Source organism: Pygocentrus nattereri, chromosome 27 (genome assembly GCF_015220715.1).
Source record: "Pygocentrus nattereri isolate fPygNat1 chromosome 27, fPygNat1.pri, whole genome shotgun sequence".
Classification (NCBI taxonomy): Eukaryota; Metazoa; Chordata; class Actinopteri; order Characiformes; family Serrasalmidae; genus Pygocentrus; species Pygocentrus nattereri.
The window spans coordinates 22,602,827-22,747,005 of record NC_051237.1 but is presented as its reverse complement, the minus strand read 5'-3'; the positions used below and the strand labels follow the sequence as shown (position 1 = coordinate 22,747,005).

The 144,179-nt window shown below is 42.2% G+C and overlaps 5 protein-coding genes, 1 long non-coding RNA gene and 3 pseudogenes across 13 annotated transcripts; all 9 read right to left on the bottom strand.

Annotated features, from left to right (window-relative positions):
* Window positions 1-6,930: 6,930 nt before the first annotated feature.
* Window positions 6,931-8,045, bottom strand: LOC108441819. Its single transcript, XR_001858980.2, has 3 exons — window positions 7,829-8,045; window positions 7,432-7,583; window positions 6,931-7,165 (listed from the first exon to the last, which is right to left on the bottom strand). It is a non-coding gene; the product is annotated as an uncharacterized LOC108441819 (long non-coding RNA).
* Window positions 8,046-25,809: 17,764 nt separating this feature from the next.
* Window positions 25,810-28,817, bottom strand: zgc:64022. Its single transcript, XM_017721542.2, has 4 exons — window positions 28,435-28,817; window positions 28,144-28,197; window positions 27,957-28,033; window positions 25,810-27,008 (listed from the first exon to the last, which is right to left on the bottom strand). Exons 1-4 carry the CDS (start codon window positions 28,547-28,549, stop codon window positions 26,598-26,600), a joined length of 657 nt encoding a protein of 218 aa, XP_017577031.1. The 5' UTR covers window positions 28,550-28,817; the 3' UTR covers window positions 25,810-26,597.
* Window positions 28,818-30,998: 2,181 nt separating this feature from the next.
* Window positions 30,999-53,676, bottom strand: LOC108441805 (transcription intermediary factor 1-beta-like). Of its 7 annotated transcripts, XM_017721525.2 has the most exons (19): window positions 53,593-53,676; window positions 50,201-50,384; window positions 49,934-50,028; window positions 47,326-47,458; window positions 46,481-46,595; window positions 46,333-46,341; window positions 46,037-46,168; window positions 45,082-45,196; window positions 43,836-43,982; window positions 42,794-42,908; window positions 41,208-42,715; window positions 40,482-40,533; window positions 39,449-39,479; window positions 39,181-39,316; window positions 37,889-38,061; window positions 36,930-37,044; window positions 36,698-36,766; window positions 33,644-33,787; window positions 30,999-31,539 (listed from the first exon to the last, which is right to left on the bottom strand). In XM_017721525.2, the coding sequence occupies exons 2-19, from the start codon at window positions 50,364-50,366 to the stop codon at window positions 31,396-31,398; spliced, it is 3,399 nt and encodes a 1,132-aa protein (XP_017577014.2). In that variant the 5' UTR covers window positions 50,367-50,384; window positions 53,593-53,676; the 3' UTR covers window positions 30,999-31,395. The 7 variants fall into 7 exon arrangements, 6 of the variants coding, with proteins under 6 accessions (XP_017577014.2, XP_017577017.2, XP_017577015.2 ...); XM_017721528.2 differs by lacking the exon at window positions 39,449-39,479 and having other exon boundaries at window positions 39,181-39,224; XM_017721526.2 differs by lacking the exon at window positions 46,333-46,341.
* Window positions 53,677-59,933: 6,257 nt separating this feature from the next.
* thap7 (THAP domain containing 7) lies at window positions 59,934-65,775 on the bottom strand. Of its 2 annotated transcripts, none has more exons than XM_017721532.2 (5): window positions 65,669-65,775; window positions 63,596-63,675; window positions 63,182-63,337; window positions 61,818-61,934; window positions 59,934-61,650 (listed from the first exon to the last, which is right to left on the bottom strand). In XM_017721532.2, the coding sequence occupies exons 1-5, from the start codon at window positions 65,765-65,767 to the stop codon at window positions 60,036-60,038; spliced, it is 2,067 nt and encodes a 688-aa protein (XP_017577021.2). In that variant the 5' UTR covers window positions 65,768-65,775; the 3' UTR covers window positions 59,934-60,035. The 2 variants fall into 2 exon arrangements, with proteins under 2 accessions (XP_017577021.2, XP_017577022.2); XM_017721533.2 differs by having other exon boundaries at window positions 64,970-65,671.
* A 5,505-nt stretch (window positions 65,776-71,280) lies between these two features.
* On the bottom strand, window positions 71,281-73,568 carry LOC119262562 (perforin-1-like). Its single transcript, XM_037535376.1, has 3 exons — window positions 73,448-73,568; window positions 72,760-73,290; window positions 71,281-72,661 (listed from the first exon to the last, which is right to left on the bottom strand). Exons 2-3 carry the CDS (start codon window positions 73,287-73,289, stop codon window positions 71,470-71,472), a joined length of 1,722 nt encoding a protein of 573 aa, XP_037391273.1. The 5' UTR covers window position 73,290; window positions 73,448-73,568; the 3' UTR covers window positions 71,281-71,469.
* A 4,128-nt stretch (window positions 73,569-77,696) lies between these two features.
* LOC108441811 (perforin-1-like) lies at window positions 77,697-79,778 on the bottom strand. The gene is made up of 3 exons (XM_017721536.2): window positions 79,758-79,778; window positions 79,040-79,573; window positions 77,697-78,925 (listed from the first exon to the last, which is right to left on the bottom strand). The coding sequence occupies exons 1-3, from the start codon at window positions 79,766-79,768 to the stop codon at window positions 77,737-77,739; spliced, it is 1,734 nt and encodes a 577-aa protein (XP_017577025.1). The 5' UTR covers window positions 79,769-79,778; the 3' UTR covers window positions 77,697-77,736.
* A 4,298-nt stretch (window positions 79,779-84,076) lies between these two features.
* Window positions 84,077-84,875, bottom strand: LOC119262591 (annotated as a pseudogene).
* LOC108441817 lies at window positions 84,079-126,316 on the bottom strand (annotated as a pseudogene).
* Window positions 126,317-137,202: 10,886 nt separating this feature from the next.
* On the bottom strand, window positions 137,203-139,339 carry LOC108413458 (annotated as a pseudogene).
* Between the last annotated feature and the right edge of the window lie 4,840 nt (window positions 139,340-144,179).

The following is a 144,179-nucleotide window of genomic DNA, read 5'->3' as shown; positions in this document are numbered from 1 at the left end:
CTTTCATTTTTAGCTTGATTACAACACACATATGGACATTTTATCTACTAACCAAAACTTCCAGTGAGTCTTCTGAGTTTTGTATGTAACGCTGTTGATGGTAAAATAGTGGCGAAATAAAGTTTTCTTCTGGGACTATTTTACCCCACAACACCCTGCATGGTCCTCTACCATGATAGGCTTAAACATATGTTTTATGCCAAAACCTTTTTATAATGATTGTAAAACAGCATCTCATGCACCAAGAATTGCATTCACAACCATCCATCCATTTTCCAAGACGCTTCTCCGTCAGGGTCGCTGGAGCCTATCCCAGCAGTCATCAGGCGGAAGGCAGGATACACCCTGGATAGGTCGCCAGTCCATCGCAGGGCAGACAGACATACATACATACATAACTCAGGGGCTATTTAGCACGTCCAATCAGCCTGACTGCATGTCTTTGGACTGTGGGAGGAAACTGGAGAAACCCACGCAGACACAGGGAGAACATGCAAACTCCACACAGAGAGGACCCCGGTCACCCAGCCGGGGAATCGAACCCAGGCCTTCCTCGCTGTGAGGCAACAGCACTACCCACCACGCCACTGTGCCACCCGCTGTGTGTTCACAACCATTTAATATAATAAATAACTTTCTGTGAAGGAGCTTATCGCGGCCTTAAACTCTTCAGACGTCTGGGACCATATCACAGAATCTTCCCATCTTTTTGTCTTCGCTTAGGATCTGACAGGTCCCAGGTGAGATATTTCACATTTTACAGGAGTTTAAGTATCTTGGGCTCTTGTTCATGACTGATGGGAAGAGGGACCATGAGATTGGCCACAGACTGGGACAGGCGGCAGCAGTATTGTGGTCACTGTACCGGACTGTAGAGGTGAAGAGGGAGCTCAGCCAGAAGGCGAAGCTCTGTGTTTACCGGTCAGTCTACATCCCGACCCTCACCTATGGTCATGAGCTGTGGGTACTGACCGAAAGAACGAGATCACGAATACAAGCGGCGAAATGAGCCTCTTTGCAGGGTGGCGTTATTAACACACAAAGGTAATAAGAGGGACGGCGGAGGTCGTCTGAGTTCTTTAAAATGCTGTTAAAAAACTGTGGAGCACTGCTGGTGACGTCCTGCATAAATAAAAATAATGCGTGGCCACGACTTAGTAAGGCTTGGGAATGATATGATTGTGTCAGGGCCACAACTTAGTAAAACATGGGAATGAGATCCTAATGCGTGGCCATGGCTTAGTAAGCCGTGATCTCGTTCCCACGCCTTACTAAATCATGGCCATGCATTAGGATCTCGTTCCCACACGTTAATAAGGCGTAGCCATGCATTATTTTTTATTTCTACAGGATGTCACTAGTGGGGCTAAAAACAACTCAAAGCACCGTTTCTACGGTACAGAGCCCCTAAGAGGCCGTGGTTAAATAAAAAAGTTAATGACAAGGCGTTCCCGCTCAAATGTTTTGTGTTCCCTCGCAAATGATTTGTATTACGAAGCAACGGTTTGCATCCACTTGCATAACGCCGTTGTCAGAAGAAAACCTTGTATCTCCAAAATAGCAACTTTTCAGGAGAAGGAAAAAACCTGCTTTAATTTGAATGAAAGTCAGTGGAACCAGACGTCATTCCAAGTCATTTTGGGCCATTTCTTTTCATCCATTCATCATGAAATTTACACACAATGGAAAAGACAACAGGCATTTTTAAATTATGTCAAAAACTGAAAAACGATAAAAATGGAGATACAAGGTTTTCTTCCGACAGCAATGAATGCTTTGCTTAAGCTCAGACCTGAAGCAGCTCGTTGAATTTTACGCTGACCTTGGACTGAAATACGAAGACATAGTGTCGCTTGTCAAAGTCAAACATGATTAGTGACTGAAACTGAAACTGAGACCTAGGGTCCTCGAACAGTAGAAGCTACACTTGCAGAGATTAATCGCTGAATAAACTCAGCGCAGACTTGCCAAGCTGGGAAAACAGCTTGTAACGTCAGCTATGCTAAAAACTAAGCTCTAACACAGGCCATGGTGCTGGGCACCTCTGGTCCCACGTGTGCGTGCTGCCTGAGGAGCATATATTTTGTGAGGGAACATTAACTTCATTAACATTAATTTCATTTCCTGTGACTTTGACTCACCCTGTATATGTCGCTGTTGTCAGAAGAAAACCTTGCAAGGAAGGAAAAAAATGCTTTACTTTTAATGTAAGTCAATGGAACCGGACCGCCCCCCCCCCCCCCCCCCCCCCCCCCCCCCCCCCCCAAGTAATTTTGGGCCGTTTCTCTTGGTCCATTCATTGTGAATTTACACACCATTTAAAGGGCAGCAGGCATTTTCAAATCATGTCAAAAGCACACTTTGATGTTGAGCTTCCTGGGACAGCTGACTGTGTATTGTGACTATGATGTACTATAAAATTCACAGGCAATCTGTTGATACTATCTATAATATATTATGTCGTTGCTGTCGGGACCAAACCTCATATCTCTGTTTTTGTCGTTTTTTTTTTTTTTTTTTGCCGTAATTTGAAAAACTCAACCGTCCTTATGATGTGTCAAAATTTCTTAATGAATGGACCAACGGCAACGGTCCAAAAGTACTTTCACAAAGAATTTACTTCTATTAAAAGTTAAAAACATTCTTCCCTGTCCTGTAAATTGACCTTATTGGATATACAAGGTTTTGTTCTGACAGGGGAGATATGCTATTTAGATTCTTATAATATATTCTATATATTTAGAATATATTCTGATATTGTCCGAAAAATAGGACGTAATATTTCACACGTCTAATGTAAAAGGGCAGGACATAGAAATAATGTGTTTTAAATGCATATCCAAGAATCTACCAGCTTGCATTCGATTTCTACCGTAATAAATTCACTAAAGACCGTAAAGTTCATGCCTTGCTTTGTTGATGTGGAATGGCAGCGTTCATTTTGATCAGGATGGATAATTGATGCTGTAGATTGTAGCTTTGATACTGAAACTACTCTAGCCCCCTCCACCAGCCCCCTTTTCTTTCCCTCCTCTCGACCCTGCTGTACATGGCTAAGCTTCACTAACCCTGAGCAAACAGATACGCCGTCATGGCTGAAATAACCCCCCCAAAAAGAGACCAACAGCTGAGAGGGGCTGCCCTGGATCTGTAACAGTACAGCCCAGCCACAGTTCTCAGGCCATTTGAGCCTGTAGCTCTTGGCTGCTGGGATACAAAACAGGCACGTATTGTCTCACAGCGGTCCAAGAACAGCTACTATTGGACACCCGAGATATAAACAAAGATAAGCAGGCAGTGTAGATCTCAGATCAGCAGGTTGGTGCTCTAATGAATGTCTGTGGTTTCATTGTACAACAGCTGGTCCAGGGTGGTCCAGTTAAGTGCTAACGGATCATTTAACCCACAAGCAGGGGAAAAAAATCCCAGAGTGTTCCCTGTTAATCTGGATTGATGGGTTGAATGCATGAAGGTTGCGGCTTAATTCATTGCAGATGTTTTTCTGAGCACCTGTGCGGTGAAAAGTGTTCCACACTACACAAGAAAAGGCATCCCACCACATTGATTCGCTCCAATAACATGTCACGTAAAGCCTTCAGTCAGTGCCAGCCTCCAACCTGCACGTCCACAAGCATTTCTGACCCACTGAGTAAACAACGCTGCTGTAAGGCCTGTAGCGTTCCCAGATCTTAACCTTCGCTGAGGTGATGGTACGGATACCTGTTTGGAAAACTTTCCTCACTTGCTTGTAATGATAGTTTTCATTCGGCCCCATTCCTAACCTTCACCATTTAGGAGCGACGACCAAACTGATCTCAGACCCTGTAATCTCTACCAACCCCTTCCAGTTCATTTTCCCATGACCCACCCAGCCTGCGAGGGCACTCCGTCTTTGGCTTGGGGGTTTTTATTACAGACTTGGTTCTCTTTTGTCTGCTGTAATACCAGCGTTTCTCAGAAACTGTGTTTGAGGATGAGGATTTGCTCCCTTAATGTTTTTACTGGGTTTCTTTGAAGAGCAGCTGAGCTGAGTGTGGTGTACAGTACATGATGATCACGTGCAAAGAATAAAACAGAGATTTATTTTTAGAAATTCTCTCAATGTGCTTTTGAACATATGCCTTTGATATAAGATGGAGAGGCTCTGGACTAAAAATAGGGCTACCAACCGGGCCTCTGGGCACGTGCCCTGGTCACTTTGGGGCCCTCGGCTAGTGTAGACTGGCGAGTGCACGAGTACACAACCCACACAACTTATCAAGACTTCTGTGAGCTCGTTTGAGACACCTGGACTTTATAGCGAGCTTGGACGAGCAGATGGATAAGTTTGGCCAGGTCTTTGGCCAAAAGTTGTGATGAAGTATCTTAGGATACGGCATCGTGTAATATAGAGTTTACTTACAGCATATATCTGTTTGCATGCATTATATATGAGGTTAAGGCATAATCTAAAGCCTTTCATTTAAATACAGTATAAATCAGTGTTTATATAGTGTTTATCGCTGTTGTTGGGACAGAACCCCGTATCTCCATTTTTGGAAAAAGTCTGGCTCCATTGATGAGTACAAGTCTGTTTGTGTACAGTATATCACTGTTGTTGGAAGAAAACCTCTTATCTCCAAAATGGTAACTTTACAGGAGAAGGAAAAAACCTACTTTACTTTTAATGTACTTTTAATGTCAATGGAACCAGACTTTTTTATAAGTCATTTTAGGTCAGTTATTTTTGTGCATTCATCATAAAATTTACCTACAATGTAAAGGGCAACATGTATTTACAAATTATGTCAAAAACTGAAAACCGTCAAAAATGGAGGTATGAGGTTTTGTTCAGACAACAGCGATATATATATATATATATATATATATATATATATATATATATACACACACTATATATACACACACACACACACACACACACACACACACACATATATATATATATATATATATATATATATATATATATATGCATATATGCAATATATATTAGCATACATTAAATAAATGCTTATATGCAGTTATATTAGGAGCCTGTGGTCTACAGTTTTGGAGACTTTCTCCTTCAAGTCAAATCAAGCGGCTGAAAAGCTGTTGGTAGAAATTTCCCTCTACACTTCTCAGAATTAGAATTCCCTTCAAGGTGGCAGCAGCGAGTTCCCCATTTACCCAACAGGATATTCTCCCAGCGTAACTGTTCTCATTATGCTCTCTTGGCTGTGTGTCAGATGTGTGTCTGATCTAGGACCTCATGTTAAAGTGGATTGAATATGATTTCGAATGATTGGTGTTCACACAGCTCTGAAAACATCACATCTCTGTCAGACTTAGGCAAAAACATCTTGCGCTCAGTTCATCGTGAGATTGACTCTACCTGTAAACAAGCCTCCTGCACACTTGCTCTTGGGGTTTTTGCCGTTTTGAGTCCCGTGAAAGAGTAGGAAGGGGTTTTCCATGTGGAAAGCCACAAAAGTCACGTTTCACCCTGCAGTGCTCCGAGATTCCTAATGCAATCTAACGCCTGAAACAGTTAAACACTTAAGAGGATTTGAGAAAAAAAATGCTGCCTTGTCCTTTTTCTGTAGCTCTTTCACCTCTTCAGAGCTTTACTGCTATGGCAGGAATGCCCTTAATCCAGCTGCTGGTGTTGTGATTCGTTTTGCTCCTTATTCCCAAAATGGATAAAGTTAACATTCATTTACACAGCAAGTCACACCTTCACATTAATGGAGAGAGAAAAGGGTCTGAATACATAGACAGACAGACAGACAGACAGACAGACAGACAGACAGGCGGATGGATAGATAGATAGGTGGATGGATGGATGTCAGTGGTGGACAAAGTACACAAATCTTGTACTTGAGTTCCTCCCTTTAGTCCTCCACTTGAGTAAAAGTACTAAAGTATTTACCTTCAAATGTACTTAAGTATCGAAAGTAAAAGTACTAAAAGAGTAATTATGACTATTGTCCTATTATCATTTTTGTAACAAGACTCTCGTTTAATCAACTTATTTTAGGTGAAAATACTCAAGTGTCACTCTTGGTAAAGCAATCTTTTAACAATGTCATTAATTAGTGACGCTGAAGTACAAAACACTGAAGGTAAACAGTTTCCATCAGGCAGAACCAAGTGGCTCTGAAATCACTTTTTACACACAAGCAAAGTTTCGATTTAAGATTTATTTGTAACTTGCTTTCAAATTTCAGTTCACAAATGAGTTTTACATTACTATACTGCCAAGAACAATGTGCCTTATCACTAATGCTTTGATGTGTGATGGTCAGTGTTTGCATTGACCCCAGCCTGTTTAACCTGCTAAAGTGACCTAAGCACAGTGTGGATAGATCAAAAGTAGTTGCATAACCTGTCATCACAACTATTAAAACAACAAGCCTCAAATTTAAGAGAACAACAGCGAAGGCAGTAAATAATATTACTCATTAGCGTTTCAGGAGCATGCTAGTACGGTATAGCATTAAGATTAAGAAACCCTTATTAGTCCCACAACGGAGAAATTTCACCTCTGCATTTGACCCATCCACGAAGTGAAACATCACATACACACTAGTGAATACACACACACTAGGGGGCAGTGAGCACACTTGCCTGGAGTGGTGGGCAGCCCAATCCGCAGCGCCAGGGGAGCAGTTGGGGGTTAGGTGTCTTGCTCAAGGACACCTCAGTCATGTGCTGTCGGCTCTGGGGATCGAACCACCAACCTTCCAGTCACGAGGCTGATTCCCTAACCTCCAGCCCACGACTGCCCCCAGTTGATGCTCTAATTACATGATCTAACTAAAGCTATAATATCTTTTATTCAGCTTGAGGAGGAGCTGGTTCTCAAAGTTGTTTGAGTCAATTCTTGCCCTCCTGGGACCGAAAATAAGTCCTGCTGTGTTGAAAAGACGTTCACAAGCAGCAGAAGCACATAAAGCAGTATTGACCTTCAAAGACAATCTGCAGATGGCCTGAAGGACTTCAGAATTTCTTTGTCATCAGCTTCGCAGGCAAGGTAGCCATCTAACTGCTGGATACCTTCCTGACCATGAGTAGGCTTCATGCTTGCAAAAAAAGTCCTCATCATCAGACGCACTGGAACCATCAACCGGTGACTGATTCGAAGCCTCTTCCTCCAGATGGTCCTTGATGTAGTCCAGGCCTGAAATAGACAAGGATCCAAGGATACCGAGAATCAAGACGAACTTCACTGTGATCACACCGTTTCTCCAAATTGAAATATTAAAAGAACAGTATTGCCCCATGTATTTCCAAGGTGCACTGGAAAAAACCAACCTAAACAAATTTAGATGAATGTCGTGACAAAATGACCCGAGTTAAATATTTTTGAAAATGCTTCAGTTCAGTCTGTCAGAGTCTTTACCTAATGGCACTTTTCAAAAACAAAACCCGGATCACTGGTCTTACCTGGTTTGACAATGTTTTCATCTGATGTCCAGGATGTTTTGAATTTCAGGACAAGGACTGCAGCAGCAATAAACTCAGGCTCTACCAGCATGTCTCTGATTGGCGACTGGTCTCATGGTTCTGGCATGGTCTTCCAGAAAGGCCATCTCAACCTGTCACACAGTAAAACAGAAAATATCCTCTTCCTGAACACTTCCTGAAATCATGCTTTTAAGTAGTGGGGGGGGGCTACAAAGTGGAATTGTTGGCCCTTAGGAGTCATAAATACGTTCCCATTATGCTGTATGTCCCCCTGTATCTACGCCTATCAGATCCTTACTGAGCACTGAGTAGTTCAGCAACTATTTCAACATTTAGATTCTCACATTATTGATTTGAAATAATAAAAATCACTTACATGGGCAACTTGAGTGAAGAGCATACAGTTCTGATGGCCCCCTCTCTCTGCTCTTTAATGATACGAAGGATTCTCTCAACGGCGAGAAACAAGGAATTCCACCTGGTTTCCTTTAAGAAATTTGACCCATTGTCTGTTGTAATTCGAACATTCTTGTTCTGTACGCCAAATTCCGAATGTATGCCATTCAATGCCCTCGCCTAAACATCAAACGTGTGTGAGCCTTTGAGCTGCTTACATACTAATGCTACTGAGCACCTCTCTAGACTGTTAGGATCAACCCAGTGGGCAGTGACTCCAATAAAACCTCTTCTCCTGGCATTCCAACAGTCCGTTGTTGCTGCTATGAAATCTGTCTCTGACACAGCCCTTTTAACATTTCTAACATTTCAAGTGCAGCCTCGTCCATCTTACGTCGCAGCGTGGTCCTTGACATGAGAGAAGAACTAGGCTGAAGTTCATGCGGGAAAGCTTTAAATGCTGGTTGCTCTGCTCGACCACACGACAGGGTTGGAGACTCTGGGTTATGAAATTCAGTAAAGCATGATCAGCATTCCTCTGGGTAACTAGCTTGGTTTCTCCACCTTCAACTGTCTGGAGGTTGAAGGAGCCACCTCACTCTCTGCCTTTCGTTTCCGTGTTACGTTCCTCTGCGTGAGACCACCACGCTTTCTCTGCAAATAGGAAACATCCAAAACAGTAACCAGATATCAGTCTCCTTCTCTTTGATAAGAAAAATAACACACGTCATGTGTTTTGAGAGCACCACAGAATACTTCAAGTGTAGGCTAAAGCAGTGAGGCTGAAAATATCCATTAGGATAATTCCACTCCACGTACGAACCCTAACCTAACTGACTTAGCCTCATGCTCTGCATGTAAAACCAGTCAAAATAAAATGTTTTCCAACTTAAAGTATTAACATTGAATGTTTATCATTCACAATATCAGAGCATTTCGCTCAAAGCTCCAAACACTATGAACTACGGTGAAACAACCTAGATGGCTAATGGAAATGAATAAAATAGCTCCAGTCTGTGTCGCTAGCCCAGTTTTGGGTTGTCGTGTATTACCATGAGAGGTGGACGAAGTACACAAACCATGTACTCGAGTTAAAGTCGAGACTCCCAAGGTAAAATATTCCTCCAGTAAAAGTAGAAGCTCCTCCCTTTAGACCTCCACTTGAGTAAAAGTACTAAAGTATTTACCTTCAAATGTACTTAAGTATAAAGTAAAAGTACTAAAAGAGTAATTCTGGCTCTGATGTCCTGTTATCATTTTTATAACCAGACTGGCTTCATGAACTCATTTCAGGTGAAAGTCCTCCAGCGTCTCTCTTGGTAAACCAGTCTTTTAATAGAACGTCATTAATTAGTGACGCTGACGTCTATTAAAATGATCAGAAGCACAAAAGACTGAAGGTAAACAGTTTCCATCAGGGAGAACCGAGTGGCTCTGAAATCACTTTTTACACACAAGCAAAGTTTCAGTTTCAGATTACTTTATAAATTAGTTACAAGTTTAACAAATACTGGCTTTAAACTCAGGATCAATAAGTTTTCCTTACTGTATTGATCTGTAGGCGTCTGTTCATAAACATAAACTAACCGTAATTGATTTACTATAAAATGAAATTGTTTGTATAAATTCAGAAAAAAGCCGCGTCAGTCTCGACTGCATATGTGGACATATTTCTATATTGTGCTCTATTTACACAAAGTTAGGTTAGTTCATCATTTATGTTGAACAGACTCTCCCAAAGTTTTACGCTGCTGCGCTGACGTTGAACCGCGTGCTGCACTGGGTCGGTATGACCAACGGGTCAAAACCAGCTCTAAACAAAGTGACCGCTGGGCCCTGATTGGTGCTCTGGCTTTGCGCTTCTTTCGTTTTGACATGTTACGTTTTTATACACACAGAAACCAAAAGGAACGACAGATTTCTCAGAATGTAGGAGGAAAAAGTCGGATATTAGACTCTGAAATGTAGCGGAGTGAAAGGAAAAAGTCGCCCACAATGAAAAAACTTCAGTACAGATACACGAAAAATACTTAAGTACAGAAACTAATTACATTAACTGAGTTACTGTCGACCACTGATGGATGTACAGATAGACCGATGGATGGATGGATGGATGGATGGACGGATGGATGGATGGATAGATAGATAGATAGTGGTTAGGGAACTGGCCCTGTGACCGGAAGGTTGCCGACAGCACATGACTGAGGTGTCCTTGAGCAAGGCACCTAACACCCAACTGCTCCCCGGGTGCCGTGGATAGGGCTGCCCACCGCTCCGGCCAAGTGTGCTCACTGCCCCCTAGTGTGTGTGTACTCACTAGTGTGTATGTGGTGTTTCACTTCACAAATGGGTTAAATGTGGAGGTGGAATTTCCCTGTTTGTGGGATTAAAAAGTGTCACTTAATCTTAATATAGATAGATTGATAAATGTATAGGTGGATAGATGGACGGACAGATGAATGTATAGATAGAAGAGAAGAGTCAAAAAGAGTCATGTGATTAATGGTAATATATGGTATGATTAGCTTTAATGTGCAGTGGCTCTGAGTTGTAAGAGCTGTTGTTTCCCAGAACCATCAGGCTGAAGTCTAAAATACACCACCCTCATTTGGCCGTTGCTGACTGCTGTAAGATAAATAGGCTTTTCGCAAGGAGCTTGGTAATCACCACTTTAACACAGCTAATCGAGCAAATGGATTATTAGTCCGGATCTTGAGAGGAAACAGACTAAATGTACAGTATAATGGACGTCATAGGTCAGGTCATCCATGGTAATAGGAATAATTACTCTGAAAGTTTTCTGCTTTCCAACATTTCACAATCCCAAAAGCTTCGACTCTCATCTGTTCTGTTGGATTATTTCTGTTATTATTTTACTAGAAACACCTACCACATACTTCCACTCACTGGCCACTTTATTAGAAACACCTACCACGTACTTCCACTCACTGGCCACTTTATCAGAAACACCTACCATGTACTTCCACTCACTGTCCACTTTATTAGAAACACCTACCACGTACTTCCACTCACTGGCCACTTTATTAGAAACACCTACCATGTACCTCCACTCACTGTCCACTTTATTAGAAACACCTACCATGTACCTCCACTCACTGGCCACTTTATTAGAAACACCTACCATGTACTTCCACTCACTGTCCACTTTATTAGAAACACCTACCATGTACTTCCACTCACTGGCCACTTTATTAGAAACACCTACCATGTACTTCCACTCACTGTCCACTTTATTAGAAACACCTACCATGTACTTCCACTCACTGGCCACTTTATTAGAAACACCTACCATGTACTTCCACTCACTGTCCACTTTATTAGAAACACCTACCACGTACTTCCACTCACTGGCCACTTTATTAGAAACACCTACCATGTACTTCCACTCACTGGCCACTTTACTAGAAACACCTACCTTGTACTTCTTCTCACTCACCACTTTATTAGACATGTTTACCTTGTGATTCCACAAGAAAGTGAAAATTGATGAAGGACTAAAGGATGGAGAACACAAACTGTGCATCAACAGATGAGATGCAGTCTCCATCTGTACACCAGTAAGGTGGAGCTACAGGGGAGGGGTTTCCATTAAAGTGGCCAGTAAGAGCACAAATAGTGCACACAAGGTGTAAAATTGTGCATAAAAGTTGTAGTTGCATAGCAACAGATCAGCTACAGTCAATTGCTGTAGATCTAATCTAAACCTGAACGTTATGTGTTTCTGATTAAGTCCTTGTAATTTCTGAAAATAAGGTAACAAACTGGAAACGGTCTAATAACGATGTGTGTGTGAAGTGTTGCAGCACTGATGTCCTCACTAACTGGACAGTGTCTGACAGCACGATTTGAACCTCTGTCCGGCCCACCGCAGCGCTGAGACTGGCCTTTTGTTTGTGTCTCCCACATAATGAGTTTTTATGGAGTGAGCAGTGAGAGGTCACTGCCTGTCAAATTAAAGCCGGCCGGCCGGAGGGCGCTTCACGCGTGAGTTTAATTTGTGCGAGAGCGTGCGTGTGGTGATAAGCAGTGCAGGTGTGCTTGTGCTTGTGTCCAGGTGCAGCAGTGAGACGGGCCGGCCTGGGGGGGTGAATGGCCAAGCGTCAGAGGAATTCAGTACAGCAGGACCGGAGTGACCGAAGGAATGATAGGAATGTGTGGACTGAAACTCGTCCACACACACACACACACACACACACACACACACACACACACACACACACACACACACACACACTTTCCTCTCATACACACTCACACACAGACTCACCCTCTCTCATTCTACCTGGTTCTCTCCCTCTCTCTGTCATTCTCTGTCACTCTATCTCTCTCTGTCTATTCTCTCCTTCTCTCTTGCTCACTCTCTCTCTCTCTATCTCTTTGTCTCTCACTCTCTTTTCATTCTGTCTTATCCTCTCTGTGTTTCCCCGATTCTCCCTCATTTCTTTCTCTCTTCCCCTATTTTTCTTTTTTTCTGTTTCTTCTCTCTTTCCGCTTCTCTTTTGTTATCTCTCTCTGTCATTCTCTGTCTATCTCCCTCTCTCTATCTCTCTCTCTGTCTATTCTCTCCCTCTCTCTTGCTGTCTTGCACTCTCTCTCTCTCTGTCTATTCTCTCTCTTCCCCCCCCTCTCTGTCTCTTCTCTCCCTCTCTCTGTCTTGCTTTCTGTTTATCTCTCTGCCTTGCTCTCTTTGTCTTGCTCTCTCTCTTGCTGTCTTGCTCTCTTTCTGTCTACTCTCTCTCTTTCTCTGTCTATCTCTCACTCTCTCTGTTCCTTCCCTCTCTCTCTTGCTGTCTTGCTCTCTCTCTCTCTCTCTGTCCATTTTCTCTCTCTCTCTCTCTCTCTCTCTCTATGTCTCTCTCTCTCTCTTTCTCTCTCTCTCTCTGTCCATTTTCTCTCTCTCTCTCTCTCTCTCTCTCTCTCTCTCTCTCTCTCTCTCTCTCTCTCAGTTAAATGACGTGTGGTTGTAGTTGAGTGAATCACTCTCGGAGGGTCATTAACGTTAGTGATGTGTTAATGTTTACTCCGCTGGCTCTGCGGGGGTCTCTGCGGAGGTTTTTAGGAGGTCTGTGGTAGACTTTACTGCGCTGTTTGAAGTTAGTTACATGTACAGCTCACTCCTTCTCTGCTGTCCAGGGTTGGTCATTAATCCCAAGAGTCAAAGTTGCAGCCAAACCCTGACCCCCTGCACGAGGATGAAGTCTCGAATGTCTGCAGATGCTAAAGTTTGTTTTGCCTGCTCACAAAGGACAGGCAGCAAGATTCCAGGGTTCGTCACACGTGCACAGAAGTCACGCATTCTGATCTGATTCACAAAACGATTTAACAAATAACACAATGATAAATATTAAAATCAAAATAATAGACAACAAGATCATAAACCCCTCTCCTGTAGCTCCAGCTTGCTGGTGTACAGTTAGAGCCTGCAGCTCATCTGTTGATGTACAGATTGTGCTCTTCATCCTCTGGGCTATCATCAGTGTAGAAACCCCAGCTGAATGATGGTCGACCCGAGAACTGATGATTCATGAAGCTTCGCCGCCTTAGGTTTCATGAATTCACCGTAAGAGCTGGATTAAAACAACCAATGAAAAAGGAAAGGGGGGTTGTGCCCTTTAGTTTGCACAATCAGTGGACTGGTGGAGGAAACCACACAGACACAGCATGCAAACTCCACACAGAGAGGACCCCGGTCACCCAGCTGGGGAACCGAACCCAGACCCTCCTCACTGTGAGGCGACAGCGCTACCCACCGCGCCACCGTGCCACCCTTAAAGCACAATATCTCTAACAATTTACAGACTAAACAAAGAAAAAGATTTAACCCTGTTTTCCCTCCAGCAAACATGAGCCACATTACATAAAAGTCAGCATATTCTTACGTGTACACTCAAACAAAAGCCGAGGAATAATTATACGATTAAAAAATGCTTAATTATTAAGGTTATTTACAATCAGCGGTCAGTTTCTGATCACAGAGCTGCTCTTGTCTGGATATTTTTGGAGAGTGGCCAGTTCTCAGACGGAGACACTGATGTGTGTTAAAACTTCAGCAACACCACTGCGTCTGATATCAGTACCACAAACACTACCATGTCAGTCACTGCTAAGTATGGACAACAGTGGTCCTGTGGTCAGAAACTGACCAGTGGTGAATGGGGCAGAGGGGCTGATCAACTGTGCAGAAAGAGGTGGACTACAGTCTGTAACTGTACACCTACATAGTGGAGCTATAAGGTAACTGTTTCTAATAAAGTGGCCAGTGAGTGGAAGCACAACATAGGTGTTTCTGATAAAGTGGCCAGTGAGTGGCAGCACAAAGTAGGTGTTTCTAATAAAGTGGCCAGTGAGTGAAAGTACATGGTAGGTGTTTCTCATAAAGTGGACTGAGAGTGTAAATTATGTTTATATTAGTGATTATTTTTAGACTCATTTTAGAGTTTCATGATGACGAAACTCACGTGGGCATGCATTCCACAGACTACAGTACAAACACACTAATAACACACAGCAGGAAACAGAAAATTCCTGTGAATTTCCATGGCTGGGTTTTGTCTTTTTTTTTCTCTCCCAGGGATTTTATGAGTTTATCTGTAAGTGATGTAGTACAGTGGTAGAAAGTTCCATGCATCATGCCTGAATACCTCGAGCCTGGACCCCACAGACTCCACCAGAAGCTGGGTTTCACCTGGTGATGTTCTGCCAGGCCTTTACTGCGGAGGTTCCTGCTTGTTCTTGGGGTGTTTTGCCTTCAGTTTTGCTTTCAGTGAGTGAAATTGCTTAATTGCACTGAGTTCAGGTGATTGACTTGACCATTAAAGAACAACTCCCTTTCAGAATCAGAATCAGAATCAGAATCCTTTATTGATCCCAGAGGGAAATTGCAGTTGTTACAGTTGCAACCATTTAGGTAAAAGAACAAACCGTTTAATAATTTAAAACAAAACAGAGAAATTTGTAACATGTACACGAGATTTAAGTTCTTATGAATACAGTAAGTGGCAGTGATAATAAATATGAAACATCTAGTATAAAGCAGTTCAAATGAGTGCACCTCTGCGTTATTGCACACATTATTATTATTATCATCCATATGAACAGGACAGTTTGGTATGAACCATAATATCACAGATTGTTATAGATATATGTTATAGATGTTGTTATTGTTATAGTGTTATAGAATTTGATGGCCACAGGTAAGAATGACCTCCTGTGGCTCTCTGTGGTCATTTTGGTAGAATGAGTCTTGCACTGAATGAGCTCCTGTGTCTCATCACCGTGTCGTAGAGTGGGTGTGAGCCACTGTCCACAATGGCCTGCAGCCTAGACAGCGTCCTCCTCTCCGACACTGCCGTCAGCGAGTCCAGTTCCAATCCCACATGTCTTAAAAATCCTTGGGTTATTTCACGTTATTCTCTATCAGGATGCTGTCCTCCTGCACTGTGAAGCACCGTCCAATGAGTTTTGAAGCATTTGGCTGAATCTAAGGAGATAATATAGCCTTACACACTTTATAGTTCATCCTGCTGCTTTTGTCAGTAGTCACATCATCAATAAGTACAGGCAAACCAGTTAACGCTGGCAGTTAACACTACCTCCACCATGCTTGACAGAAGAGCTGGTATGCTTTGGATCATGAGCAGTTCCTTCCCTTCTCCATACTCTTCACTTCCCACCATTCTGAAACAAGTGGTCTTTGCCCCATCTGTCCATAAGATGTATTTCCAGAACTTTTAGAAGTTTTTTTTTTGGCCAACTCTAATCTGGTCTTCCTGTCTTTGAGGCTTACAAGCAATTGAACAGGTGTACCTAATAAAGTGGCTGGTGAGTGTCTGTGAAGGGTGTGAAATGATGATTTATTAGAAAAATATGTTTTTATTACAATTTATGTGTAATTACTAATAACCGAAGCCACCATGGAGGGTCAGACTATACAGGGTTTTGGAACAAATCTCTTTATCTGTACTTCAGATGTACTATATGGATATTATATTTATCAAAGAAAGATGTATGAGTGTTTCTGAAGGTCTTCCTGTTTGTGTGGTTAGTTTGGTTTGAGCAGTGCGGGCGGCATTCCTCACAGTTTAATATTGTGTTTAATTATTAAACTCACACTGCTTGGGGTCTCATACGCTCACACACTGATCCAACATCAACACCCTGACCTTTGAATTTTTATTTATTTATTTTTTTTCCCTCCTAGTGCTGAATATGACACACAGACCCCCTGCAGGCAAAGCCACCGTCACCAACATCTCAGGAATTTCAACGTCAGAATGATCCATACTCCGTGTTATTCCATATTATACTGTATTACACCACGTTAGATATTTATACTATTAGCATAACTATTGACTGTGATTTATAGTTCTCCTCTAGGACTGCAGTGGAACTTCTAAGTCCATGCAGCTTCTATCACCATAGGAACTGATGGTTATTTGGCTCCGTTCTTCTCCTTTTTGAATCCTTTAGGTCTAAAATAAGAAGTTAAAGCTCCAAACTGACAGGAGTGAGTTGCAGCGAAGCAGAACAAGAGCTGAGCCAACGCTACAGAATGACATCAAACCATCAAAAAGAGAATTAGGGACTAAAACAAGAGTTTCCCTTCCTCACTGATATACTTGAGAAGAAGTAAAAGAGTTTACAAATGATAATGATACAACAATATTAGAATAAATAGAATAAATTAAACATCAATACAATATAGAACTTTATGTATGTCATTGTGTTTGTCCAAACATTTTCGAACCTCTTCTCCAGAGAGCCCAGGTATATTCACGTTTATCATCCAGTACCTGGTTTATTTAATTAGTACTTCATTTACCCCTTAAAATCCCAGACTTTGTACATTCTTCTTCTTCTTTCGGCTGCTCCCTTTAGGGGTCGCCACAGCGGATCATCTGCCTCCATCTTGCCCTACTTTTACAAAATCCATCTCCATGTCCACCTTCACTACATCCATAAACCTTCTCTGAGGTCTACCTCTTCTCCTTCTGCCCGGCAGCTCCATCTCCAGCATTCTTTGACCAATATATCCACTATTCCTCCTCAACACATGTCCAAACCATCTCACCCTGGCCTCTCTGGCTTTATCTCCAAACTGCTCCACCTTCACTGTCCCTCTGATCTGCTCATTTCTAATCTTGTCCATCCTTGTCACTCCCAACGAAAATCTCAGCATCTTCATCTCCGCCACCTCCAGCTCAGCTTCCTGTCTTTTAGACAGAGCCACAGTCTCCAAACCAGACATCATAGCAGGACGCATTACTGTCTTGTAACCCAGACTTAGTACATATAACGGCTAATTATTCAGCAACTACAGGGACTTCGATGCAAACTGGTTGGACCATTTTTAGGTTCTAGAGGTGTGTAATAAAGCTTTGGGCCCGCTGGTGGGCCCTGGCCCTTTAAGAGGTTGAATTAAATCAGGAGTGCTGCATCTATGTGGTGACTGGACACATCCAGGAGAAAGCTGGAACCAGACTTTGCTCTTCAAACCAACTCATACGAAAAAAAAGAAGTGATTGATTTTTGCGTGTATGCTTATTTCTACTTATTTAAATAAATGTAAATAAAAACACAATGCAATGATTTGCAAATCCCATAGACCCATATTTTGTTCACAATAGAACATAGAGCACACGTCAGATGTTGAAAGTGAGACATTTTCTCATTTCATGACGAAATATCAACTCGTTAATTTGATGGCAGCAACGCATCTCAAAAAAGTCGGGACAATAAGATTATTGTTCTTATTGAAATTTGTTGAGCTTGTCTTTATTAAATGTCTTTAAAAAGATAAGTAAACAAAAGTAGTAAAAATAATGAGATTACATTAATATAGAAGTCCTTTGGATTGACGTGCACTCAGTGTTATGTCCTTAAATACATTTTTAAAGCAACTGTTCATGTATCCCTCCACCATGAAACGTTTAGTCTTCATCTTAAAGCAAACATAAAACAGTGTCTCAGACATCAGGCAGTGTATTCATAACCATTTCATGTAATGTTAATGTTCCCTCAAAGGGACAGCAGTGGTTTTAAGGTCTGATTGAGTACCTTAATAAAGTTTGTCTTCGTGGAAAAGTACAGATTTGTACCTTTTCATAACTGAATGTCTGAAACATAACAGAAGATAACAGTAAAACAGAAGCCTGGAGGCGAGGCAGGGTGTGTGGAGTCAGTACATCTTAGAAAATATCATTTCAGTGGATTATCGTTGAGTTATGTTCCCTGACTACAGGTACTCAGACATACCCTTGATGGTTCCACCCCAGTGACAAGAGAGGAACTGTCCCAGTGACAGTTTAGTACCTTTTTTCGAAGAGTTTAGAGGTGGACATGTGGTTCCTATCACCAATTCTGACTCAGCATTTCACACCAAACCCATTCGCCTTCTCTCCATGATAGCTGGTAGGTGACGGGGAAAGTGAAAGATGATATTATTGGCTAATATTATTTTGCCCCGCCCACTGGTGCACATTCATGTCATCGGCAATCAGAAGACACTTGAGAGGCGGGGCCAGAGTCATTACATTTTGATAGAAGATAACAGGAAAAGTGTTTATGATATGATGAATTGTGTGTGTATGACCAGACACACAAACTAACAAGGCAAAGAAGATTTCACGCTCACTTTAAGTCTTACTGTGTGTTTGCTTGAGGCTACGTACTGGTGTTACTGATTAAAGTCTCACTTGATGATTAAATAGAGAAAGTGTGCCTTCAGTTTTGCTTTCTGCAAATGTTCCGCCCTCTTTGTCAAAATAATCGGTGGATTATTTTCATGAATTTGTCTAAAACAGAAGATGTCAGAAGTTACCAAACCACGAATCCACAAAACCAGATGTTTAAATCTGCTTTTCTACACATAAATAAAATTCGGATGTGTGACTAAGACTTTGAGAGGCCACAGCAGTGGCTGTCCAAGATTTCAGACATGGGTACCACAGTGAGAAAAGCGCACACTAAAGGGTGACCACTAAAATATCCATAGGATAAAGTTGCATTTGCAGAATTTCTGATTTGGATTTTGGCAATAGGCTACAGACTGACACTGTAGAGGCTCCACAATTGTTCTATACTTCGAATAAATATAATATACTGTGTGTTTCGAGGGCGGCATGGTGGCGCGGTGGGTAGCGCTGTCACAGCAAGTAGGGCCTGGGTTTGATTCCCCGACCAGGGTCCTTTCTGTATGGAATTTCCATGTTGTCTGTGCGGGTTTCCTCCCAGAGACATGCAGTCAGGCCAACTGGACATGCATAGCCTCTTAAACTCTTCATAACCAGTCATATTCTTCAGAACTTCATTCAGGAGCTGGGCGTCGTGTGAGGCTGTAGCTCTTCTCTCCAGTCTGATAGACGGTGACGTCATTTTAAACCCTTATAATAAAAGAAGCTGAACTTTGTTTTTCTACTGAAAGTCAAGCCGTTTTTCCCCAAATCTGGGCTCTAAACTATAAACAGACGGCGTCTCTTCAGTGATCTGCTCTGGAAACACTACTTTTATAAAATAACACAAAGAGCGTCGGAGATTTTTGGCTTTCAGCAGTAAATCGTAAGCATATAGGAATATGTGTAGATCATAAAACACATGTTCTGTTAATTTGAAGGGACCTTTTACAATAAATAAATAAATAAATAAATAAAACAATAATTTGCATTACTTTCACGCAGTTACTGAAGAATTTGCCTTATGATTTGGCCATGTCAGGTCAAATGGATACACCCTGGAGAATAAGAGTGCATGTGTCTGTCTGTCTGCCCAGTGATGCACTGATGGCCTGTCCAGGCTGTTTCCTGCCTGCCGCCCAATAACCGCTGGGATAGGTTCCAGCTCCCCCCGTGACCCAGAAGGATAAGTGGCTTAGAAGATGTGTGTGTATGAAATCTTAAATACATAGAAATATGATTGGGGCACGTGGCCAACATGAGATGACGCTTTAGGCCCCAAAATGTTCAGAAACAACCCTGGGCATGCATGAAGAGTCCATGTGACAGCGAATGATTACTTTTATTGCGCTCATCATTACGGTTGCTCAGGCCCGGCTGCTTCCTCCCTCGTCTTTCCATCTGCTCAGCTAAAGAGGAAGGAGCAGCGTCAGACCGCTGAGAGTCGAATGGCCGATTACACAGTGAGACAGAGAAATAACGTTTTCTGTTCTCTCTCTCGGAACCACCTCTTCAGCCCTAATTAAATCAGCTCCTTTAATCCAATCTTCATGTTCCCCTCTACACATGCACTGTCATCTGAGCTTGCAATAATGGCTAACATCATTTGTAATATGTGTTGGTTTTCACGTACACGTCCCCTGTGTTCTATCTGCTGCAAGCTTTCTGGATGCTGGATGTTCTCATGCACTGACACCAGGGCTGATGCCAGTGACCCCTGTCTGCCCATCATCAGCTTTTCAAAACAAATCAGACTGTTTTTCTTGGTTGGTTTGCAATAACTGACCATATTAAAGCCTAGGCAGGTTTATTCAGAGGAAAGCAGTATCACATGTAAGTGTTAGTGTCTGTATTAAGTGCTAATTTGGGAAAAAAGCCAAAGTCTACCTTACAGGTATAACAATAGCTTAATGCGCAATACATGATTCTAGAGAACAATTCTTGATATTAAAACTCAACCGTGAACAAATACAGCCCTCCATTCAGTGCTCCTTCACAAGCGCCACCTCCAAATTTATGGCTGTGCATTGTTGAGGTGAACGCTTTTTTAGATCTTTGTGGCCATAAAACTCTTCGTAAATGTTGCACAGACAAATACCGCGATAAATCATTAGAGCGAACAACAACTTAGCCAGTGATGTAGCTAATGTTAGCTGGGTTGTGGGTCGGCAAACTATCGCTACAGTTGCTGCTGTGAAGTTAACCAGCTGCTATCACAAACAACAGCAAACGGGTCAAAACAATGCCAAACTATTGGTTCTGTGAAACAGCAAAGATAAGTTAATGTTATCCGTCTGTCCAGCAGGAGCGACCTCATCATCCCTTTTCATGCATTCCAAGTCTCAGTGAAGTCTAAGTCAGCTTCTCGTGCTAAATTTCCCGTTCAACCTTAAAAGGTGCAGCAGCAAGACTACATTCTGGCGCCTCAGCTTCTTGTTAGAATCTTCCTGTTCCACCTTAAAAGGTTTGCTATATGATGTCAACCAGAGGAGGACGGGTTCCCCTTGTTAGTCTTGGTTCCTCTCAAGTTTCTTCTTCTTGCTCTTAGGGAGTTTTTTGGCACTGTCACCACTGATGCTCACGGGCCTCAGACCTGGATTTTTCTATAAAGCTGCTTTGTGACAAGCGCTATATAAATAAACTTTGACTTGACTTCTTCTGTGGCATTGCTCAAAATGCCTCCCAGGGGTTCCAAATTCAAGGACAATCTCCACATTTTTAAAAACCCTATTTTTTTGTTCTTATTTTTAAAAACTGATTAGAGAATATGTCGATACTGACGAAGAGAAAAAGCCAATGTTTTTTCTTCCCTGCAATTACTAACCATATACTATGCTAATATGTTGGTGCCCTTGGTCAAATTGAATGTTTTTTTGATGTAAGTGTGAATAAATTAGCACATCCAGTGCCCGAAACACACTTCTGTACATTTTAAAGCACAGTAACTGTTTATTTACTGAATTTTACATATAAGAGAAAGACATAAAACATAAAATATGGCCTGTGAAGGCACATTTCATGTTTTATATTTTTCTTCCCAACATGTTAAACCCAGCAATTAAACAGAAACGGTGCATTACAATGTACAGAAGTGTGTTCTTTGGTGAGGGTGTGTTAACTTATTTATTAACTTTGTATATCAAAATTAGTCACAAAGCACATCCTCATGCAGGTGCGCAGTATTCCCATAAAGCTCTCTGCTCATGACTCATCTCATTCTCAGGGTCCCAGGGTCCTCCTTAACTTTCCATATTAAGAAAGGTGAGCGAGAGAGGGACATAGAGACAGAGAGAGGGAGTGTTCATCAGGGGCCTTGCTGTTGATGAAATTACAAAAAAAAAGAGAGAGAACACATAACAGTTCTGCTCCGTGAGCCGTGGAGACAAATAATGAGCCTGGCATTTCTGTTCTTAACGAGGGCCTCCCTCTCACCATGGAAACAGCTTCTCCACTCCGGTCATTTAAGGGGAGAACTGGGCAAGCGTTGTTTCTGCGGTATGTCCCAGGAACAATGATTTAGTGTGATTACTGAACCGCTGGGTCAGGCCAGCTCCCGCTTAATTAACACACGCATGCGAAAAGTCCAGTGCGGTTAATGAAACAAGACGACAGTTCATTGTAGATCCCAGCAGTGACGTCTGTCATTTTGGCCTCAGCAGAGAGTGTCTTAAGTCATTAAGTCCATGTGGAGTGGACGAAGTGCAGGTAGGAGGAATGTGGACAGTATGTGTTTGTGTGTATGTGTCACTGTAGCTGCCTTTGGATGGAGGATCCTGTGATGTCACAATGGATGACGAAGGATGCTTAGCTACACATGGCAACAAGGGTTTCTGCAGACATTGCCGTGGCGACCGCTTCCACACTAAACGCCTACTCAGTGGGGGGGTATTGCCCAAAGGATACTGCTCTCTCTCTCTCTCTCTCTGTCTGTCTATATCTCTCTATCTCTCTCACTCTGTGTGGGAGGTTATTTCTGAGGCCCGGTTCTCTCTTGATGACAATAAGGGTGCTTATTCAATGAGCTTTACGTACTGTATACACAAAAAGACATGCCGAGCCAGGATCTTCTAGAACATTCCACATGTTGCTGCGCTGCAGGTGAAGCTGGACTTTCAACAATGCCTTTCAACAATGTCCATTAAGACCCATAAAGGTGAGCTTACTTGACCACGTGTTCCACTGAGAATGGCGCTGTGATTGCCGTCTCGGAAGTGAGACTGTTTTGCTGTGAGAGGCTGAAAAAAACAGCTTGGCCTGTTCAAGCTGGTTACGCTGGTAGACCAGATTAGCTGGTGGACCAGCATAGTGTGTGTTCTCATTTGAGTTTGATGAGTTAGCTGGTCTACCTGCAGGACCAGCGAAACAATCGATCTCAAAACACAGCATGCTAGTCAACCAGCTAAACCAGAAGGCTGACCAGCACAGGAAGTGTTTTTGTCTTGCTAGGATGTCCAGCTTGTCAACCACCTCCACCGCCAGAGAGCAGCTTAGACTCTGAAACCAGCTAAGAGCAAAAGTTGGTCTTAGATCAGCTTGGATACCCAGCATATAGTACACAGTATGGACAAAAGTGTTGGGAAACACGTTTCATTTAGTCCCATTGCCACAGGTGTATGAAATCAAACTGTAAACTTTGGTGGAGGAGGGATAATGCTATGGGGTTGCTCTTTATGGGTTGATATAGGCCCCTTAGTTCCAGCGAAGGGAAATCTTAATGCTTCAGCAGACCAAGACATTTTGGACAATTGTACACTTCCAACGTTGTTGGACCAGTTTGAGGAAAGTCCTTTTCTGTTCCAGGATGACTGAACCCCAGTGCACAAAGCAAGGTCCAGAAAGGCACGACTGGGTGAGTTTGGTGTGGAAGAACTTGACTGCCCTGGCCTCAACCCCATCAAACACCTTTGGGATGAACTAGAACACAGATTGTGAGCCAGGCCCTCTCATCCAACATCAGCGACTGACCTCACAAATGCTCTTCTGGATGAATGGGCAAAAATTCCCACAGACACTCTCCAACATCTTGTAGAAAGCTTCCCAGAAGAGTGGAAGCTGTATGAGCTGTAAAGGAGGACCAACTCCATATTAATGCCTATGGATTTAGAGTGGGATGTCATAAAAGCTCCTGTAGGTTTACTGTGTAGGTGTCCCAATACTTGTGTCCATATAATGTATGTTTTCGTTTAAGTTTGATGATTTAGCTGGCCTACCAGCACGACCAGGTATTCTTTTGCCTAGTCCAGATAGATGTCAACTGTCAACTGACCATTAAAGACCAGCTTGGAGTATAAAACCATCTGAAACCAGTAGCAAAAAAAAAAACCCAGTAGCTGGCATTAACTAGATTTTTCACAAGGGTAATGGAGAGGCTGAGGAAGCACATCATTCTTTTGGCTGTTTACATTTCAATACTCTAAATTCTGTGGCTGCCAGCCAATCTGGTAAAGCAAACAGCAAAATGTTGTCCTAAATCTTTTACTTCCATTCCTCTCCATGGATTCAGTCTGAGAGTGTCTTTAAGTAAGAATAACACCAGTTAGTAAATAAGTACATGAAGTTATGGGTGCCTTAATGAAGGATATGGAGTATAAGGATATTCTTAATATTATTAATTAATTGCTTTGTTCTTGGCGGCATGGTGGCGTGAAATCATGGAACGGTTGAAAACTTGACAAAAACAGGACACAAGAGCATATTGCTCCCACGTTCAGTGAGGAGGAGGCAAAGAGGAACCCAAAGATTTCAGATTCAAAACTGCACAGGTGAGTTCAATCAAATTTTAAAACCCACTGTCAGATTCCCCCTTTATGACCAGAGTCCCATAAACAAAGCCTTTCCTAAGAGTGCGCCGCAAAATGCAGCACCTGAACTTTGCAAAACATCAGTGGAGCTGGAATCGTGTGATGCATTCTGATCATGATATCTGGTGAAAAAAGAGACTGTATACAGTGAAAAGCACCTGTAAAGATGGTGGTGGATCATTGATGTTTTGGGGCAGTATTGCTGCTAGTGGTGCAGGGGCTCTTATTAAACTCAGTGGTATGATAAATTCACTAAATACCAGCAGATTTAAGCCCAATATCTGAAATGTGGCTGTGGGTGGACCTTTCAGCAATAAATGACCCCAAAAACACATCAAAAACCCCACAGAAATAGTTGTGGGAACACAAAAATAACCCTTCTGTGCTGTGGGTCTGGTCTGTGGGAGCCATTATCAATGTTTACCAAAATAATAAATGATGTGATTTATTATTATTTCAACCTCAGAGTCTTGGCCTTTGCTCGTTTTCAGTGAAGATCATATAAAATAACTCATTTTCAGTGTCTTCACTCTGTTCACCCCCCACACATTTATATTACACATGTGGTGCTGGGATGAACATGCAGGGAGTAAAAGTGTGGAGGTGCTGCATCTTTCACTCTGTTCTCCTCCTACATGGCCCCCTGTTAGTGTGTGTGTGTGTGTGTGTGTGGGTATACAACATGGACAGGCTGCTGACTGGCTACAGCTGCTACAGGAGAACCCTACGCTGGACACTTGTGACATTTTAAACATCTGGTATTTTTACTTAAATTGCTATGACTGTACTGATTTTAAAAAACAATAACGCAGTGGGTCCACCAGACCACTGAGTAACAAACACATAAGGGTACCACAAAACAATGGGAATCCAATGGAATGGGAACACAATGGAAAACCAGTTGTATGTATTGAAGTAGGGACTAAAGACTAAAGAATATGAAGGAACAGGAAATGCCTGTGTATGGAGGCGCAGTCCAAGGTTTGTCAAGTGTTCTCCAACCTTGTTAAACATTAGAGATCAGCTGAGGTGTAAAAACATGCAACTTATCCATTTGTTTAAGCCCAGAACGTCACTCACTGCATGTCTAGTTAGTTTTAGTTGATTTTTGTGCCAGTAACTATGGAAATGACTATAAAACTTTGAGATGCATTCATATGGCATATCATTTTTAGTATGGCATGCGAGTGAAAACATGCCCACACACTTGCGGTGGTGTAGTTTTGCTGCATTAAGAAACAGCAGGACCTGCCTGGACTTTGAAACGAGACCACGCCATCAATTATATCCTAAAACCAGATGCTGCAGTGCAACATGCCAAATTAAAAGGTAAACAAAGTGGAAGAAACTGAGGGAAAAAAGACAGCAAAGTGGTATCCATCCTTGCTGTGGCACAATACAGTGAATGAAGTGTACAAACTCCACGATGTAGGAATGCACGCAGTTTCATGGAGAGAAAGACTCTCAGGTCAAAACTCATTTCACGTTTTATTATAAAAATCATACATAACCCTCTCTATACTATTAACAATATGTACAGCAGGGCATCTGACAAACATTTATACCAGACCTTCCCATTAAACATAGTTCAGAGATCTGAAGGTCCATTAAAGCATTCAAAGCAGGACGTTATTGGTTCAAGGTCCTTGTAAATGAATGCCAGACTTGAGCTTCCAACAATGAAGCTGAAACGACTGTATAAGGCAATACATTTGATTCTGCTTCTTTATAAGCATAGCTGGCAGGCATTTTGCTTTGCATAGACAAAAACAGCAAGACCACCCCACCCCCCCACCACCCACCACATGCTCTATTCATGCCAGTATTAATGACTCAGGGAAAAGGTGTAGCTTAGCTTCAAAGACATTGGCATTCAAAGACATCCTCCATACAGATTCAAAACCATTGACCTAATGTGCCGTCTCTGAATTTGACCTTTCTTAGAACATTCAAATATGATTGTCCACTTTGTGCTGATCGGTGATGCCCCCACATACAAATTCCTGGTCCAATATGGATTTCTTAAGGTGCACTCTTTAAAAATAAAGGTTCCTGTGTGGTTCTTGGACTTGGATATACAGTTCTATTATCTGGAGTGTCCTTAAACTTTAAAGGGTTCTCTATGCTCGCACTGAAAGGTTCTAGAGGGAACCCAAAGTGGTTCTCCAAATAGAAAATCGCTCCAAAGAACCTCTCTGGCACCTTTATTTTTAAGAGTGTGGTATTTGCGCACTCTTCTCTTAAGAGAAGCCTCAGTCTATTCAGTCCGTTTCCTCCCAAACACGGCAGACATGCTCCTCACGATGCCTCTGAACCCGGCAGCTCCTTTCTTAGGCGTCCTCGTCTCCCGAATGAGGTCGAGCAGTTCGTGAAACACCACCAACACACCGTGGTACGTCTCTGCAGCAGAGATTTCGAAGAAGCCGCAGTCTGCAGAGAGGGCGAGTAAGCGTCCTTCTTCGCTGGACACGGCCCGCCGGTGCTGGAGGTCCCTCTTGTTTCCCACGATGATGACCGGAGCCGAGAGCTTCGACTTGGCCTGCCGGATGCATTGGACCTGCCGCCGAACCACGTTGAAACTCGCACGGTCACAGATGCTGTAAACCAGGATGAAACCATCCGTCCACTCCAGGTGTCGGTCACTGATGTGTCCAGCATCTTCGCCGTTCTGCAATACAGGAGATCGAGACGAGACGGTCAATAACGAGCTCCGCTTTTAAGGGAATAGTTTGAAAAATGACAATTCTAAATGTAGTGAATCAGCCAAGACATGTTTAGGGTCTGAAGTTCCTTTAGTGCCAGTGCTAAAGAGCCAAACTTTGGGCACCAAACACGTCTTGGCTGACCAGATACATTTGGAGAAAACTGTAAATCTGATTGCTCACAAATGTATTTCTTTAATCTTTTAACAGTCACAGGGTCGAAACTTTGACTTCGCACATTTTTGGCATTGCTGTCCATGTAGTTACAGAGTTGTAAGCCTTCGCATGTGAACAAGCAATAGAATGTAATGTGTTAACACAACTAAGGTGCTTGTCTTTAAATTTCATTGTAATTCATAGTATAGGTTTTGAAAAAGGCACCACAAAGCGTTCTTTGAGCGATGCTATAGGAGAACCACTTTTGGTGCCCCAAGAATCAAAGTCTGAAGAGATCTTATAGTGTGAAGAACCTTTTAAAAAGGTCAAGAGAACACTTTCCATAATGTAAAGGCTACCAATTTACAGGTTCTTCCTAGAACCCTAAACATTATGCTACACCATGAGGAGGTTCTTCAAACTTTAAAACGGCTTTGCACACTCATGCGTCTCACTTTTTAAATGGCTCTCTAAAGAACCATCCATTGAAGGGTTTTTAGGGAAAAGCGTTATCATGCAAAGAACCCTTTTGGCACGTTTATTGTTGAGAGTGAGCCACTGAATAATTCATAGTAGATACTGAACAATCGCAGAAGATCAAAGTTCAGAAAAAGTAATCATTCTTACATGATGTGCTCTTAAAATGAATGAGTGAACAATAAGCCTGGACTGGTCTTCATAAGCGGAGGAGTTGTGTCAACAGGAGGTCTAAATCATTAACATGTGCACAAACGGATGCCGACTGGCCTCTTATCTACCTGCGGGCAAAGCGAGTCCCAGATGTTGAAGCAAATTTCACGGCCGTCAATCTTATCAGAGTGGCTGTAGATGGATTCTGTCGAAGTAAAAACAAAGCGCTTAGCAAAGAGACACAATTCTTTTTCACAGTTTCTAAAAGAATTAGAAGTAGTGTGAGGAAAGCGAGCAGCAGTGTGCTCCACTCACCTATATCACCATATTCTCCGATGAATCTTCTGGTCAGGAATCGCACTGTGAGTGCTAAAGAGAAGAAAAAGCAGTTCAGTGAGCTACAACTTCTCTGTATTACAGCCTAAAAAAATTAGGTCTAAATGGTTATGCTCCAGTTCCTACCCACCTCTCACCTGAGCCAGGTAAGCAAGCTTATTTAGCCTCGTTTACCTGGCTTAGGAAGGTGAGAAAGCATGGAGGGCTCCTAAAGACCAACTAGAATAAAACATCTACTAAACATCCCAATTAAAAAAAAAAAAATCTTACCAGATTTCCCCACGTTTTCAGCTCCGAGTAGCAAAATATTGGCCTCCACTTTCTGCTCTCTTCCCTCCATTGCCTTGGTGCCGTGGCGAAGTCGTGGAGTCACTTGAACGACCATTTGTGGAGAGTCGGCTTCTGTCTGAGATGAAATCTCCCACTGAATGCAGGCTCACGGCAACCGAGGCTTTTATAGAGGGAGGGGGTGGGGCTTTACTCATGCTGACCAATGAGGAGGAGGAACACCTACTGTCCTCTTCACTCTTGATCTCACTGCTCCTGAAGAACCTGGGGGACATTTCACAGTACTTCTTGGTTGAACAGGGCAGCTTGAGGTCACGGTGAGGACAGCCCATTAGAAATGCCCCTTAGCCACAGGCCGAGCAGGAACATCTTTATGAAATACAGTGTAGCTCATATTTTCATGTTTTTCCTCATTTTAATCAGACAATAAATAAAGGTTTATTTAATACATGCATGTGGTGCCACATCTAAAAAGCTCATTTAATAAACATTTAGCTCAATTTCCACCCATTTAGACAGCGTTAGTGTTCAGTGTTGCGTCACAGCTAAAATAACGATTTAAAAATAATTGTTTGGTAAATGTATTTAAGAAATATAAAGTTAAACATAAAAGTTTAAGTGTAAAATGTAAATATATCAACATTTTGGCCCCAAAGGGTCAGTTAGAAGCAGAAAAATGAGATACTTCATCACAAACTTAAAAGATGGTTCTTCATGCGTTCTTCAGAAAAGGCAATGGTTCTATGTAGAACAATGCTATATAGAACCTGTTTCAAAACGGACCAATACAGAACTATCAACTACACATTCTCCATCAATCTGAAGAACCATTTTTGTTTACCATGCAAAGAACCATTTAAACATGAAAATACTTCTATACAGAACTCATGGTTCTATGTAGAACCATTGGCTTTACTGAAGAACCATACTCGTTAAGTGTGTATGAGCCAAAATGTATCAATAATATTACTTAAGAAAGACTTTAAGCTTTAAAAATCTGTCCTACATTTAAAAGCCCGCTCTAGATCATTAACACACGTCAAAATTATATCAAACTACCTGTTAAAAACTCTCAGCAGTGTTAGGATTAGGGAGTGAGTATCTAGGCCCAGTCCCATTCCTTCATTTTACCCCTACCCCTTGTTTTCGAGGGTCACCCGAACCCCTTCAAACTGAGTTACAAGGGGTAGTGGTTGAAATCTTGCCTTATGAAATGGGCCCCTCAAATAAAAAGAGCATCACTTCATTAACGGCTACTGGCGCTGCTCTGTAGGCGACCCTGCCCGTCTGCAGTGACGGCAGAGGAGGGTGAAGTTCAGCTCCTCACTGATGGGCTTTAGTTACATTTTGGGCATCATATGGCTTCAAAGAGGGGGTGGGGGAGGGTGATTTATTATCGCCCACCACTAATTCTTCAGTGATATGAAGCTGAAGTCAGAAATTCGCCAGCTTCGTGTTCAAATTTTCCCGTTCCACCTCAAATGGAGCAGCAGTTACATTCTTTGTTTCCCCTTATAACACTCAGTTTGGAGTGAACCTCTTAAAAACCTCCGTCCGGAGGGTCATGTAGCCCCAACACTTCACCCTACACCTCTATCTCGACAAAAATTGGCCCTACCAATAGATGTGAACACATAAAACAGGGGGGCTAAGGTCTCAGTAGTAGGGGTGAGGGGTGAAATGGGATTGGTCCCTAGTTAAATGCAAGTCTAATGTAATGTAAGTTAAATGGAAGCTACCCCTAGACGTGAACACCCGAAACAGGGGGGCTAAGGTCTCAGTAGTGGGGCAAGGGGTGAAATGGGATTGGGCCTTAGTTAAATGCAAGTTACAGACGAGAAAAGCATCTACAAAACAATTTACCCACCCAAATAATGCACTACCCCAAAGTCTTCATTGTAATGCAACTAATCAGTTTACCTCTGAATTTGTGTTCCTATAGTGGAGCCCCTGCCATCAATAATTAACACGGATATTATAAATCACGAATCACATCAGTGACAAACTATTTAAACTACTGGATGATGAATCAAACATCCACGCAGGACTGAATGAAGTGCCATGCAGGCTGAGACACAGCAGGGCAGAAACACCAACCACACTGAACACAGATGCACTCAGTGACCTAGAAGGCACGTTTACAGACTCCTTTCATAAGAAGACTGTGAGCATTCAAAGAAGCACTCATTTTCGTAATCATCCTCTCACGCATACCTACAGCTGTGAATGGATTGGAAATGAACGCTGATGAGATGCAGCCTTTAGCAACTCGTTAACACCTCAGCTCATTAGCCATGCAGCTCTGAAGGCATGGCTGAACTAGCTGGCCACATCAGCCCTCCTCAATGCTGCATTGTGTGGAGATGCTGGGAAGACTGCGCCCTCCAGTGGCTGTTTTTACACTCCTGGACGGAAGCTCCAGTGATTTTGCAAAATATCTGCTTATTTCAGAGGCTGAGATGTAAGCAGAGTCATTCTGAGTGGTTTGGAGTGAAATGGTTGATTGATTTCTTTACAGTGTTGGTGATAGGAACCAGGGGTTGCCATATCAATACAGCCGTTTTATTTACTGTCTAAAACCATCAGTGAACCTAGGTGTCTTGAGGTTTTTATGCAATGCTGGTGGTGATAAAACAGTAGCAAACATAGGAAGCTAAAGTACAGTAGTCTGAAATCCAGTAACACTGCGACTTTCAGTAGAACATCACTGATCGAGCGTTCAAAACAACAGAATTACCAACACCAGTGGTTTGTGAACAAAGCTTATGTCTTAAAGTGGAAAACCACAACGCAACAGCAACCTTCTCACTCTTTACACGACTTCCAAACAAATCAGAGAAAAATAATCTGTGGTCACAATAACGCGTCACATGACATTTCGCTAAAGGTCAACGTTCTTGATCTTTTCTCTCCACAAGAATCCACTCGGTTTTATCTTTGCCTTCACGCGTCCGTCTTACTATCCGCTCCTTCCTCAGGGTTTCCAGTAAAAGGGTCTTTCAGGAGTGAGGGATGCAGGCTTTGTCCAAAAACCTTTATCAGCTCCTTAGAGAAAAACGTCTGGAGTCGTTTCACAGGCTGCACCTCCTAGAGACCATGGAGGAGGAAGGGAGAGGAGAAAAAACAGATAATGCTTAAAAGCAGCACATAAACAACCAGCTCTGTGACAGCAAGTCATAAACAGTTGTATGCAAAAGTACTGATTGCAATTTATCGTGCTGCACTTATATATTGTATTTTATTGTATTGCATTGTGTATTATACTTTATTGTATTGCAATGTATTGCACTGCACTTATATATGGTATTTTATTGTATTGCACTGTATTATAGTTTATTGCACTGTACTTATATATTGTATTGTACTGTATTGCACTGTGTATTGTAGTTTATTGCACTGTATTGCACTGCTCTGTGTTCCACTCCGTTCCTTTTTCTCTCTGTATCTACAGTGACTCTGTTTCTATCAGTATCTGAGCTCAGGACCCTCTTTTTCTCTAACCTACTGGTAACTAGCAAAGACACTTTCTCTAGACAAACAAAGCTCTCCTCGTACGTCATCCTGAATAAGAGCGTCTGCTAAATGCTGTAAATGTTAGCACATCCTCTACAGGTCTCAATCTCATATATATGGCCTTTCTGAGGCCGTAAACACCTGACCGGGGTGTCCAAACCATTGCATACGACTAAAAAGAGGCCACTTAACGTCAATAAAAGAAGCACCAGCACCATTTGCACCAGTGACCCTTTGAATCTAATCTGGCTAAAGTAAAGTTAGCAGCCTGGCACTAGTGAAGATACTTTAACTAGTAAAGTTTTGCCTATGACGGTATGAACATTACCAATGAGCAATTTAATTAATCAGATTCCTGCAAAATATCTACACTGAAAAAAACCTACCCAGATAAATATCTGCCCAGTTTTAACTAAACCTTCCAGTTTTATTATAACATATAGCAGCACCAGTTCTAACGTCAGGAGCTTTAATCCAGGGCTGGGTGATACACTGTACTCAATAATTCGATCATAATTTGATTTCTGCAGTTATCCGATTACTCAAATCGTCATGTAAACTCCATTCTCCGATCTAGAAATCCTATTAAGTGGTGGGATAAAGAGGCTGGGTTTTAGCTCCGTTATCAGATTTCTCAGTCTGTGAATCCTTAGTCTGATTTTTTCCAGATTTCTCAGTCTGTGAACGCGCGAGATCAGACGGTGGATGTTGCGAGACTACTGGCTGGCTGCAAAGTAGAAATCCGACGACTGCCTGACTCACGTAGTTTCCCCATTATCTGATTACTCAAGTGCATGTAAACGCGTTGATCAGATTCCTGATCTGAATCAGATTTTCTGCAGTTATCGGATTATTATGTGAATGTAAACACACTCCATGTCTACGTCAGTGCATGCATAAAACAGTGCGGTGCCTATTGCAAAGTGGCTTATTTTATAGCTTGTTTTAAATGTTCATCTATTCACTTCATTAACGCCAACAAACATCACGTGATACTGTAGTATATTTGGGAAAATATAATACTGAATTTTATCAGTATTTTATCAGATTATTTATCAGTACTTTAAAACACATTCAAAACACATATGCTCTAAATATCATCACCAGCTGAGCCAATCCAACACCTGCTTGTTCTGGGAAAAGACATCATTTTCTGAATAAACGACTCGCTGTTTGGAAAGCGCCGCACTGAATCTGGGGAGGAAAATGAAGTAAAACGCTAAGAGAGCAGGTGTTCCGAGTGTCCAGCTTCATTAGCGACTGTGAGAGAAAGCTCAGCAGAAGCAGCTGCAAAATGCCTGTAAATGTTTGTTGTTATTTTGATACAGTAGTCATTGTTGATGAAACTACCAGCAGAGCTTTTCATAGCTCACCACTGAGTCTGCTGTCTGTGTAGTGAGATGCTTTTACATTTTTACAGGCATTTCAATTTGAATAGATGAGTCTATTATGGTGCAGGGACACCGGCCCATTAAAAACTCTGAGGAGGGGGCAGTTTCCACTGAATGATGAGTGTTAGTGCACAATTACACGTCATTGTGTCCGGTCTAACGGCATGTCGCCATCACGTGCTTAGCAAATGCAACTACAAGAGCCGATCAGTTAAGGTCACTACAACTGACAGGTTAACGTAGTGACTGTTAGTAAAGGACTAGACAAGTGTCACGTCATGAGGTACCTTTGAGGAATTCAGCAGTGTGTGGAGGAGAAGCCACACGTCAGAAACAAACTCTCCAGGCGTACGGTAAGGAGGGGTCAGCTTCTGCAGCAGACGGCCTCGGACCAGAGTCATATCAATGTAGCGGGAAGTCGGAGAGGAGAGCTGAGGATCAATAAAACAGCGGTGACTTGATTTTAATCACTTACTTGTTCACTTTAAAACATTTGGATTTACCTGACGAAGTTATACTTTTTGTTCATCATCATCATCATCATCATCATCATCATCATCATCATCATCATCAACCACCACCACCAACAATTCTGATGTTCTACTCAATATTTCAAGCAGTTTGGGAGCAACTAGAACAATTTAGGGAATAACCAAATACCTACTACTATACCCTAATACCCAGGATTATCATTCTGTTATTCCCTGTTAATCCAGCAGTTCAAACGAAAATGTTTTGAAGCAAATCAATATCTTTTTGGCCAGAAACAATACTGCTATTTTCCCCAATTCCAAAAAAAAGTTGGGATGCAATGATTTGCGAATCTCAGACCCTTTTATTCACAATATAATATAGAACACATATCAGATGTTGAAAGTGAGACATTTTACCGCTTCATGAAAAACATGAACACATTTAGAACTTCAAGGCTGCAACACATCTCAAAAACAGGGACAGGGCCGTGTCCACCTTTGTGTAGCATCCCCTCTTCCGTAAACAACAGTCTAAACATCTGGGAAGTGAGGAGAACAATTGCTGGAGTTTTGAGGGAGGAATGTTGTCCCATTCTTGTCTGATGTAGGATTCTAGCTGCTCAACAGTCCTGGGTCTTCTTCGCTGGATTTTTAGTTCCATGATGCGCCAAATGTTTTCTACTGGTCAATCGTATTCATCTGAATTAGTTTTCCATTTTGCCTCAGTCCATCTTAAATGAGCTTTGGCCCAGAGAAGACGGCGGCGTTTCTGGATTGTGTTTACATGTGGCTTCTTCTTTGCATGATTCAGCTTTAACTTGCATTTGTCGATTGCATGGCAAACTGTTCACAGACAGTGGTTTCTGAAGGTGTTCCTGAGCCCATGGAGTGATTTCCAGTACAGAATCATGCCTGCGTGCAATGCAGAACACAGGCATCCAGTATTGACCGTCGGCCTTGTCCCTTGCGTACAGGGATTTCACCAGATTCTCTGAATCTTCTGATGACCTTATGTACTGTAGAGGGTGGGATATCCAAAGTCTTCACAATCGCATATTGAGGAACGTTTTTCTGAAATTGTTCCACAGGTTTTAGACGCGGTTTTCACAGACTGGTGAACCTCTGCCCATCTTTGCTTCTGAGAGACTCGCCTCTCTAAAATGCTCTTTTTGTGCCCAGTGACGTGAGTTAGTTACAAACTGCTCCTCCAGCTGCTTTTATTAGTACCGCTTACTTTTCCAGCCTTTTGGTGTGCCTGTCCCAACGTCTCTGAGATGTGTTGCCACCATCAAGCTCTAAATGAGTTCATGTTTTTCATGAAATGGTAAAATGTCTCACTTTCAACATCTGATGTGTGTTCTATGTTCTACTGTGAATAAAATATGGGTCTATCAGAATTGCAAATCACTGCATTCTGTTTCTATTTACATTTTACACTTTACACAGCGTCCCAACTTTTTGGGAATCGAGGTTGCAGTGCGTTGAGTACTGCTAGCTCCTAAACACAGCACTGTTCATTCTCCCATTGACTGTGACTGCGGTCCACAAGGTGTCACAAGGTCGCTTGCGCAGAGGCTTTAGCAGCACAGAGCACTTAAGGTATATTAATAACAGCAGGTTTGGCAGTAGTTCCATTTCATTTAGTTGTTTCGTTTGAAGTTTAGTGACTGATTTAGAGTTAGGCTTAGATTAGGGCTAATCTTAAATCCTATTATCCACTATACATTAATCTATTGCCAATATATCAGCAGCTATTAAGGTGAGGAATTAAAGAACAGTTCCACATGCTTGGGGCGAGAAGTATTCAAATAGCTGGGCGTAGAAATGGGATCTAGTGCAGGACACTGTGTTCCTTAAAAGGAAACAAGTAATGTTTTTTTTCTTAACCGTCATTTTAATTCAGATTAGTTTAAAAATATACTACAGTACACTACTCACCATTTACTAACTTTTTTTGTTGTTCCCAAACTAATTCATAAGACATTTCTAAATGTCTATTTAGAAGAATTTGCAGGTCATGAGGCCAGAACATTAGAATGATTTTAAGCATTTATTTGCACCCAGCTGGTTTTGAACTATTATTGAACTATTATTATTACCATTATTAACTTTTGAATGGTAGTGGTAATCAAGTTCAAAGGTAATTACACTGATTTTTCAACATTATCAATATTGAGATGCAAACTAAGGGCGGCACGGTGGCACGGTGGGTAGCACTGACGTGACCCTGAGGGAGATGCGACTTAGAAAGTGTGTGTGTGTGTGTGTGTGTGTGTGTGTGTGTGTGTGTGTGTGTGTGTGTGTGTGTGTGTGTGTGTGTGTGTGTGTGTGAGAGAGAGAGAGAGAGAGATGCAAACAAAGTGGTTTGCTGTGAGGTGCCATTGGCCACCTCATACTCCAGGTTACTACCCTTTTACCCCTAGATACACCCTTAAGACTGAGAACAAACTCAGATTTCTCAGATTTTTCTTATACATATAGCCACTTTATTAACTATACAGAACCACCAGGAAACCTACATGTGTCTGATTTTTTATATGTTATGTTGATGATGGAAAAATAGCGATAAATCTTAAAAAAAAAACAAAAAAAAAAAAAACAACCCTGATTGAATTTTATAATTAGTCAAAATATTCTCAAAACAACGTCACAGACACCAGGCAGCAAATTCATAACCATGTAATGTAATGACTTTTAGAAGCATTAAACTCTTCAGACGTCTGCATATCACCATCGCTGCGTTTATTTCTTAACCGTTTAATTATGCTGAAGTTTAATGGATGGAATTTCCGTTTTCCATTAAAAAATATATCTATTAGAGTCCATGTCTGATTTTAAAGCATGTGTAATATATTAAAAAATGCTTACCTTAACTGGCCTGTAGAGCACTGAGCTTTGCTTATTACAGCTGAGTGACAACAGCAGGTACTCACATCTCTGTCAAAGAGCCATTGTGACAAGAATACCAAGGAGAATAAAACACCATTAAAACGGATGGATTACGAGGGCGTTCTAGGACTTTGCATGTAATATAAGACCAACTAAACACTTTGAAGGTCTAGCGAATACTTGGACAAAAATATGGACAGCAAGTTCTTACTTTCTGATCACGCTGACTGAGACACTGTGATGGTGGGCCATCAGAGTCCGGGTAAAGCTCATGATCTTCAGAGTGGGACAAATCCATGCACAGCATGCACTGCCACTGCTCGCCACTGCAAAAACACACGGGTTTCTACATTATATGCCCAAAAGTGTCCAGACAGGCCCTTCTAATGAAGGGATTCAGCTACTTTAAGGTGCATCCATTGCTGATGCACTCGGCACCATAGACAAGCATCGACCAACAGAATGGGACACTCTGGAGTGTGTGTGATCCAAAACTGAGCACCCAGTGTCCTCACTAATGCTCTTGTGGCTGAATGCAATCAAATCATCACAGCCATGTTTCCTAAATCTATTCCCAGTAGAGGCTGTAACTGCAGCAAAGGAGGACAAACTCCATATTAATACACTTGACTTCATAAGAACGCTGGAGGAGCAGATGGCTAAAAGATTTTGGACATACCGTACAGACAAAGGTTAGAAAGTCTCAGAGCAGAATTTACCAGCATGCTGGACATTTCAAAGCAGGAACTGTAGACTGGACAATAGGAAACGGCTCCTGGCTCTTCTCCTACTGGCCATATACTCACTGGCCACTTTACTGGGTTAACCTACCTTGCATCTACACTAAGTGTCTATTCCAATATAATTAAGCGGTCCAGCTCCATATAATGAAGTGGACAGTGAGTGGCTAGTTGAGAAATCTTGCTAACCTCATGGCTGCATGTCGCTGCTGTCGGAGAAGGGAAAAAAAAAATCTATGTAACTTTTAATGTGAGTCAATGGAAGCAGAATTTTTTACCCCAAGTCATTTTTGATTGTTTGTTTTTGTTGTAAATGATGTAAAGAGCAACAAACATTTTCAAACGATGCCAAAAAATTAAAAAACGGAAATGGAGATACGAGGTTTTGTCCCCCAGCAGGGATATAGAGCTCATGCTGTGGGTCACTCACTCAGTTGCTAGGACTGGTGGTAGGTGACACTCCCTGTGAAATGCTCGCTGGCACACGTTGCACTGGAGGAATTTCCCTCTGATCTTGCAGGCCGCGCAGTGCAGCTTACTGACCAGCAGGGGGCGAGAAGTGTTTGAATAACCGGGCGTAGAAATGGGATCTGGTGCGGGACACTGAAAGGAAAGTGGTTTTTCATTTTAGTTGGGATGCAGATAAACGTATAAAATGATTCGAACATCACTGCTGTGGGAAGAAAACATCTCAATTTTTATTGTTTGTTTAGTTCTTGACATAATTTGAACTTGCCTGTTGCCCTTTACATTGAGTGGAAATCTCATAACGAATGGACCAAATTTAACGGCCCAAAATGACTAAAATGTCTGGCTCCACTGACTTACATTAAAAGTAAAGCAGGTTTTTTCTTCTCCTCTAAAGCTGAAATTTTGGAGATACGAGGTTTTCTTCCGACAACAGTGATATACTCACTACGTTACACGTTTCTGATAATCATCACTAAGCTGTAAACAGATAATAAATGTTAGATGTGTCTAGAATGATGAACAAATATAAATATGAAGTAGTGAAATTAGATAATTACAGTAAATTGACTTATACAGAGAATTATTAAAATATTGAATAAAATATTCTATTTATTTCTGGGTGAATAGTTTGTCCATCCATCCATTTTCTAAGCTGCTTCTCCATCAGGGTCGCGGGGGGGGGTGCTGGAGCCTATCCCAGCGGTCATCAGACAGAAGGCAGGATACACCCTGGACAGGTCGCCAGTCCATTGCAGGGCAGACAGACAGACAGTCATTCATGCACTCAGGCAGTTCAGCATGTCCAATTGGCCTGACTGCATGTCTTTGGACTGTGGGAGGAAACCAGAGAACCCGGAGGAAACCCACGCAGACACAGGGAGAACATGCAAACTCCACGCAGAGAGGACCCTGGTCATCCGGCCGGGGAATCGAACCCAGGCCCTCCTCGATGTGGGACAGCGCTACCCACCACACCACCGCGCCGCCCTGAATAGTTTGTAATATTTAAATTAAATCTATTCTTGTATACAAACAGATTAATATGGCAAGTGCCTTTACTATTGTGGCAATGACTGTTTGTATAACTAGTCCCATCTTGCTTTAATTAATTAATTAATTAATTAATTATACACAGTCTGGGTTATTGGCAGGTCTGTGTGCAAATCAAATTTCTTGTACGCGTAACAAAATAAAACTGATTCACAGAAACGCCCTAATTCTTAAAGGCCTTTGAGAGTCCATGCCGAGTACCTGGTCTTCCTCCTTGATCACACTGAGCTGGAAGCTGCTGCTTTCTTCGCTCCACGTAACATGGAAAGCAGGTGCAGAAGAAGATGGAAAATCAGGAATAGGCAAATGCCTGACGGACACATCAGGCAGCCAATCCCTGGTGCAAAATGGCAAGAGAAATGATTACTGGTGATGATTCAACGTGTGCCTTCACATTCCTTCACAGCATACAAATATAAACACATATAAACATGCATAACACCAAAAAACTGGCAACCAACTCTCTCACCTTCCTAATGACTCCAGAACTACAAGATTGCCTGAATGTGAGAAAATTAAAAGATGAAAATATTAGACGTCTGACGTTTTTATTAATTAGTAAATTTCTATTCGAAAAACAGCCAGTTTTTCTTGCAGGGGTGGAAAATACTCAAGGCACAACGTTGTTACTATAAAATTATTTTGGAAGATTTGTGCTTTTCTCAATTATCATTGAAATTGAATACTTGTACGTTTACTACTTATTTGTTTAACCCTTCAAAGCACTCCTTACAAATCTCAATCTTTTTTTTTTTTTTTTAAAGGGCAACATGCATTTTCAAATGGTCAAAAACCGGAAAACCTCAAAAACTGGGGTTTTGCTCCAACAGCAGCTACTTTAAAGTGATCGCAGATAAATCACCACAGACGAGTGGAATTCAGTGGAGTTTGATGTAGGAATTCAATGAGGTTTGGGAAACTAATAGCATCCAAGTGGCATCCATAGCACCCAGGCCTACTTAGTCTTACTGCATAACAGTCATAAGCTATGAGTATGAGTGCATAAAATGCTTGAGCTGCTGGTGAAGATTTTTGGATGGCAAAACCAGAATGGATCAAGTTAAGCCTCAGATACTGGGCTGTAGGGCGTATAGTGGAATCTGGTAGTGGTGTAAAGTATATTGTTGTGGTTTGCTGTAATGTTTGTCTGATTGGGAGAGCCATCATTCCCTCCCCCGACCCCTTATTTTCCCATGGAGCCAGACAATACGGTGTATAGTATAGTATCATATCGTACAATATCGTATCGTACAGCCAAACTGAAGCTCTTACGTTGGGCAAGTTCTGAGAAGAACCAATTCATTGGAAAAGAAAATTATGCTTGAAGGTAAAAGAGGAAAAGGAGGGACCAGCAATAAAATGGATGGACACAATCAGAGGAACAAGCTATTAAGAAGCTTAAAGTCCCAAAAGAAGGATAAAACATTTGGGAGAAACACAATCCAGACGGTCACCTGGAGTCAGAACTAACAATAAATAAAGCCATTTCCACTGCAGCTCACCTTGACCATCTCTGAACTTTGTAGCAGTTTCGCCACCCTCTTTATCTTCCCCCTGATGGGATGGAAAGATATTAAAAATGAATTCCACCTATTTTTCCAAATTTCTCCATAACAATAGTAGCTTTGGTGTGAAATGGTTCACTGTAGAGAAACAAACAGATTCAGATTTCTTTACAGTGGTGGTGATGGGAACCAGGGGTTCACAAATACAGCCATTTTATTTAGTAACCAAAACAGCCAGTGAACCTACGTGTGTCCTCCGAGCTTTTATATGTAATAATGATGGTAAAATAGTGTGAAATCTGAAAGAAAAACAATTATTTTTGCTTTAGAAGGTCTGCAAGTTCCTCATAGCTGTGAAGTTTTGTGAAAAACTTTAAACCAAAAAAATATAGCAAAACTTTCACTAAGCAACGTCTCAATCGTTAGACCAGGTGATCAGAACCACTTCATGTAATAACTTTCTGTAAAGGAGCTTTTAGAGGTGGACGTCTGGTTCCCATCACCACCACTGTGAACAATTCTTTACTCCTAAGTTTATCCAGACTGAGTTCTTTTCTAAATGGGTGGAATTCCACTTTAAGTACAAACTGTCAACGTTCTGTAAAGGACAAATGTGTAGAGCTGACTTTGTGCACAAAAGTCATAAAAGTACTCCTAATTTATTGTTACGTCATTTTATAGCCATTAGAAACACATTAGCTAGAGATCCCACCAGGCTGTTACCTTCAGAGGGGAGGAGTAACTCTTGTTGAGCTCAGCAAATGCCAGGTTTTCCTCTATGGGCTCCAACTTTTCTTCAGCAGTGAGCCTCATCTGGGTAAAGTCCTGCAGAGTTTTGAGCTGCAGGTCATTTATCTCGGCTTGGATGGTCATCGTGTCATTGTCAGTGTTTTCTTCATCTTGCTGAAGCGCATGTGTCCGTGTGCTCCTTTCGCTGGCTCTGGACTCCACTGCCAGGCTAACATTCGATCCTGAGACAGAACGCAGATCCTCAATTGCACTTAACTGTGAAGTTTCTGGCACTGTACTATTTAAAGTCTCTTCACGTTTCTGTATTGTGGTGGTGTCTTTATGTGAAATGACCGCAGTGCTGTCTTTGCAACTGGGCAAGGGCAGCTGAGAAGCACAACGTGGTACTTGAAGAGCAGGTGAACAAACTGTGGGGTTAACGGTTCCTGATAACACCTCATTTGGCAGCGTGGGTGCATGACTGTAAACAGAACAGCTGCTCAACACAAGAAACGGCGCAACGGTGGCAGAAACAGGGCCGTGTTTCTGCAGAGCGACTCCAGATCCATTTGGAGGGTCAGAATGATAAAACGGGCTTCCTTTGGCAGTCTGAAAAGATGTTCGTCTGTCTTCTGCTTGATCCGATCCACTTAAGTCTTTGCCCTTACTGACCAACAGGCCTCTAGGATGTGTGTCAGGCAGAGTAAACGTGGGCTCCTTTTCCTTGGTGTTCTTCTGGCCGTCACTAAAGGGCACAGCCACAGCCATAGAAGCATCTGCTGCTTGCGCAACAGGCAAAAGACAAACATCAGGAATAATTTCTGTGACTTTTTCGGAGGGAGACAGGTTAGTAGACCTCTGCCTTGGAGGCAACTGTGGCCTTTCTAGCAAATCCACATTGAAGAAGCCATTGTTTTGGAGGCCTCCAACAGAAGCACCACTGATTTGTTCGCAAAACGTTTGTTTGGTGCTAGAGGCTGGAGAGATGGGTGCAGATCTCTCTTTTACAGATACTGATGTTACCAGTGCTGAAGCAGGGAGGAATGAAGAAGCGGGCATGGAAAGCTGGGGTGGAGTGGCTCTGCTGGATCGAACACGCTGCTTCATCTGATTCTGAGGCGAGACAGATTTGACAGAACTCTGGGCCAACTGGGCATGGTCCCTAGGATAGTAGGGGTGGTAGGACCATGCTCGCTTCAGGTTGGGAAAATTATAGTACTTGTCATTCTGTGAAGAAGAAAAGGAGAAGCTAACAGGGGTAGGGACAATGGTGGTCGTCTTCAAATGAATGCCATCAGAAACAGAGTGTTTCTTTGAGGGCTGTGGGTTTTGCTGTGGGAGGCTGAGTGAAGGAAGTACAGTGGTGGGAGGGTCAGAGGATTTTTGAAATGTCACAGTTGGTGCACGGAGACTATGGTTTGGAGTGAGATGGTCTGGAGATGGGTTTGGAACGTTCCCAGTGTTGCCGCAGCTAAATGGAACCTCTCTGGCTACGATGCTTCCTGGAAAAAATGCATCACTTTAGCTATAAAACACTGAGGAATGTGTGAAACTGTGACTGTAATGTGTAGAATTCCCACCAAAGGTCTTGAGCACTTTCTTAACTTTGTCCTCATTGGTATGAAAGGATAGTTCCATTACACTGGCTGTGGGAGAAACTACTTGACCCAACAGTTCCTGAAGCTGATTGTGAACCTGAGAGGAAAAAGGGGTTTACAAATTAGAAAAGAGAAAAAATAAAGAAAGAGAGAGAGAAAGAAAGAAAGAGAGAAAGAAAGAAAGAAAGAGAGAAAGAAAGAAAGAAAGAGAGAAAGAAAGAAAGAAAGAGAGAAAGAAAGAAAGAAAGAGAGAAAGAAAGAGAGAAAGAAAGAGAGAAAGAAAGAAAGAAAGAAAGAAAGAGAGAAAGAAAGAGAGAAAGAAAGAAAGAAAGAAAGAAAGAAAGAAAGAAAGAAAGAAAGAAAGAAAGAAAGAAAGAAAGAAAGAAAGAAAGAAAGAAAGAAAGAAAGAAAGAAAGAAAGAAAGAAAGAAAGAAAGAAAGAAAGAAAGAAAGAAAGAAAGAAAGAAAGAAAGAAAGAAAGAAAGAAAGAAAGAAAGAGAGAGAGAGAGAGAGAGAGAGAGAGACTGGCAAGAACCCAAACAGTTGTATGCCTTGAACACTCCCAGTCGAATGTAATAATAAATATTTTGTTGATTTTTTTTTTTTTTTTTTTTTTTACCCCCTAAGTGAAAATACAGTAACACATTCACTACAGAGAACAGAAACATGGCAAAAAGTACTGCAGTGGAACTTCATCCATCTCTCAGAATAGGAAGTGAAGTGTGTTAGACTCCGTTCTTCTTTTTTTCATCCCTTCAGTTTAATATAAAATGTTAAAACTCCAAAGTGAGATGTGTGAGTAACTGTAAAACAGTCAAGCAGCTGAATCAACAACAGAATGAACAGAACAACAACTAAAACCAAACCTCCCAAAACCGTAGACGACATACAGTAGTCATGAGGCTTGACAACAGAAGACAGTAATAACAGTTATAATACAAAATCTTTTCCAAACTTTAAATTCACTTTGGTCCCAAGTCCATATAATTCACTTTAAAGGCTAAATGCATGTTTTTGTTTGCTACCTGTCTTTTGCAGGACAGTAGGACCGTGTGGTGTTGGCAAGCTACGGCTTTATCTGTGAAGGCCACCACATGGTCGAGTTTCTGCTCCAGTCTCTGGAGTAATGACCTTCTCTCCAATAGGTTCTCCTTCTCCTTCCCGCACAGGCCCTGAAACAAAGCCGAGGGGAAAACAACACTTACGAAAACCATTTATTGTTAAAATGTTACACGTTTACGCATCTAAAAAAAATATTTTTTTAAATTAAAAAGTAAAAACCACTCATTAAAACAATTTTTAAGATTGATATTCTCTGCCAATTATATTCCAATTATTTGATTAACAAAAAAATTAGAAATAAATTAAAAAGTATTTGTGGCATTGTGACAAAAAAAAACTGACACCCTTACAGTTGTGAAGTCTCAGAACACAATTAACTCATTTACATCATTTGGCAGACGCTCTCATCCAGAGCGGATTACAATGTGATAATTTTTTCCACAGGTAGATGAAGCTGGTGTTAGGAGTCTTGCCCAAGGACTCTTATTGGTATAGTATAAGGTGCTTGTCCAGGCGGGGGATTGAACCCCAGTCTCCAGCGTAGAAGGCAGAGGTGTTACCCACTACACTAAACCAAGTCTTTAGGCCTTAACTGACTGAAGTCCAATGAAGTGGTCTGCAGAATATACAATAAAGTAGACAGAACAAGAAAATAATACATATAAATGAGCAATTTATATACACACATTTACAAAAAAGCATGTGTAGGTGGGCATCACAACAGCCTGGGAATGATGGAAGAAGAAGGGGGGGGGAGCAAATGTCCAGAACCTCATTATGTCTAACTTGCATTATAATTCAGTGCCATATACTGTAAACTGAAGTAGCAGTTATATAAACATCTTAGTCAACAACTGAATGTCGTATCAAATAAAGCACAATTCTGTCATATTTCAACTATATAACTGCTGCGTCTCACCTCGTCCCTCCCCTGTGTGTGTGCCACTAACTCGAGTCCAGTGCTCCACATAATGCATTAATCTGATTGGCTGAGTAGCATCAAGTGTGGTGCATGCGATTAGTTTCCCGGAGCTGCTGAAGCCGTACTGCAAAGGCTAGAAAAGTTACGCCGATTAAAATAGGACCACCCTGTCGAAGTTAAATCATTCTCCTTAGTTTATCGGTTATAGGTCCAGGTCCATACGACAGCATCTGGGTCTGGACTCGGACCGCGGTCTGCCTATTAGTGATCTATGGTGTATGTTTTACCTTAGTCTCTTTGTTGAGTTTAGCTGCTTTCTTGACTATCACATTGCACAGCCTGACCACCGTCTGCTTCACTTCCAGCCTTACTCGTGCTTGAAGATCCTCCAAATCTGACAGTCTAGGGTAGAAGAGCCAATAAGTGGACTGAACAAAAGTTTCACTTTAATTAAATGCTTGAGCTATAAACAAAGCTATGCAGAGTGGTTTGGTGTGAAATGCTCCGTTCTAGAGAACGAGTCAGAAATTTTCACAGTGGTGGTGATGGGAACCAGACGTCTAAATGCCTTTAAGGAGTTTAATGCCTTTTAAAAGCTCTTCCAAGACAAGGTTATGAACACACCGCTTGATGTCTGAGACTCTGTTTTATGACAGCTTTGAAAAAGTTTTGGCATGAAATGTATCTTTAAAATCCATTCACGGTGGAGCGGTAGAAAAGGTGTAAATGTCTATGTGTATACTGTATATAATGGCATTATCTGTGGTGCAGTGATAGTGACCCCTGGTTGCCATCACCACCAGTGACCTCGGAGTCTCTACAATCATCTCACACCAAACCACTTTGAATGACTTTACAGCTTAAGGTTTGAATTTCTGCTGCTACATTGTTACTCTTAAAATCAATGGTACAATATAATGTAGTGAATTTGCTTAAGTCTTGGTGGTTTTATACAGTGCATGTTTATATTTTCCTTCCCACATCTGACGAAGAAATTAACAATAACCTGCTTTACTGAGAATTAAGGATCTCTGAACGAAGGAACGGTAAGAATCACCCCTGCTAAAACTGTGGGGTACCTCACTGATAGAGGATTAGGGATCTCTGAACGAAGGAACGGTAAGAATCAAGCCTACTAAAACTGTGGGGTACCTCATCAACCCATGTTACCTGCAGCAGATGTTCATTTAGGCTCATAGCTTCAGCGCTAACAGTAATGAAGAAACAAATTTCTTAACAAACCTTTGCTCTAAATCGGATAGATTCTTCTGAATGGTCAGCTTCTTCTGCTGAACTTTCTGGGCCATCCTCTGGATCTGCTTCCTCTGCCTGCCCACTGCTTCATGGGCCTCCTGCAGTCTGAAAATGAGAGGTCTGTGATCTGTGATTAGAATCTTATTGAGCCTGACTGGAAAGGATGCAATTAAATCTTGAATAATTCTAAATTGAATCCCATCTCAAAACACAATGTGTCGCGTGTCGAAAGCCAGGATTTTACAGTCAACTAGAAACGGTGCATCACGCTGAGGAAACTTAACTGGGCTGTTCTGTATCCAAGGAGCAACAGTGACAAAGTGGGTAAACAAAAGGAAACAAAATAGAAAATTTAATTTAACTAATGCACTTTCCAAGTGATACAAACATGACGACAAACAAACAAACAAATAAGAGTAATGGTTGTCATACAAATGCCTGAGATGAAAGTGTCGACACAGATTGCATATCAGCTGATCACAGGTCAGACAGTAGAAGTTGACCAGTTCTTTCTCGTGGATGGGACAAGTGACAAGCCTTGGAGACACTACAGAAATGTGACAAATAAAATGACAAAATAAAAATAAATAAACTTTTAAATTTATACATTTATACATTTCTATGGAAAAAAAATAGTCTGAACACTAGTGGGCGAAAATATACGCTTTGTTCATTTTCATGAAAGAAAAGTCAAATATAAAATGCATCATAACTTTTGCACGGGCCTCAATTTACATTGTATTTATGTGTCAAGTTCAGCAAATGAATAGAAACTGCAACAAAATGAGCAGAAGTGTGCTCTCAGTAGAGGATGTGTAGCTTATTCACTCTTAGAAAACCAACAAAACATGGAATTTGACCAGGTGTGTTCAAACTTTTGCATACAACTGAATACATTATACATTGATCTTAATGCTTAAACAAGTATTAGAGAAAAAGTTTATGATTAATGCATACTGTATATATTTCCTTAATAAATACACCCAGTATCACTGATGAAAGCACCGCTCATATGAAGCACCAGAAACTATGAGTGCTAACAGCGCTCCCACATATCCGGTAAGTGGTGGCCTTTTTGGGGCTTCGTGGGCCACAACAATGCCAAACCGGAGCCACGCGTTTGTAGTACGTACAGAGCATTTTTAACACAAAATATCTAAAATCCATTCGAACCTCAATCTCAGAATGTAAAAAATATACTGAATTTGAAGACAGATGTATTGTTGCACCCCTAGTAAATTTATGAAAGAAACGAGCATGGGCATATTCGAACATACCTGGACTTATCATATGGACATAATGGTCTCGTGCACTTTTGACTCTTTTGTGAGCCGCCACACATCCAGCGCACAAATTCTCCTGGCAATCGGCACACCAGCCTGTCACTGAAGCGTCCTCGCAGCCCTGACACTGCGAAAACAGACAGACAGAAACTGTGGCTTTACATGTTTGTCTCACGATTGAGAGAGAATTAAATTTGTTACATTTCTGGAAGCACGTCGATTCGTTACCCTGGAACTGAACTACTAAACTTTGCATAAATGATGTAGTTGCTAGCTGCATTATTTGAATTATTAACGCCACTTATACGTTTTTAGCACTCTCCCTATATATATACAGTGAGTCCAAGAAGTATTTGATCCCTTGCTGATTTTCTTCGTTGGCCCACTAATAAAGACATGATCATTCTATACTTTTAATGGTAGATGTATTCTTACATGGAGAGACAGAATATTAAAAAGAAAATCCAGAAAATAAATCTAAGGAATATATATTAATTGATTTGTATTTCATGGAGTGAAATAAGTATTTGATCCCTTAGTATTCATTAGCAGTTCTGGCTTTTACAGACCAGTTAGACACTCCCAATCAACTTGTTACCTGACCTGAAGCCACCTGTTCTCACTAATCACTTGTGTGAAAAACACCTGTCCACAGAATCAGACAGATCACACAGATTTCAAGTCTCCAACATGGGTAAAACCAAAGAGCTGTCACAGGACCTCAGAGTCAGAATTGTTGACCTTCACAAAGCTGGAATGGGCTGCAAAAAGATTAGTAAGGTGTTGGATGTGAAAGTAACAACTATTGGTGCAATTATCAGAAAGTTTAAAGAGTAGAACATGACAATCAACAGACCTCGGCCCGGTGCTCCAAAGAAGATTTCGCCTTGTGGGGTGGCAATGATGCTGAGAACGGTCAGAAATCGTCCTGCAACCACTCGGCAGGAGTTAGCAAATGACCTGAAGGCAGCTGGGACCACAGTTTGCAAGGAAACAATTGGCAACACTTTGCGCAACAATGGATTCACATCCTGCAGTGCCCGAAAGGTACCCCTGCTGAAGGGAGCACATGTAGAGGCGCGCCTCAAGTATGCCAATGATCATTTGAAAGATGAACCAAGTTATTGGGAGAAGGTTTTGTGGTCAGACGAGACCAAAATTGAACTTTTTGGCCTCAACTCCACCCGCCATGTGTGGAGGAAGAAAAATGCTGCCTATGACCCCAAGAACACTGTGCCCACCGTCAAGCATGGAGGTGGAAGAATAATGTTTTGGGGGTGTTTCTCTGCCAAGGGTACAGGGCTACTTCACCGCATCACTGGGAAGATGGATGGAGCCATGTACCGCACAATCCTGAGGGACAACCTCCTCCCCTCTGCCAGGGATCTGAAAATGGGCCGTGGTTGGGTCTTCCAACATGATAACGACCCTAAACATACAGCAAAGGCAACAAAGGATTGGCTCAAGAAAAATCACATTAAGGTCATGGAGTGGCCCAGCCAGACGCCAGACCTCAATCCGATTGAAAATCTATGGAGGGAGCTGAAGGTCAGAGTTGCCAAGCGACAGCCCACCAACCTTCGTGATTTAGAGAGGATCTGCAAAGAAGAGTGGGCCAAAATTCCCCCTGGTGTGTGTGCTAAACTTGTGGTTAACTACAACAAACGTCTCACTGCTGTGCTTGCAAACAAAGGCTTTGCCACTAAGTATTGAGTGTGTTTGGCAAGAGGGATCAAATACTTATTTTCCTCATTGAAATACAAATTAATTAAAATATATTCTTTAAAATTATATTCTGGATTTTTGTCTTGATATTCTGTCTCTCCATGTTAGAATATATCTACCATTAAAAGTGCAGAAGGATAGTGTCTTTATTAGTGGGCAAACAAAGAAAATCAGCAAGGGATCAAATACTTCTTGGACTCACTGTATATATATATATATATAAAAAAAAAATATATAAAAGTTAGTGTGGAAATCATGTGTTTTCATGTTCAGGTCCTGTGCTCCAAGTAATGTTTACTGAATTACTGACAACGACAGACTATGATTGGAGTTTATTTTGTCCCCTCACACAGCTATAATACAGTGCGCTGACTAGTAAATGTAAACAAACAAACAAAAACTGTCTTCGGGGGCAAATTTGAGCATTTAAGCCAAATGTGATTAGTTGTTATTAACTACAATAAAATAATCACAATGAACTTTTTAGCATTTGACATCCCTAGAATGAATATGAACAATTTTATATATATATGTATATGTGTATATATTAAATGTGTGTGTGTATGTTTAAGTTAATAGCACTTTAACCTGTAACACTGGCATACATATCTACATATGTTGTCAACTACTTTTAAATAGCCAGACTTGTTAGAGCTGTGCATGTTTTCCTAATTTTATTTCAGCTCTGCCTGGTTTTATTTGTTTTAAAATTGATCTTAAATTATTTGCTTTGTATGTTACTGTAAATTTTGTATTTAACTGTAAACGTTATGGGGCCCCACTGTAAATGATACCATGGTCTCAGGAGGTTTACTCCTCCTCCTCCTCCTCTGAATGCATGAATATTTTATTGATTGATTAGGATTGATTAACTCACCTTAATGCTTTCTTTGGGGTTTGTCGAGAGCTCATCAAACAGAAAGTTGCTGACGATCTCTGGGAGTTCGTACTTCTCCTTACAGGTAGGACATTCTGAGCCACGAACACCAAAGAGAAAATATTAAAGTGTGGTCAAGTAAAGTAAAACACCCAGGTCTGTTTCCGTTGTTTACTACTCGTACGGTAGGTGTGATGAAGTACTTCTAGCGATATTAAATGCCAACACATTCATGTTGGTGCGACAACATTTACATCATTAACTGACCTTTAACTTCACTCGACGCGGAGACGCAGTCTTTGCACAGCGCATGCAGGCACGGCAAGAGCTGAGGACCGGAGGCAGAACACAACGCCAAGCTGCACGACGCACAGCTGCCAAAGCTCTTCTCTGTCCACAGAGGCTTCATCTGAGGAGGTGACGATCTCTCCATGGCTCATTCATCAGTGCGCTGGAGCAGAAAAACAATACGGAAAATTAACAACAACAACAAAAAATCTGCAAAAAAAAAAAAAAAAAAAAAAAACCTCAATAAAGGAGGAGCAGAATCTTAGACCCATTTAGGCTAAAAGTCAGGATTATTTCTATATTTAGTCATCACAATTTTGAAAGCAAAATATGTTGGACATTATATACTCATGTCTGTGCACAGAAAAGTTTGTTGTGTGGATTTATTCAGGCATAAAATAATCGGTCCTACTCAGCTTAGTCTGGGTATTCACTTCATTTAACTGTTCTTTAGAATTTGTCCTAAAAAGTGAACCCAGTAGAACTGATGCCAAATAAGTCATTAAAATGAAAATATCACTTGCCTTCATGAAATAAAGGAGTTTTATGTCATATGTAAACATTATTAAAGTGACTTAACTTCCCCATTCAAACAGTCCACGTACGGAAACGGGAACGTTTACAGTGCATTTACATTGCAGAACATTAAACATACAACATCCATCTGTTTTCTAACCCGCTTCTCCATCACGGTCGGGGGGGGGGGGGGGGGGGGGGTTGTTGTGCTGGAGCCTAGTCCCAGCAGTCTTCGGGCGAAAGGCAGGATACACCCTGGACGGGTCGCCAGTCCATACAACTTAACCTCATTTTTTATAAGAATTTTCCTTGATACAGGATTTTTAAAAATTGTCCTATTAAATAATATGACTGGGTTGGCATGTTGGGCACACTAAAAGACACAAGATTCAGTTCTCAGCATTTTATGATGTTTAAACTGCCATGACAAACCCGGAGGAGTGTATTTATTATTGCATATGTGAAGCTCTGGTCCCTGAAAAACAATCTGTTACTTACAGGCAGTTGTGATACTCAGACATCTATGCTTTAAGCCCCATGTGTCAAACACAAGGCCCTACCTGGCCCGCAAAACTGCGGTCATTTTCTATTAATGTTGGTTTCACAGTGCGCTGCACTACAGTCCCCAGCATGCACTGCCACATAACGTGCTCTGAGTCTCCTACCCAAACAGCAGTCTAGGGGACAGCGGTCACACCTCAGTTCTACGCCAGTCATACCACCAAACACTGCAGTTCAGCTGCTATAAACACTGAACATCAGCTCAGCAGCTCAGACGCAGAGCCCAAGTCTCAATGATCTTACAGCAAAGAAAGGACGCCAGGCGTGTAGATCATGCAAATAGGCATGTCTAAAAGACAGAGCACCTATAGGGACATCTACATTTTGAATATTTAAAGTATCCAGGTAATATTTCATGGCCTACTGCAAGAGCTTGTATATTACGGCTTTAGTTTTCGCATGTCGCTGTTGACAGATTAAAAAAAGGTAACTTTACAGGAGAAGCAGAAAACCTACTCTACTTGTAATGGAAGTCAATGGAACCAGAATATTTTATAGGTCAATCTGGGTTGTTTCTCTTGGTCCATGCATCATGAAAATTATACACAACGTAACACACAGCAGGCACGTTCCAATTATGATAAAAACGGACAAAAATGGAGATACGAGGTTTCATTCCGACAACAGCCATATATTGAATTGATAATTCAATGATAATTAAAAATGAAATAAGACTTCAGGTGTTCTCTGGCCCATGTTTTTTTTTTTTTTTGTTTTTTTTTTATATGTATTTGACTTTGCCACCCCTGCTTTAAGCAGTTACATTCCTCTGAATTTATCTATGGGGAAACTTTGGTTGTTGGCTGTTGAGTTGCTATTAAACTGTGACTGCAATGCAGTTTTAATAAAGCTCATCATCACTACCAGCACACTGTAAACATTTAAAACCATACACGCTATAACTGGATGCCCGTCACACGTGACATACACACTTAAAAAGAGATGGTTCTTCAAGGGTTCTTTAGTAAAAGCAGTTATTTGGGATTCAGCAATTCAATTCAGTGAAGTACTTTATTCAGACCAGGAGTTCTACATGAGTTTGGGTTCTTTACGCTGTAAACCGGTTCCTCACACTGACAAAGAACCCGGCAGAAAAAGGACTGGAGTGCTTCTCTTGGTCCTTGATGGTTTTTTTAAAAATGTGTTTTGGCTTTTTTTAATCTAAAGGTGTTCTACAGAAAACTAGTGGTCTCTATGGGAAACCATTAAGCCAAGTCTCATTAGAAAGCAAAACCATTAGGTTTTAATCCTAATGGTTTATAATGGTCCTTTTTCAGCAGGGAATGCATCGTTAATGGTTCTACATAGAACCTTTTTGAAAGTGGTTCTGCTAATTGAACGTAGTTCTACCGAAAACAAAAGGGACTCTTCTACTGTTGAGATGTCAAGCTGGCAACAATGGAAGAACCAGTTCAGGTGCTACACAGAACCACTTTCAAAACGGCTCTATATAGAACCACGTACAACACGTTCTCCATGAAGCTGAAGAACCATTTAACCTCTGAAACTCCTCGGGACCACCGGTGGGTCCAAACAGCACTTGGTCGTGTTCTTCATGACTATCATATTCCATAAGCTCCATTCAGAAGCTGGGCGTCGTGTGAGGCTGTAGCTCTTCTCTCCAGTCTAATAGACGGTGACGTCATTTTAAACCCTTATAATAAAAGAAGCTGAACTTTGTTTTTCTACTGAAAGTCGACCCGTTTTTCCCCAAATCTGGGCTCTAAACTATAAACAGACGGCGTCTCTTCAGTGATCTGCTCTGGAAACATCACTTTTAGAAAATAACACAAAGATTTTTGGCTCTCAGCAGTAAATTGTATGAATATAGGAATATGTGTAGATCATAAAACCACATGTTCTGTTAATTTGAGGGCAGATTTTACAATCAATCAACCAATCAATCAATAAATAAAATAGAAATTGACATTTCATGCAGTGACAATAATTTTCCTTATGATTTGGTCACGAAAGTTCAAAAATGGAAAGGAAAAAACCAAAACATTCCCTGGGGAATCAAGAAATGGTCATCGCAATGGTTCTAAGAAGTCCTGGTGCCATGCAGAACCACAGCCGTGACTACAGAACCCTTGGAGAACCATCCTTTTAAGTGTGCAGGCTACTATAAGCAAAATCACTCGTGGAAAAGTGACCAATGTTATAGCGCATTTTTAAAAATAAGCCATAAGTCAGTGATACGCGAACTTAGACGATGTCAAACGACTACGCGTCGCTAGAAGAACGGCCTCGAACCAAAGTTCGCCTAATAAAGGTGAGATAAGCGCTTATTTTACCTGAACAGCACCGAGAACCTCTCCGCGCCCCACGTGTTGCTCAAGCGCGTCTTCTTCAAACCCGCTGCAGAGCCACAATGTTCACTAGGCAGATCCAACGCGCCCCCTGATTGGCTGAAAAAAGACCCCATAGATTACGGCCCACAGCCAATCAGGGGCCAGACTGCTGCAGCTCAGGGAGACTTCTTTATATTAAACCACCTATACAAGAATTAAATCGTTGTGATCAGGGCGGGATATCAAGGAGGACGCAAAAACAAACACACAAACAAACTGAGTAATGTATATTTTTATGATTACGTTTATGAATACATACGTTAGTTAAATAATTAACAGGCGAGTTTATTTATATAACACTTTTCATACACTGTGGTCATTCAAAGTGCTTCACAAACGAGAAAATACAAAGAAATTCACATTAACGTGTAAAAAGAGCTGGAATGATACAACATTATCAAAACAGTAGATTTAAAAAGATAAAATGAACCATTAAATTAAAATTCAGATTTAAATAAATAAATACATAAATAAAACTAGGACATTTTTTTTTTGGGGGGGGGGGGTCTTCCCAGTTAATTGCGTATTACTAGTACACGTCATCTATTGTTCATTCTTTCTCAATACACTGTAATAGCAGGGCACGTCCTGCGGGAGGCGCTGCTGCTGCTGGTGTTATTTAGCGCTGCCTCAGAGCTTTTGTAATGTACTGTGAAAAGATGAACACCAATCAAATCAGACCTCGTAAGTTGTAAGCCAATCATTTCAGAGCTTTTAAGTTGTAAGCCAATCATATCTCCACTCTGTCAAAGGCTAGTCAAATGGGAAAAATACCAATTAAAACAAAAATAAAAAATAATTTGTCGAGCTGATTATTTCCTTGAGTTCCTGTAAATCTGAGTTTAAATAAAATTATTGCAACACTTCACACAGGAAGAGAGAGAGAGGAAGAAAGTGTTTCAAAAGCAGTTGGTTAGTGTAGTGGGTAACACCTCTGCCTTCTGTGCTCTAGACTGGGGTTCAATCCCCACCTGGGTAAACACCCTACACTACACCATTAAGCATCCTTGGGCAAGACTCCATCGCCTGCCTGTGTGAAATGATCGTGTTGTAAGTTGCTCTGGATAAGAACATCTGATAAATGAAATGGAAGACTGATGACAAAGGATCTGATGGAGGTTAGCCAGGCTACTTCAGTGATGAGTTCAACACTCTACTGAGTCTCTTCTCCATTGATTAAACCTTGGGTGACTACAAGCTGCAGTCATCCTTTGACCTCGCCCTCAACCAGACTCCTCCAACGCACAGAGCAGGCAATGCTTTGGACCTGATATTTACCAGACCTACCTCTGCACTGGATGTGACAGTAACTCCCATGCATCGCTCTGATCACCCCTTCCTATCTTTCCCACTCTCCCTCCCTGTTACTCCTGTCCATTCCACCCCTTTGCGTTCCTCTTCTCTGTGCAACTTGCACTCCACTCCTTCCTCATCTTTCACCTCATCTATCCTGACCACCCTTCCCCATCCTGACTAATTTTCCTCTCTCTCACTGAACAAGGATACAGATGATTTCCTTTCTTCACTCTCATCTGCAATTAACTTTCTGTGTCCTCTCTCCTCCAGGCCAGCAAGATCTTCCTACCTGCCCCCTGGCTGATGTGTGTCCTGCGGAGCAACCGACAAGCACTAAGGAAGGCTGAGAGAAGGTGGAGGAAATCCCAGCTCGACTTGGATCTTCACTCCTACCAATCTCTCCTTTCCAAGTTCTCACTCAAAGTTACTGCTGCAAAGTCATCTTTCTACAGAGGGAAACTGGAAGCATCAGCATCTGATCCACGCAAGCTCTTCAACATTTTCTCCTCTCTTCTCAACCCTTCTTCTCCCCCTCCACCCTGTTCTCTCACCCCTGAGGATTTTGTCACCTTCTTTGAGGAGAGGGTTGATAGAATCCACCAGTCTTTTCCCTCTGACCTTCCTCCTTCCACTAGACTGCCTCCTCTCATTCTCAATCCCTTAAACTTTTTCTTCTCTTCCCACAGATGCTGTCCTTCAACTGATCAAATCCAGTAACCCAACCACCTGCCCACTGGATCCCATCCCTCTGCATTGTTTCAGTCAATCTCCAAGGACCTACTGTCCTTCATCACTTTTCTCATCAACAAGTCCTTGGCATCAGGTGAAGTGCCATCAACTTTCAAGACTGCAAGAGCACTTCTCATCCTGAAGAAGCCCATGCCTGACACCTCTGATGTCAATAACTACAGACCGGTATCACTTCTTTCTTTCCTTTCAAAAATTCTTGAATGTGCAGTGTATAATCAACTTTCTCTCTTTCTCACACAGAACCAGCTCCAGGACCCCAACCAGTCTGGCTTCAAACCAGCACACTCAACAGAGACTGCCCTCATAGCAGTGATGAGAAGCTCCAATCAGCAAGATCAGCCAAACAGTCATCTGTCTTGATCCTTCTTGATCTCTCAGCGGCTTTTGACATGACCATACGATCCTTCTGGACATCCTCACCAACCTTGGAATCACTGGATCTGCGTGGAAGTGGTACAAGTCATATCTGGAGGATCGCTCTTATCAGGTAACATGGAGAGGGTTCACATTCTCTCCATGCAGGCTCTTCACTGGTGTCCCACAAGGCTCGGTGCTCGGTCCTCTTCTCTTTTCTCTTTACACTAGCTCTCTTGGTGATGTAATATCGTCTCATGGCTTCTCTTATCACTGTTATGCTGGTGATACTCAACTAATGTTTTCTTTCTCACCCTCTGACACACAGGTTTCCAGTCGCATCTCTTCATGGATAACTCACATCGCGAACCTAACTCGGTCATGCAGGTTTCTTGTCATCTTGTCAAGTCTCTTGTCATCTCAAGGTTTGACTACTGCAACTTGCTTTTGGCTGGTCTTCCCATGCAGTCCATCAAGCCTCTGCAACTCATCCAGAATGCAGCAGCATGGCTCTTCTTCAATCTGCCCAAGTTCAGCCACATCACCCCACTGCTGCGCTCCCTTCACTGGCTTCCTGTAGTTGCACACATCAGATTTAAAACCCTAATGCTGGCCTACAAAGCCAAAAATGCCCCTACCTACATGATGGTAATGGTGAAATGTCAAACTGTACCACGAGCCCTTTGAGCTTCAAGTACAGCTCGGCTTGACCCGCCATCCTTCAAGGCACGTGGAAGACAAGTGTCGAGAATGTTCTCTGAACTGGGACCCAGGTGGTGGAACAAACTCCCACTGACTGTCCGAACAGCAGAGTCTCTCGCTGTCTTCAAACGCAGACTGAAGACTCTTTACACAGCACTTAAATGAGCATTGATTTAAGTATTGTTTGCAATATATTGTGCTGCACTTATATATTATATTTTATTGTATTGCACTGTGTATTGTAGTTTACTGGTGTTGTATTGTATTGCATTGTACAGCACAGAGTTCTGTGTTCAACTGTGTGTCCTTTTTCTCTCTGTATCTACAGTGATTTTTGTTTCTAGCAGTACCTGGACCTCAGGTCTGTCTTTTTCTCTAACCTATTGGTAACTAGCAAAGATACTTTCTCTAGATAGACAAAGCATTTCTTGTAAGTCGGTCTGGATAAGAGTGTCTGCCAAATGCTGTAAATGTAAATGTAAATTTAGTGAGTGAGAAGAAAGCATGGAAGAATTTGTTAGTTAAAATTTGTGTTGAACTTAACTGTGGAAATAATATATTTGTCACTATGATCATTCATTTTTGTCACCTAGTTTATTAAACATGCCTACAGAGCAAAATCATACTCTTTTCTTGATTGCACCAGCTGAGAGCGAACTGATCTATAATTTGTGTATTCATATATATTCATTTTTGTTTAGGGCCTTGCAGCTTACCTAAATCCTGGCCTATGTGATTTTACTCTATACCCAATTTCGCTGTGGATAGAGCTGCCTACTGCTCCGGGCAATTGTTGTCACTGCCCTTTAGTGTGTGTCATCATTGTTACTATCATTACTACTATCATTGTATTGTAATGAGGTAGGTGCGATGGCGTGGTGGGTAGTGCTGTTGCCTGGGTTTGATTCCCTGGCTGGGTGACCAGGGTTCTCCTGCTGTCTGTGTGGGTTTTCTCCGGGTTCTATGGATTCCTTCCACAGTCCAAAGACATGCAGTTAGGCCAGTTAGTGTCTGTCTACCCTGTGGTGGACTTGTGACCTGTCCAGGGTGTATCCTGCCTCTGCCTGATGACTGCTGGGATAGGCTCCAACACCCCCCCATGACCCTGAGGGAGAGGTGAATTAGAAAATGTGTGGATGTGTATATGTGCTCACCAGCCACTTTATTAGGTACACTGCTGATCCATCTACTGGGATTTTCACGCACAACCATCTCTAGGGTTTACAGAGAACGGTCCGAAAAAGAGGAAACATCCAGTGAGCGGTCAGTTGTGTGGACGAAAATGCCTTGTTGATGTGAGAGGTCAGAGGAGAATGGGCAGACTGGTTCCAGATGACAGAAAGGCAACAGGATCTCAAATAACCAACCAAAATCTCTGAGGAACCTTTCCAAAACCTTGTTGAAAGTGTGCCACGAAGAATTAAGGCAGCCAGCCAGGTTAGCCATGAACTTTGGATGTGAGTGTCCGTGGTCTATTTCTCTCAATGATTTTCCATCAGAGATATTCCATCCTTTTTGAGTCTTTTAGAAAATTGTCTGCTGTGTTGTGACTGGCTTTTGCAGTGTTTCTGAAGTAGCATTTGTTTTCTGTATTTGCAGTGCGTTTGTAAAATGTGGTTCAGGTGGTCATTTTGGTGAAAGTGTTTTCTGTGTTTTAAGTGTACTATAAATAGGATGTTGTCTGCCAACGTATTGAATCCCAAAAGGCTGTTTGTTAGACATGTGATGCCCTCTGTGGATGCAGAAGCAACCATTTTAATACAGTATGTTGTGCACTATGTAGCGGCAGGGAGGCATTTTAGATTCAGCCAATGATTTTGCTCACTACTCAAAGGTGCAGTGTGTTGTATTGAATAAAACAGCATTAGGGCTACATTTCATGTTCAGTGTGGGCACCTATGTCTCGTCATGACAGTCGGACTGTGTGAGTATATAAATCGAAGGCTTTGTCTGTACACAGTGGGCATTTCAAGTGTACAGTGTCGAGTTGTCCCCAAAGAACGAAATTTCTAAAATCGCAATGTCTGGCCTAAGAGTGATTTTTGTTCTGTGCTTAATACAAACTACACAGAGACAGATCTATGTACCGATGTATGAGACATTTTCTGGCTGTTGCTACTCTAAATGTTCTTGTTGAACAGACAATTTGGGGCCTTCAGAAAACAGTAAAAAGTCTCCTGGACCCATGCTGGGCCCTTCCTGGGACCATGCCTCCAGACCCCCTAGTACAGGCTTAGCCCACCTATTCATGAACCTTTAGTGATGCCCCAACCTTCTCCAGACACACGACAATTGGGCCCCAACTAGCAAGAACTGAAGGAAAACAAAAAGGTCAATAATCAACTTCATTAGGAAACTAAACATGATCAACATGCTGGTTCGATCTCCTGAGCTGACAGTACATGACTGAGGTGCCCTTGAGCAAGGCACCTAACCCCCCAGCTGCTTTCCGTGCGCTGGGAATAGGACTGCCCACTGCCCCCTAGTGTTTGTCATCACTAGTGTGTATGTGGTGTTTCAGTGCATGGGTTAGATTGCGGAGGTGAAATTTCCCCGTTGTGGGACTAATAAGGGTCACTTAATCTTAATAAGGGCATTAACAATATTCATGACTACACATAACAACATAGCGTATGCTACAGAATGAACACGGTTCTGTCTGAATTATATACGGCTGCAAGCAAGCTGCTCTTGACCTTTTTCAGTATGTGGCTGTAAATATATTGGCTATATTGTATAATATTTGCCCTCATTAGAGCAAGCTGACCAGTTCAGGGAATATAAAAAATGATCAGAGCAGAACTTACCAGCTTACAGTCCTTGCTTCTCCAACAGTTTACATATTGTCACTCCTTGTCAAGTCACTTAATGTTTTGCTCAGTTCAGTTCTTGTTTTGGCAAACGAAACGATTGCTTAGTTGTGTTTTTCTTGTAGCAAAACAAATAATTGCTCAGTTAATTGCTCACCATTGGCAACAATAAATAAATAAAAATGATAATAATAATAATAATAGTAAGCTGTTCTGTTATAGCTAGTCCAGTCAATACATCATTCTCTTAGCTGCATCATTTGAAAGGGAATAAACAGTTGGTAAGTAGAGCATCAATTCAGTAACACAACTCAGTTAAGGACAACTCACAAGTCAATGCAATAACTTGAATAACTCGATAAAACGTTTTGATACATTGTTTGTGCTGTGTTTAATGGGAAATCGTGAAGAGGTTTGTTCCATATCCTTGACAAAAATGTATTATTGTAATTACAACCAATTGTAACACCTTGTTCAGTCAACAAATTCACTGCTTAGCTGCAGCTGAAACCCCTCTAGATGTTCCTTCAGTCTCTGCCTGACATCTCCACTCACTACAGTAGCTCTCAGATTTGACTGATTGCCATTCTGACTTTCCCTCAACCTAGTATTTCTTAACCCTGTGAGGTTACTCTCAACACCTAGGCTATCCCCGTCTTCACTGGCTCCTTGCTGAAAGCCTTCTCCTGTCAACAATATCGACTGGGTTTCCATATTCTGAAGCACGGTGTCAACACTGACCCCACTACTCTCCCTGGTATCAGTAGAAACAGGTACCAGCAGCAAGTGACTGTCTGATCTTTCTTGCACCACATAAATATGATTTCCTGCTTCTTGGTCACTTTGTGACATGTTCCCTTCCCTTGTTGTCATGTCTGGAAGGAGAAGTCCTGGCTGAAGGCCCACACTGGGCTGCAAAAGATGAAGCTGCTGCAGCTGAAGTGGAGATGTTGCCTCCTGTAGCGTTACTGTAGATTGTGTAGGTCCAGGCACCGTATGCATCTGCAAGAGCATTTCAGTCTGAGGGTGCAGCAGGGTAAGTTGCTGCAATGGCTTGCCACAGAGTTCCAGAGAAGCTTCTCCATCTATGTTCTGCTGGGGAGGTGAATCCAAGGAGGCAGTCCTTGTTTGGTCCTCACTTGCATCATTTTCACAGTAATAGAAGTAACAGTCCTTTGGCTCTACAGCAGGAGCATCATTTCTTGTGCTCTCAGCCTTTCGACCTATGAATATGCTGGGTGTCTTCCCTCTCTCTCTTTTGCCTTCTTGAATTCTCTTAGGTTTATGACTTTCAAGAGGCCCTTGGCTTTCAGTGGCCCTATGAGACATTCGCCTATCCCTTACTTCTTTTGATTCCTCATCTTCTCTACCCCGACCACAGTAAAAACAGCATCCGTCCTCTTCTTCTACAGGTACTCTCTCCTTTGCTGTGGGTGCTGGCCTTCTCCAACCCTCTTCAGTGAAAAGCTCCATGTCTTCATTTGTACCCTCTATCTCACTCTCCTCCAGCCCTTCAGGAGTTCCACTTCTGTCTATTCTTGTAGCCTTTTCACTCTGAGTAGCCAAGACGGAAACCCTACCTTGGCCTCCCTGACCCTCCTTCCTTCGGCTGCTGTCTTGAATTCGGGATAAAGTGCTCTTTAGCCTGCTCTCTCGGAGGCGCAGCAGCGTAAGCCGTAGGCGGTTTTCCCGGCGGCGGGCAGCACTAAGCAAACGCAGTGCCTTTTCCAAGTTATCGATGGCTTTATCGTAACGTTTACGCCATACTAGGGGGCACAGCTGAGCATAGTTGTGCTCTTTGGCCAGATAGAAGCCAGGAGGAGGAGGGAGGCGCCTCATATAGCAGGATGGAGAAGGTGGCCGTGGTGAAGTTGGATTGGGAGCGATGTCTGTTGGTTGACTATTTGGTGATGTCTTATTGGTTTGAACATCTTCAGACGAAAGTGGAGGGCTTTGCTCATTTGCCTGTTCCCCATTGACTGTGTTGGATTTCTCAGCTTCACCTTCACTAGTCACATTCTGTATGAAAGCCTCGTTGATTGGAACCTCCTTACTGTCCGATCCCTCATTTTCAGTTCGCTTCTTTGTCCTAAAGAGAAATTAATGACAGTCAAACAAAACGTCCATTAAGAAAGAGTTGATCAGCAAGGGGTTACTGAATTGTTCACTACCTACACTGAAAGTGATTTCTTAAGCTTTCTACTACCTACTTTGAAATGCTGAGTACCTGAGCACATGCACATATGTGTGATATACCTCATCTGTCTTTCCACATTTCGTGGTCTGCCTCTTCCCCTGGAGGTCTTGCCTCTTTGGAAAGATGAGGTTTCAACCACTGTGGGTACTGCATCATCTTTCAGTCTGCGATAGCCACTGGGATGAAGGAGGAGATAAAAGAATATCAGCAACCTTCATTTACAGATATGCTGTACAGCAAAAGCAGATTGACCTGTGAGAGAAATCAAGTATGTCATGGTTGCTTTTTACCTCCTTACTGAACAAAATAACCATCGTCCTATTTTTATATACTGAAATTTCTATCACACTGTATAGCTAACAGGTTCAGTGACATTAAAAGGCAATTATATATATATATATATATATATATATATATATATAGGCATGGACAATATACAGTGCTCTGTTCTTGAGACACTGCAGTTGTGCACAGTGGTGATGATCGGAACCAGATGCCAAAAAATAATGCCTCTTAAAGAGTACTCGCCAACCCTGGTCCTGGAGATGTACCTTCCTGCAGAGTTGAATTCTAGCTTGTATCCAATAAGCTGCCCAGCCCTTTCTTATCTCTAATACATCTGGCCATCCAGCCAATCAGGGACTTGGGAAGAGGATGACAAGGTGGCACACTGTGGTTGGAAATAGGCTCTTCAGGAAGGTAGCTCTCCAGGACCAGGGTTGGAGACCACTGCTCTAAATGCCCATTGAAAGTTATTTCATACAAAGGTTACGAATATGTTGCCTGATGTCATTTTTTTCAATAGTTCTAAGATTAAAGTTTGCCCTAAAACATATTTTTAAACACATTCGCAGCAGAGAGATACACAGGTACAGTTTTATTGACTAATGTTTTACCATTACCAGAAGACATGTAAATAAAATGGCTATATTTGAGTTGTAGATCTCTTGATCCTATCATCACCACTGTAAAGAAATCAGTTGGTAAGTTGTTCTACAATTAACCATTTCACATTAAACCACTCTGAATGACTTTGTTTACACCTCCGTGATTAGACAGAATTTGTTGTTTGTCAATAGACTTCAACTTCACTGACATACTGAAGAATCAGAGCATGACAACACAGCAGTTCCGTTACCGTGCCTCAAGCAATAGGTAGCGAGGGCAGAGTTTGGTGCTGGAATAGAGATATTAGCATATAACAATGCATTTATAGTATGAGTCTGTATTTTCTTTGCTTGGAATAACAGTTACACCGCTATAGAGTAATGCACAGCAATAAAGTTGCATTATGGTTATTTCTTGCTGGTCATCTGGAGCCTAAGCCTCTAAGCCTTACCCAACCACTAACCCTGCTGAGATTTCCAGGCCTTTGTGTAAACCTGAGCCATCAAACTACATTCGATCCACCTGAAGTACCGACCTGACTCCAGAGAGTTCAAAGCTGTCAGGGGTGAAATGTTTAGAGCAAAAATAGATGTAGTCACTCTGAGGATCCCACTGCCCTTTCCCCTCGGGACCTTTGCGATGAGAATTCAGAATCCAGGTGGCACGCCGAGGATTGCCCCTTTTCGGCAACCTAACCAAGAAATGTGGTGATTAGTACATCATTATTTATAAAGCTTCTCCATCCATCCATCCATCCATCCATCCATCCATCCATTTTCTAAGCCGCTTCTCCGTCCAGGTCACGGGGGTGCTGGAGCCTATTATAAAGCTTCTCATTATTTTTAAACATGTTTGCATCTTTGGTGCTTTATAGAACTTTTATTACAATTCATAAGCATTAAGACATTCTTAGACTGTTCTTAGACTCTTGTAGAAGTCTAGTGCTTACCTGTGAAAAGTGAGACCAGCTTTCCGAGCATCTCTGGTATCACGTGAATTGCAGCCTGCGGCAGAGCAATGTCTGGGCATCTAGAGGAAATATGCTTACTGTGAATATAAAGCAACTAATCAACTAAAGATAGTGTTACAGCATTTTTTCATATTACAGCAGTATGTTTCATATTTATCATCACAGTCACTGCCTCTTTACTGTATTCATAAGCACTTAAATCTCGTGTACACACTGCAAATTTCTCTTTATCTTTGTTTTAAATTATTAAAGTGTTTATTCTTTTACATAAATGGTTGCAACTGTAACAGCTGCAATTTCCCTCTGGGATCAATAAAGGAATCTGATTCTGATTTTCCCAGCTTCAGCCCTACAGTCACTTGCATGTAACTGCACATAAGCTCTTAACTATTTTTCTTAAGGTAAACTTCTTAAGGGATCAATTTAATTCTGTCAGTTTGAATTCTGCAACTATTACAAACTATTAAAAACTTTATTCTAAATTACAGAATTTTTGGAAACAGCCTGTTCTGAATTCACAGTTTCTGCGATATCAGAAAAACCGACTCATTTATATATCGTTGTTTTATACATCAAAAACGTTCTTTAATTTCTAAGCAATTTTGGTGCATTTCTGTTGGTCCAGTCATCTTGAAATCTTCACACAATGTACAGGACAGCTCCTGAGCTCAAAGGATGCCGAATAGTGAAAATGGCAAAAAATGGACATACATGTTTTTCTCTGGACAGCGACGACATATTAACCTATTCAGTACAAAGTAGTTTTGCCCCGCCCATTCAGCATTGTTATAAGGAGCATCTCAACCTGGACTGTTTTTTGACCGAGGCATAACACAACACAATCCCTGACTTTTTGAACGGTCTCTGTCTGTGGTGTATTTTATTTGTGATGCCCTGATTTCTTACAACGACACTGCTGTAAGTTTGAAGCAGGGCTGAATGTTCTGCGGAAGCTATTTAACTGAAATACTGCAATTAAAGCTGTGATTATTTTCTACGCTTTTTTGGCCCAAGACGACCAGCATTTTCACCTTTTCTGACTTGAGGCTGGGCGATACGTCCAGTGTATGATGAATACAGTTATCGTGATAAATAACTGTCACTGTTCTGAGCACATCGAAGGCCCGTTTAATTGGACTTGGCAGTGTGTAAAAGACTGGGAGTTGGAAGTGTACAGTGGTTAATATTCTTATTTTATTCTTATTATAGTATTTTATATGTGACACTACACATTCTACTTTGTCTGTTTGAACTTCTCAGAAAAACTGAATATCATGATGCGTTATCGCTCATCATGAAAATATGAAATAACATGATATAATGGGGTTTTTTTACCGTATCACCCACCCCTACCTGAGGCTGAACAGTGTGCCACTGTTAGGTGTGGCTGTGTTGTGGATGCTCTGGCTGCTTCCAGGTGGTCTAATTCATCTCCAGGCAGTAGGAGCTCCACGTTTTTAGATTAAAGTTGTTAAGCTATAATTAAAATTGCCGCTAGTGATATGAAAACTGCGTGCTTTCAAAATACGATTTAGACCAAAGAAAACCCCAAAAAACAAACGATTCATCTTCCAGCCGTCGGTTCAGCCGTTACAGGACTGCTGCAGACCTCAGCAGACGGACAGACGGCCTGCGATGCGCAAATATTTGCGCAAATGCTGCGCTTCTGTGACGCTCTCTAGGAGGAGCGGCGCGAAGAAGCCTGTTTTTATGTGTTTATAAAAGGCGCCGCGCATCGTCCTTTAGGTTGAATTTACTGGCAGGACAGAGCGATTAGAGCTCCACTGCTTCTTCCAGGGCCAACATAAAACGCTCAGTACGTCCAGATTCTTCAGATCAGCAGAAGAGCTGGTTTCTGAGATTAGCTGCGGTTAAAGGGTTAGCTTAGCTTAGCTTAGCTTGGCTTGGCTTGGCTAGCTGGCTAAGGCCGGGCCAGTGCCGCGTGTCCGAGCGCCGCTCCTCTCAGCCGTAACGGCGCTTTTAATAAAAATGACGGCTCGTTAAAGCGACCATGAGCGATTTATTGAGATTTGTGAAGCGTTTCGGACTCACCACTGAGCCTTTCGACCTCACGAAGATGGCGGTCTTCTTCTTCCTCTGTGGATCTGCGCATGCGCTCAGAAAGTGCCCCGGCTCCGGCTGTTGGTGCATTACAGGGGGGTTCTGCCTGAAGGCATCGCTCTGAGATACGGACGCTTTCATTAAGAGCGCTTTGGTGTGAAACGCTCAGCTCTACAGAAACTCACTGAGTCAGAGTTGTCCACAGCGGTGGCGATAGGAACCAGACGTCCGCCTCTAGGAGGTCCTTTACAGGAGGTTATTTCATTAAATGGTTGTGAACTCACTGCCTGATGCGCGAGGCACTGTCTCGTGATAGGTTTGTGCGAATGTTTTGGCTTAAAGTGTATTTTAATCAATTCATGGTTCAGAGCTTCATGAAAGGTGTTTTAATAGTTTTAATAACAGAATAGTCACCTAAGATAACTTTTTTCTAGATCCATTCTAGATTCCAGGTGTTGTAAGGCAGAATAGTCACGTAAGATAGCTTTTTTCTAGATCCATTCTAGATTCCAGGTGTTTTAAGGCAGAATAGTCACCTAAGATAACTTTCCCCCCCAGATCCATTCTAGATTCTAGGTGTTGTAAGGCAGAATAGTCACGTAAGGTAACTTTTTTTCTAGATCCATTTCTAGATCCCAGGTGTTTTAAGGCAGAATAGTCACCTAAGATAACTTTTTTCTAGATCCATTCTAGATTCCAGGTGTTTTAAGGCAGAATAGTCACCTAAGATAACTTTTCCCCCCAGATCCATTCTAGATTCCAGGTGTTTTAAGGCAGAATAGTCACGTAAGATAACTTTTCTAGATCCATTCTAGATTCCAGGTGTTTTAAGGCAGAATAGTCACCTAAGATAACTTTTCCCCCAGATCCATTCTAGATTCTAGGTGTTGTAAGGCAGAATAGTCACGTAAGGTAACTTTTTTTCTAGATCCATTCTAGATTCCAGGTGTTTTAAGGCAGAATAGTCACCTAAGATAACTTTTCCCCCCTAGATCCATTCTAGATTCCAGGTGTTTTAAGGCAGAATAGTCACGTAAGATAACTTTTTCTAGATCCATTCTAGATTCCAGGTGTTGTAAGGCAGAATAGTCACGTAAGGTAACTTTTTTCTAGATCCATTCTAGATTCCAGGTGTTTTAAGGCAGAATAGTCACCTAAGATAACTTTCCCCCCTAGATCCATTCTAGATTCCAGGTGTTTTAAGGCAGAATAGTCACGTAAGATAACTTTTTCTAGATCCATTCTAGATTCCAGGTGTTGTAAGGCAGAATAGTCACGTAAGGTAACTTTTTTCTAGATCCATTCTAGATTCCAGGTGTTTTAAGGCAGAATAGTCACCTAAGTACAGGATGGGACATATAGATGAAGAAACTCTGCCAAGTATTGAGGAGCCAGACTGTGCAGAGCTTTATGTGTTATAAGGAGAACTTTGTACTGAATACGGAATGTAATGGGCAGCCAGTGAAAAACGGGTGACATGGTCACTCTTTTTTGAAAAGGTGACAATCCCAGCAGCGATCTTATCCCAGCAGTCATCGGGCGGAGGCTGGACACATCCTGGACAGGTCGCCAGTCCATCGCAGGGCAGACAGACAGTCACTCACACCTAGGGGCAATGTAGCATGTCCTGAATGTTCTATATTTAGGAAAATAAAACAAGTTTCTATGCTTACCTGAGTGTCTTTTTGAAGCTTCAAATGTCTTGAAGCCGGAGCTGAAATGCCAATGAGTTAAGTTGAGTAAGTTATGCTGAACATGAGAATCAGTCATGTTTAGCAAGGAGCCCCTAGTGTTTGCATGTGGTAGAACCTCATCCCACCCCTGGAAGCTGCAAGCTACATATTGTAGAGACATATTCCGTGCAAACCCTTAGAGGTTGTTGCTACCCGGTCTGCACCCTCTGCCCGATCCCATCACTTTACAATGCAGTATTAGTGGAATAGCTTGAGGTATTTAATCCTAAAACCAGCAGTCTCATGCTCGTTCTACTTCAGCACTACTTACTGTACTTAAGTTAGTAATATTAAACTAGGAAAATGTCAGTTGGGTTGCTGTGCAGCTTTCGCCGATTAACTATAGCTTTTATTCTGACATATAATGCACTGTTTGTGTGTAGAAGCTGTTATATAATGAACATGACTTGTACTCCACTGCTTACTGCATGTGCCATTACTCGTTACTGAAAATGAAAATGGGACAAACCTGTATATTTGGAATATATCTGAATATATTCTGAATATATCTAAAGTAATCTGATTTTACAAACCAGTTAGTTACAAAGTCTAAAAATGTGCCATAAAAGAACTGCTTTTGTAAGTGTGTCATGATTGGCCCCTCCCAGTCCATGTGCATTTGTTTTGGTTTTCTACTCCTGCCCCTTGTTTCATGACTCCACCCCGATTGTCTGCACCTGTTTGCACCTGTCCCTCGTTACCCTTATGTATTTAAGCCCTGTGTTTTCCCTGGTCTTTGTTTGATCGTGCTGTTTGTTTGATGTATGTTGGCAGAACTGTTTGAATCTTTGTTTGTTGTTTGGTGATTAGGATCTGTTTGCGTTTCTCATCATGTCTAACTCTCGTACAATCCATGTTGGCTCATTGACCCAGGACCGTCTCGACCCTGATTTTGGATTTGCCCTTAATAAATCTCGCTTATCTCAGCACGCGCGTCCGCCTCTTCGCTCCACATTACAAAGTATAAAAGCTTTACATGTTCCAAAGGTTCTTCACGCTCAAAAAGTGTTTTTTTTCTATAGCAGTGATCAATTAGGTTAGAGTAAAATAGTGTAATGTGCCAGAAGAAAGTGAGAAAAATAATAAAAGCTAGTTAAAATATGTTTTTAGAAATATTCGTTTTTTTCAGAACGCTGGAAAATATTTATTGGTAATGTGTTCTAGAATGAAAGGTTGCTCTTTTTTAACTGTCATATGTGCAGTATGGAGAAGGCAGAACTGGATGGTCTCAAAGTGTGATTTTAAGCATAGCAGACATGCAAAGATGAGTGAAGGTGCTAAACCAGTACAGTTGACTGGCCTAGTTATGAAAGAAACAGGCAGCCAGTGTTGTGAAGCTAAAACTGTCTGAGATAATCACATATAATCTTTTCTAGCATGTGTTTGTGTTCTTGCTCCCGAATTTTGCACAAGCTGTAGTGTACAGTGCTGGAGTTGGCGTCCTAAACTTCACTTGCATTTCCAAGACCATTAAAGACCACCTTTGCTGGTCCAGGCTTTTTTAAATAGTGAGCACTGGAACAGTGTCAGTAGTTGGGAGCTTTGTGAGTCTTAGGAGAGGTATGAAAATGTCTAGTAGCAAATGTAGAAGCTTAGCGTGAGAACATGAAAGTTAGCAGCCCTGTTTACAATCCACAGCCCACTTCACCAAGGAGTTCATCAGAAAGAGTGAGTGGAGAGGTTGACAGAGGTCAGAACAGTACAAGAGGGCTTGCACAAGCAAGAACTGTGGTGTATAGCTTGGTAGTGGACTTCTCTAAAATGTGATGGTACAGAGTTTGTTATGGCCCAGCTCAGCGCTTTTATCATATTGTCCTAATAGATCTGAAGAGCTGCTGTCGATGGAGTAAAGAGAACACTAACTAACTCTAATCCTTACTTTGAGATGCTGTGCATGTGTTGTCTTTGTAAGCAAAGCTGGACTGTTTTTCACACTTATCTGGCTGAGTTGCCAGTTTGTTAGCATGTTATGTCTCTGTGGGCCAGTATTGCGTACGGTGTAAAAGAAGACCTCAGGAAAGGAGACTGGTAGATTTGAACCATCTGTGCAAAGCATTTAAAAGCAGAAAAAAAAAATCGACAGACAGACACTGATCACTATGCCAGACGGAACAGTCACCACCTGCACGGCACCTCATAGTGAATAATTTACGGCCAGGATGACTTTACAGTTTTGCTTCAGTTAAGTCCACAGATTAATCTACAGATACGACAATTTCTTAATCGAACTGGTTTGCATTTACCTGAAACTCAGAAACTCCACTCACTCAAAAAGGGGGCGCTATTGTCTTATTAAAACTATAACAGCTGAGCCTCTCTAGTGGTGCTTCTTGTCCTTGCCAGAATGTAGCAGCATGGAATGTTAAAAAAAAAAAAAAAAAGTTAATTCATTAAATGGAAGGTTTGTTATTCTGTTATGAATTCTATTCTTTCTATAACTACTATAAATTATTTGGTAATTACCATGAAGCTATTTTGTTCAGCCAAATGTCTAGTTATAAGAGAATCACTGAATCATTTAAACATATATAATCTGGTGGATAAGTACTTTGGTTTAATATTTCACCTGCACACTTTTACAGCTCTTGTGTTGGGGGTGTGATTTAGTTGGAAGATTTATCAGCACACTCCCAAATTTTGGTTTCTTGTGTACAGGATCGCTTCTGCTGGAAGAATCTCACCGGCACACTCCCAACTCCGTTTACAAGAGCTGCTTGACTGTATGTGCTGCATGAGGTTTTAAACAGGTAAGAGGCCTTTACCTTTGCACCCTTTAGGATTCTACTCTGTCTAGTTCCCTAGGTCAGAGGGCGGGCAATGTACCATATGGTTTTGATTATGGGTAGTGAGGTTTAATGTAGTTAGCTTTGTAGCAGCCAAGCGTTTTTCTTTGACGCTTTCCACAGTTTGATTCTTCCACTGTGGTACTAGACATCATAACAGTGGTTGGTTTTAGTAAAATAACTTCAGGAGCTCAAACATTGGTCAGTTCTTTGTCAGTTCAGTGTTTTAGTGCCACATGGTACTGATCCCACAGTACCCTAGGCAACATGGGTTGTAAATTGGATTTTTTTTTCCTAAGATTGCTCAGTTTCTAGCTACAGCAGACAGTGGGCTGTTTTTTTAATTAACCTGTCAAGTTAAGATTGTGGCTCAGACACAATCTCAGATTTCAAGTCTAGTATCTACTTGTTTAGTCAAGTCTTCGGTGATTAGTTTTCTCCATTATATATAGAAGGTGCAGTTACATACGTTCATGTTGGTGCTGTCGTCCTGCTGCTCTCACTTAGGTTTGGTGATTGTGAGGTCAGTGCTTACATTGTAAGGAAGCCTCATGTCTGTGCTTTAGTACACCTACCTTGTGTCTATTTTATCAGGTCCACTTGTCATATAGGAGATTTTATAGTTCTAAAATTACAGACTGTAGTTCATCTGTTTCTCTGCGTACTTTGTTACCATGTTCTTTAATGGTCAGGGCCACCTCAGAGCAGGTATTACTCGGATCATTCTCAGCACTGCAGTGAAACTGATGTGGTGTCATGTTAGTGTGTGTGGCGCTAGTGCGAGTGGAACAAACACAGAAGTGCTGGAGTTTTAAAATACCCGAGTGTCACTGTAGTCCACTGTAGTCCACCAACCAAAACCAACCAACCAACCAACAGCGTCCTGTGGGCAGCATCATATGAACATTGATGAAGGACTTGAGGATGACCAACACAAACTCTGTAGCAACAGATGAGCTATCGTCTCAGAGTTTACATCTACAAGGAGGATTAAGAAAGTATCTGTGTCTAATAGAGTGGACGATGTGAGGTGGTTGGTCAGTGTAAGGACTTAAGCTTTTTTTTTTGAAGAAAACAAACTCAGGTCTGTCTTTGTGGATGCTTTACTTAAACCAAAGTGCAACTTGCAAGGCAGTCAAACATTCAGCAAGCAATGGTTAAAATATGAAACCAAGTAAAATACTTTTTTGTTACATTTATGCAGATGTTCTTGATCTGTGAAACAAGCCAAATACGCTAAGCTGTTTAGCATCATAACTGCTGCATAAGCTTTGTATTACTGTTTATAACCCTTGAAATAGGGGTTATTGGAGTAATTCTGGGCCTCCTGGAGCTTCCACATATCTTTAGCCAGAATGCCGTTTCTGGACTGGAATATTTTGGCCAGATGGGAGTCCATCGGAGAAGCACTGTAATCTGCACACTTTGGACCCTGCAGACTAGGAGCACATTCTACAGAATAGGAGAAAAAGAAAGTGCCATATTGGAAGAAACACGTGTCAGTCACTTTTCCACTTCTCAGGTCAAAGGAGCACTCTCCAAGAAGGTCACTGTTCCAGTACGTGTCTTCATCATATACTTTGAAAGAGAGTTTTTTGCTGATGGACAGCTTGACGGGACCAAACTCAATTGATTCTGTCCAACGGGGATTGTTATTATCTTTAATTACGGCAGTGCGCCTGACCGTGTCGCCGTAACTGACCTCTACAGAGCCATCTGTTTCAGTCCAGCGGTCTCCATATAAACCATTGGCTCGGAGTTTGAAAACCTTCAGTGTGGCTAGACCTTTTTGAACAGGACAGCAATTGGACAGTATATTTGCATTTGCTTCACAAACACAGGCACAGCGATCTCTTGCACTATTCTGGTGCCCTATCTTACAGGACCCACAGCAAACCTTTTTTAAGGCGTTGTCACGGATATAATTTTCTACTGCCTTCTTTAGTCCGTTCCTGGCAGGGTGGTTCTTGTTCAGCACTGAATGTAGGGGGTGAAGAGTGTATGTCACAACATCTGGGATGGTCTTCAGGGAACCCAGCCACTGTTTTAAAGAATTTGGGTGTGAGTTCCTGGAGAAAAGGAGATCCTCACCATTGATGTTCCCTCCTACAATCTCTGTCTGTCGCTCATTAAACATTGAGCTGAATTTTTCATCTGTGCTCATTTTCTTCTTTAAGTCTCGACAGTGTTGGGATTCTGTACTCAAAGTAGCAGTCTTGTATGTGCCTGATGCTTCCACATCCAAACAGTCTTTGACCGCTGTATCTGTAAGTCCACTCAGTGCTGCTTTACAGGTTCTGATGGCTGTTACTGCTTTCATCTTCCCACCTAACTCCACTCCTGTTGTAAAGTGTGTGCCAAACATGTCAATTATGCGTTGATAGGCATGTGAATCATATTCTCGGGGAAGAGACTGCAGAGCCTGAAGAAACTCACGATGCAGTGGTGGTGAAGATGCTATTTTGTAGCTGTAAAGGATTTTTGAAGGTATTCATATCCATTATTTGTATACAATTATAAGTTTTTATTGTACCATTTAGAATTATTTCACAACAAAATGGCTCACCTGTAAAAGCTGCATTTGACAACATGCTTGGTAAAGCTGAAATTGTCCTCCTTTGACTTCTTCATACCGAATTGTGCTTCACGGGAATGAGTTCCTCCTAATGAACCCGAACCCTTAAACATCACATCGAGTCCAGTTTTCCAGTTGTTTGAGATTGAAGAAGTAGAATCGTTCACAAGAGCTTCACTCGACTCATACATCTTGCTGGAGACCTTCATTGAACACTTTGGGAGTGCTCTCCAGAACACCACAGCAGCTGGTGTCTTCTGCTTTGCCTTCTTCAGGTATGCGTTACTGTACATTTTGCAGCTGCCATTCCCAGTGTCCCACTTTTCCATGTCGATGACATAAGACCCTTTTCGCTCCATCTTTACAACATCAAAGCCTTCTCCACCGAGGTTGTAGCCAGGAACAAAGTCAGCATTCTTGCAGTCTTCTGGACCACCCAGTTCTGGTTGTTCAGTATTCAGCATGGTGAGAAGTGAACACCAAATCCAACAGCTGAGAAGGTACCGACTCATCCACCCCATTCTGTGAGAACAGAAAAAATCATTGTCATTCCTTAAATACTTATTGCGAATAAACTTCTTACAAACGGAAAACTCTTTGTGGTCTGTAGTACAGTTACAGTGTGTATACAACATGCAGCATTAATATTCAGTTTACAAATTTCATTATTTCAACTTACATGTGTCTTGCATCTGTATCTGAGAACTCTGAGATGTGAGTTATGCCTGTCTCACGTTTAACACTAGTGGAAAGGGGAAGGACGTATTCTGTTGGCTTTATTTAGATATCTTTGGTTAGTTACACATTTTATCTCGACATATTTTTGATGCTTCAACCAGTGACCAAAAGATGATGCGGTATCATGATGACTAATCTTAAAGGAGCCCCGTGAAAAATACTCTTAATTAAAATAATACATCGGTTATCAGTACCTGAAGAAAGTATTTTGTCTTGCCACACGTTTTAGTTTGCTTTTTATTTAGTTACTCTCTTAGACTTCTGAAATCTTCCCTTTTCTGTCAAAGAAAATATTTAGAAACATTCAAGGTCTTTTTGCACTTTCACCAAAAAGCCTAAGATCTTAAAAAATCCTTTGCATGCTTTCTTCTTGACATGTAGCCTAAAAAAAAAAGTAAATAAATAAAATAATAAACATGCTTTAACATTAAATATTGAATTCATAAGGCCACAGGGTCTATGGGATTGGGTTTTTGAGTTTTTGGCTCGTTTTCAGTCTTGGCTCAGTTCAACCAAGTGAGTTACACTGAACAGGAGAACTAAAACACATCATTTCTACTGAAGAATATGCCAGTTTTGTTACAGCTTAACTAACGCTGTACTTTTAAACTGCCATAAAATGCTTGCCAGTATGTGGTACAGATTGCAGTGTTCTCTACACAGCTCAAGAAATGAGCAGCTGAATACCTCACACTGAACTACTCTAAAAGCCCGGGCTTTGTACTAAAACTAACTGAGAGGCCAACAGGTGCTACAGATTAGTACTCAGGCGAGAGAGAGCTGTGATTGGAGCATGCTGGAGGGTCCGGAGTCATGTGATCTCCTAGAGGATTCTGGGGGTTGGAGTCCATGGAAACGTCTGAGCCAGAGGGACACGTGACATCAGAATTGATAAAGGCATTAAGAAATTACCAACTGGTATTTCCTTTGTCTCACAGTTCGTTTTATGAATAGGTAAAAATAAATATAAAAGTTGAGAATGTTCATCATATTTAAAAGTGATGTTCTGTGGCAACTAAAGAAAAATAATTACAAAACAAATACAAAGAGTAAGGAGAAATGTTAGTTTGAATCACACTATACATATTATAACACATCAGCGTTTTTGAGTAATAATGTTGTGGCTATTTTCAGTTCATTGTAGCTACATGCAGTTAACTGAAGTGTAAATAATTATAATAATAATAAAAATAATAAGTCCTATTAATATACACATTGCCCTGCAATGGACTGGCCACCTGTCCAGGGTGTATCCTGCCCGATGACCGCTGGGATAGGCTCCAGCACCCCACCGCGACCCTGAGGGAGAAGCGGCTTAGAGGATGGATGGATGGATGGATGGATGGAATATACATGTTAGTTTTTGCTAGATTTTTCTTGCTAAAGTGAAAGATTTCAGTTTCACTGAAATAATAGATGATTTCATTCTAAATAATCATTTCGTGCTGTATGGCCCTCCCTCTGTGTGCCCGTGTGACCCTGAGTATGTTCCATATTGCTCCATGTTGTGTGCAAAGCGGGCCTCTTCAAAGGCAATGGCCTGAAGAAGTGCCTAAGTAAAGAGACTCAGTAAAGTGAATGAAGTTCAAAAGCCAATGTTTGATTGTGGCCTTGGCCAGTAATTAGAGAAACCATGTAATTTTAATGGAAGGTTTGGAAATCATAGTGCGGTCTGTTAGAAATTCAGCTTTCAGGATTCAGAAGTCAGGAGACCTTCAGCGTAGACTTGATTTTATTGACACACAGGAAATGTGGGCACAGCTTAGTGGATCGCAGCCAGTCTATCACAGCCATTCTGATTAGGGATATTTTAGGAGAACCTTATATACACTGGAAGTTGTGGGAGGAGGATAAAGGTGCGGAAAAGGAGTTTTAGGGGGGGTAAGCGAGGGGGATGAGGGTGATAAAGAAGAGGGGGTTAAGCAGGGGTATGCGAGGGGGATGAGGGTGATAAAGAAGAGGGGGTTAAGCAGGGGGATGATGATTACCCTATCAAAAGGACAGAGGTGCCGACTCCCTGCAAGGATGGTGAACATCAACACTCCTTGATGGTTGCCACCCTGGAGGGTTATTGTGTGACCTTATGGTCAGCAATCAAAGGGCCAAACCAACAATGCAGGGAGTTGACCACCTCAGATCAGCAGATAGGACGAACAATGGAGGGAGCTGACCATCCTCAGGTCAGAAGATAGAAGCTTAATTTCTCTCAGGTCATAATTGCATGTGATTTGAAGATAATTGGGTAAAAATCAAGAAATCAAATTTTTTTGAAAGGGGCCAGGAGACGTCAGTCAATGACCCCTGTTTGCCCACAGAGAAGTATAAAAGTTATGGGTTCTTGTGGGTTAGTCAGTTGCAGCCTGGGCCAACTCAGATTAACGTTTGCCTGTTGTAAAGCCTTAAGCTTTAATAAAAGAATCTTTGCCTTTTTCTACCATTCCTGGTGTTTGAGCTCTACTTTATTTTGGAATTTTGAGGGAGCTATATTTGCTACAGCAACACACTGGATCATGGATTCCTTCTCTTGATTATAGGAAATACGGCCAACCATTTCTATCCTGAAGAAAGAATCTCATCTTTGAGACGTAACACCTGTTGACTGGAATTTTCCAAATCCTGTTATTGGTGGTAGGAGGGAGCTTACCTGGCCCTTGGGTTCTCACCTTTTGTAGGACATGCAGTCGGACTGTGTCTTAGCACCAAGGCTCAGGTATTCTTTGTTACTGTAAGGCTGCATTCAGGTTGTTCAGCTAACTCTGTCTAGCCAAGCTAGCCAGCTCTTGCCAAGCTTGTCATCCAGGTCTTACCAGCTGAGTCAATCTGGTCTCTTAGGTCTTATGGTTGAGGTTGAGTTGATCGTCCAGTTCTAACCAGCTTTTACCATATTGAACCTTGTTGACCTTGTTCTGATGGTCACTTTAATTATTGGCCTTGGAGTTTGAAGCTGCAGTTGTCTGTCATGTCGGTGACCTGCTGGTCCAGCCTCTGGGCATTTTCTTTTTTCATGTTTTTTTTCTCTTTGTTTTGGTGTAACTCTTCTAGGCTGTGTCAGTTCAAAATGTTACAGTGAAAATAAGTGGACATACCAAAAGTGTGCTTTTAAAAGGTTTATTAATGAATACACTTTCACTTTATGGGAGCTACACGAACTAACCTGCAGCCCAACATGGAACAAAGCAATAAACACATAACTGAAGTCTCAGGCTGGGAGATTAAGAAACCCTTATTAGTCCCACAACAGGGAAATTTCACCTCCACATTTAACCAATTCGTGAAGTGAAACCCCACATACACTCTAGTGAGTGCGCACACACTAGGGGGCAGTGAGCACACTTGCCCGGAGTGGTGGGCAGCCCAATCCACAGCGCCCGGGAAGCAGTTGGGGGTTAGGTGTCTTGCTCAAGGACACCTCAGTCATGTGCTGTCGGCTCTGGGGATCAAACCGGTGACTTTCCGGTCACGAGGCTGGTTCCCTAACCTCCAGCCCACGACTGCCCCAATGAGCGCCAATGAGACTCTTCGCATGTTCACCTTGCATGACCATGCACTGTATTTTGTTCTGTCTGCTGACTGTATGCTGTCACTAAACTGACTTTGCAGTGTAAAAGGAGGTAAATGTATTAATTTGACTGGTTCTCCAGAGGAATATAACAGAATGGAGTTGCTAAAATACACATGTACCCTATGTTTACATGTTTTAAACTGTACATATAAGTAATCACCTTTTTTTGAAAAAGAGAACTCATATTTCAAAATTTGTCTTTGTGACTGCTTTAATTAAACCAAAGTGCAAGATAAAAGGCATACATTGAGCAAGCAGTGCATGAAATTTGAAAATGTGTAATATGCTTTTTGTTTTTCTTTTTAGACAGAAGTTTTTAACACAAACTCTGTAGCAACAGATGAGCTATCGTCTCAGAGTTTACATCTACAAGGAGGATTAAGAAAGTATCTGTGTCTAATAGAGTGGACGATGTGAGGTGGTTGGTCAGTGTAAGGACTTAAGCTTTTTTTTTTTGAAGAAAACAAACTCAGGTCTGTCTTTGTGGATGCTTTAATTAAACCAAAGTGCAACTTGCAAGGCAGTCAAACATTCAGCAAGCAATGGTTAAAATATGAAACCAAGTAAAATACTTTTTTGTTACATTTATGCAGATGTTCTTAATCTGTGAAACAAGCCAAATAAGCTACGCTGTTTAGCATCATGACTGCTGCATAAGCTTTGTATTACTATTTATAACCCTTGAAATAGGGGCTATTGGAGTAATTCTGGGCCTCCTGGAGCTTCCACATATCTTTAGCCAGAATGCCGTTTCTGGACTGGAATATTTTGGCCAGATGGGAGTCCATCGGAGAAGCACTGTAATCTGCACACTTTGGACCCTGCAGACTAGGAGCACATTCTACAGAATAGGAGAAAAAGAAGCTGCCATGCTTGAAGAAACACGTGTCAGTCACTTGTCCACTTCTCAGGTCAAAGGAGCACTCTCCAAGAAGGTCACTGTTCCAGTACGTGTCTGCATCATATACTTTGAAAGAGAGTTTTTTGCTGATGGACAGCTTGACGGGAGCATACTCAAATGATTCTGTCCAACGGGGATTGTCATTACCTGTAATTATGGCAGTGCGCCTGACCATGTGACTGTAACTGACCTCTACAGAGCCATCTGTTTCACTCGAGAGGTCTCCATATAAACCATTGGCGTAGAGGTTGAAAACCTTCAGTGTGGCTAGACCTTTTTCAACAGGACAGCAGTTGGACAGTACAGTTTGACTTCTTTCACAAACACAGGCACAGCGATCTCTTGCACTATTCTGGTGCCCTATCTTACAGGACCCACAGCATACCTTTTTTAAGGCGTTGTCACAGATATAATTTTCTACTGCCTTCCTTAGTCCATTCCTGGCAGGGTGGTTCTTGTTCAGCACTGAATGTAGGGGGTGAAGAGTGTATGTCACAACATCTGGGATGGTCTTCAGGGAATCCAGCCACTGGTTTAGAGAATTTGGGTGCGAGTTCCTGGAGAAAAGGAAATCCTCACCATTGATGTTCCCTCCTACAATCTCTGTCTGTCGCTCATTAAACATTGAGCTGAATTTTTCATCTGTATTCATTTTCTTCTTTAGGGCTTGACAGTGTTTGAACTCTGTACTCAAAGTAAAATCATCATGTGTGCCTGATGCTTCCACATCCAAACAGTCTTTGACCGCTGTAACTGTAAGTCCACTCAGTGCTGCTTTACAGGTTCTGATGGCTGTTACTGCTTTCATCTTCCCACCTAACTCCACTCCTGTGGTATAATGTGTGCCGAACATGTCAATTATGCGTTGATAGGAGTCCTTTTCATATTCTCGGGGGAGAGACCGCAGAGCCTGAAGAAACTCATGATGCAGTGGGGGTGAAGATGCTATTTTGTAGCTGTGAAAGAATTTAGAAGCCATTGATATTTATAATATGTACACAGTGACAGCTATGCAATGTGTTATTTATCTGTTATACCATATAAAATGATTTCATAGCAGAATGGCTCACCTGTAAAAGCTGCATTCAACACCATGCTTGGTAAAGCTGAAATCGTCCTCTTTTGACTTCTTCATACCGAATTGTGCTTCACGGGAATGAGTTCCTCCTACCGAAACTGAACCCTTACACATCACATCGAGCCCCATTTTCCAGTTGTTTGAGATTGAAGAAGTAGAATCGTTCACAAGAGCTTCACTCGAATCATACATCTTGCTGGAGACCTTCATTGAACACTTTGGGAGTGCTCTCCAGAACACCACAGCAGCTGGTGTCTTCTGCTTTTTGTCATTCAGGTATGGGTTCTCATACATTTTGCAACTGCCATTCCCAATGTCCCACTTGTCCATGTCGATGACATAAGACCCTTTTTGCTCCATCTTCACAACGTCAAAGCCTTCTCCACCAAGGTTGTAGCCAGGAACGAAGTCAGCATTGTTGCAGTCTTCTGGACCACCCAGTTCTGGTTGTTCTTCAGCATTGACCAAGGAGAAAAGAGAACACCAAATCCAACAGCTGAGAAGGTAACGACTCATCCACCCCATTCTGTGAGACAATAGAAGAAATCCTTTAGTCATTCCTTAAATAATCAATGGGGAAAAATACCTATTAAATACAGCAAACTACTTGTGGTCTATGAAGCAGATCACAGTATATATACACATAGCATTCAAGTATTAATATGCAGTTTACAAATGTAATCGTTTTAGTGAATCCCATCAGAACTTACTTGTGTCTCATGTATATTTGAGATGGCTCTGAGATGTGAGGTGTACCAAACCACATACCACACGTTAAATACTAGTGGATGCAGGAGGGGCTTTCTGTGTTGTCTTAATATAGGTATCTTTGATCAGGTACCTGCTATCCATTGGTTCTTCAACTGGTGACAAAAAGACTGATGACTTAATCTTAAAGGAGCCCAATGTAAAATACTTTCTTAAAAAAGTAATATATCTGACAAGTACCTGGAATCAGTTTATCTCTCCACACTTCTTACAATTAGCTTTTTTTTAAGTTTAGTCGCTCCTTGTTCTGTCAAAGAAAGTCTTTTTGCACTTTTCAGCAAAAGAACCAAGATCTTTTTTGGCTTGGTTCGTAAAAGTTCAGTTGCATGTTCTCTTTCTACAGAGCCAGGTGAAAATAAATATATAAATACAATCAACAATCTCCTAAACTTTCATGACTTTTGTACTGCATTTTGGGCCACTTCCTTTTGATGCATAGTAACACACACCCACATCCCCACACACACAAAACCGCTTATGCTTCTGGGTTGCGGCAGCAGTCACTGGGCGGAAGGTCACCAGTGTATCACAGAGCAGACAGACAAACATATATGCTCACTTGCACACACACACACACACACACACACCCACTCCTAGGGGCATTTAAGCATGTCCAGTCGGCCTGAATGTATGTCTTTGGATTGTGGGAGAAAACCGCAGCACCTGGTGGAAACCCATACAGGCACGGGTAGAACTCCACACACAAAGGGCCCTGGTCACCTGGCTGGTACCAAACCCAGGTGATCATGATGATTGAATTGGTTATTAATTCTTGAGAATTTTTTTGAAGATGTAAGGGCCCTTTCACAGTGCCTGATCCGCAAGTCCTGTCTTCGCAAGACTTGTACACTACAGTGATGTATTTTACGCGATGAGCAATTTTAAAGCAGCACAATGTGTAACCCCATTTCCAAGAAAGTTGGGAATGTAATGTAAATAAAAACAAAATGCAGTGATGTGCAAATCATTTAAACCCTGTATTTCATTGAAAATAGTTCAAAGACAACAAATCAAATGTTGAATAAAATGAACATTTTCAATATATATATATTTTTAAAGATATGCCCATTTTTAATTTAAAGCCAATAAAACATTCCGAAAAAGGTGGGATGGGGCAGTCGTGGGCTGGAGGTTATTGAACTAACCTTGTGACTGGAAGGTCGCCAGTTCGATCCCCTTGGCTGGATAGGGCTGCCCTCCGGGTAAGTGTGCTCATTGCCCCCGTGTGTGTGTGTGTGTGTGTGTGTGTGTGTGTGTGTGTGTGTGTGTGTGTGTGTGTGTGTGGGTGGGTGGGTTCACTCACTCACTAGTGTGTATATTTATATGGGTTAAATGTGGAGGTCTAATTCCTCTGTGTGCAAACACAGTTGGCTAATGGTTCTGATGTACTGCTGTGTTTCAAAACCTTTTAAGATCTGTAAGTGTTTGGGAACTGAGGAGACACTGCTGTAGTTTTGAAAATGAAACGTTTTCCCGTTCTTGCTTGATATAGGACTTCAGCTGCTCATCAGTTTGGGGTGTCCTTTATCATATTTTTCATTTCATAATGCACCGAATGTTTTCAGTGGTGACGGGTCTGGACTGCAAGCAGGTCAGTTTAGCACCCAGACTCTTGTAATAGTGAGCAATGCTGTTGTAATACATGACATAATCTTACTGAAATAATCAAGGCCTTCCTTGAAAAAGACGTCGTCTGGATGGCAGCATATGTTGCTGTGTGTTACGTGTTGGGCCTGGAAAGTGGGGGGGGCTTTTCTCTCTTACTCGCTTGCTCGCTTGTATGTCTCCTCCCTCGTTTGCTCCCTATCTCCGTTACAGGATCTCCAGGAGGAGTGTAGATCTGCAGAGTCGATCTCCAGGAGAGTTTTAGCTCTGCAGAGTCGATCTCCAGGAGGGGTTTAGGTCTGCAGAGTCGGTCTCCAGGAGGGGTTTAGGTCTGCAGAGTTGGTCTCCAGGAGGGGTTCAGGTCTGCAGAGTTGATCTCCAGGAGGGGTTTAGGTCTGCAGAGTCGATCTCCAGGAGGGGTTCAGGTCTGCAGAGTTGATCTCCAGGAGGGGTTTAGGTCTGCAGAGTCTGCAGACTCCCTCCCTGTATGGCTGGTGTCATGGTATGGAGCTAACAACCTGGACCTAAACACAAAAAAAATGTGGAGATGATCATTGATTTCAGAAGGAAACTCACCCCACTGCTGCTGCTGGAAATGCAGAGTTGCACAGTCAGCAGAACAGAGTCTTACGAATTCCCGGGTGTCACCATTCAGCAGAATTTAAAATGGGACAGACACAGCACTGCAGTTATGAAGAAGGCCTAGCAAGACATTTTGACTGCCTCAAGCACTACTTGTCCAGTTTTACACTGCCCTAATATAGTCCACCATCACCAGTGGTGGACAGTAACTAAGTAAATGTAATTGGTTTCTGTACTTAAGTATTTTTTGTGTATCTGTACTGATGTTTTTTCATTCTGGGCGACTTTTTACTTTCACTCCACTACATTTCAGAGTCTAATATCTGACTTTTTCCTCCGCTACATTTTGAGAAATCTGTCGTTCCTTTTAGTTTATCTTTTAGTTTTAGCACAAAATCTCTTGGTGCTGAAGCTTTAAGAGTTCCTTTCACTGGAACTAAGGGGCCGAGCCCAACTCCTGAAAAACAACCTCACACCATAATCCCCCCTCCACCAAACTTTATACTTGGCACAATGCAGTCAGACAAGTACCGTCTTCTGGCAACCACCAAACCCAGACTCGTCCATCGGAGTGCCAGATAGAGAAGCATGATTGGTCACTCCAGAGAACACGTCTCCACTAGAGTCCAGTGGCGGCGCTTTACACCACTGCGTTCCACACGTTGCATTGCGCTTGGTGATGTAAGGCTTGGATGCAGCTGCTCGGCCATGGAAACCCATTCCATGAAGCTCTCTACGCTGTCCATGAGTTGATCTGAAGGCCACATGAAGTTTGGAGGTCTGTAGTGATTGACTCTGCAGAAAGTCAGTGACCTCTGCGCACTATGCTCCTCAGCATCCGCTGACCCCGCTCTGTCATTTTACGTGGCCGACCACTTTGTGGCTGAGTTACTGTCGTTCCCAATCGTTTCTGCTTTGTTATAATCCCACTGACAGTTGACTGTGGAATATTTAGTAGTGAGGAAATTTCACGACTGGACTTGTTACACAGGTGGCGTCCAATAACGGTACCACCATCAGCTTCCAGCCTGTTTTCCCTCAGCTATAAATTCATCGCACATAAGAAATGGCTTCTCTGAAATTGCATTTTTTCCCAACTTCTGAAGATCCCCACCCAGAACTTGCTGCCTTAGGATGCTACTGTGCATTTTTTTCTGGGGCCTGGACAACCAAACAGATTACCAGGACTTGGTGCCTTAACACCCTGTCCACCCTACACCCCTTCGTCCTTTCCCTTGTCTGGTGTCGAGTCCATGAGTTGGCATGATGCATTCATACTCTGAGCTGTGTTTTCATGTTTAAATTCATTACAGAGAGTGACGCTGTTTCAGATGGATGTGTTACTGGTACGAAATCACTGAAACAGATATGGATAATATTTAGCCTAATGCTAAAGGGAGTGGTAACTAACTATATTTCTAATCTGTCAAATTCCCTCTGCCCCTTGTTTTGATAATCGGTTTCTTTTTGGTCATTGGAATTTTAAGCTGAAGTTTACTGGTCAGGTTTGAAGGGTGGGGCCTGGGGCAACTGGTTGCCCGCTGGCTCTGACTCTGGCCACTTTGCGTTTATTAGTTTTTCTTTTATTGCGTTTCTTTTCTTCTCTTTTCCGGTAAAACTCATATTTAAAAAAAATGCACATACTAAAACTGTGTTAAGGAACCACATGTCTATGTATTTTGTTCCCACTGTATATTATCACAAATCTGCTGAATCGGTTGTGTTAGAGCAGGCAAATATATTTATTTCTTTGTTTTTCTTGACTTCATTTAGACATTCCCTAGAGGAGTAGTAGAATGTAATTGCAAGTTTAGCCTGTGGAATGTGGCAAAATTAATGGATATCATTTGATGGCTAAAGAACAGTGTAATATTAGTTTTTACAAATGTTTTAAATTGTGGATGTAAGTAAACTTTTCTGAAGAAATAAAAGTCTCTGTGGATGCTTTAATAATAAAAAAAGTACAATTTGCAGGGCAATCAAAAATTCAGCAAGCAGTGGAAAACATGAAACCAAAGGGTTTTTTGTTTTGATGTAAACATAAGATTTTTATTTGCAAAACAATAAGCTTTTTAATATCATATCTGCTGCGCACAATTTGTATTACTCATAATAACCTTTGAAATAGGGGTTATTTGAGTAAATCTGGGCCATCTGGAGCTTCCACATATCTTTAGCCAGAATACCATTTCTGGACTGGAACATTTTGGCCTTTGGAGAAGGTTTGTAAGTTGCACAGTGTGGACCCTCCAGACTAGGAGCACATTTACAGAATAGGAGAAAAAGAAGGTGCCATACTGGAAGTAACACTCAGGTCAAAGGAGCACTAGCCCAGAAGGTCTCTGTTCCAAGGAGTGTCTTCATCATATACTTTGACAGTGTTTTTTTGGATGGTGGACAACTGGGTATAGTCAATGTTTGTAATTAGTGCATTTGAATGTGCCTCTGTATGTGATTTCTACATAGGCATCCGTTTTAGAAAAGACGTCTCCATGTAAACCATTGACTCGGAGATTAAAAACCTTCAGTGTGGCTAGACCTTTTTCAACAGGACAGCAGTTGGACAGTACAGTTTGACTTCCATAACAAACACAGGCACAGCGATCTCTTGCACTATTCTGATGCCCTATCTTACAGGACCCACAGCAAACCATTTTTAAGGCGTTGTTACGGATATAATTTTCTTTAGTCCGTTCCTGGCAGGGTGGTTCTTGTTCAGTCACCACATCTGGGATGGTCTTCAGGGAATCCAGCCACTGGTTTAAAGAATTTGGGTGCGAGTTCCTGGAGAAAAGGAGATCCTCACCATTGATGTTCCCTCCTGATGATGTGAAGGAATTTTGAAGGCATTCATATTTATGAGTACACAGGGAAGCCTATGCAACATTTATTGTATTTTTTTATTTATATTACAATTTAAATTGATTTCACAGCAGAATGGCTCAACTGTAAAAGCTACATTTGATGACATGCTTGGTAAAGCTGAAATTGTCCTCCTTTGACTTTTTCATCCCAAACTTTGCTTCACAGGAACAGAGTTCCTCCTAATGAACCCAAACCATTAAACATCACATCAAGTCCAGTCTTTTGAGATGGACGAAGTAGATTCTTTCACTTGAGTCATACATCTTGTTGGAAACCTTCATTGAACACTTTGGGAATGTTCTCCAGAACACCACAGCAGCTGGTGTCTTCTGCTTTGCATTGTTCAGGCTCCTGTACATTTTGCAGCTGCCATTCCCAGTGTCCCACTTTTCCATGTCAATGATATAAGACTTTTTTCGCTCCAACTTCACAACGTCAAAGCCCTCTCCACCAAGGCTGTAGCCAGGAACAAAGTCAGCATTCTTGCAATCTCTTGGTCCACCCAGTTCCAGTAGTTCTTCATTATTCACCATGGAGAGAAGAGAACACCACATCCAACAGCTGACAAGGTAACGACAGATCCACCCCGTTCTGTAAGATACAAAAATAATAAAATAGTTTAATGATTTCTTAAATAATCAATGGGATTAAACCTAAAAACAGTAGTCATTAATCTCTGTGGTACAGCCCACAGCACATACACAGCATTAAATGATTAGAACTCAGCTTAAACAATTCATTTTAGTTGACTTTCAATTAGTTCCATCACAACTTACTTATGTCTTGTGTCTCATCTGTATCTCAGATGTGAGTCAAGCCCAATTGTCTCATCTTAAGTACTTGTGGCAGAGGGAGGGACAGATGCTACATTTACATGATGACGAATCTTAAAAGTGCCAAATATAAAATACATAATAACTAATAAATAATAACTGTAAAACACCTAAAGTAAGTTCAGAATCATTTCTGCATGAAGTTTTTCACATCAGAATTTCCTCACGAGCAAAATCCCATGCTAAAGAAAGCAGTGTTGGGCGTTTCGAGTCTTTTTGTTCTGTTCATCAGGGCCATTCTTTTGGCTTTCAGATTTCTTTGTTAGCTTGATGTTTTTCATAACTACATGCCTAAAGTTTCCCGTGCATGTTACTGTCATGAATGAGGGGCTTTATATGCAGAATAAATGCACGAGTTCCAGTATATGAAAGAACTCAACAGCCAAATAAACAAGTATAATGGAAAATCAACTATGTGCCACGTCCTAAACGGCATATTTATTAAGTACATACTAAGTGCGCACTACTTGACCGTTAAAGAGCTATGCACTTTCACTATGCAAGTGTGAAGTATCCACACATTCTTGGACGGACTACATCCACTATTTCTTTCCCATTCTTTAACCTGTGAGGCTGAGCTTTACTACTGAAAGGGTTAACTCTGCTCTAACTCTGCTCTAAGCAGACTTTGCAGCAAGCATAGCTACTGTCCTTGGCAGTTTTGCACAAAAAACTTGCTCCTCTTATCGGGACAACATTCTGTCCAGAACCATTTGTTCTCTTTCGTAGGTAAGATTATCGTACACAGAGCAGAAGCCCCCCTCCTTTGGGCAGTTCCGGTGGTCCGTGAGTGTCAGCTTAGCATTTCATGACTGTTAGACAACTTATTTGGGTCCACCCTGTTTGCTTGTACGCAACAGGGCAGGACGTGTTTGTATAAAAGAAGGAGTGCCCTTCTTTCTTTGTGCAGAGGACTTAATAAACTCTTTGATTGATTACGAGAGTGGTTCTGTCTTTCTGCACCGAGCGCTCTTGCTGCAACTGAGACTTTCCACAGGACAGGTGATCCACTCTCTGGTTCCTCTTCATGAACGGACCAAAAACGGCCGGTCCTTTCATAATGATTTTCCTTACAAAAATGGTTGTGGTAGTTATGAGGTACGTCTCTGCGCTTTATTTGACAGTCCAGTCAAATTTGAAGATGAATTCAATAAGAATAAACAAAAAAAGAGCAAAAAGACGTCAACGAGACCCAAAGACAAACCAGCCTAAAGAGAATGTATAGCTGCAGCTGTGTCTGCACCACAGCACACGGTGTCTGTCAGCTGTTCACCAGCTTGACTACTTAACAGTTACACCACTATTTCTGTTACTGCAATTAGATCGGATTATACCGACAATATTCATTTAGATTAAACTCCTTTAGATTGGAAATATCAACAGTAATGATATGAATGCAGTCTGGAGAGACAGAAATTCCTAATAAATAACACTTTTACCATAATCAGTAAGTAATAAGATTTATGCAAACTGCTTATTTTATGATGCAGTTTGTTATTTGACTCAAAACTGCACATTTCTTATTTACAGACACTTAAAAAATGCCGTTTTGGGTGGTCGGCCTTTAGTGGTGAGCTGGCTCTGAATAAGAATAACAATTTGTATTGTGCAAGGATGCCTGCAATGGTATATTTATGTCTTAGATATGCTTTTCTCATCTTTCACACAAAAATGAATACCCACCCCTTTGTCTCCTGTCCCCTCGGCTCTCCGGCATTGGAAAATTACATCCCTCAGCCTGGATTTCTTCTTCCACTGCATTGGACTCTTGGGATAGGGCAGTGTGCTGTTTGATGAACGCTGCCTATCTGGACACGCAACTATTCTCACAGTATGCATTGTGAATTTTCAGATGCGGCCATAGAGAAACCACAACACAGCACGGTCACAACAGCAAGATCAGACAAATAGGGCTACTATACAGGGTGACTGTGATAGCAAAGGGGTGGAGCTAGGAAGACAAGTGGGGGTTGAATGGTGGAGGGTGGAGCCAGACGAAGAAAAGATTTCTTAATCATTCTTTTCCTCGCCTTTTATTAAAAAAACACAGCCTTTAACAAATCTATGCCACTTATCCTTCTGGGTTGTGGGGGGTGCTGGAGACAGCAGAGGTCAGTGGTCATCGGGCAGAACGCAGGAGACACACTGGGCAGGTGCCAATAACGAATGCTACGCAAATAGTTGACACAAAAATATGAATGTTGCCATGTTGTTTGCACCACAACCACAAAGGAACAAAGGCTGCTTTCCATTTTGGAAAAGTGAAAGTAGCGCGCAGAGCTTTGTTGCTCCATTCCGGGACTGGAACTTTGAATGCATGCACATGTAACTCGGGTGGCATGGCAAGATCTTGCAAGGAAAGACATCTCCAAAGGCAGCTCAAACGGGGCTCAAACTGGGTTACAATGCCAGGGAGATGCCACTGTCAGTCATTACGCGATATGATACGCCCACACAGTTCTTTCTGGAGCATTTATTTATCATAAAACTGTGTTCATTTATATCATCATCATCTAAACCGCTTATCCTTCGCAGGGGGCCTATCCCAGCTGTCACTGTACGGAAGGCAGGATACGCCCTGTCTGTGCTCTGGATTTAAATCCGAATCTGTTTAATGTTGAGCACATTTAGATGTTTTACAGCTGTACATTTGACAAAAATAATAATATCTAAATATACGACAAAAACAAGAAAATCAGCGGCAAAAAAAAAGTTTTTTTGTTAGGTTTAACTTCAGTCTTTAGACGTGACCACCTCTGTCTGAGACAGAGATGAATTGAAGACCCCAGGAGCAAAGCTCAGGAACAGGTACTAGTTTCAGATTCCACCACTGGCAGCACACAACTCATTTCCACCTCCAGAGTGAGATTTTACAAGGCTTTGTGATTTCAACGATCGCTTTCCTAAGTGTTGTGGCTGCAGAGAGAATAGATGTACTGAATGTTCCTGGATGGAGGTGGCACGGTGGCGTGGTGGGTAGCACTGTCGCCTTACAGCGAGGAGGGCCTGGGTTCGATTCCCCGGCCGGGCGACCAGGTCCTCCCTGTGTGGAGCTTGCATGTTCTCCCCATGTCTGCGTGGGTTTCCTCCAGGTTCTCCAGTTTCCTCCCACAGTCCAAAGACATGCAGTCAGGCCAACTGGATATGCTAAGGTGTGAGTGACTGTCTGTCTGTCTGTCTGTCTGTCTGTCTGCCCTGCAAAGGACTGGTGACCTGTCCAGGGTGTATCCTGCCTCCCGCCCGAAGACTGCTGGGATAGGCTCCAGCACCCCCCGTGACCCTGATGGAGAAGCAGCTTAGAAAATGGATGGATGGATGGATGGATGGATGGATGGATGAACGGCTCACATTCAGCATTTTTAAGTGTGATAGAAGCTTCTAGATCCCAGGTCTAGGTATCTCTTGCCTTCAGTAACCACTGGATCAGAAAGAGTGAATCATGAGTCTGTTAGATATCATGGTGTATTGTCCTCAGCATCGTCCTCACACAGATGGTTGAATTCCCAGTTCTGGCAGAAATGCCAGACATTCTGGAAGTGTAAATGCTCTGCTGAACCTGTTTTGCACCGGAGAACGTGTCCAGTGTACAGCAAGAGGGTGTGAGAATGGAGCAACGTCCTGCATAAACCTTGTGTAAGCAGACCCTGAGGAATACAACTATCCAGGGCTGGGGGTTTGTTGTGCTGTGATAATCTTAAGGCAGCAGGCGTTCGCTGGCCGTCATGACTGTTTACCCCTGGACGAGCCACGTGAAGCTCTGTTCTTTTGCGTATGCGAGTCAGTAGAAGAGCTGGTCTGTTCAGACTGGTGTCACATTGTTACAGGATAGCTGAGTGGAGGTTTAAAAACACTGGAAAACTGGAAGTTCCGATGCAGGAAGGTTTATTAAGTCCACAGCAAAAAGTGTGCGGTGTTCCAAAATCCCAAAAATAATTAATTAGAAAAAGAAAAATGAAAATAAAGGGAAAACAAAACAAAATAAACTGATCAACTTGATACAAACTCATATAAAAAAAAAATGCCTTCAACCATGGCCTTACAAACAAAACTGCACACTAAGCCAGCTTCACCCTCACTCACCAAACATACGAGTTATAAACCCCTTAACCTATTGGCTTCAACCAACCACAGGTAAGTTTTCAGGTAAGTTTTAAAATGTACAAATTCAATTTATATTTATAAATTTTACTTTAGTTAATCTATTTTATTATTTAATCAATATTTTAATATAAATATAAAACATTTAATATTAAAACATTCCTACTGCAACTACTATTTGGAACCATGAAAGCTGGTCCCCCTCCCCCTGCTCAAGCATGGGAGATGGAACACTCCACTTATAGGACAACCCCAAGTCTACATAACCCACAAACCCCCTAGGCTTGGATCCTTTGACCTGCAACAGGCTGCTGCCATGTTGGAACAAGCAGGTAAGTCAAACTCATCTCAAAACTAACAGTCATTTCAAATAAATAGTCATAGATAAATTGGTCATTCTCTACACCATCAGTTGGCCACCCTGAACAGTGCAAGATAATCACAATTGTTTTGATTTGTTTTGCAGAGTCTCAAAAAGGTCCGCCTGGTGTTTACCACCGCAGCCATGTGGGTAACAATAAAAAAGTCTTTAAAACTTGGAGGTTGTCTTGTGTTTTTGTCCCTTACAATAACTTACATCATGGAAGGGACGAGCTCCGTTACACACATACAGATCACATTGATCACATGAGCAGAGTAGCGAGTAGTTTGTTGTTGAGACCAAAACTTTCTATTCACCCCGGGTTGCTCTGCCAGCAGGTTCTCTCTCCCTATGGCTCTCTCTCGTCTTTAAACCGCTGCAACTGCTTTGTATTTTCTGGTTCAAATTCATTTGGTTCTACGAACTTTTGGAAACAGACCTCCTCCAAGTCCTCCACATACTCTGCCATCTTTCAAAACAGGTAAGAAACCTGTAAAATGCACTGTAAACTAAAGTTGTTGCTGGCCTTCATTGTGTTGAATGGCTGTAGCTACAGGCAAGTAACTACAAAAGGTTGTTAGGTTTTGTGGGAATAGTATGGTTTTAATAAGTTAACAAGGCAAGCTCTAGTGGATTTCTTATGATCTGGTGTGTCTGTCTGAAACGCGGGGGAGCGATGATGAGGAGGATGCATACACTGAGAGAAACGAGATTTATTAGGGGCAAATCCATAATCAGGGTCTAAATAGTCCAGGATCAAAGAGCCAACACAGAGAGATCGAGAGACAGACATGACCAAAACGAACACAGACTAAACTCACAACGGAGGCCAGAAGAAACAACACCATACAAAGACCAGCAAATAAATACAAGAACAACAAGGGTTAACAAGGCACAGGTGAAAGCAATCAAGGGTGAAGTCTAGAAACAAGGGGGCAGAACAGGGAAGAATCAAAGCAAGGAAGCACATGGACAAGACCAGAAGTAAACAAAATCACATGGAGGACTGGGAGGGGCCAATCGCGACACTGTCATATATTTAAGATGTCTATCTCAGCACTGTATAGGGACCTGGAAACCTGGCCTGAAAATTAGACCCCACAATAGGTAATAGCATAAATAGTACCTGATCTTCTTCACAAGAAGTGTCTCGAGTCCATGATTTGTGTACGTTGTCCACCTCTGTATAAGAGTTACCCATACTTGCCTATTAAATTCACACACCTCATAGAGTCTCCTACAAAAATGGCTGATGTAACCGAAAAATATTGTTCCAATTATTTATCAAAAGGGACGATGGACCATGCACAGTATGTCCAAAAAAAAAACTTTGGCTAAAACCAATCCTCTCATGAGTAGCTACTATAGCTGCTAAAAATAACCAGGGCAATCCAATTTACCAGTCTTCACCAATCTGGACACAATAATCTTATAGTATGGACTGAGCATCTCAGTAATGGAAGCACTCCATTACTCCCTGACTCTGGGCATGATATGCAGTAGCTTTATTGTGTTTTTTATTAAGTGACTTTAAAATTTGACCAAATATACTGGAAGTAAAATTAGGCTCGATATGCCAAAAACTGAAGCAAACTGAGTCGAGGTTTGGCAGTAATTGCATGAATAAACTGCAGGATGTCTAGTAGCCTGACACATTACAGTTAGCAGATACTTGTTTCCCACTTTAGACCTCAGCAATGTATCAACACAATCCACAATAAGATGCTCAAATGCCTTATAACGGGAATCGGTGCAGTTTGAACACTTGGTTAGGTTTTCCACTTAACTGACAAGCATGCCATGATTTAGTATTAGCAGCAGACACATCCCTTTTAAGCCTTTAATGCTTACAAGTAGCTGACACTGAGACTGAACAAACAGGCTGAATAAAGAGAGACTGAGACTAAACAAACAGGCTGAATAAAGAGAGACTGAGACTAAACAAACAGGCTGAATAAAGAGAGACTGAGACTGAACAAATAGGCTGAATAAAGAGAGACTGAGACTAAATAAATAGGCTGAATAAAGAGAGACTGAGACTAAACAAATAGGCTGAATAAAGAGAGACTGAGACTAAACAAATAGGCTGAATAAAGAGAGACTGCGACTGAACAAATAGGCTGAATAAACAGAGACTGAGACTAAACAAATAGGCTGAATAAAGAGAGACTGAGACTAAACAAATAGGCTGAATAAAGAGAGACTGAGACTGAACAAATAGGCTGAATAAAGAGAGACTGAGACTGAACAAATAGGCTGAAGAAACAGAGACTGAGACTAAACAAATAGGCTGAATAAAGAGAGACTGAGACTAAACAAACAGGCTGAATAAAGAGACACTGAGACTAAACAAATAGGCTGAATAAAGAGAGACTGAGACTGAACAAATAGGCTGAATAAAGAGACACTGAGACTAAACAAATAGGCTGAATAAAGAGAGACTGAGACTGAACAAATAGGCTGAATAAAGAGAGACTGAGACTAAATAAATAGGCTGAATAAAGAGAGACTGAGACTAAACAAATAGGCTGAATAAAGAGAGACTGAGACTAAACAAATAGGCTGAATAAAGAGAGACTGCGACTGAACAAATAGGCTGAATAAACAGAGACTGAGACTAAACAAATAGGCTGAATAAAGAGAGACTGAGACTCAACAAATAGGCTGAATAAATGAAAATGCAGCTGAATGTGGTCAATTTGAGTCTGCTTTAGAATGTCTTATATTCTTTGGCTGCTTGATGCAGATTCATGCTCTAATCGCAGTCTCTGATCTTCAGCTACACTGAGACACTATGGTTTTGGTAGTTTACTTATGGCTTGCATGTGAAATGTGGTGTGAAATGCTCAAGATAAGCCGCCACCACAGTCATTTAGTCATATGTGAACGAAACAGGCCTACTGAGTAACTTTTCTTCAGACAAATGTATTATAACTAAAGGAACGGTAATGCGAGAAAGAGAGAGCACATGTTTGCAACCTACTTAACTTGATCTGCTTTTCTTTATATACATACATAAAGAAATATATTTATATTTATATTAAGGAATATATTCATATATAATAAGTATCTTCCTCGGTCGTCTGCCTTCACACACATATCAACTTGAGTGACATCCCAGCCTTAATCTATAGGGTTTAATATGATGTCGACCCACTCTTTGCAGCTATAACAGCTTCACCTCTTCTGGGAAGGCTTTCCACAAGGGTTAGGAGTGTGTTTATGGGAATTTTTGACCGTTCTTCCAGAAGGGCATTTGTGAGGTCAGACACTGATGTTGGACGAGAAGGCCTGGCTCACAGTCTCCACTCACATTCATCTCAGAGGTGTTCTGTCGGGTTGAGGTCAGGACTCTGTGCAGGCCAGTCAAGTTCTTCCACACCAAACTCACTCATCCATGTCTTTATGGACCTGCTTTGTGCACAGGTGTGCAGTCATGTTGGAACAGGAAGGGGCCGTCCCCAGACTGTTCCCACAAAGCTGGGAGTATGAAATTGTCCAAAATCTCTTGGTGCTGAAGCATTAAGAGCTTAAGGTGATTGGAACACCTGAATTCAATGATTTTAGATGGGTGAGTGAATACTGTTGGCAATATAGTGAGGAGGGCCTGGGTTCGATTCCCCGGCCAGGTGACCAGGGTCGTCTCTGTGTGGAGTTCTCATGTTCTCTCTGTGTCTGCGTGGGTTTCCTCTGGGTTCTCCAGTTTCCTCCCACAGTCCAAAGACGTGTAGTCAGGGCAATTGGACATGCTACAGTGCCCCTAGATGTGAGTGTGTGTGTGATTGTGTATGTCTGTCTGTCTGTCTGCCCTGTGATGTACTGGCGACCTGTCCAGGGTGTATCCTGCCTCCGCCCAATGACCGCTGGGATAGGCTCCAGCACCCCCCCGCGACCCTGAGGGAGAAGCGGCTTAAAAAATGGATGGATGGATATATATATATATATGTATGTATATATGTATATGTATATTTACAGGAAAGAATATACCAGATCAATAAAATATTATTAATTAGATGATATTGGTAACACATTTTGATCAGTGCATAAACTCTTCCAATATAGACTAGACTCTTTTAAATGTGTGTGGGGTGGACATGGAGATCTTTCATTGTTTACTTGTAGCAAACATATCCAGTCACGTGGAGGCTGTACTTCAGCCTGGTTCTCTCTCACTATGAATTATTTACATGCTTCAAAATGGTGCTATATTACAGCGACCGAGAGGGATATAATAGGAAGGAAGTAAAATAGGAAGGAATTCTGAGACACACAACTTAGTAATCAAAAACTTTTACTTTTATGGTCTTCAGGGTGGATTTTGAGAATGACCTGACTGATTGTTGTTATGGGAACATGAGGCAGAATGGAAATGAACTCCGATATGTTGTATTAATATAATCAGGTAAAATATGTTCTCCATTATTTGATTAATTAGGACGCCACTGTATCTGCGTGTGTGTCTCAGAGTTGAGCCGCTAGCGGGAAATGATGGTGTAAACAGACGGGTGAAAACCCCCTGCTGTGAAAACAGTTCACACCTCTGTACAAAGATGGCAGTGCTTAGATAAAATAAACAACTTCAGCTTTCAGTTGTAAAGGACTTTGAATGAAAGCAGTGTTTGAAAGGTACCATATAAATAAACTGGCCTTGCCTTTCCTTTCTTCATATTGTAGCGTCTAGGCAAAGAACAAGTAGAAGGCAACATTGTTCATGTGGACAAATGCTCTTTTATTGAACAGGCTGTCCAGTGATATTGAATACAGCAGGATAGCAGACAGGTCACTTCTAGGTACATGATTTTGTTGTTTATCAAACAGCAATGATGTGAAGATGATGGCCCTAATATAAATGATCTCATATGTGTGGAACAGAGAGAGAGAGAGCGAGGAGCCCATCTCCTGTGGGACCTTGGGCTTTAGACCTGGGTCCCCTTAGCTTAAACATTCCATATGAAATTTCGGATGCCTCATATTTCACTCTATGGTAAGTGCCAACACCCACTCTAACTACCACACAGCTCAGCACAATAAAGCACAAATAATGCATTAACACATGTGCAACTAACAACCAGAAACATTAACAAGTCCAGGTCTTACCAGGAGAGATGTACCTTTCTGCACAGACTACAGCTGCCGTGATTCAATGACAGACAGTTATGTAACTGCCATAATAAAAGTAGCGTTGGAACGCAGTAAAAAACTTGCTCACCTAAGCAGGTGGAAATCTAATTTTATGAATACTGTGAAAAGGAGTTAACTTATATAACCAAAATATCTGTGTTACATTGTCCATTACTGTGGTCTATGACATCCTAAACTTATGATTTTATGATACCATAGACCATGAGACCACCACATAAGCTTGTGAAATGATTAGGAGTGGAAATGGAGCAGACCCGTGTGTGTGTGTATATGTGTGCGTGAGGACAACATGAACAGGCTGCTGACTGGCTACAGCTGCTAAAGGAGAACCCTATGCTGAGATATTTTAATCTGGTATTTTGACATAAATTGTTATGGCTGTATTGATTTAAAAAACAATAATGTGGTGGGTCGACCAAACCACCGAATAACAAACACATCAACACCACCCAAGAGTTAAGCTTAGCAGTTTTAATTTCTGACAGGGTCTTTACAGCTTTGAGGCCTGATTGTTTTTGTAGATGAGCGCTTAAAGGCAGGTGCAGGCCTGATAGTTTTCAGGCGCCACGCCGGAATTCCGGCATACCGACGTGTCTGCGAGAAAAAAAAAAGGTTCGCCTAGTGCAGGGGTCGGCAACCTTTTTGACTCAGAGCCATAAAAGCAAAATAATTAGAAATTTATTTCAGTGAGAGCCACATAATATATTAAAACGACGACGACATCTCACTCTAGCGAACGGGGGGTGGTGGGGTGGGGGGGGGTGACGACGCCGACATGTCAGTCAAGCGAACCGAAACTAAATACCGGACGCTTGTGATATTCTGCCCGAACATTTTTTAAATCTCAAAAATAATATACGTTAATTAAATTAATTATTTTCAAAAGCTGAGCTGCATCAGAGGGATCAAAGAGCCGCATGCGGCTCCGGAGCCGCGGGTTGCCGACCCCTGACACTTCTCTTGATCTGACATGCGCAGGTTTCACTGTAACCAACACCAAGGCCTAGCCTACTAGCCATTAAGCCAGTCAGAAACAGGGCGGCGCGGGACTTGCTTTGACCAAACAAATTGATAGATTCAGTAGGAAATCCTGGGAAATACACGTCGAATTTTTTTCCACTGTCAACGCGAAACATATAAACTCAGCCATGGAACACAACTGGGGAAAATGGAACTGAACAGTAATTTTAGGGATGTAGGATTATGAGTTTGTTGCACTGTAACTGTATCAAAATATTTAAAATAAATGGTGCATAGTTTGCTATTATATTTTTAAAAGAAATGAATGTGTCCTTGTTCATGTCATTTAGTCAATGGTTAGGCTACTAATCAATTCCTAGTTTACTTTGGAGTATTGTTATTGCCACCTGCTGACCGTTCTTGGTATGGCTGTAGTATCTGTAGTCTCCTATGCTATAGAAGCAATAAGGTATGTGACTAGTTAAAAACAGGTATGGATTCCTGAACAGGCCTGCTAGTCCCAAGAGTTCTGGTAATCTGCACAAGCTTCTGAAATATAGGCTTATATTGGGTTTGTTTATCTCATGTCTGAATGTTGTTCATGTATTTCAACAAAATTCAACACAATCTATCATTGAAGGGACTAATTCAAAAGCAAAAATTCTTTGACAGTAATGAAGATCAGGGTTATACATAGACATATATCTGCGCCCAGGGGCCAACAAGTTGTGTGTTAAGTGGTTTTCTCCCGAGCAGAGAAAAAAAGTTCAGGCTCAGGGTTTTTCCCACTATCACCCCTGCAGGTGTGATAATCATCATAATGCTGTTTGTAGACCAAAATCACAAAGTGTGAACAAACTCATTGATCACTGATAAAAATCTGTGGTCTTTTGGTGGTTGGTGCTCCAAAGTGACTGATTTAATGCCCCTGTGACCAAAGACAGCCAACGATAAGGTGTCAGAAATACTGATCCAGATTCTCTCAAGTGTGACCAGTGGCACTGAAACAGCCAATAAAGAGAACCATGGAATGATGTGTGTATCTGTCAGTTTTCAAAGAATGAGCTGTGGTGAAGCAGCAGAGCTAGCTACTGCGTAGAGGACAGGAAAAAAGCCTGCTGACCAGTTCTCTGTGGGGAATTCAATTTAGCCCTTTCCCCCAGCCAAGAACAGCTCCAGCCTCTTTCTCAGCTAATTCCCTCTCCCTGCTTTTTTTCCGAGTATACAATCGCCGACTGATTGTCGAGTCCTCCTGCCACCCACTTCAGACCAGCTGCCCACGCCCCAGCTACCACCACTTGCCTTGGACTAGCTGCCCACCCTACACTGATGTTCTCATAGACTCCCAGCTATTCCTACTACCAATACTACTGCTATTAATATTAGTAGTATAATCACTTGTAGGTAGTTTGACCAGAGGAGGATGGGTCCCCCCTGGTGAGCCTGGTTCCTCCCAAGGTTTCTTCCTCAGTTCTGAGGGAGTTTTTCCTTGCCACTGTTGGCTGCAGTATATGACTAGACTGATGCTTATACTACCTAATCAGTCTTATTCAGAGCTTTTGTGTTATTATTGTAGCATTTGACTTCAATAATTTAAAAAGATGTGATGTTAGGTATACCTGGGAAGACAGAGACAGCAGAAAGATGAGATAGGAACTGACTAGAGTGAGGTGTGGGAATAGAGGCATGGTTTTTAATGAGTACAGAGGATGTACATTTACGGCGTTTGGCTGACGCTCTTATCCAGAGCGACTTATAATTTGATCATAGACAGGAAGAGGAAGAGACAGGAGACAGGAAGAGGAAGAGACAGGAAGACGCTATGCTGTAGTAACGCAGACTTCAACGCGAACCTCGGCAATATTGAGCAAGGCAGCAAGTCAGTAATCTATAAACCACATGGATTAGTTTTCTTAGCCAACATAGTTATAAAACAAAGCTATAAAATTTATATTAATAAACTACTCACTACCGGAAGTACACTGGAGGACGGTGAAGAAGATCTGGACAGTCTGCAAGCTTACATCGACGAGTGTTTCGACCGAGTCGTAATGGGAAAACCAACCAACACTCCGTCCAGCAACAAAGGAGCTCCATCCACCAAGAGGAGTCGCCCAGAAGATTCACCAGGGGCTTCTTCTCAGTCCAGCGAAGTGGCGGACATTTTGGAGTCCATTGATAAGAAGCTGTCCAGTTTCGACGCTCGCCTCTCCATTTTGGAAATTCTTCACAAGGAGTTTCAGGCTCTCCGGGAGTCGGTAGAGTTCAGCCAACAGCAGGTGGAAGCACTCGCTGTGGAGAACGCCGCTCTCAGAGAGTCGGTGAATTCCCTCACCAAGGGAATGACCCGGCTCTCGGAGGAGAATAAAAAAATCAGGGAAACCGTCACCGAGCTCCAGGCCCGCAGCATGAGGGACAACCTCGTGTTTTCGGGTCTACCGGAGAAATCGGAGGAAAACCCGGAAACGACAGTGAAAGAGTTCTTGCAATCCTACCTGAAGCTCCCGGAGGACACCGTTAAAACCATCAATTTCGATCGTGTTCACCGTATAGGAGCTAAGCGACCCGGGGCACACAGACCCAGACCAATCATAGCCAAATTCGAACGTTTCAAGCAGAAAGAGCTGGTGAAGAGCCGCGGACGGGAGCTGAGAGGAACGGACTTCAGCGTCAACGATCAGTTTCCTAAAGAGATCCTGGAGCGACGCAAAATCCTGTTCCCTCTCCGGAAAAAACATATTCAAGAAGGTTCACGAGCTATCATCGCGGTGGACAAACTCTATATAAACGGACAGCTCTATCGCGACCAGGAAACCACGCCATGGCTATACTGATCAGGTGACCTGTGTATACAAACGCCTTTTTTCTCTATCTTCTTTGTTTTGTTTTTTTTTTTCTTTTTTTACATGTCTATATATAACAATTAATGCCGGTTTAGACAGCATAGTGGACTTTATGTTAAGTAATTATTATTATTTTTATTTTATTTATTTATTTTTTTTCTTTCTCTTTTTTTTTTTTTTTTTCTCTTCCCCTCATTCTTTTGCTATATTTGTCACTTTGGAGCACCCTTTCCTTTTCTTTTCTTTCTGCATCCAACATGTTTGCTACACAACACACACAATGCTATACAGGACACACAACATGCAGTGTACACTCACATACACATCCACACACACACACATCTTCAGTGAGCACGCAACACTTTCTCGATTAATTTCAATATGAGCACACTGAGGTTTGTTTCATGGAATGTGCGTGGAGTTGGTTCAAGGGAGAAGAAGGTGAAAATTATTAACCGATTAAACGACTTACAGGCTGACATTGTGTTCCTACAGGAGACACATGTGTCCAGAACATCTGCACACACACTCTCCTCTTCACAGTTTCCTCATATGTACTCAGCCTGTTACAACTCTAAACAAAGAGGTGTAGCTATATTAATTAACAAAAGGATAAACTTCTCTATTAGAAACACGATATCAGACCCCGAAGGCAGATTTATAATACTTAATCTATCTATTCAGAATATAGATTTATGTATTGCCAGTATATATGGACCAAATGTTGATGATCCCTCCTTCTTTCATACCTTCTTCACCTCACTTGCTGATCACTCTGATACCACAATTGTAATAGGAGGGGACTTCAACCTGGTACTTAATGCAGAGATTGACAGGCTTAGTACAGCAGTGAGTCAAAGAAACTGGCAGTCTGCAGACATTCTTAAACAATACATGAAGGATTTTGGTCTTTGCGATGCTTGGCGCTCACATCACCCCACTCTGAGAGATTATAGTTTTGTCTCACAAGTACATCACTCCCACTCCCGCCTGGATTACTTTTTAGTCAGTAGCTCCATGATGACGGAAATCACAGACACTCAGATACATCCTATCACTATTAGTGATCACGCACCTGTATCTGTGTCTCTGACACAGAAACGAGTTACACCACCAACTAGGAACTGGAGATTTAATACATCATTACTTAAAGAACAAGATTTCATTAATTATTTTAAACGAGAGTGGGCTATATACTTAGAACAAAATAATCTGCCGGAAATATCGCCATGTGTTCTATGGGAAGCAGGAAAGGCAGTAATGCGGGGTAAAATAATTTCTTACTGCACACATAAGAAAAATAAAGAAAAAACACTTATATTAGAATTGGAACAGAAAATTAAATCTTTAGAAAATGCCTATGCTGCATCAACACAAGAAAATATAATTAACAGCCTGAGGAAACTTAAATTGGAATTAAATGAAATACTTGATAAGAAGACACAATTTATGTTGCAGAGGTTGCGTCTGGAAAACTTTGAACATGGAAATAAATCTGGAAAATTCCTGGCCAATCAGTTAAAACTGAATAAAGAAAAAACAGCTATTCACTCTATTAAAGACTCGGTCGGTAATATTACTCATGACCCACAACAAATAAATAACTCCTTTAAAGACTTTTATGAAGCCTTATACTCATCACAGATTAATCCATCTGATGCTGAAATTGAAGAATTTCTTAATGATATAAATCTACCTAAATTAAATGAGGATCAGATTACAACTCTTGATTCACCATTTTCATCATCTGAATTCTATAAGGCAATACAGCACCTTCCAAATAATAAAGCCCCAGGCCCAGACGGTTTCCCAGCAGAGTTCTATAAAGAATTCTGGCCTGTGTTAGAACCTACTTTTTTCAGGATGGTGACTCAAATCAAGAATAACCACACAATCTCTCCAAACATGAACTCTGCCAACATTAGCCTGCTTCTTAAACCAGGCAAAGACCCAACACTTCCATCTAGCTATCGCCCAATCTCTCTTATTAATGTAGACCTTAAAATTATTTGCAAAGTTCTCGCAAGAAGATTAGAAAAAATCACTCCATCTATTATACATTCGGACCAAACAGGTTTTATCAAGGGCCGGCACTCAGCCGATAACACACGCCGACTAATAAATATAATAGACTACTGTTCCATTAACAAATTAGAAAAAATAGTAGTCTCTTTAGATGCAGAGAAAGCGTTCGACAGGGTAAATTGGAAATTTTTGTTAGCAGTTCTACATAAATTTGGATTTGGCCCATCCTTTATAAACTGGATCGAAACATTATACAGCTCTCCAAATGCACGGGTTAGGACAAATGATCTTATTTCACAAAGCTTCAGTCTGCAGAGGGGAACTAGACAAGGTTGCCCACTCTCTCCCTCAATGTTTATCATCTTCATTGAGCCACTAGCAGCAAAAATCAGACAGAATGTAAACATCAAAGGAATCCAAACAGAAAATACAGACCATAAAATAAGCCTTTATGCTGATGATGTATTACTTTTCCTCGGGAACTCACAAACCGCTCTTCTAAAGACAATCACACTTATAGATAAGTTCTCATCTGTATCAGATTACTCCATTAATTGGAGTAAATCAACAGTTTTGCCTCTGAATTGTAAATTTCAGAACATCATACCTACATCACTACAGTCGGGCAACATTAGATATCTAGGTATAAATCTTTCTCCCAGGCTGTTAGATCTGGTACAACTGAACCATATTCCTTTACTAAAAACAATAGAGGACGATCTCACACGTTGGAACTCTCTACCTATATCTCTCATGGGGAGAGTTGCCACAATAAAAATGATGATTCTGCCTAAAGTAAATTATCTGTTCTTAATGATCCCTAATAAACCTTCTATTGCTTGGTTTAAGTCGCTAGACTCAAATATATCTAAATTTTTATGGAAAAGTAAAACATCTAGAATGAGCTTGAAGACTTTACAAAAGCTAAAATGCAGCGGTGGTCTAGAACTACCAAATTTTTATCACTATTTTTTAGCCAATAGACTACAGTATGTTTCAAGGTGGATGAAATCAAACCGTTCAGACAGTCCATGGCTGGATCTGGAACAAACACTCTGTGGGAAATTGAAAATATCTGACTTACCTCTCATTAGCTCCAGCATTAAACATTACAATTGCTTTAAAAGCCTTACAATAAGCACCACCCTGATAGCCTGGTGGGAATTCTTAAAGATGGCTAAGTCTTCACTAATCCCTTGTAAATTAACACCCATTTGGAACAATCCCGATATATGTCGGAAAAAGACAGTACTGAATTTTTCAGAATGGCAAGAAAAAGGAATAAATAATTTAGAACATGTTATTCATGATGGGACCTTTATTTCATTTGAAGATCTTATTTTAAAATATGAAATTAGCAGTAGCAAATTTCTGGAATATCACCAATTGAGGTCCATCATACAGGCAAGATTTAATCTAAGTAATCTAAATCTAGAAATCCCTGTGTGGATAACAGACTTTCTAAACCTCTATACCCCTAAACTGTTATCAAAAATATACAAATTATTATTAAAAATTAATGATTCAATATCCCTTCCAATTACAAAATGGGAGAGAGATCTTTCCATCATCCCGGATGAAAATTTCTGGACACAGATATGTCTAAATACTTTTAAAATGACTAAAAATCCAAATTTACAACTTATACAATACAAAACTCTCCATAGAATACATTATACAGGGCACAGAATGTTCCAAATGGGCCTCAGAGAAACAAATATATGCACTAACTGTACAGGTAATTATACTGAAAATTATATGCATGCTATATGGTCTTGCATGCCTGTTCAGAGATTTTGGCAGACAATATGTGAAGACTTATCCACATGGTTCCATTGTGATATCCAAGTCTCACCAAAACTGTGCATTTTAGGTGATATAAGTGAATTAAACATAGAAACGAATATATCACATATAGTTCTTACTGCCTTATGCATCGCCAAGAAAACTATCCTCATGAAGTGGAAATCAAAAAATGATTTATGTATAACTCACTACAGAAACCTACTTCTAGACCACATTAGTCTGGAAAGAATGTCTGCTACCACTAAAAATCAATTGACTACATTTGAATCCCTCTGGTCCCCACTGATCAGCTCCATCACGTGATGGGGGTAACCGGCTGTAGTCTTGTCTTGTGGTGTACCCAGCAGGTGGCTGGGGGTGGGCTGGGGGATTTGGGTGTCTGATGGCTCTTGGACTGGAGATGGGGGCTGACGCTCTGCGGTTTCTGTGTGCGGGCCCTGTTGTTGATGGTGGAGGGCCTGGATGTGTGCGCTCACGGTCTTGGGGTGGGGACCTGGGGACCCGTGGGGGTGGGTGCTGGCCCCGTCCGGGGGGCTGGCCTCCTCTGTGTGGGCCGGGGTGTGGGATCTGGGGCCTTGGCGCCTGGGGTCGCCCGTCCCCCGTTTGGGCTCCTCCCTGCGCTGGAGGGGTCTGTGCCCCCCTGGGCGCACCGCCGGGTGGTGGGGGGTCTGGGGCGCGCCGGGGTGTCTGTCTGGCATTCCAGGATTCTGGATGCCTCCCGGGAGGAGGGGTGGGGCACTCAAGTAGGGGGACAACCACATAGGGCTGGTTGGTTCTGGACCCAGGACCACTGTGTTTGCGTATATATGGGTGTGTGTGAAGTTTGTGCGGGTGAGTGTGTTTGTGTTGGTATGTATGTGTGTGTGTTTGTATTGTAACCGTGAGTATGTGTATGTGTGATAATTGTTGTCTCTTGTGTGCGTGTGGGTGTGTATGTTTTGTGCTGTGTCAGCTGTGTGGGCGGGCGCCGGCCTGGAGCGCGGTGGTGTCCTGGGGTTGTGGCCGCTTCGGGCCCAGGGCCGGCCTTCCCTGCGCCGCGGCCGGGTGTAGGAAACCGGGGTGCCTAGTGAGCTAGCGCCAGCTGGCTCTCTTCCTCCGAGGGGTAGTTCTCTGCCTCTCGGTCTTTCTTATCCTGACCCTTCCCCTCCTCCCACTCAGTCAAACATCACACTACACATGGGGGTTCTGGGGGAGGGGGGCCCATGCTACAGTGAGTAGGGCCACCTACCTGGCTCTGCTCGCTGTGATGCGTGATGTCCCACTCCTCCCCTTTTTTCCCCCCTTACAATGACACATTTCATGACACAGTACAGTACACACAGGGCTTTGGGGGGCAGGTGTCACTCAGTGGATGGTGGGTGGCGCTGCTGATGTGACCTCACTTATCTGCTCACTGCTACCTGCCCCTCAATTTTATTTACACATTAGACATTGAGGGCCTTGGGGGGCAGCGTGGCAGTGTGCTGTTATTCAGCACTACATTGCCTCTGTCCCTCCAATTTTAATTGCACTGTAGCTCACACACATTCTTTTCATTTCACACACATATTGAGTGTGTGGGGGGGGGGGGGTGGGCAGGTCCTCTCACACCCCGGTTTGGTGCACCCTGCCTGGTGGGGAGACCGGCCGGTCATTCGGGGCCGGGGTGGCTGCCTCCCTGGGTTACCGCTGACCCGTGCTGGTGTCCGCCCGCCGATACTGTGAGTCCATGTATGTTCCGTGTGTATGCATGAGTGGGTGACTGGTGTGTGCGAGTGTGGGTGTGGGTGTGTGTGGGTGCATGTGAACATGTGTGTGTGGACAGCTGGGCCTGGGTCTATGACTTGCTGAGCCTGGACATCTGTGGTACATGGTGGTGGGCAGGAGTTACCCCTCCCCACCGCTCCCTGCTGCTTGCCGACTCCGCCCCCCCCCCCCGGGGTATGGGTGCCCTGTGGGTCCCTGGGTGCTTGACTGGACATCGTGGCGTGGTCCCTGCCCTGCTCCCTTGGCGGTTGTGTCCTGAGGGTGGTTTGGGCCTTTCTGGCATGGGGGGGGGTCCTGCCGGGGGTCGGCCGGTCTCGGGCGCCTGGGCCCTCGGGGGCCGCATGCTCAGCTCATGCTGGGGATGTTGGCCTGCCGGGGGGGTGGGCTGCTCATTGCCTCTGGCTCTCCGGTCACTTGCCCTTTGTCTGTGGGCGCTCTGTCTGGGGCCTCCATTCTTCGTCCTCTGGGGCGTGCACGCGGTGGCCGTCGGAGCGTGTGGCCTCAGGTCTCCTGAGTTCCTAATGGGCTGTGGATGGTCCGGGTCCCCCGGGTCCTTCCCTATCTGTCTCTGGACCACGGGGGCATGGTTGCGGCTTCTTGCCCTCATTGCTGAGCACATTCCATGACACATGACACGTGAACGCATATACACACATATACACATTGCTGCAAACAGTAGAATTGTGTGTGGTGGGTGGGTGTATATGTATAGAGGCATATGTATAGATATGTAAACATGTGTATGTATGTAGCAGCAAATAGTAGAATTATGTCTGGGTGTATATATGTATATGTATATGTGAATATGTATATGTATGTATATCTGTATAATTGTTTTTTTCCCCTCCTTTTTTTTTTTTTTTTTTTTAACTTACTTATTTATCTATTTTTATTTAGTTGTCTGTTTATTTACTTATTTTATTTGTTTTTTCTCTCTTTTTATTATTATTATTATTATTTTTTCTATTTATTTATTTACTTAATTATCATTATTATGATTTATAATTATTATTATTATTATTATTTTTTTTCTCTCTCCTCCCTTCTTCTCTTTCTTTCCTGTCCTCTTTTTTATTGCCTGTCAGGCCTGGCCAAACAAATAAAATAAAAACGTTAACAAGAATAGGCTTTAGTAACCTATAGAGCTTTTTCTTGTGAAAACAAATATGTTTGGTACATCAGTACATTCGGATTACCATTCCGATTGCAAAAATGGCAGACATGACAGGTTAAAAAATAAATAAATAATAATAATTTGATCATATTACATAGGTAGACCAAGGCGATGTTAAGAGTCTTGCCCAAGGACTCTTATTGGTATAGTGTAGGGTGTTTGCCCAGGTGGGGATTGAACCCCAGTCTACAGTGTAGAAGGCAGAGGTGTTAACCACTACACTACACCAACCAGGACGTCTGCTCTTTGTACAAACTCTAGAATCTGCAGCCCATTTTTAATGGAAAAGTTGAAGGAAAGAAACTCTCAAGGATGCATTGGGCCATCTGCAGTGGTGGACAGTAAGTAAGTAAATGTAATTCGTCACTGTACTTAAGTAGTGTTTTGTGTATCTGTACTTTACTGAAATTTTTACTTTTTCCATTCACTCCACTACATTTCAGAGTCTAATATCTGACTTTTTCCTCCACTACATTTTGAGAAATCTGTCGTTCCTTTTGGTTTCTGTGTGTATAAAAATGTAACGTCAAAACGAAAGAAGCGCAAAGCCAGAGCACCAATCAGGGCACAGCGGTCACTTTGTTTAGAGCTGGTTTTGACCTGTTGGTCAGACCGACCCAGTGCAGCACACGGTCCAACGTCAGCGCAGCAGCGTTAAAATTTGGAGTCTCTATGTAAAGAGTTACACTGGAGTATTTTCACCTAATAATTACTCTTTTAGTACTTTTACTTTATACTGAAATACATTTGAAGGCAAATACTTTAGTACTTTTACTCAAGTGGAGGTCTAAAGGGAGGAATTTCTACTTTTACTGGAGGAATATTTTACCTTTGAGGGGAAGGGTACTTGACCATGCTTGATAGCAGTAGCACAGAATATGGTCTTGTGGTTGAGAAAATACATCTCTGAAAGAGCATGTAAATAAAGGAAGTAGACCAACGCCCGTTCACACTGTTTATTGCAAACGTGATGAATAATTATTGCAATGTAACACTATGATGAAGATAAACAAGACCTTAAAGGGGATTTTTTTTTCAAAAATTGAAAAATTCTGCCTATTACAGTTGTTGAAGTCATTCAATGTCATTTTAATATGAAATAGTTTATTGTAGAGGTTCATATTTCTTCGATGCTAAATGGTTGGTTGCAGAGATTTCTTTATAGTGGTGGCGATAGGAACCAGGGGTCACAATGCTTTATTTTACTATTCAAGATCACCAGTGTGTTGTGAGTTTGTATGGTGATGATTGGAAAATAGTGGAAAATATTGCCTCACAGGACTTTTCAAAGCACATTTTAGACCAAAATATTTTCAGAACTATCTTAATACAACGTGTCTGACATTGGGCGGTATATCCATCCATCCATCCATCCATTATCTTCCGCTTCTCCGGGGGTTCGGGTCGCGGGGGCAGCATCCTAAGCAATGAGGCCCAGACCTCCCTTTCCCCAGCCACTTCCACTAGCTCTCCAAGGGGGATTCCAAGGCGCTCCCAGGCCAGCTGGGCGATATAGTCACGCCAGCGTGTCCTGGGTCTTCCCCGGGGTCTCCTCCCATGTGGACTTGCCTGTGACACCTCCTGAGGGAGGTGTCCAGCAGGCATCCTAACTAGATGCCCGAACCACCTCAGCTGACTCCTCTTGATGTGAAGAAGCAGCGGCTCTACTCCGAGTCCCTCCCGGATGACCGAACTTCTCACCCTATCTCTAAGGGAGAGTCCAGACACCCTGCGGAGGAAACTCATTTCGGCCGCTTGAATTCGCGATCTTATTCTTTCGGTCATTACCCAAAGCTCATGACCATAGGTGAGGGTGGGAACGTAGATCGACCGGTAAATCGAGAGCCTTGCCTTATGGCTCAGCTCTTTCTTTACCACAACAGACCGGTAAAGAGCCCGCATCACTGCTGACCCAGCACCAATCCGCCTGTCAATCTCCTGCTCCCTTGTACCATCACTCGTGAACAAGATCCCGAGATGCTTGAACTCCTCCACTTGAGACAAGAGCCTATCCCCGACCCAGAGAGGGTTCTCCACCCTTTTCTGCCTGAGAAACATGGTCTCGGATTTGGAGGTACTGATTCTCTTCCCGGCCGCTTCACACTCAGCTGCAAACCGATCCAGCGAAAGCTGAAGTTTGCGGCCTGATGTCCCCAATAGGACCACATCATCTGCAAACAGCAGCGATGTGACCCTGAGGTCACCAAACCGGACACCCTCCATCCCCTGACTGCGCCTAGAAATTCTATCCATAAAAATTATTAATAGAATCGGTGACAAAGGGCAGCCCTGACGGAGTCCAACTCTCACTGGGAACGAGTCTGACTTACTGCCGGCCATGCGAACCAAACTCCTGCTTTGTTTGTACAGTGCCTGAATGGCTCGTAGCAAAGAGCCATGTACCCCGTACTCCCAAAGCACCTCCCATAGAATACCCCGGGGAACACAGTTGAATGCCTTCTCCAGATCCACAAAGCACTGCATAGACCTTACCAGGGAGGCTGAGGAGTGTGATTCCCCTGTAGTTGGAACACACCCTCCGGTCCCCTTTTTTAAAAAGAGGCACCACCACCCCAGTCTGCCAGTCCAGTGGCACCGCCCCCCGATGTCCACGCAATGTTGAAAAGGCGTGTCAGCCAAGACAGCCCCACAACATCCAGAGCCTTGAGGAACTCAGATCGCTTGGCCTGTCGATACATGCCAGCTGCCTCTGGTGTCCCACAGGCCAACCATGCCCGGTAGGACTCCTTCTTCAGCTTGACGGCATCTCTCACCTGGGGTGTCCACAACAGGGTTCGAGGATTACCGCCCCGACAAGCACCAACTACCTTACGGCCACAGCTACAGTCAGCCGCTTCAACAATGGAGGAACGGAACATGGCCCATTCTGAGTCAATGTCCCCCACCTCCCCCGATATCTGGTCAAAGTTCTAATGGAGGTGTGAGTTGAAGATCAATCTGACAGGTTCTTCTGCCAGACGTTCCCAGCAAACCCTCACTATACATTTGGGCTTGCCTGGTCTGACCGGCATCTTCCCCCACCACCTGATCCAACTCACTACCAGGTGGTGATCAGTTGACAGCTCAGCTCCTCTCTTTACCCGAGTGTCCAAAACACATGGCCGCAAGTCCGATGACACGACTACAAAGTCAATCATTGAACTGCGGCCATGGTGCCGCAGGGTGTCCTGGTGCCATGTGCACTTATGGACATCCTTGTGTTCAAACATGGTGTTTGTGATGGACAAACTGTGGTTTGCACAGAAGTCCAAAAACTGAATACCACTCGGGTTCAGATCAGAGAGGCCATTCCTCCCAATCACACCACTCCAGGTCTCACTGTCGTTGCCCACATGAGCGTTAAAGTCCCCCAGTAGGACAATAGAGTCTCCAGGAGGAGCTCTTTCAAGCACCCTTCCCAAGGACTCTAAGAAGGCTGGGTACTCTGAACTGCTGTTCGGTGCATAAGCACAGACAGCAGTCAGGACCCGTTCCCCAACCCGAAGGCGTAGGGAAGCTACCCTCTTTTCCACTGGAGGAAACCCCAACATACAGGCACCGAGTCGAGGGGCTATGAGAAAGCCCACACCTGCCCGCCGCCTCTCACCATGGGCAACTCCAGAAAAGAATAAAGTCCAGCCCCTCTCAAGGAGATTGGACCCAGAGCCCAAGCTGTGTGTTGAGGTGAGCCCGACTATATCTAGCCGGTATCTCTCAACCTCGCGCACCAACTCAGGCTCCTTCCCCGCCAGTGAGGTAACGTTCCAAGTTCCAAAAGCACCGAACCCCTACTACTGCCCCTCCCATTGGTGGTGGGTCGATGGGAGGGGGGACTCATGTAACTCCTTTGGGCTGGGCCCGGCTGGGCACCTTGAGTAAATGCCCGGCCACCAGACGCTCGCTGGCGAGTCCCTCCCCCAGGCCTGGCTCCAGGGGGAGACCCCATGGACCCTCACAGAGCAGGTACTGTTTGGGTGGTGAATCATTCTCAGCACTGCAGTAACCCTGACGTGGTGGTGGCATGTTAGTGTGTGTTGCGCTAACACAATAGCAAAATTAATAAAGATTTGACTATTAAGATTGATACATTTTTGATAAATAAGACTTGATAATTAATATACAGCCGTGAATAAAAATACTAAAGAGCCTCTCTTTGGACATGAGTGCTCAGATTAACAAATAATGAGTTCTGTGTGGGGTGACTACACAATGTAGGGTTGATATAGAGCACGCAGTGACTCCGTCAGGCCGAGCTGTTACATCCTAACTAAAAGACGGAAGCACAGACTCCCTAAAATGTCAGCGCTCCCCCATTCCACCATCAACAAACCTGAGTGAGAGCAGTGGGATGACAGCACCAACATCTCAGTTCATCATAATGCTCTATGTCCAAAAACGTCCTGGTCTGCACCTTTTATGTCAGAGGAAAACTAATCAACAAAAGCTTGACTAAGCAAGTAGCCTAGACTTGAAATCTGACACCACAATAGAGCTTTTGAAGCCAATTTATTGAAACCAACTGGAAGCTAAAGAGAGTAGAATCCTAACTGGTGCAAATGTAAAGGTGTTTACAAGGAATTGGGAGTTGCTGATAAATCTCCCAACCAAATCATGCCAGAATATATAAATATATGTACATACAGAATGTATGTATTCAATGAGTCACTGAATTTTAACCCCTTAAGTCACTCTCAGAACTACAGGCCTTTAGCTTAACAAAGCAGCTGCATGGTAATTACCAAATAATTTATAGTACACACATCGTCTAAGCCGCTTATCCTTCTGGCTCGTGGGTCATTTATAGTAGTTATGGAACAAATATAATTAATAACTTAATAACAAACCTTCAGCATATGGGATTTTTTTCCATTTTTATTTCCATGCCCTTACATTTTGGGAAGGACAGAAGCATCACTGATGAGAGGATCAGCTCTCATAAAGCACAATGTGCTATTTTAATGTGATAATTGTGATAATTTATAATGTGATAATGTGAGAGAGTGAGGTACAAGCCAGTCCATAATATCTGAAAAACCCCACTACATTTCAGGGAACTGCAAACCAGTTTCTTCCACAGATTTACCTGTTGACTTCTCTGTAGTACAATACTTAAGCTCAGCTTATCTGTAAAATCATCACTTGTATTGCTTTTAATGGTTTTCTCAGATGGTTTAACTCATCCAGCATCTCCTTTCCCTACACTGCAAAGCCTCCTTTATACATCGTTCTGTTTATCAGGGAGTTACTCCACAAGCCTGGAACAAATGCAGCTATAATGCCTAATCCTAAAATGGACTGTCTAGGAGAGCCTGTCTTAAGATCTTCATTGACTTACTTTGTGATGAAAGTCAAAGACTCACTAGCAACATTTACAGGCAGGCTAATAATCCGTTAATAATCCGACTAATAGCGCAATCAGAATAAAACACGTCTATGTAAACACCTCAATTGTAATAGTCTAGTCCGATTGAGGCCATTCAGAATACAATTTCTACCCGGTTGAACAAGGTGGGTAATCCTATAAATAATTTGTTAAATAGAAGAATAATATCCATGTAAACGCCTGTATCCGATTACATTCCCTATTGGAAAGTTTAAATCCGTTCTGCATAGTGAAAGTTTATACCGTTCAACACAGCAGAACAACTCTGCAGAAACTGGTCTGCAGAGGAGACGGAGTTTATGCTCTGATCTTTAAAAGACGGCGGTGGGACGGAAATCCAGCTTACGTGTCTCAGAACACAATGTCTTCCTCTCGGCCTTCTTTAATAAGGACATGCGAAGGATGTTTTCCTGAGTCCGACCTCATTTTAAAAGCAATTAAAAACACAAGCACTGCTCACTGCTGCTCATCTCATGCTGACTGGACCTCACATGATGCTCACTGTCATGGTAAGTGGTTCTCCACGCTTGTGCATCATTTTGCGTTGGATTACATTTAGCGTGGATGTAAACAGATTTTCCACCAGATTATCAAATAGAGCAAGAATAAACACCTCAGTCTAAATCTGTAATTGGAATATAGTCAATCAGATTGGCAAAAATCTTTGCATGTAAACACAGCCAGTGTCACTAACACCAGCTGAACAGAAAGGTGGATGAGTCCAATTTGTCATTTGGATACTGGATCAAACCTTAAGATGCTCCTAAATCACAAACTGGCTTTACATCTTTTAATATGCTGCTTATTAATGTTTCCATCAGCCTAATAACTGGCTTCAGATCTCATATTCTGTTGGTGTTCATACCTTAGGAGGGGTCAAAAATGAAAAAGTGCCATCCTACAAGTACTTAATGAGATAATGAGAACCTAGTGAAGAAACTGAAGGTTTGGCTGGGTTTTTATTATCGTAATAGGACCTGCCTGGATTTAGCAGCTCGGAACGGCTTTTGCACGCTATGTCCTTAAGTGTTTTGTTTTAGACTAGGTGGATTTAATTTACATGCATGCGGACTCCTCTGTACTCCACCGCTTAGAGTCTGTGTATCACAGTTCTCTGTTCTTATCCAGTTCATTGTCCCGTACGCATCTCTGCATACTTTCTGATCTGGTTTCTGGGCACTGATCTGATCTGGTTTCAGCACTGGATGGAAAGGCTTTCTCCTATGTGTAGGTGAACACGTGTAGTGGTGAAACGCCCTCTGTTCAGGTGGTAGCTCACTGAGCAGGCGAGCTACATGTGAGCCACACTGTAGCTCCACTTGTCCCTCCGGGCCTAGAGTCTGAAGCATGCCTACCAGTGACTGAATCTGAAGTACAAACTTCTCAAATGCAGCAGTATCTCCAGGAGTCCACCACCGTAGCATTCTGCTCCAGTGTACTGTGGTGCAGGCTGGCCTATGGTGTTGGGGAGAGTAAGTAGGCATCTGCGATCAGTCTTGCTTTTTTCAACTTCAGGTGATCTACTAACGCCTGGTCTTTAAACAGTTCAATCCCGCCGACTTGTCGAAGGTACTTTAGATCCACCCCATTCTGTAAGATACAAAAATAATAAAATAGTTTAATGATTTCTTAAACAATCATTGGGATTAAATCTAAAAACAGTAATCATTAATCACTGTGGTACAGCCCACAGCACATACACAGCATTAAATGATTAGAACTCAGCTTAAACAATTCATTTTATTTGACTTTCAATTAGTTCCATCACAACTGACTTATGTGTTGTGTCTCATCTGTATCTCAAATGTGAGTCAAGCCCAAATGTCTCATCTTAAGTACTTGTGGCAGAGGGAGGGACAGATGCTACATTTACATGATGACGAATCTTAAAGGTGCCAAATATAAAATACTGTCTAAATTTGGCACAAATATAACTGTAAAAACACCTAAAGTAAGTTCGGAATCATTTCTGCATAAAGAAAGTAGTGTTTTTGGTCTGTTCATCAGGGCCATTCTTTTGGCTCTCAGATTTCTTTGTTAGCTTGATGTTTTTCATAACTACATGCCTAAAGTGTCCCGTGCATGTTACTGTCATGAATGAGGGGCTTTATATGCAGAATACATGCACGAGTTCCAGTATATGAAAGAACTCAACAGCCAAATAAACAAGTATAATGGAAAATCAACTATGTGCCACGTCCTAAACGGCATATTTATAAAGTACATACTAAGTGTGCACTACTTGACCATTAAAGAGCTATGCACTTTCAAGTGTGAAGTATCCACACATTCTTGGACGGACTACATCCACTATTTCTTTCCCATTCTTTAACCTGTGAGGCTGAGCTTTACTACCAAAATGATTTTCCTTACAAACATGGTTGTGGTAGTTATGAGGTACGTCTCTGAGCTTTATTTGACAGTCCAGTCAAATTTGAAGATGAATTCAATAAGAATAAACAAAAAAAGAGCAAAAAGACGTCAACGAGACCCAAAGACAAACCAGCCTAAAGAGAATGTATAGCTGCAGCTATGTCTGCACCACAGCACACGGTGTCTGTCAGCTGTTCACCAGCTTGACTACTTAACAGTTACACCACTATTTCTGTTACTGCAAATTAGATCTGATTATACCGACAATATTCATTTAGATTAAACTCCTTTAGATTGGAAATATCAACAGTAATGATATGAATGCAGTCTGGAGAGACAGAAATTCCTAATAAATAACACTTTTACCATAATCAGTAAGTAATAAGATTTATGCAAACTGCTTATTTTATGATGCAGTTTGTTATTTGACTCAAAGCTGCACATTTCTTATTTACAGACACTTAAAAAATGCCGTTTTGGGTGGTCGGCCTTCAGTCACAACACAAGATCAGACAAATAGGGCAACTATACAGGGTGACTGTGATAGCAAAGGGGTGGAGCTAGGAAGACAAGTGGAGGTTGAATGGTGGAGGGTGGAGCCAGACGAAGAAAAGATTTCTTAATCATTCTTTTCCTCACCTTTTATTAAAAAAACACAGGCTAAAGGCCTTTAACAAATCTATGCCACTTATCCTTCTGGGTTGTGGGGGGTGCTGGAGCCAGCAGAGGTCAGTGGTCATCGGGCAGAAGGCAGGAGACACACTGGGCAGGTGCCAATAACGAATGCTACGCAAATAGTTGACACAAAAATATGAATGTTGCCATGTTGTTTGCACCACAACCACAAAGGAACAAAGGCTGCTTTCCATTTTGGAAAAGTGAAAGTAGCGCGCAGAGCTTTGTTGCTTCATTCCGGGACTGGAACTTTGAATGCATGCACATATAACTCGGGTGGCATGGCAAGATCTTGCAAGGAAAGGCATCTCCAAAAGGCAGCTCAAACGGGGCTCAAACTGGGTTACAATGCCAGGGAGATGCCACTGTCAGTCATTACCCGATATGATACGCCCACACAGTTCTTTCTGGAGCATTTATCTATCATAAAACTGTGTTCATTTATATCATCATCATCTAAACCGCAGCACTGGCAGCACACAAGAGGTGACACCACCTCCAGAGTGAGATTTTACAAGGCTTTCTGATTTCAACGATCGCTTTCCCAAGTGTTGTACCAATGGCTGCAGAGAGATTAGTTGTACTGAATGTTCCTGGATGACTGTTCTCTTATTCTCCCACCTCTTTCCAGCATGGCTCTGCTATATTGATGAACTTTCAAGCTTTACAAGTGGAAGCAGAAGTCCTACTCATTAAATGAGTAAATAATTGGCTCACATTCAGCATTTTTAAGTGTGATAGAAGCTTCTAGATCCCAGGTCTAGGTATCTCTTGCCTTCAGTAACCACTGGATCAGAAAGAGTGAATCATGAGTCTGTTAGATATCATGGTGGATTGTCCTCAGCATCGTCCTCACACAGATGGTTGAATTCCCAGTTCTGGCAGAAATGCCAGACATTCTGGAAGTGTAAATGCTCTGCTGAACCTGTTTTGCACCGGAGAACGTGTCCAGTGTACAGCAAGAGGGTGTGAGAATGGAGCAACGTCCTGCATAAACCTTGTGTAAGCAGACCCTGAGGAATACAACTATCCAGGGCTGGGGGTTTGTTGTGCTGTGATAATCTTAAGGCATAAGGTGTTCGCTGGCCGTCATGACTGTTTACCCCTGGACGAGCCACGTGAAGCTCTGTTCTTTTGTGTATGCGAGTCAGTAGAAGAGCTGGTCTGTTCAGACTGGTGTCACATACAGATCACATTGATCACATGAGCAGAGTAGCGAGTAGTTTGTTGTTGAGACCAGAACTTTCTATTCACCCCGGGTTGCTCTGCCAGCAGGTTCTCTCTCCCTATGGCTCTCTCTCGTCTTTAAACCGCTGCAACTGCTTTGTATTTTCTGGTTCAAATTCATTTGGTTCTACGAACTTTTGGAAACAGACCTCCTCCAAGTCCTCCACATACTCTGCCATCTTTCAAAACAGGTAAGAAACCTGTAAAATGCACTGTAAACTAAAGTTGTTGCTGGCCTTCATTGTGTTGAATGGCTGTAGCTACAGGCAAGTAACTACAAAAGGTTGTTAGGTTTTGTGGGAATAGTATGGTTTTAATAAGTTAACAAGGCAAGCTCTAGTGGATTTCTTATGTTCTGGTGTCTGAAACGCGGGGGAGCGATGATGAGGCGGATGCATACGCTCAGAGAAACAAGATTTACTAGGGGCAAATCCATAATCAGGGTCTAAATAGTCCAGGATCAAAGAGCCAACACAGAGAGATCGAGAGACAGACATGACAAAAAGGAACACAGACTAAACTCACAACGGAGGCCAGAAGAAACAACACCATACAAAGACCAGCAAATAAATACAAGAACAACAAGGGTTAACAAGACACAGGTGAAAGCAATCAAGGGTGAAGTCTAGAAACAAGGGGGCAGAACAGGGAAGAATCAAAGCAAGGAAGCACATGGACAAGACCAGAAGTAAACAAAATCACATGGAGGACTGGGAGGGGCCAATCGCGACACTATCATATATTTAAGATGTCTATCTCAGCACTGTATAGGGACCTGGAAACCTGGCCTGAAAATTAGACCCCACAATAGGTAATAGCATAAATAGTACCTGATCTTCTTCACAAGAAGTGTCTTGAGTCCATGATTTGTGTACGTTGTCCACCTCTGTCTAAGAGTTACCCATACTTGCCTATTAAATTCACACACCTCATAGAGTCTCCTACAAATATGGCTGATGTAACCGAAAAATATTGTTCCAATTATTTATCAAAAGGGACGATGGACCATGCACAGTATGTCCAAAAAAAAAACGTTGGCTAAAACCAATCCTCTCATGATTAGCTACTCTAGCTGCTAAAAATAACCAGGGCAATCCAATTTACCAGTCTTCACCAATCTGGACACAATAATCTCATAGTATGGATTGAGCATCTGATGGAAGCACTCCACTACTCCCTGACTCTGGGCATGATATGCAGTAGATTTATTGTGTTTTTTATTAAGTGACTTTAAAATTTGACCAAATATACTGGAAGTAAAATTAGGCTCGATATACCAAAAACTGAAGCAAACTGAGTCGAGGTTTGGCAGTAATTGCATGAATAAACTGCAGGATGTCTAGTAGCCTGACACATTACAGTTAGCAGATACTTGTTGCCCACTTTAGACCTCAGCAATGTATCAACACAATCCACAATAAGATGCTCAAATGCCTTATAACGGGAATCGGTGCAGTTTGAACACTTGGTTAGGTTTTGCACTTAACTGTCAAGCATGCCATGATTTAGTATTAGCAGACAAATCCCTTTTAAGCCTTTCATGCTTAGCTAGCTGACACTGAGACTGAACAAACAGGCTGAATAAAGAGAGACTGAGACTAAACAAACAGGCTGAATAAAGAGACACTGAGACTGAACAAACAGGCTGAATAAAGAGAGACTGAGACTGAACAAATAGACTGAATAAAGAGAGACCGAGACTGAACAAATAGGCTGAATAAATAGAGACTGAGACTAAACAAATAGGCTGAATAAAGAGAGACTGAGACTAAACAAATAGGCTGAATAAAGAGAGACTGAGACTAAACAAATAGGCTGAATAAAGAGACACTGAGACTAAACAAATAGGCTGAATAAATGAAAATGCAGTTTATTTATGGCTTGCATGTGAAATGTGGTGTGAAATGCTCAAAATAAGCCGCCACCACAGTCAATTAGTCATATGTGAACGAAACAGGCCTACTGAGTAACTTTTCTTCAGACAAATGTATGATAAGTAAAGGAAAGGTAATGTGTAGCCTGGGTTAAAAATCTGTTTATTGTTTATAATATATGTAAAATATTCTCTTGTGTTTACAGTTCATTTAAAACACACACGCTTACTTTTGTTAGAATATGATCCGGTTTCTTTAAGAGCAGAGCTCCCCCCGCAAAGCTAGGTTGGAACGTACTAGCTCAACATGTGCTTTCTGCCAGCACGTTAGAGTAACTTTTATCTCATTGGTTTAGTCCGTATAACTAGCCTATGGTGGCGCTCTGGGGGTGGGACTTAGAGAGACGGGAGAGTGAGCGTGATCGAGAGCGGGAGACGCGGAGTAGCGACGAACGGAGAGAGACGGGAGATAGCAGTAGCAAGGAGGTTTGGAGAAAGTTCTGTGAAGTTCCAGAGAGTCCTAAAGCTTGTAGCTTTATAAATTGTTCTAGCTGAGATCAGTGTACAACTGACAGTGGACTGATTTAGAGTAGTAAAGCCACAGTGAAGGAGTTTTGCTGTGTGCGCTCTGTTAGCTGCTTGATTAGCTACCGCTGCTAACTCTGAGTACTGGAGGTCTGTTCACTGGTGCTTCGAGGGAGGACATTAACCAGATAGCGTTCTGAACTGCCGCGTTGTTCAGAGTTCCTCTGGCTCCGAGGGAGGTCCTGCTCTGCTGCGTGCTGTTCCTGTCGTGAGTTGTGTGAGACTGCCGCTATTCCGACCACTGCTCCACTAGCTACCAGAGGTAACCTTGTTTTATTTGGCTGTACGAGCGAAGAGGCCATTTTCTGTTTTTACGGCCACAACGTACCCGAGCAACGACACAGGCCTGCAACGAAGGGTGTGTGTGTGGGCCCACATTTAGTTCTGAGTTTTGTTTATTAAGTTACTGTGAAGCTAAAAGATGCTATTATTAATCTGTTAAGTTTGTATTAGAACTAAGTTTGGATACTGCAATTGAAAAGTGAGTCGTTTAGTTGTTATCTAGAGTATTCTATATACATATATATTTTTGTATATTTTTTATTTGACAAAGGGATATATTGCATTATTATTACTACATATGTACCTATTTTTTATATTGAATATAATTATATCGACTCTATTATACTTGTCATATGCATTTACTTTAGGAGGTTTTGAGATTTAAGTTATGCTAAAAGCAAATCAGCCCATCTATCATAACTGCTAATAGCATCAGGTTTATAGGAATAATATAGCAGTTTGACATAGTCAAGAGTTTCTTAAAAGAACCCGCAGCCCCTCGTTTTAGTAACTTTCATCCAGAGACAAGGGGAAGGGAAGCGAGGGCGCTACAAATGCAAGAAAGAGAGAGCACATGTTTGCAACCTACTTAACTTGATCTGCTTTTCTTTATATACATACATAAAGAAATATATTTATATTAAGGAATACATTCATATATAATAAGTATCTTCCTCGGTCGTCTGCCTTCACACACATATCAACTTGAGTGACATCCCAGCCTTAATCTATAGGGTTTAATATGATGTCGACCCACTCTTTGCAGCTATAACAGCTTCACCTCTTCTGGGAAGGCTTTCCACAAGGGTTAGGAGTGTGTTTATGGGAATTTTTGACCGTTCTTCCAGAAGGGCATTTGTGAGGTCAGACACTGATGTTGGACGAGAAGGCCTGGCTCACAGTCTCCACTCACATTCATCTCAGAGGTGTTCTGTCGGGTTGAGGTCAGGACTCTGTGCAGGCCAGTCAAGTTCTTTCACACCAAACTCACTCATCCATGTCTTTATGGACCTGCTTTGTGCATGGTGTGCAGTCATGTTGGAACAGGAATGGGCCGTCCCCAAATTGTTCCCACAAAGCTGGGAGTATGAAATTGTCCAAAATCTCTTGGTGCTGAAGCATTAAGAGCTTAAGGTGATTGGAACACCTGAATTCAGTGATTTTAGATAGGTGAGTGAATACTTTTAGCAATATAGTGAGGAGGGCCTGGGTTCGATTCCCCGGCCAGGTGACCAGGGTCGTCTCTGTGTGGAGTTCTCATGTTCTCTCTGTGTCTGCATGGGTTTCCTCTGGGTTCTCCGGTTTCCTCCCACAGTCCAAAGACGTGTACTCAGGCCAATTGGACATGCTACAGTGCCCCTAGATGTGAGTGTGTGATTGTGTATGTCTGTCTGTCTGCCCTGTGATGTACTGGCGACCTGTCCAGGGTGTATCCTGCCTCCGCCCAATGACCGCTGGGATAGGCTCCAGCACCCAGATATATATATTAATATACATACTATATTGCCAAAAGTATTAGTAGTAGTTCTTAAAACATGTATTATATTGTGAGCACAAAGCAGGAAAGAAAATACCAGATCAATAAAATATTATTAATTAGATGATATTGGTAACACATTTTGATCAGTGCATAAACTCTTCCAAAAAGAATAGACTCTTTTAAATGTGTGTGGGGCGGAGATGGAGATCTTTCATTGTTTACTTGTAGCAAACATATCCAGTCACGTGGAGGCTGTACTTCAGCCTGGTTCTCTCTCACTATGAATTATTTACATGCTTCAAAATGGTGCTATATTACAGCGACCAAGAGGGAGATAATAGGAAGGAAGTAAAATAGGAAGAAATTCTGAGACACACAACTTAGTAATCAAAAACTTTTACTTTTATGGTCTTCAGGGTGGATTTTGAGAATGACCTGACTGATTGTTGTTATGTGAACATGAGGCAGAATGGAAATGAACTCCGATATGTTGTATTAATATAATCAGGTAAAATATGTTCTCCATTATTTGATTAATTAGGACGCCACTGTATCTGCGTGTGTGTCTCAGAGTTGAGCCGCTAGCGGGAAATGATGGTGTAAACAGACGGGTGAAAACCCCCTGCTGTCAAAACAGTTCACACCTCTGTACAAAGATGGCAGTGCTTAGATAAAATAAACAACTTCAGCTTTCAGTTGTAAAGGACTTTGAATGAAAACAGTGTTTGAAATGTATATAAATAAACTGGCCTTGCCTTTCCTTTCTTCATATTGTAGCGTCTAGGCAAAGAACAAGTAGAAGGCAACATTGTTCATGTGGGCAAATGCTCTTTTATTGAACAGGCTGTCCAGTGATATTTTAATCTGGTATTTTGACATAAATTGTAATGGCTGTATTGATTTAAAAAACAATAATGTGGTGGGTCGACCAAACCACCGAATAACAAACACATCAAGAGTTAAGCTCAGCAGTTTTCATTTCTGACACGGCCTTTACAGCTTTGAGGCCTGACTGTTTTTGTAGATGAGCGCCTAAAGGCAGGTTTGCACTGTGTGATAATCATCATAATGCTCTTTGTAGACAAAAATCACAAAGTGTGAACAAACTCATTGATCACTGATAAAAATCTGTGGTCTTTTGGTGGTTGGTGCTCCAAAGTGACTGATTTAATGCCCCTGTGACCAAAGACAGCCAACGATAAGGTGTCAGAAATACTGATCCAGATTCTCTCAATGTGACCAGTGGCACTAAAACAGCCAATAAAGAGAACCATGGAATGATGTGTGTATCTGTCAGTTTTCAAAGAATGAGCTGTGGTGAAGCAGCGGAGCTAGCTACTGCATAGAGGACAGGAAAAAAGCCTGCTGATCAGTTTTCTGTGGGGAATTCAACTTAGCCCTTTCCCCCAACCAAGAACAGATTCCAGCCTCTTTCTCAGCTAATTCCCTCTCCCTGCTTTTTTTCCGAGTATACAATCGCCCACTGAATGACGACTGTCTGTCGAGCCCTCCTACCACCTACTTCAGACCAGCTGCCCACGCCCCAGCTACCACCCCCTGCCTTGGACTAGCTGCCCACCCTACACTGATGTTCTCATAGACTCCCAGCTATTCCTACTACCAATACTACTGCTATTAATATTAGTAGTATAATCACTTGTAGGTAGTTTGACCAGAGGAGGATGGGTCCCCCCTGGTGAGCCTGGTTCCTCCCAAGGTTTCTTCCTCAGTTCTGATGGAGTTTTTCCTTGCCACTGTTGGCTGCAGTATATGACTAGACTGATGCTTATACTACCTAATCAGTCTTATTCAGAGCTTTTGTGTTATTATTGTAGCATTTGACTTCAATAATTTAAAGAGATGTGATGTTAGGTATACCTGGGAAGACAGAGACAGCAGAAAGATGAGACAGGAACTGACTAGAGTGAGGTGTGGGAATAGAGGCGCGGTTTTTAATGAGTACAGAGGATGTACATTTACAGCGTTTGGCTGACGCTCTTATCTAGAGCGACTTACAATTTGATGATATTATATAGGTAGACCAAGGCGATGTTAGGAGTCTTGCCCAAGGACTCTTATTGGTATAGTGTAGGGTGTTTGCCCAGGTGGGGATTGAACCCCAGTCTACAGTGTAGAAGGCAGAGGTGTTAACCACTACACTACACCAACCAGGACATCTGCTCTTTGTACAAACTCTAGAATCTGCAGCCCATTTTTAATGGAAAAGTTGAAGGAAAGAAACTCTGAAGGATGCATTGGGCCATCTGCAGTGGTGGACAGTAAGTAAATGTAATACGTCACTGTACTTAACTAGTGTTTTGTGTATCTGTACTTTACTGAAATTTTTACTTTTTCCATTCACTCCACTACATTTCAGAGTCTAATATCTGACTTTTTCCTCCACTACATTTTCTCTGTCGTTCCTTTTGGTTTCTGTGTGTATAAAAACGTAACGTCAAAACGAAAGAAGCGCAAAGCCAGAGCACCAATCAGGGCACAGCGGTCTCTTTGTTTAGAGCTGGTTTTGACCTGTTGGTCCAACATCAGCGCAGCAGCGTTAAAATTTGGAGTCTCTATGTAAAGAGTTACACTGGAGTATTTTCACCTAATAATTACTCTTTTAGTACTTTTACTTTATACTTAAATACATTTGAAGGCAAATACTTTAGTAATTTTACTCAAGTGGAGGTCTAAAGGGAGGAATTTCTACTTTTACTGGAGGAATATTTTACCTTTGAGGGGTACCTTTGAGGGGAAGGGTACTTGACCATGCTTGATAGCAGTAGCACAGAATATGGTCTTGTGGTTGAGAAAATACATCTCTGAAAGAGCATGTAAATAAAGGAAGTAGACCAACGCCCGTTCACACTGTTTATTGCAAACGTGATAAATAATTGTTGCAATGTAACACAATGATGAAGATAAACAAGACCTTAAAGGGGTTTTTTTTTTCAAAAATTGAAAAATTCTGCCTATTACAGTTGTTAAAGTCATTCAATGTCATTTTAATATGAAATAGTTTATTGTAGAGGTTCATATTTCTTCGATGCTAAATGGTTGGTTGCAGAGATTTCTTTATAGTGGTGGCGATAGGAACCAGGGGTCACAATGCTTTATTTTACTATCCAAGATCACCAGTGTGTTGTGAGTTTGTATGGTGATGATTGGAAAATAGTGGAAAATATTGCCTCACAGGATTTTTCAAAGCACATTTTAGACCAAAATATTTTCAGAGCTATCTTAATACAACGTGTCTGACATTGGGCGGTATATCCATCCATCCATCCATCCATTATCTTCCGCTTCTCCGGGGTTCGGGTCGCGGGGGCAGCATCCTAAGCAATGAGGCCCAGACCTCCCTTTCCCCAGCCACTTCCACTAGCTCTCCAAGGGGGATTCCAAGGCGCTCCCAGGCCAGCTGGGCGATATAGTCACGCCAGCGTGTCCTGGGTCTTCCCCGGGGTCTCCTCCCACGTGGACTTGCCTGTGACACCTCCTGAGGGATCTTATTCTTTCGGTCATTGCCCAAAGCTCATGACCATAGGTGAGGGTGGGAACGTAGATCGACCGGTAAATCGAGAGCCTTGCCTTATGGCTCAGCTCTTTCTTTAACACAACAGACCGGTAAAGAGCCTGCATCACTGCTGACCCAGCACCAATCCGCCTGTCAATCTTCTGCTCCCTTGTACCATCAGTCGTGAACAAGACCCCAAGATACTTGAACTCCTCCACTTGAGGCAAGAGCCTATCCCCGACCCAGAGAGGGTTCTCCACCCTTTTCCGCCTGAGAACCATGGTCTCGGATTTGGAGGTACTGATTCTCATCCCGGCCGCTTCACACTCGGCTGCAAACTGATCCAGCGAAAGCTGAAGTTTGCGGCCTGATGTCCCCAATAGGACCACATCATCTGCAAACAGCAGCGATGTGACCCTGAGGTCACCAAACCGGACACCCTCCATCCCCTGACTGCGCATAGAAATTCTATCCGTAAAAATGATGAATAGAATCGGTGGGATTCTCTCACTGGGAACGAGTCTGACTTAATGCCGGCCATGCGAACCAAACTCCTGCTTTGTTTGTACAGGGCCTGAATGGCTCGTAGCAAAGAGCCATGTACCCCGTACTCCCAAAGCACCTCCCACAGAATACCCCGGGGAACACAGTCGAATGCCTTCTCCAGATCCACAAAGCACATGTGGACTAGTTGGGCAAACTCCCATGAACCCTCTAGAATCCTGGAGAGGGTGAGGAGTTGGTCCAGTGTTCCATGACCAGGACGGAACCTGCACTGCTCCTCCTGGATCCGAAGTTCAACTATAAGCCGGACTCTCTTCTCCAGTACCCCTGCACAGAGCTTATCAGGGAGGCTGAGGAGTGTGATTCCCCTGTAGTTGGAACACACCCTCCGGTCCCCTTTTTTAAAAAGAGACACCACCACCCCAGTCTGCCAATCCAGTGGCACCACCCCCGATGTCCACGCAATGTTGAAAAGGCGTGTCAGCCAAGACAGGCCCACAACATCCAGAGCCTTGAGGAACTCAGGGCGGATCTCATCCACCCCTGGAGCCTTGCCACCAAGGAGCTTCTTAACTACCTTAGCGACTTCGGCCTCAGTAATGGACAAGCCTATTCCCATGTCCCCAGACTCTGCCTCCTCACCGGAGAACGTGTCGGTGGGATTGAGAAGGTCCTCTTCAGTTAAAGTCAGCAGCACACCATCTCCACTATATACAGTGCTAGTGGCACACTGCTTTCCCCTTCTGAGTCGCCTGAAGGTTTGCCAGAATCTTTTCGGAGCCGACTTAAAGTCACTTTCCAAGGCCTCACCAAACTCCTCCCATACACGGGTTTTTGCCTTGGTGACGACTGAAGCCGCAGATTGCTTGGCCTGTCGATACCTGCCAGCAGCCTCTGGTGTCCCACAGGCCAACCATGCCCGGTAGGACTCCTCCTTCATCTTGACGGCATCTCTCACCTGGGGTGTCCACCACAGGGTTCGAGGATTACCGCCCCGACAAGCACCAACTACCTTACGGCCACAGCTACAGTCAGCCGCTTCAACAATGGAGGAACGGAACATGGCCCATTCTGAGTCAATGTCCCCCACCTCCCCCGATATCTGGTCAAAGTTCTAACGGAGGTGTGAGTTGAAGATCAATCTGACAGGTTCTTCTGCCAGACGTTCCCAGCAAACCCTCACTATACGTTTGGGCTTGCCTGGTCTGACTGGCATCTTCCCCCACCACCTGATCCAACTCACTACCAGGTGGTGATCAGTTAGAATAGAATAGAATTCAACTTTATTGTCATTGCGTATGTCACAGGTACAAAGCAACGAAATGCAGTTTGCATCCATCCAGAAGTGCTTAGCAGCAATATAAATATTTATCTTACAATGTACAGTAATTATAGTATATACAGGTTAAAAAAATATGAGGGGGTATGAACATGAAGGAGGTTATACAGGTTATAAACAAGAATGTACAGGTTATAAATATGAGGGGTATAAGTACTATGAACAGGTTATAAATATGAGGGGGTATAAAGTACTATGAACAGGTTATAAATATGAAGGGGGATAAGTATGTACTTATGAAAAGGTAGAGTATTTACACAGTATATACAATAATGGGCAGTATATACAGCAGATGTAAGTGCCGGTAAGTGGTGTTGAGTGGTGTGTAAGTCTGTGTGTACAGTCCATTGTTATTTAGATGTCAGGAGGCAGAGTTCAGGAGTGTGACAGCTGTTGGGAAGAAGCTATTACGGTACCTGGTGGTCTTAGTCCGGAGGCTCCTGTAGCGCCTCCCAGAGGGCAGGGGGGTGAAGAGTCTGTGTGCTGGGTGACTGGGATCTTTGATGATTTTCCCAGCCCTCTTCAGACACCGCTTCCTGTAGATGTCCTCTATGGCAGGAAGTGGTGCACCGATGATGCGCTGGGCAGTTTTCACCACCCTTTGCAGTGCCTTCCGGTCTGAGGCAGAGCAGCGCCCGTACCATACTGTGATGCAGTTGGTCAGGATGCTCTCAATGGTGCAGCGATAGAAGTTCACCAGGATGTCTTGAGGACAGGTGATTCATCCTCAGCCTCCTCAGAAAGAAGAGGCGCTGGTGAGCCTTCTTTACCAGCTTGGAGCAGCTGGTCGTCCAGGTGAGATCCTTGATGTGGACACCAAGGAACTTGAAGCTGTTCACACGCTCCACTGCCGTCCCCTTGATGTGGATGGGTGGATGTGGGTCAGCATTCCTTCTGAAGTCCACAATGAGCTCCTTAGTTTTCTCAGCGTTGAGCAGAAGGTTGTTAGTGTCGCACCACTCAGCCAGACCATCCACCTCCTCCCTATAGGCTGTCTCATCGTTGTTTTTGATGAGGCCAAGCACCGTGATGTCATCCGCAAACTTAATGATGGTATTGGAACCATCGACAGGCTTGCAGTCATGGGTGAAGAGGGAGTAGAGGAAGGGACTCATCACACAGCCTTGTAGTACACCGGTGTTTATGGTGATGGTGGATAAGCAGTGGTTGTCCCACCGGACATGTTGGGGTCGGTTGGTCAGGAAGTCCAGTAACCAGTTGCACATGAGAGAACTAATACCCAAGTCTGTGAGTTTTGTGATGAGTTTTGAGGGGATGACTGCTTGGTACCACAGCACGGGCCAAGGACAGGTTGAATATGTCCGTCAGCACTCCTGCCAGCTCACCAGAACATGTTCTGAGAACACGTCCAGGGATGCCATCAGGACCCGCAGCCTTGTGGGCTTTAATCCTGCCCAGCTCCACTCCTACGTCGGTGGGAGAAAGAGTCAGTGGTTGGTGGTCTGCAGACACATCTGCCTTGGTTGCAGTTGTTGGGTTCCCTTCCTCAAAACGAGCATAGAAATTGTTGAGCTCGTTGAGGAAGGAAACATCAGAGGAGGCGGGGGAGGGGTTGGTGGTCTTGTAATCTGTCATAATCTGGAGTCCTTGCCACATACGCCGGGGATCGGAGTTGGAGAAGTGTTCTTCTACCTTCCCTTTGTAGTGGTGTTTGGCCTTTTTGATGCCAGTTGACAGCTCAGCTCCTCTCTTTACCCGAGTGTCCAAAACACATGGCCGCAAGTCCGATGACACGACTCCAAAGTCAATCATTGAACTGCGGCCATGGTGCCGCAGGGTGTCCTGGTGCCATGTGCATTTATGGACATCCTTGTGTTCAAACATGGTGTTTGTGATGGACAAACTGTGGTTTGCACAGAAGTCCAAAAACTGAATACCACTTGGGTTCAGATCAGAGAGGCCATTCCTCCCAATCACACCACTCCAGGTCTCACTGTCGTTGCCCACGTGAGCGTTAAAGTCCCCCAGTAGGACAATAGAGTCTCCAGGAGGAGCACTTTCAAGCACCCTTCCCAAGGACTCTAAGAAGGCTGGGTACTCTGAACTGCTGTTCGGTGCATAAGCACAGACAGCAGTCAGGACCCGTTCCCCAACCCGAAGGCGTAGGGAAGCTACCCTCTCGTCCACCGGAGAAAACCCCAACATACAGGCACCGAGTCGAGGGGCTATGAGAGAGCCCACACCTGCCCGCCGCCTCTCACTATGGGCAGCTAAAGAAAAGAATAAAGTCCAGCCCCTCTCAAGGAGATTGGACCCAGAGCCCAAGCTGTGTGTTGAGGTGAGCCCGACTATATCTAGCCGGTATCTTTCAACCTCGCTCACCAACTCAGGCTCCTTCCCCGCCAGTGAGGTAACGTTCCAAGTTCCAAAAGCACCGAACCCCTACTACTGCCCCTCCCATTGGTGGTGGGTCGATGGGAGGGGGGACTCATGTAACTCCTTCGGGTTGGGCCCGGCTGGGCACCATGAGTAAATGCCCGGCCACCAGACGCTCGCTGCTGAGCCCCTCCCCCAGGCCTGGCTCCAGGGGGAGACCCCATGGACCCTCACAGAGCAGGTACTGTTTGGGTGGTGAATCATTCTCAGCACTGCAGTAACCCTGACGTGGTGTTGGTGTGTTAGTGTGTGTTGCGCTAACACAATAGCAAAATTAATAAAGATTTGACTATTAAGATTGATACATTTTTGATAAATAAGACTTGATAATTAATATACAGCCGTGAATGAAAATAATAAAGAGCCTCTCTTTGGACATGAGTGCTCAGATTAACAAATAATGAGTTCTGTGTGGGGTGACTACACAATGTAGGGTTGATATAGAGCATGCAGTGACTCCGTCAGGCCGAGCTGTTACATCCTAACTAAAAGACGGAAGCACAGACTCCCTAAGATGTCAGCGCTCCTCCATTCCACCATCAACAAACCTGGGTGAGAGCAGTGGGATGACAGCACCAACATCTCAGTTCATCATAATGCTCTATGTCCAAAAACGTCCTGGTCTGCACCTTTTATGTCAGAGGAAAACTAATCAACAAAAGCTTGACTAAGCAAGTAGCCTAGACTTGAAATCTGACACCACAATAGAGCTTTTGAAGCCAATTTATTGAAACCAACTGGAAGCTAAAGAGAGTAGAATCCTAACTGGTGCAAATGTAAAGGTGTTTACAAGGAATTGGGAGTTGCTGATAAATCTCCCAACCAAATCATGCCAGAATATATAAATATATGTACATACAGAATGTATGTATTCAATGAGTCACTGAATTTTAACCCCTTAAGTCACTCTCAGAACTACAGGCCTTTAGCTTAACAAAGCAGCTGCATGGTAATTACCAAATAATTTATAGTACACACATCGTCTAAGCCGGTTATCCTTCTGGCTCGTGGGTCATTTATAGTAGTTATGGAACAAATATAATTAATAACTTAATAACAAACCTTCAGCATATGGGATTTTTTATTTCCATGCCCTTACATTTTGGGAAGGACAGAAGCATCACTGATGAGAGGCTCAGCTCTCATAAAGCACAATGTGCTATTTTAATGTGATAATTGCACCCCCTTGTGGAGCGAGTGAGGTACAAGCCAGTCCATAATATCTTAAAAACCCCACTACATTTCATGGAACTGCAAACCAGTTTCTTCCACAGATTTACCTTTTGACTTCTCTGTAGTACAATACTTAAGCTCAGCTTATCTGTAAAATCATCACTTGTATTGCTTTTAATGGTTTTCTCAGATGGTTTAACTCATCCAGCATCTCCTTTCCCTACACTGCAAAGCCTCCTTTATACATCGTTCTGTTTATCAGGGAGTTACTCCACAAGCCTGGAACAAATGCAGCTATAATGCCTAATCCTAAAATGGACTGTCTAGGAGAGCCTGTCTTAAGATCTTCATTGACTTGCTTTGTGATGAAAGTCAAAGAATCACTAGCAACATTTACAGGTAGCCTAATAATCTGTTAATAATCCGACTAATAGCTCAACCAGAATAGAACACGTCTATGTAAACACCTCAGTTGGAATAGTCTAGTCCGATTGAGGCCATTCAGAATACAATTTCTACCCGATTGAACAAGGTGGGTAATCCTATAAATAATCTGTTAAATAGAAGAATAATATCCATGTAAACGCCTGTATGGGATTACATTCCCTATCGGAAAGTTTAAATCCATTCTGCAAGTTGAAATTTTATACCGTTCAACACAGCAGAACAACTCTGCAGAAACTGGTCTGCAGAGGAGACGGAGTTTATGCTCTGATCTGTAAAAGACGGTGGTGGGACGGAAATCCAGCTTACGTGTCTCAGAACACGACGTCTTCCTCCCGGCCTTCTTTAATAAGGACATGTGAAGGACGTTTTCCTGAGTCCGACGTCATTTTAAAAGCAATTAAAAACAGAAGCACTGCTCACTGCTCCTCATCTCATGCTGACTGGACCTCACGTGATGCTCACTGTCATGGTAAGTGGTTCTCCACGCTTGTGCTTCATTTAGCGTCGGATTACTTTTAGCGTGGATGTAAACAGATTTTCCACCAGATTATTGAATAGAGCAAGAATAAACACCTCAGTCTAAATCTGTAATTGGAATATAGTCAATCAGATTGGCAAAAATCTTTGTGTCACCAGTGTCACTAACACCAGCTGAACAGAAAGGTGGATGAGTCCAATTTGTCATTTGGATACTGGATCAAACCTTAAGATGCTCCTAAATCACAAACTGGCTTTACATCTTTTAATATGCTGCTTATTAATGTTTCCATCAGCCTAATAACTGGCTTCAGATCTCATATTCTGTTGGTGTTCATACCTTAGGAGGGGTCAAAAATGAAAAAGTGCCATCCTACAAGTACTTAATGAGATAATGAGAACCTAGTGAAGAAACTGAAGGTTTGGCTGGGTTTTTATTATCGTAATAGGACCTGCCTGGATTTAGCAGCTCGGAACGGCTTTTGCACGCTATGTCCTTAAGTGTTTTGTTTTAGACTAGGTGGATTTAATTTACATGCATGCGGACTCCTCTGTACTCCACCGCTTAGAGTCTGTGTATCACAGTTCTCTGTTCTTATCCAGTTCATTGTCCCGTACGCATCTCTGCATACTTTCTGATCTGGTTTCTGGGCACTGATCTGATCTGGTTTCAGCACTGGATGGAAAGGCTTTCTCCTATGTGTAGGTGAACACGTGTAGTGGTGAAACGCCCTCTGTTCAGGTGGTAGCTCACTGAGCAGGCGAGCTACATGTGAGCCACACTGTAGCTCCACTTGTCCCTCCGGGCCTAGAGTCTGAAGCATGCCTACCAGTGACTGAATCTGAAGTACAAACTTCTCAAATGCAGCAGTATCTCCAGGTCTTATATCAGGAGAGTCCACCACCGTAGCATTCTGCTCCAGTGTACTGTGGTGCAGGCTGGCCTATGGTGTTGGGGAGAGTAAGTAGGCATCTGCGATCAGTCTTGCTTTTTTCAACTTCAGGTGATCTACTAACGCCTGGTTTTTAAACAGTTGAATCCCGCCGACTGGTCGAAGGTACTTTAGATCCACCCCGTTCTGTAAGATACAAAAATAATAAAATACTTTAATGATTTCTTAAATAATCAATGGGATTAAACCTAAAAACATTAGTCATTAATCTCTGTGGTACAGCCCACAGCACATACACAGCATTAAATGATTAGAACTCAGCTTAAACAATTCATTTTATTTGACTTTCAATTAGTTTCTTCACAACTTACTTATGTCTTGTGTCATATCTGTATCTCAAATGTGAGTCAAGCCCAAATGTCTCATCTTAAGTACTTGTGGCAGAGGGAGGGACAGATGCTACATTTACATGATGACGAATCTTAAAGGTGCCAAATATAAAATACTGTCTAAATTTGGCACAAATATAACTGTAAAAACACCTAAAGTAAGTTCAGAATCATTTCTGCATGAAGTTTTTCACATCAGACTTTCCTCATGAGCAAAATCCCATGCTAAACAAAGCAGTGTTGGGCGTTTCGAGTCTTTTTGGTCTGTTCATCAGGGCCATTCTTTTGGCTCTCAGATTTCTTTGTTAGCTTGATGTTTTTCATAACTACATGCCTAAAGTTTCCCGTGCATGTTACTGTCATGAATGAGGGGCTTTATATGCAGAATACATGCACGAGTTCCAGTATATGAAAGAACTCAACAGACAAATAAACAAGTATAATGGAAAATCAACTATGTGCCACGTCCTAATCGGCATATTTATAAAGTACATACTAAGTGTGCACTACTTGACCGTTAAAGAGCTATGCACTTTCACTATGCAAGTGTGAAGTATCCACACATTCTTGGACGGACTACATCCACTATTTCTTTCCCATTCTTTAACCTGTGAGGCTGAGTTTTACTACCAAAATGATTTTCCTTACAAACATGGTTGTGGTAGTTATGAGGTACGTCTCTGCACTTTATTTGACAGTCCAGTCAAATTTGAAGATGAATTCAATAAGAATAAACAAAAAAAGAGCAAAAAGACGTCAACGAGACCCAAAGACAAACCAGCCTTAAGAGAATGTATAGCTGCAGCTGTGTCTGCACCACAGCACACGATGTCTGTCAGCTGTTCACCAGCTTGACTACTTAACAGTTACACCACTATTTCTGTTACTGCAAATTAGATCGGATTATACTGACAATATTCATTTAGATTAAATTCCTTTAGATTGGAAATATCAACAGTAATGATATGAATGCAGTCTGGAGAGACAGAAATTCCTAATAAATAACACTTTTACCATAATCAGTAAGTAATAAGATTTATGCAAACTGCTTATTTTATGATGCAGTTTGTTATTTGACTCAAAAACGCACATTTCTTATTTACAGACACTTAAAAAATGCCGTTTTGGGTGGTCGGCCTTTAGTGGTGAGCTGGCTCTGAATAAGAATAACAATTTGTATTGTGCAAGGATGCCTGCAATGGTATATTTATGTCTTAGATATGCTTTTCTCATCTTTCACACAAAAATGAATACCCACCCCTTTGTCTCCTGTCCCCTCGGCTCTCCGGCATTGGAAAATTACATCCCTCAGCCTGAATTTCTTCTTCCACTGCAGTGGATTCTTGGGATAGGGCAGTGTGCTGTTTGATGAACGCTGCCTATCTGGACACACAACTATTCTCACAGTATGCATTCTGAATTTTCAGAAGCGGCCATAGGGAAACCACAACACAGCACGGTCACAACAGCAAGATCAGACAAATAGGGCTACTATACAGGGTGACTGCGATAGCAAAGGGGTGGAGCTAGGAAGACAAGTGGGGGTTGAATGGTGGAGGGTGGAGCCAGACGAAGAAAAGATTTCTTAATCATTCTTTTCCTCGCCTTTTCTCCAAATCATCTCCAAAAGGCAGCTCAAACGGGGCTTAACCTTAAGGCTTAATATACCTAACCAAAGATATCATTGGTCAGGTATATAAACTGATTATTCAACCAGTGACCAAAAGATGACACATTTTCATGACGACTCACTGGACTGCTAAAATTCTCCTTCTTCTATCAAGGAATGTATTTATAAACATTCAAGGTCTTTTTGCACTTTTAACCAAAAGTCCTGAGATGGTTAAAAATCCTTTGCATGTTTTCCTTCTCCAGCACCAACAGAAATCATCATCATCATCATCACTTTTATTTATATAGCACCTTTCCCATGCTCAAGGTTGCTTTACAGTTAAAGAGCATCAACACATTAAATAACAACACATCAAACAAAAAGACAACGTAAACATTCAGCCAGACTGTGCAGAGCTTTATGTGTTATAAGGAGAACTTTGTACTGAATACGGAATGTAATGGGCAGCCAGTGAAAAACGGGTGACATGGTCACTCTTTTTTGAAAAGGTGACGATCCCAGCAGCGATCTTATCCCAGCAGTCATCGGGCGGAGGCTGGACACATCCTGGACAGGTCGCCAGTCCATCGCAGGGCAGACACAGTCACTCACACCTAGGGGCAATGTAGCATGTCCTGAATGTTCTATATTTAGGAAAATAAAACAAGTTTCTATGCTTACCTGAGTGTCTTTTTGAAGCTTCAAATGTCTGTCTTGAAGCTGGAGCTGAAATGCCAATGAGTTAAGTTGAGTAAGTTATGCTGAACATGAGAATCAGTCATGTTTAGCAAGGAGCCCCTAGTGTTCGCATGTGGTAGAACCTCATCCCACCCCTGGAAGCTGCAAGCTACATATTGTAGAGACATATTCCGTGCAAACCCTTAGAGGTTGTTGCTACCCGGTCTGCACCCTCTGCCCGATCCCATCGCTTTACAATACAGTATTAGTGGAATAGCTTGAGGTATTTAATCCTAAAACCAGCAGTCTCATGCTCGTTCCTACTTCAGCACTACTTACTGTACTTAAGTTAGTAATATTAAACTAGGAAAATGTCAGTTGGGTTGCTGTGCAGCTTTCGCCGATTAACTATAGCTTTTATTCTGACATATAATGCACTGTTTGTGTGTAGAAGCTGTTATATAATGAACATGACTTGTACTCCACTGCTTACCGCATGTGCCGTTACTCGTTACTGGAAATGAAAATGGGACAAACCTGTATATTCGGAATATATCTGAAAATATTCTGAATATATCTAAAGTAATCTGATTTTACAAACCAGTTAGCTACAAAGTCTAAAAATGTGCCATAAAAGAACTGCTTTTGTAAGTGTGTCACGACTGGCCCCTCCCAGTCCATGTGCATTTGTTTTGGTTTTCTACTCCTGCCCCTTGTTTCATGACTCCACCCCTGATTGTCTCCACCTTTTTGTACCTGTCCCTCGTTAACCTTATGTATTTAAGCCCTGTGTTTTCCCCGTGTCTTTGTTTGATCGTGCTGTTTGTTTGATGTATGTTGACAGAACTGTTTGAATCTTTGTTTGTTGTTTGGTGATTAGGATCTGTTTGTGTTTCTCGTCGTGTCTAACTCTCATGCAATCCGTGTTGGCTTATTGACCCTGGACCGTCTCGACCCTGATTTTGGATTTGCCCTTAATAAATCTCGCTTATCTCAGCACTTGCGTCCGCCTCTTCGCTCCACGTTACAAAGTATAAAAGCTTTACATGTTCCAAAGGTTCTTCACGCTCAAAAAGTGTTTTTTTTCTATAGCAGTGATCAATTAGGTTAGACTAAAATAGTGTAATGTGCCAGAAAAATAATAAAAAAGTGAGAAAAATAATAAAAGCTAGTTAAAATATGTTTTTAGAAATATATTAGTTTTTTCAGAACGCTGGAAAATATTTATTGGTAATGTGTTCTAGAATGAAAGGTTGCTCTTTTTTAACTGTCATATGTGCAGTATGGAGAAGGCAGAATTGGATGGTCTCAAAGTGTGATTTTAAGCATAGCAGACATTCAAAGATGAGTGAAGGTGCTAAACCAGTACAGTTGACTGGCCTAGTTGTGAAAGAAACAGGCAGCCAGTGTTGTGAAGCTAAAACTGTCTGAGATAATCACAAATCACATGTGTTTGTGTTCTTGCTCCCGAATTTTGCACAAGCTGTAGTGTACAGTGCTGGAGTTGGCGTCCTAAACTTCACTTGCATTTCCAAGACCATTAAAGACCACCTTTGCTGGCCCAGGTTTTTTTAAATAGTGAGCACTGGAACAGTGTCAGTAGTTGGGAGCTTTGTGAGTCTTAGGAGAGGTATGTAAATGTCTAGTAGCAAATGTAGAAGCTTAGCGTGAGAACATGAAAGTTAGCAGCCCTGTTTACAATCCACATACAGCCCACTTCACCAAGGAGTTCATCAGAAAGAGTGAGTGGAGAGGTTGACAGAGGTCAGAACAGTACAAGTGGGCTTGCACAAGCAAGAACTGTGGTGTATAGCTTGGTAGTGGACTTCTCTAAAATGTGATTGTACAGAGTTTGTTATGGCCCAGCTCAGCGCTTTTATCATCTTGTCCTAATAGATCTGAAGAGCTGCTGTCGATGGAGTAAAGGGAACACTAACTAACTCTAATCCTTACTTTGAGATGCTGTGCATGTGTTGTCTTTGTAAGCAAAGCTGGACTGTTTTTCACACTTATCTGGCTGAGTTGCCAGTTTGTTTGTTAGCATGTTATGTCTCTGTGGGCCAGTATTGCGTACGGTGTAAAAGAAGACCTCAGGAAAGGAGACTGGAAGATTTGAACCATCTGTGCAAAGCATTTAAAAGCAGAAAAAAAAATCGACAGACAGACACTGATCACTATGCCAGACGGAACAGTCACCACCTGCACGACACCTCATAGTGAATAATTTATGGCCAGGATGACTTTACAGTTTTGCTTCAGTTAAGTCCACAGATAAATCTACAGATACGACAATTTCTTAATCGAACTGGTTTGCGTTTACCTGAAACTCAGAAACTCCACTCACTCAAAAAGGGGGCGCTATTGTCTTATTAAAACTAAGCTGAGCCTCTCACTAGTGGTGCTTCTTGTCCTTGCCAGAATGTAGCAGCATGGAATGTTAAAAATTAAAAAAACTGTTAATTCATTAAATGGAAGGTTTGTTATTCTGTTATGAATTCTATTCTTTCTATAACTACTATAAATTATTTGGTAATTACCATGAAGCTATTTTGTTCAGCCAAAGGTCTGTAGTTATAAGAGAATCACTGAATCATTTAAACATATATAATCTGGTGGATAAGTACTTTGGTTTAATATTTCACCTGCACACTTTTACAGCTCTTGTGTTGGGGGTGTGATTTAGTTGGAAGATTTATCAGCACACTCCCAAATTTTGGTCACGGTAGACTTGGTTTCTTGTGTACAGGTTCGCTTCTGCTGGAAGAATCTCACCGGCACACTCCCAACTCCGTTTACAAGAGCTGCTTGACTGTATGTGCTGCATGAGGTTTTAAACAGGTAAGAGGCCTTTACCTTTGCACCCTTTAGGATTCTACTCTGTCTAGTTCCCTAGGTCAGAGGGCGGGCAATGTACCATATGGTTTTGATTATGGGTAGTGAGGTTTAATGTAGTTAGCTTTTTTAGCAGGCAAGCGTTTTTCTTTGATGCTTTCCACAGTTTGATTCTTCCACTGTGGTACTAGACATCATAACAGTGGTTGGTTTTAGTAAAATAACTTCAGGAGCGCAAACATTGGTCAGTTTTTTGTCAATTCAGTGTTTTAGTGCCACATGGTACTGATCCCACAGTACCCTAGGCAACATGTTGGGTTGTAAATTTGATTTTGGATGTCTTTTTTTTCCCTAAGATTGCTCAGTTTCTAGCTACAGCAGACAGTGGGCTGTTTTTTTAATTAACCTGTCAAGTTAAGATTGTGGCTCAGACACAATCTCAGATTTCAAGTCTAGTATCTACTTGTTTAGTCAAGTCTTCGGTGATTAGTTTTCTCCATTATATATAGAAGGTGCAGTTACATACGTTCATGTTGGTGCTGTCGTCCTGCTGCTCTCACTTAGGTTTGGTGATTGTGAGATCAGTGCTTACATTGTAAGGAAGCCTCATGGCTGTGCTTTAGTACACCTACCTTGTGTCTATTTTATCAGGTCCACTTGTCATATAGGAGACTTTATAGTTCTAAAATTACAGACTGTAGTTCATCTGTTTCTCTGCGTACTTTGTTACCGTGTTCTTTAATGGTCAGGGCCACCTCAGAGCAGGTATTACTCGGATCATTCTCAGCACTGCAGTGAAACTGATGTGGTGGTGTCATGTTAGTGTGTGTGGCGCTAGTGCGAGTGGAACAAACACAGAAGTGCTGGAGTTTTAAAATACCCGAGTGTCACTGTAGTCCACTGTAGTCCACCAACCAAAACCAACCAACCAACCAGCCAACAGCATCCTGTGGGCAGCATCATATGAACATTGATGAAGGACTTGAGGATGACCAACACAAACTCTGTAGCAACAGATGAGCTATCGTCTCAGATTTTACATCTACAAGGAGGATTAAGAAAGTATCTGTGTCTAATAGAGTGGACGATGTGAGGTGGTTGGTCAGTGTAAGGACTTTTTTTTGAAGAAGAAAACAAACTCAGGTCTGTCTTTGTGGATGCTTTAATTAAACCAAAGTGCAACTTGCAAGGCAGTCAAACATTCAGCAAGCAATGGTTAAAATATGAAACCAAGTAAAAGACTTTTTTGTTACATTTATGCAGATGTTCTTAATCTGTGAAACAAGCCAAATACACTAAGCTTTTTAGCATCATAACTGCTGCATAAGGTTTGTATTACTATTTATAACCCTTGAAATAGGGGTTATTGGAGTAATTCTGGGCCTCCTGGAGCTTCCACATATCTTTAGCCAGAATGCCGTTTCTGGACTGGAATATTTTGGCCAGATGGGAGTCCATCGGAGAAGCACTGTAATCTGCACACTTTACACCCTGCAGACTAGGAGCACATTCTACAGAATAGGAGAAAAAGAAGGTGCCATATTGGAAGAAACACGTGTCAGTCACTTTTCCACTTCTCAGGTCAAAGGAGCACTTTCCAAGAAGGTCACTGTTCCAGTACGTGTCTTCATCATATACTTTGAAAGAGAGTTTTTTGCTGATGGACAGCTTGACGGGACCAAACTCAAATGATTCTGTCCAACGAGGATTGTTATTATCTTTAATTACAGCAGTGCGCCTGACCGTGTCGCCGTAACTGACCTCTACAGAGCCGTCTGTTTCAGTCCAGTGATCTCCATATAAACCATTGGCTCGGAGTTTGAAAACCTTCAGTGTGGCTAGACCTTTTTCAACAGCACAGCAGTTGGACAGTATATTTTGACTACTTTCACAAACACAGGCACAACGATCTCTTGCACTATTCTGGTGCCCTATCTTACAGGACCCACAGCAAACCTTTTTTAAGGCGTTGTCACGGATATAATTTTCTACTGCCTTCTTTAGTCTGTTCCTGGCAGGGTGGTTCTTGTTCAGCACTGAATGTAGGGGGTGAAGAGTGTATGTCACAACATCTGGGATGGTCTTCAGGGAATCCAGCCACTGGTTTAGAGAATTTGTGTGCGAGTTCCTGGAGAAAAGGAGATCCTCACCATTGATGTTCCCTCCTACAATCTCTGTCTGTCGCTCATTAAACATTGAGCTGAAATTTCCATCTGTATTCATTTTCTTCTTTAAGTCTCGACAGTGTTGGGATTCTGTACTCAAAGTAGCAGTCTTGTATGTGCCTGATGCTTCCACATCCAAACAGTCTTTGACTGCTGTATCTTTAAGTCCACTCAGTGCTGCTTTACAGGTTCTGATGGCTGTTACTGCTTTCATCTTCCCACCTAAGTCCACTCCTGTGGTATAATGTGTGCCAAACATGTCAATTATGCGTTGATAGGCATGTGAATCATATTCTCGGGGAAGAGACTGCAGAGCCTGAAGAAACTCACAATGCAGTGGGGGTGAAGATGCTATTTTGTAGCTGTAAAGGATTTTTGAAGGTATTCATATCCATTATTTGTATACAATTATAAGTTTTTATTGTACCATTTAGAATTATTTCACAACAAAATGGCTCACCTGTAAAAGCTGCATTTGACAACATGCTTGGTAAAGCTGAAATTGTCCTCCTTTGACTTCTTCATACCAAACTTTGCTTCACGGGAATGAGTTCCTCCTAATGAACCCGAACCCTTAAACATCACATCGAGTCCAGTTTTCCAGTTGTTTGAGATTGAAGAAGTAGAATCGTTCACAAGAGCTTCACTCGACTCAAATCTTGCTGGAGACCTTCATTGAACACTTTGGGAGTGCTCTCCAGAACACCACAGCAGCTGGTGTCTTCTGCTTTGCCTTCTTCAGGTACGCGTTACTGTACATTTTGCAGCTGCCATTCCCAGTGTCCCACTTTTCCATGTCGATTACATAAGACCCTTTTCGCTCCATCTTTACGTCAAAGCCTTCTCCACCAAGGTTGTAGCCAGGAACGAAGTCAGCATTCTTGCAGTCTTCTGGACCACCCAGTTCTGGTTGTTCAGCATTCAGCATGGTGAGAAGTGAACACCAAATCCAACAGCTGAGAAGGTACCGACTCATCCACCCCATTCTGTGAGAACAGAAAAATTAATTTAGTCATTCCTTAAATACTTATTGTGAATAAACTTCTTACAAACGGAAAACTCTTTGTGGTCTGTAGTACAGTCACAGTGTGTATACAACATGCAGCATTAATATTCAGTTTACAAATTTCATTATTTCAACTTACATGTGTCTTGCATCTGTATCTGAGAACTCTGAGATGTGAGTTATGCCAAAGCATGCGCACGTTTAACACTAATGGAAAGGGGAAGGACGTATTCTGTTGGCTTTATTTAGATATCTTTGGTTAGTTACACATTTTATCTCGATATATTTTTGATGCTTCAACTAGTGACCAAAAGATGATGCGGTATCATGATGACTAATCTTAAAGGAGCCCCGTGAAAGATACTCTTAATTAAAATAATACATCGGAAAAGTACCTGAAGAAAGTATTTTGTCTTGCCACACTTTTTACAGTTGCTTTTTATTTATTTACTCTCTTAGACTTCTGAAATCTTCCTTTTTCTGTCAAAGAAAATATTTAGAAACATTCAAGGTCTTTTTGCACTTTCACCAAAAAGCCTAAGATCTTAAAAAAATCCTTTGCATGCTTTCTTCTTGACATGTAGCTTACAAAGTAAGTAAATAAATAAAATAATAAACATGCTTTAACATTAAATATTGAATTCATAAGGCCACAGGGTCTATGGGATTGGGTTTTTGAGTTTTTGGCTCGTTTTCAGTCTTGGCTCAGTTCAACCAAGTGAGTTACACTGAACAGGAGAACTAAAACACATCATTTCTACTGAAGAATATGCCAGTTTTGTTACAGCTTAACTAACGCTGTACTTTTAAACTGCCACAAAATGCTTGCCAGTATGTGGTACAGATTGCAGTGTTCTCTACACATGCGTGACAGTGGTTCACAGGCATGGTGCAAATCCTGCAAGGGACCCACATCAGTAGCAATACAGCTGGTTCAAGTGGATCCTTACTACCTTGTATTTCTCCCCTTATCTCAGAAACATGATGCAAAACACCAGACGATGCCTACAAGTGAGTCATCAATGAAAAGATACGAGTAGGCTTAAATGGCTCAAACAGAAAAATGTAAATAGTTTCTGAACACTTGTCCTTTCATTTTGGAAAGTAGAAGGATGTATTTCACCGATCAGTCATTTGGTGGCATTACTGCTACTGAGTGCTGTTTGGTTGGGATTATTGCTACTTCGTACTGCTTGGTTGGTGAGCTGAGCAGCTCAGTGGCTGAATGAAGCAGTTCTCACTCTGACCTCATGAGTGTGCATGAGGCACCGTCATGAAATTGTATAATCAGAGTTCAAAAGCGCTGCAATATAACAGCCGTGTTGAAATATTTCATTCTGTACTGTGTTCAGGAAAGCATTCTTCTATATGCAGTTGTTTAAGCATTTACAAGCCATAATTTTGCTGAAATGCTTCATATTAACTCAAATTTTGGACTCACATAGAAGCGCCCTCTGCCGTTTGACAAAACCCGAAGACTTTAATTAGTCTCCTTCAATTTTCTAGTTTAATATTACTTACTCTTAAGTTTCTTTGGGGAAAACATTTAGGTCAGAGTGCGATGCCTTTTGAGATTGAGCCCATATTTTGCCCAGTTTTGTTCATGGTATTGTGGTTGTAGCACTAAGAATGCCTGTAAGAAAACCAGTCAGGTAGAGAATCACACCATCACTGTGTTTACACTAAATGGCACAGCAGTGGAGCAGAGAGCGCAAAATACAGACGTCATGACTGCTGAAGAGTATAGTCATATAATTTGGCCATGCCATAAAACACTCAAGCTGCATTCACGTTTGTGTTAATAAAAAGGTCGCTCTGCACGACACAGTGGTACGTGGCCACAACAGCATAAAATCACGCAAATGTTGCCATAGTGACTGCGGAGCCGGTGAAAATCGAGGGATGTTGGCGAGCTTTACCAGTGTAGATTGCTTCAAGTGGAGAAAGACAGGAGGGGTGCTCTGTGCACTTTTATTTTTGCCGTATAAAACTGGGTTTGTCTGGAATTCAACAATAAGATATTTGGCGTTCATGGCGCCCCAAAAAGTCGAGATCTGGTTTATTTCACCTCTGCAGTCAAAAGTCGGCAAAATCGAACGCTTCACAGACTGTTTCACTTACCGCTGTGGTCTGCGGAATGCTGCCAATGGGTTGTGCCAGAAAGTTATTATTTTATTTATTCAGATTCAGATTCAGATTCCTTTATTGATCCCAGGGGGAAATTGCAGTTGTTACAGTTGCAGCCATTTATGTAAAAATAAACACTTTACTAATAATTTAAGACAATATATCGAATTTACAGTATGTACACTAGATTTAAGTACTCTACACACACAATTGTTATTGCACATATGAACAGTTTTTTGAATCACACACTGAGGGAGGAGTTATGGAGTTTGATGGCCACAGGTAAGAATGACTTCCTGTGGTGCTCTGTGGTGCATTTTGGTACGATGAGTCTTGAGCTGAATGAGCTCTTGTGTCTCATCACCGTATCGTAGAGTGGGTGGGAGCCATTGTCCATAATGGCCTGCAGCTTAGACAGCGTCCTCCTCTCTGACACGGCCGTCAGCGTGTCCAGCTCCACACCCACAACATCACCAGCCTTGCGGATCATTTTGTTGAGTCTGTTGGCATCTGCCACCCTCAGCCTGCTTCCCCAGCATGCAACAGCATAGAGGATAGCACTCGCCACCACAGACTCATAGAAGATCCTGAGCATAGTCCGGCAGATGTTGAAGGACCTCAGGCGCCTCAGAAAATAGAGACGACTTTGGCCCTTCCTGTAGAGGGCGTCAGTGTTCTTAGCCCAGTCCAGTTTATTGTCAGTATACACACCCAGATATTTGTAATCCTCCACAGTGTCCACACTGACCCCGCTGATGGACACAGGGGTCACCGATGCCTTGTCCCTCCTCAGGTCCACCACCAGTTCCTTTGTCTATTTTTTTCCTTTCGTTTCTTAACATTTTAAATATAGAAGAATGATTCCCTCTTTTTGGATTTTATAATGGCACATCGTGTACACTGTGAGCACAAACTGCTTCACTCAATTGCAGTAATGCCAACCAGTCAGCACTCAGTATCAGTACCGTAAGCATCCTACTGTCCTGTTTGCGTAGGAAAAGGGAAATAAATAGGAAGTTCCCTTTTTTAGTCAGTGCTGGACAAAGTACACAAATCATGTACTTGAGTTAAAGTAGAGACGCCCAAGGTAAAATATTCCTCCAGTAAAAGTAGAAGTTCCTCCCTTTAGACCTCCACTTTAGTAAAAGTACTAAAGTATTTGCCTTCAAATGTACTTAAAAAAAAAAGTATAAAGTAAAAGTACTAAAAGAGTAATTCTGGCTCTGATGTCCTGTTATCATTTTTATAACCAGACGGGCTTCATGAACTCATTTCAGGTGAAAGTCCTCCAGCGTCTCTCTTGGTAAACCAGTCTTTTAATAGAACGTCATTAATTAGTGACGCTGACGTCTATTAAAATGATCATAGATCTTTGCACTTCTTTAGTTTTGACATGTTACATGTATACACACAGAAACTAAAATGAACAGATTTCTCAGATTGTAACGGAGGAAAAATCAGATATTAGACTCTGAAATGTGGTGGAGTGAAAGGAAAAAGTCGCCCAGAGTGGAGAAACTTCAGTACAGATATACCGAAAAATACTTAAGTACAGAAACTAATTACATTTACTCAGTTACTGTCCACCACTGTTTTTAGTGCAATACATTCCTTTACATTCCAAAGATTAAAGGAAGGGCATGGAAGTGGATAGTAATGAATTTTGCTCGATTGGTTGAGGACCTCCTCGCAGACACCCTCTGGTGTTTTGCAGTCATGTTTTTGATACAACAGGAGAAACAGGAAGCGGCCAGGCTCCCCTAAACTAGCTCTAGTGGTTCTAATGCGTGTTTTTTTGTGTTGTGCGTTTACGAGATTAAATTGTGAAAGAAAATTGTGAAATTTGAATTTTATGGGAATTACACTAAATCATTCTAAACTATATTTGAAAATAAAATGATGATGATATTCAGAACAGTTACTGAAGCTTCAGAGAGACCGGTTCCTGTCATAGTGCCGAGTCGAGCTACGAAGACCATAGGACTGTCCATGATACAGTAGTCATACCGCTTTGATATTTAGCTGCATTTTCAGGCTTAAATTGTTGGAAACAAGAGCAATTCTGTAAATGTTTTATTCTTTAATTTATTAATATTTTATTCATCTTTCCGAGTCATTTCATGAGAGCTTTTGCATTCACAACATCTCCCATGCTTAAATCTGATCTGTTACCATGTGAGCACCACTCATGTCTATTTAATATAAAAACATCAATTTTACTTAAAATACAATATATTAAAATGTTTTTTTTTTTTACTTACCCATAAAGCTAGCAGCAGCTGTGCAAGGCCTAGCAGGCCTTGGCCCACTCTAAACGATGCTAAAATTACTTTCATTATTGAAATTTTGTGAATAAATAACCTTAATGCTGTTTTAACTAAACAGATGTTACTGGTTCTAATGAATTGAAGCAGAGTAGGAAAGCTTTAAATCAACAGGAGTACTATTGTGTACTATTGCTCAAAGAATAGCGCCTCAACCTGGTCATCTGTGTAACTGACTTTTCCACAAGGAGTGATCTTTAAAAAAAACCTGTCTAGTGTTCAGTCTTGGTGTGAGTGCTCAGGGCTCAGTTCTATATCAGATGTAACGTGACAGAACCACTCAGACGCTTTACTGTCAGAATCGTCCACCAAAATCGTTGTCAGGAACCCGGCACAGGTCAAATCCCGTAAGGGCAGCAAGTAAAGACAGAAAAACATAACAGGCAAAAACAATCCAAAAGGGATCGGGCAAAAACAGGTAAGTCAAAACACAGAAGATCAATCAAAACCAGGAAAAACAAGAATTAAACGCTCAGCAGCTCAAGAAATGAGCAGCTGAATACCTCACACTGAACTACTCTAAAAGCCCGGGCTTTGTACTAAAACTAACTGAGAGGCCAACAGGTGCT

What these genes read in the sequence shown, in the direction of transcription:
- zgc:64022 (XM_017721542.2), bottom strand. Translation starts at nt 28,549, where the DNA reads ATGGTCGTTCAAGTGACTCCACGACTTCGCCACGGCACCAAGGCAATG. An exon ending in TGAAAACGTGGGGAAATCTG is followed by an intron (nt 28,198 to 28,434) that starts GTAAGATTTTTT and finishes TCTTCTCTTTAG; the next exon opens with CACTCACAGTGCGATTCCTG. An exon ending in CGGAGAATATGGTGATATAG is followed by an intron (nt 28,034 to 28,143) that starts GTGAGTGGAGCA and finishes TTACTTCGACAG; the next exon opens with AATCCATCTACAGCCACTCT.
- LOC108441805 (XM_017721525.2), bottom strand. Translation starts at nt 50,366, where the DNA reads ATGGAGAGATCGTCACCTCCTCAGATGAAGCCTCTGTGGACAGAGAAG. An exon ending in TGTCCATATGATAAGTCCAG is followed by an intron (nt 46,596 to 47,325) that starts GTATGTTCGAAT and finishes ACATTTCTGTAG; the next exon opens with TGTCTCCAAGGCTTGTCACT. An exon ending in TGCTCTACAGGCCAGTTAAG is followed by an intron (nt 33,788 to 36,697) that starts GTAAGCATTTTT and finishes ATTGATCCTCAG; the next exon opens with CTCTCCTCTCCGACTTCCCG.
- thap7 (XM_017721532.2), bottom strand. Translation starts at nt 65,767, where the DNA reads ATGCACCAACAGCCGGAGCCGGGGCACTTTCTGAGCGCATGCGCAGAT. An exon ending in GCTGGTCTCACTTTTCACAG is followed by an intron (nt 63,338 to 63,595) that starts GTAAGCACTAGA and finishes TTTCTTGGTTAG; the next exon opens with GTTGCCGAAAAGGGGCAATC. An exon ending in AATGTGGAAAGACAGATGAG is followed by an intron (nt 61,651 to 61,817) that starts GTATATCACACA and finishes ATTTCTCTTTAG; the next exon opens with GACAAAGAAGCGAACTGAAA.
- LOC119262562 (XM_037535376.1), bottom strand. Translation starts at nt 73,289, where the DNA reads ATGGGGTGGATGAGTCGGTACCTTCTCAGCTGTTGGATTTGGTGTTCA. An exon ending in GTCAAATGCAGCTTTTACAG is followed by an intron (nt 72,662 to 72,759) that starts GTGAGCCATTTT and finishes AATCCTTTACAG; the next exon opens with CTACAAAATAGCATCTTCAC.
- LOC108441811 (XM_017721536.2), bottom strand. An exon ending in GTTGAATGCAGCTTTTACAG is followed by an intron (nt 78,926 to 79,039) that starts GTGAGCCATTCT and finishes ATTCTTTCACAG; the next exon opens with CTACAAAATAGCATCTTCAC.